The sequence below is a fragment of the Scyliorhinus torazame genome, chromosome 5, assembly GCF_047496885.1.
Source record: "Scyliorhinus torazame isolate Kashiwa2021f chromosome 5, sScyTor2.1, whole genome shotgun sequence".
Lineage (NCBI taxonomy): Eukaryota > Metazoa > Chordata > Chondrichthyes > Carcharhiniformes > Scyliorhinidae > Scyliorhinus > Scyliorhinus torazame.
Window position 1 is genome coordinate 78,390,922 of NC_092711.1, and position 142,413 is coordinate 78,533,334.

The window sequence follows — 142,413 nt, forward strand, 5'->3', positions numbered from 1 at the left end:
CAAACTGAGAATATCCGAACTGTGTCAAAATGCGATCATCTTTTTCTGATCTTTGCTTCTTCAATATTCACTACCTCCGCCTTCTCTGAATGAAGTTTGAGGCCGAGGAGGCCAAATATATATCTAATACATGGGATTCAGACGACATGCAGAAACAAACGCATGTTCTCCAAACTTCCCACAAACTAAGCAAGAAGTATTCAATGTTCCTGCCCAGTTTTGAATGGAGGACCTGTCGCGAGTTAGATGAAGTGAAAAAAAAACATGATAACCACTACACTACAGAAACAGGCAGCAGCGGAGCAGCCAATGGACCTGTGCTATGTTCAACTGCAGTGTCTTGCTGCAGCTTCTGATGGTTAGGCTGAGAGGCCATGTCATTTATTACTCTCCTCTACCTTCCCCACGTTTATTTCCAGCAACTTATTTTCATTTCTTCCATCGATCTGTTTTTCCCCCACCATTGTCCCCCTTTCGACAATCTGCTCCCTGTTCCTAGTCTTCCTTTCACTCACTGCTTACTTTTATTCTGCCATTCAGGTTCTAATCTCTTAACGTGCCTCTATCAGTACTGTTCTTAGCCTTTATAACCCCCATTTACATTCCCCTTTTCTTTCTGTCCAAGTCATTCTCCACCTATCGCTGGCCCTCTATCCAGCCCCACATCTCCATGAACCCCTTGCCCCCTGTCCCATTCACCACCCACCCACAATAGTCTAAATCTGACCCTATTTCCAGTTCTCCAGCTTTGACAAAGAGTCACCCAGACCCGGAACGACAGCTGCCATCTCGCTCCACAGAGGCTGTCAGACCTGCTGAGATTGTCCAGTATTTTCTACTTTTTTTTCCGATTGAAGCATCCGCAGTAAGTTGCTTTTATGTTACAGCTAGACATGATAGAGACAGTTATTATGTTCATCTGCATCTGTAAAGACATTAAATTCTGTTTTGGTTGAACAAACTGCTAATATTGGAACTGTGTCAAAGCAGGAAAATCTTTATCATCTCACTGCTTCTTGAAAATGCAACACTTCAGACTTTGCTGAAGCAATTTTTGTGGCTGATGTAAGACCAAACCTCCTATTCCTCTCAAATACGAGATTCAGGTAATATTCAGGGACAAGCGGATGTTGTGGAAATTTTTCCTCAGACTAAATGAGAAGCATTTAATGCTTCTGCCAGTTTCAAACCGGGGACCTTTCACGTGTTAGGTGACTGTGATAACCCCTACTCTAAAGAGCTGGCAGCACAGGACCCAATGGACCTGTGCAACATTCAACTGCACAGTCTTGTTGCAGCTTTCAATGGGCAGCACATGTGGCTAGCACTGTGGCTTCACAGCGCCAGGGTCCCAGGTTCGATTCCCTGTTGAGTCACTGTTTGTGCGGAGTATGCACGTTTTCCCCGTGTCTGCGTGGGTTTCCTCCGGGTGCTCCGGTTTCCTCCCACAGTCCAAAGATGTGCAGGTTAGGTGGATTCGCCATGCTAAATTGCCCTTAATGTCCACAAAGGTGAGGGGTTATTGGGTTATAGGATAGGGTGGAAGTGAGGGTTTAAGAGGGTCGGTGCAGACTCGATGGGTCGAATGGCCTCCTTCTGCACTGTATGTTCCATGTTCTAATGGTTCAGCTGAGAGGCCGTGTCACTGATTACATGAAGACAACTGTTTCTTTAAAACAGACGTCTCAACTTGTAAGACCGTAAGATATAAAACTGATATTGAACTTTAGCATTTGTTCAGTAACTATCTAACGGAATAATGCTCTCTGTTCAATCATTAATGCATCATTCTTATCTTCCTACAGAAAATTTCCCCCAATTTTACTCAATATTTTGTTTCATTATTCAATGTTGAACCTCAGTATATTTATTTGTTATATATGACTTCATTTTGAATTGAATAGCCCGAGTCTTCACCCTGAATAACTCTGAAATATACACCATTGAATTGCAAACATGACTGACCAAGAAAAGAAAGCGTTTCACTGGGTAACAGAAATCCCATGAATCTTTGTTAAGTTTGACCACAGTCAGCTTTTGAACAAAGTCAAATATAGTTAAATGGAAGAGAATTGAGAATTATGAGTTGCTTATATTTGACCCCTCTGTGTTTTGGTGTGAAACGTTCTGCAGCCTAAATACCGTTCATGTATAAGAAAGGAGGGGTGACAGCAAATCCGCACTGAGCCTGGATTTCCTCATCTCCCTGAGTGGATTTTCCTGTTTATCATTAAAGGCCGAATTTTTCAAAAATGTGGTTCAGTTAAATCTCTGTCATTTCCTCGAATTCAGTTACAGTATCGTTTGTGTCTGTCTATATGAGCATACATTACAAGTAGATATGTTTTGTACAATATTAAAATATTAATCTACATCTACAAAGCCATTAAATTCTTTTGTGAATTGAACAAACTGCCAAGATCCGCACTTTGTTTTTTCATGTATGGAACAATCTATTTGGACTGTACACAGAACAATACTTTTCACTGTACCTCGGTACACGTGACAACAAACCGATCCAATCAAAGAGACAGTTTCGTAGTAGTCTTCAGATTGAACAATGAGTCTTCTTAAAAATTATTCATTCATGGGAGGTGGGCGTCCTGGCTGGGCCAGCATTTACTGCTCATTCCAATGGGCCTTGAACTGCGTGTCTTGTGAGGCTATTTCAGAGGGCACATTCAAGTCAACCACAACATTGCTGTGGATCTGGAGTCACGTGTAGGCCAGGCCACATAAGGAGAGCAGATTTCTTGAAGGACATTAGTGAGTTTTCACAACAATCAAGAGTGTTATCATTAGACTTTTAATTCAAGACTTTTAATCAATTTCAGCATCTGTCATAGGCAGATTCAATCCCAGATCCCCAGAGCATTAACCTGGGTCTCTGGATTATTCACCCAGTAACAATACCATTACTCCAATGCCGAGCCCACATATTCTTGACAGAATATGGTGTCTCGTGTTGTGTTCTGTGATCTTGTCTTGCAATGATTCTACAGAACTGCTGGTGAATTAGCCAGAATGATGATTTATTAATGTACACGTGGTAAGGTAATGATCAGAATGCTATACAGACTAAGTTATCACAGAGTTACATTAGACTCTGTTGGAACTACCCTGCTGTGCGACTGGCCTCGTGTATGCCTGACAACCTTCTGCTGGTAGCCGGATGTCACTTGACTGATGCCTGACGCCAACTACTGGTGGGAGGTCACACTGCTGAGTACATGTAATATTATATACAGGCTTATCACCACATCTCATAACTTCTCAAATTTATCGAGTAATTTATTTTTTCAAACAAATTCTGATAGCTCTGCAGTTTCTGGAAACATTTTGGTTGATCGTGTTATTTTTTTAAATAAAGATCTAGTCTTTGCAATATAATTACCTAATACACCAATTCACTAATCATAATCAATAGTCACTATTGAATAAACTTGAATTTAATTATTGTTTTTTTGCGATGAAATCAATACATAGTTAATATAGAAAAAGTACAGAAGGCGAAATGGCTGCAGAAAGGCACATGTTAGAGGTATAAAAGGGCTTCCTTGACTTTATTACTAAGGCCAGTGAGTACACGATGAAAATAACAATTTACGGGCAGCAAAGCTGCGCAATGGTTAGCACTGCTGCCTCATGGCGCAGATGTTCTAGGTTCGCTCCTGACCCTGGGTCACTGCCGTGTGGAGTTTGCACATTCTTCCCGTGGTTTTGTTGATTTCACCCCCACAACCCAAAGATGTGCAGGGTAGGTGGATTGGCCACGCTAAATTGTTCCTTAATGCGAAAAAATGAATTGGGTACTCTAACTTTTTTTTTACAATGAAAATAACAATTTTAAAACTAAATGTGATTACACATGCGTACTTACAGCTTCCTACATTACAGCAGTGAATATGTTTCAAAAGTACGCCATTGGCTTTAAAATACTTTAGGAGGTCCAGTGGTAGTGAGAGGTTTTATAGAAATGTACATTTGTTCTAATTGTCTGCAAATGAGGATATATTACACTTGGTGTCCTCACCAATTTATTAATAAAGTCTTAATTTGATGCAATAACCACGTCAATGACACCATTTTGAATACTCTGTGAACCTCCAGATACACCATATGCACAATTATTTGTTGTAAAACACAGCGAGTTGTTGTGATTTGGAATGTACTGTCTATAAATGGTGCTGGAATCTCATTGGACTGTAACGTCCAAAATAGCCGAACTCTGGGATTAAATGGGTCGCTGTACAAAGAGCTGGCACGGGAAAAATGGGCCAAATAGACTCCTCTGTGCTCTAGCAGCCTTGTGTACATGTTAAGGGAGTGGTAACAACCTGGAACCTACTGCCTATGAGGTAGGAGATGCAGAGATGACGGAAGGATTTCAATAGGAAATTAGACAGGCACTGAGAGAAATAAACCCACAGGGATTCGGGGAAAGAACGGGGCAATGGACAGACTGGCTTCCTCCACAGGGAGCCGACAGGGTCCCAAAGGGCTGAATGGCCCCATTCCCCACCCTCCAGATGCTGTGATCTCAGGAGAGAAATTCAGCTGCTCCAGTCACTCCAACTAACTGGAGTCCCTCATCTCTGGTGTCATTCTTGTAAATGTCCTCGACACCGTCTCTAAGAACTTCACATCTTTCCTAAAGTGTGGAGCCCATATATAGGGTTCCATTCCAGAGGGATAGAATTGAAAAGTATGGAGGAGATGTTCAACTTGTTTAAAACGATGGTTCAACTACACTGGGAGCTCTGTCAACATTGATGATCCCCATTTAGAAAAAGGAAATAGAGGCACTGGATACGGTGCAACAGATTCATAATATACAGAACTGAGAGCATTTAACACTCAGGAAAGGCTGGGGCTGCTTTTTTCTGGAAAAGAGAAGACTGATGGGTGACCTGATGGAATCTTTAAGATTATGAAGGGGTTCAATAATCCAATAGGTATTTCAACAGAAACCTCTTTACCCAGTGAGTGGTGAGAATGAGGAACTCACGACCACAGCGAGTGGTTGAAATGAACAGCATGAATCCATTGTGAAGCTAGATACATACATGAGGGAGAAAGGAATAGAAGGAGATGCTGATTGGGGGGGGGGGGGGGTGGAGGATCATGTGGAGTATAAATACTGACACAGACCATGGCTAACCTCAGCCGGTATGGGAATTTAACCTGTGCCGTTGGTGTCACTCAGCACGAACCAGCCATCCAGCCAAGTGAGCAAACCGATCCCCGTCTAAATCTGTAATAATTCCAGAAATATTAGTGATTGCCTGTCTCCCACCATACTATTTAATGTAGTTTCCCAGTGCATCTCAGACAACTTGCCCCTCATACCCTAATCATTTTCTTCTGTGAGAAGCACCAAGATAAATTAAACAAAAGAACCATGTAACCAGAACAGCCCATCTTCATGGCAATGTGGCATGATTTTGGGGGTTTCCAAACAGAAATGGTAATGAAACATCTTATAACCTCCAAACATCTTTTCAATCTTTGATCCTTGTGAAATGTGAAACCAGATATTTGCAAGAAGGCTCAGAGAGAATCAGACCATTGGAGACGAAGCCATGAGACCAGCCAGTCCAGCAGAAAGAAACCCTCTGACCATCCCCATTGACCAACAGAATGAACAAAATGCAGTCCTGGATGTAATTGAGAACACAAATAATAACAGCAGAATCCAATCCCTGTAATCAGCTGTGAAATTGTTGGTGTCTCAGGAAGTGCGATGAATTACAAAACCCCTTCGCACATTGAGAGCAGGTGAACGGCCTCTCCCCAGTATGAACTCCCTGGTGTGACTGCAGACGGCATAACAGAGTGAATCGCGCAAATAGAGGTAAACATCTTTGAGTTATGTGGGTGACACCCACGCAGACACTTGGAGAACGTGTCTCCACATGAACAATGACCTGGGGTCAGGATTGAACACTGGTCCTCAGCTCTGTGAGACTGCAGTGCTAACCACTGCATCACCTAACGATTTAGACGAAGGAACAAAATGCAACATCTCCAAATTTGCAGATGACACAAGTTGCTTGGGTGGTTGAGCTGTGAGGAGGTTGCAGAGATCCTTCAGTGTGATTTGCACAAGTTGAGTGAGTGGGCAAATGAATGGCAGAATCAGTATAATTTGGAGAAATGCGAGGTTATCCAGTTTGGTAGCAAAACGAGAAGGCAGGCTACTATCTGAATTGTCATAAATTAGGAGAGGGCAATGTGCAACGACACCTGGGTATCCTGGTACACCAGTCACTGAAGGAAAGCGTGCAGCTACAGCAGGCGGTAAAGAAGGCAAATGATGTGCGAGCCTTCATTGCGAGCGGATTATCTTGCTGTCATTATACAGGGCCTTGGCGAGGCCATACCTTTAATATTGTGTGCAGTTTTGGTCTCCTTATCTTGAGGAAGGATGTTCTTGCTCTCGAGGAAGTGCAGAGCAGGTTTACCAGACTGATTCCTGGGTTGGTGGGGCTGATGTATGAGAGATTGAATCAGTTACCATTGTATTCGCTGGAGTTTAGAAGAATGGGGGAATCTCATAGAAACCTATAATATTCTAACAGGACTTGACAGGGTAGATGCAGGAAAGATTTTCCCGATGGTGGGAGTGTACAGAACCAGAGGGCGCAGTCTGAGGATACGGGGTAGACCATTTAGGCAGAGATGAGTAATTTCTTCATCAGAGAGTGGTGAGCCTGTGGAATTTGTTACCACGGGAAATAGTTGAGGCCAATACATTGTATGTTTTCAGGAAACAGTTAGATATAGCACTTAGAGCGAAGGGAATCAAAGGATATGGAGGGGAAATCGGGATTAAGCTATTAAGTTGGATGATAAGCCATGATCATAATGAATGGCGGAGCAGGCGCAAAGTGTCAAATGGTCTCTTCCTGCTCCTATTTTCTATGTTTCTATGTAATCCCTTCCCACACTAAGAGCAGGTGAATGGCTTCTCCCCAGTGTGAACTCGCTGGTGTGTCTGCAGGATAAGCTGGCACCCCTGATGATGGAGATATTTGAGGAGGCGATAGGGAAGGGGGTGATACCACAAACCTTGGGGCAGGCATCGGTTTCCCTGTTGCTTCAAAAGATAAGGATCCGACGGAGTGTGGGTTGTTTAGGCCCATATCACTTTTAAATGTGAACGCAAAGGTATTAGCGAAGGTACTGGCAGGTGATAGGTGAATATCAGACGGGGTTTGTGTGAGGGAGGCAGCTCTTTTCAAACGTTAAGAGGGTATTGAACGTGGTAATGGCACCAGCGGAAGGGAAGGAAACAGAGGTGGTTGTGGCATTGAACGCCGAGAAAGCGTTTGACCGAGTAGAATGGGGACACTTGATAGCAGTTCTGGAGCGGTTTGGGATTGGTCCACGATTTGTGGACTGGGTAAAGCTACTGTATAAGGAGCCGGGGCCAGTGTCTGCACAAAAAACATCAGCTCGAGATACTTTTCTCTCCACCGTGGGACTAGGCAGGGATGTCCTATGTTTTCTCCTGCTGTTTGCACTCGCGATTGAGCCGTTGGCCATCGCAAAACCACCGTTGGCCATTGCGTTAAGAGGTTTGGGGGTATGGAAAGGGATATTGCACATTAACCTGAAGAGAATCTTGAACAAGGACTCCCAAGTCCCTTTGTGCTTGTGATTTCCTCAGCATTTCCCCATTTAGAAAATAGTCTATGCCTCTATTTCTCCTTCCAAAGTGCATAACCTCACACTTTTCCACATTGTATTCCATCTGCCACTTCTTTGCCCACTCTCCTAGCCTTGTTCAGCATTGTTTCTTTTTCTAATCACTTTAAATGAATGCCCTCTGTTTATAATCTTGCCCTAACTATGATTTGCCAGATCAAACATCGATTGCAGATCCTTAGTTTTAATGTGGTCAAGTGCCTTTCCATTTGAGAACTGTTCAATAAAGTTATTCAAATTATTTGTAGCTAGGGCAGCACGTGGAGCAGTGGTTAGCACTGGGACTACAGCGCTGAGGACCCGGGTTTGAATCCCGGCCCTGGGTCACTGTCGGTGTTGAGTTTGCACATTCTCCGCATGTCTGCATGGGTTTCACCCCCACAACCCAAAGAAGTGCAGGTTAGCTGGATGGGCCAGGCTAAATTGCCCCTTAATTGGAAAAAAAACAATAATAATTGGGTATTCAGAATTTTTTTTTCTTTGTAAAAAAGGATTATTTGAAGCTTCCCCACCAATCAGCTTTTTCCATTTTCCTGAAGTGACCTTATTTTTATCAGGAGTTAACTGAAGTGGGTTCCTAACCCCTCATTATCTAAATTTCCATTCACCACTTTTCTGTCCACCTGACCCAGTCCATGGTTTTCTCCCTCATCGTCTAAAACACATCAGCAACTTTTGTGTAATCCTGGTGCATACATTTAAGTCTAAATCATTGATATGTACCGGAAACTGTGGAGCCCCACTGGAAACAGACGTCCAGGCATCATTCAGTCCCGGATGTGACTAACAGCAGCAACAACAGCTGAATCCAAACCCCGCTGTTGCCTGTGAACTTGCTGATGTCTGTGCAGGTTGTTTGACTGAGTGAATCTCCTTCCACACACTGAACAGTTAAACAGCCTCTCCCCAGTGCCACTCCCTCATGTGGGCGACACAGTAGCACAGTGGTTAGCACTGTTGCCTCACAGCTCCAGGGTCCCAGGTTTGATTCCCGGCTTGGGTCACTGTCTGTGCGGAGTCTGCGCGTTGCCCCAGTGTCTGCGTGGGTTTCCTCCGGGTGCTCCGGTTTCCTCCCACAGTCCAAAGATGTGCAGATTAGGTGGATTGGCAATGCTAAATTGCCCTCAGTGTCCAAAAAGGTGAGGTGGGGTTATGGGTTAGGTTGGAGGTATGGGCTTAAGTAAGGTGCTCTTTGCAAGGGCCGGTGCACTCGATGGGCCGAATGCCCTCCTTCTGCACTGTAAATGCTATGATTCTGTTTCAGTGTGAACTCGCTGGTGTTTCCGCAGACTTCATTTTCTTTTAAATCTCTTTTTACAGTCAGAACAGTTAAAAGGTCTCTGATCAGTGTGAACAAGTTGGTGTCTCGTCAGGTGGGATGACCGAGTGAATTTCTTGTCACACACGGGTCAAGTGTACGATTTCTGTCCAGTGTGAACTCGCTGGTGTTGCAGAAGCTGGGATGAACATGTGAATCTCTTCTCACACACGGAGCAGATGAATAGCCTCTTTCCCCAGTGTGAGTGCGTTGGTGTTTCAGCAAATTGCTTTTCCTTTTAAAACTCTTCTCACAGTCAGAACATTTAAAAGGTCTCTGATCAGTATGAAGGAGTTGGTGGCTCAGGAGGAATGATAATCGAGTGAATCCCTCCCCACACACGGAGCAGGTGAACGGCCTCTCCCCAGTGTGAGTGCGTTGATGTGTCAGTAAATCATTTCTGCTTTTAAAGCTCTTCTCACAGTCAGCACATTTAAAAGGTCTCTGGTCAGAGTGAACCTGATGGTGAGCACGGAGATTTGACGAAGCATTAAATCCCTTCCCACATTCCAAACAGGTGAATGGCTTCTCCCCAGTGTGAGTGTGTTGATGTATCAGTAAATCCTTTCTGCTTTTAAAGCTCTTTCCGCAGTCAGCACATTTAAAAGGTCTCTGGTCAGAGTGAACCTGATGGTGAGCCCGGAGGTTTGACGAAGCATTAAATCCCTTCCCACATTCCAAACAGGTGAATGGCCTCTCCCCGGTGTGAGTGCGTTGATGTAACAGTAAATTATTTCTGCTTTTAAAGCTCTTCTCACAGTCAGCACATTTAAACGGTCTCTGATCAGTGTGAACAAGTTGGTGTGTCAGGAGGTTTGATGACCGAGTGAATCCCTTCCCACACACCGAGCAGCTGAACGGCCTCTCCCCAGTGTGAGTGCGTTGATGTACCAGTAAATCCTTTCTGCTTTTAAAGCTCTTTCCACAGTCAGCACATTTAAAAGGTCTCTGATCAGTATGAACAAGTTGGTGTGTCAGGAGGTGGGATGACAGAGTGAATCCCTTCCCACACACGGAGCAGGCGAATGGCCTCTCCCCATTGTGAGTGTGTTGATGTGTCAGTAAATCCTTTCTGCGTTTAAAGCTCTTTCCACAGTCAGCACATTTAAACGGTCTCTGATCAGTATGAACAAGTTGGTGTGTCAGGAGGTATGATGACCGAGTGAATCCCTTCCCACACACGGAGCAGGTAAACGGCCTTTCCCCAGTGTGAATACGTTGATGAGTTTCCAATTCAGACGGGTAATTGAATCCCATCGCACAGTCCCCACATTTCTACGGTTTCTCCATGGTTATCGACAAGTTATCAGGTGTAAGTGGGATGCAGATTTGAAGTCACTATCAGATCAGCCGTGATGTTATTAAATGGCGGAACAGGCTCACGGGGCTGAATGTCCTTTTGCTGCTTCTTGATTCCTTTGGTGCGAATGTCCTTATGTCTCTCCAACTTGGATCATCAGTTGAAGCCGGAGTACGGTGTCTCCCTGATGGAAATGCTGCAATTTAATTTCATCCTGTGTGATTGGTTAAAGCTCAGTTCCAGCTACCTGTGGAAAATTACTTAGATGTCTGTGTCTCGGTGCTTTTCCAATCACAGTGATTTTTGAAATATTTTCCAAAAGACAAAACAGACAAACATTTTTCCTTCCACGTTGAAAGGCCGATCCTGATGTATCAAGTGACTCTGTCAGATCTCAACATGATGTTTGCATCTGCAAATATTCTGTAAAAGGATATTCAATTCCTGTGAATATATAAGACACAAGCAGGCCATTTTGTCACAGATTCTGCTGCTGTCCATACTCGGCACACATCTCCGACTGTCCCACCTATCACATCTCAGCCTTTCAGCTGATTTTCGATTCCATTTTCTCTCATGTGCTTGTCCCGTTTCCTTTTGAAAACATCTCAGCACTTTCCTCAACTCCTTTGCATGGTAATGAGTTGCACATTCTGAAAATAATTTTGTCTGTATTGTCCCCTTGGATTTATTCATAACTATCTTGTATTTATGACTTGTTGTTTATTGATGGTCACTATTTCACATCGCCCCTCTCCATTTAATCTTTCCTGAGAGCTGTAATATCTCATGTTACAAAAGTCATCACTGCCAATGCAGTATAGAATTTGCAAAGAGCCGTTGGGTTCAGTTTGTGTGCAAATTCTCCAATTCTAACCCCCTGTAAAAGGAGTTTACAAAAACCATCACTGTCAGTCCAGGATAGAAATTCTGAACAGGCAATTCTAGTTTCTCTGGAACATTTTTTTCTCTCGTTCCCCCAAAGCTGGAAATCCCGGTCCCACACACTCTCCCTCCTCCCTTGGCTTAAATCCAAACCCATCTCACCATCAGCACTCCCATTTCTTTCCTCCACTCCCAGTTTTCTCCCTCCCTCTCCTCTGCCTGGGTGCAGTTCTCCGGCTCCTGTCTGCAGACTGACAATAAAATCAATGGATCTTATTGAGGATTTGGGGCCTCCAGCGGGTGTTTGTGAATCCTCCCCGCCCACCTGCCAGGGTTTCCTTCCTTGCCAGAGATCAGAGTCCTCATTGATTTGAATGCAAGTGTAAGCTCTTATTTATTATCCTCCCTCCCCCATCCTCTGATGTGAACCATCCTCCAGTGTCTGAAGCAGGATGGTGCCCGTTAACCTGGGCCTGTTCCCAGGAGGGAGGGAGAAGCCCCGCAGCTGCAAACCAGGGAGCCGACAATGCCAGCTCCTTCACATGAGGAGGGAGCAGCGCTCCGAAAGCTAGTGACATCGAAACAAACCTGTTGGACTTTAACCTGGTGTAAGACTCTGAGCTCACCCCAGTCCAACGCCGGCATCTCCACATAATGATCGTGAAGGATTTGCTCCAGGTCACAATGCCCGGGGACTGATTGAAAGCGGGTTCGGACCAATAGGAAGAGGAGGCGGGTCTGGGTGACCGATCAAGAGCTTCTCGTCCTCCAGCTAATGAGAGTGAATGGGAGGCGGAGCAAAGCCGAGGCTCTCTTCGCCCATCCGGGCCTGTCTCAGGGAAAAGCCCGAGCAGCTTTCACCGGTTGAACTGCCGTGTCCGAGCTTCGTGTTTGGAGTGTGGGGCCTACACGGAGTGTTTATGAGGTCTCTCGACCCACCCGCCGGCCTCCGGCCTCATTCCTCCCGCAGGACTCACCGCCCGGGATTTGACCGGTTGAAAAATTCCACCGCTCGCATGAATCCTGAGCTGTGATCAGCACTACGCATGCTCTAGACCACGTGGGCGACCGGGCTCAGCCCCGCCCCTCATTCACTCCGAATGGTTGGAGGACCCGCTGCAACCACTCGGTCCTCCAGGCCTACCCCTCTCTTCCTATTGGTCCAGAGCTGCCGTCAATCACTCCCTGGGCATTGTGAGCTGGAGCATGCGCAGTGTCGATGCTGGACTTGGCCGGGAGGTTTCACTGCAACCCGGTGGAGGTTCCAAACCCCAATAAGAAGTTTCCGGGCCCGGGTCTGCATCGAGCGGGGGGACAGCTGCGGCCTGCTCCCGGTGACAGGCCTGAGTTAACGGCCGCCGTCTTTATAGAGGCTGCAAACCCGCAGGGGGCAAAACATCAGAGATAGAGTTTGTTGTGAAACCAATGGGATGTAAATCAGGAGGTCAGGGTTACAGTCAACAACAACAACTTCTATTTATATAACACCTTTAACATCATAAATCATCCCAGTCAACCTCACAGGAACATTATAAAACAAAGTGAGACACCCAGACACAAAAGGAGATATTAGGGCAGGTGACCAAAAACTTGGTCAAAGAGGTGAGTTTTAAAGAGAGTCTTAAAGGAGGTGAGTGAGGTGGAAACGGGGAGGTTTCGGGAGAGAATTCAGTGCTTGGGGCTGAGGGAACTTAAAACCATGGCGGAGTTATTGGAATCGGGGGTGTGCAAGAGTCCAGGATCAGAGCTGTGCAGATATCTCAGGGGGTTGTGGGGCTGGAGGAGATGACAGACACCGGGAGAGACGAGGCCATGGAGGGGTTTGAAAACAAGGGTGAGAATTGACTGGGAGTGAATGCAAGTCTCGGAGCACAGGGATCATAGGGGAAAGGAACTTGCTGTGAATTAAGACATGGGTAGCAGACTTTTGGATCGCTTGAAGTTTCCAGAGGCAGAATGTGGGAGAGCAGCCAGGTGTGTAATGGAATTGTCGAATGAGGTCAGAAGCTCATTGTATCAGTATGAAACCAAGTTTACAAAGAGACTGGCTAAGTCTCAGACTGTTGCCAGGGAGAGGGATGGAATCGGTATGCGAGGATTGGAGATTGGAGCAGGGACCGAACAGTGGATTCAGTCTTCTCCATATTTGATTGAAGTTATTTAGTCAGCAGGAAGAGAATCAGAATTGGCCTGAGTTTGATATCCGGTATAACTTACTTCGAGAGGGAGAGGAAGAACGAAGGAAACCCTGGAAGATTTGGAGAAACAACCTTCGTGATTGCTCATCAAATCTCCACACAGTCAGTTCTGGACACAAGGTTCACATCTGTTATTCTGTCTGCTCAGTCAGGGTCATTCAGATTAATGTCTGTCACAAGTCATGAATGAAGTGACTTTTTAACTTTGGTAAAAGGATACAGAAATAATGATCTAATACTTTATTTGGATTTCAGCCCCAGGGAGGAGGGAGAGTGTGTGGGACGGGGATTTACAGCTTTGGGGACAGAAGAGAGAAAATAAATGTTCCGCAGAAACTGGAATTGTCTGTTCTGAAATTCTATCCCGTACTGACAGTGTGCCCTTTGTAAACTCCTTTTCCAGGGCACGAGGGAGGATTTTCAGACAGGAAACACAAACCAAATATCACATTAAGATCCGACAGTGTCACTCGGTTGGTGTGGACCGGAATATCCTCAGACTATAAACTGGAATGAAAAATGTTTGTTCTGTTTGTGGGAAAATATTTCAAACAGCAGTGTGACTGGAAAAGCACCGAGACACACACGCCTCTGAGTGAGTGTGTTCCAGTGAACTGACTGTGGAAAGAGCTTTAACCAGTTACAGCCTGAAAAAACACCACACTATTCACTAAGGGGAGAAACCATACACGTGTTCTGTGTGAGGACCAAGCTTCACCTGATTGTCTAAAGAGGAAACGGACAAAGACACTGACTCCATGGAGACACCATGGAAACCCTGGGGTATGATTTTCGCTTGGGGGGGTTTCCAAAATGCGAGTGGATCCGTGTTCATATCCCGGACGAGCTCTGCAAAGCACTTGACTGGGGAGGTGATGGTGCAGTGGTATTGTCACTGGATGAGTAATCCTGAGACCCAGCACAGTTCTCGGAGAATGCAGGTTCAAACCCCACCACGGCAAATGCTTCATTATGACTTGTATTTGAATTTGAATCCAATAAATCACGGTTAGCACAGTTGTTTCACAGCTCCACTGTCCCAGGTTCGATTCCCAGCTTGTGTCACTGTCTGTGCGGAGTCTGCACGTTCTCCTCGTGTCTGCGTGGGTTTACTCCGGGTGCTCTGGTTTTCTCCCACAGTCCAAAGATGTGCAGGTTTGGTGGAGTGGCCATGCTAAATTGCTCTTCGTGGCCAAAAGGGTTAAGTGGGGTTCCAGGGTTATGGGGATAGGGTGGAGGTGTGGGCTTGAGAAGGGTGCTCTTTCCAAAGGCCAGTGCAGACTTGATGTGCCGAATGGTCTGTTCTGCACTGTAAATTCTATGATTGTGGAAGTTAGATTTTAAACAGTTTAGTAAGAATTGGGTCAAAGGAGCATAGGGTATGCTTCCTGGTGCACCGTTTTGACCTGTGAAGACTTAATTACTTGCAAAGACTCGCATTCAAAGTACGATTTTGCATCATTGAATTCTTCTACATATAGGACATAGAACAGACAGTGCAGAAGGAGGCCATTCGGTTCATCGAGTCTGATTAGAAATTGGCAGAAGCATTAAATGCTTCTAATTTATGATGTGGAGATGTCGGTGTTGGGCTGGGATGGGCACAGTAAGAAGTCTTACATCACCAGGTTAAAGTCCAACAGGTTTGTTCAGAATCACTGGCTTTCGGAGCACCTTTTGCACGTTAGGTGAATGTGATAACTTCTACGCTACAGAAACAGCTGGCAGCACAGGACCCAATGGCCCTGTGCAACATTCAACTGCACAGTCTTGCTGCAGCTTTCAATGGTTCAGCTGAGGGGCCAGGTCACTTATTATATGAAGACAGCTGTTCCTTTAAAACAGATGTCTCAACTTGTAAGGCCAGAAGATATAGAACTTATATTAAACTTCAGCATTTGTTCAGTAAAATCTAACGGAATAATGCTCTCTGTTCAATCATTAATGCATCATTCTTATCTTCCTACAGAAGATTTCCACCAATTTTACTCAATATTTGTCTCATTATTCAATGTTGAACCTCAGTATATTTATTTGTTATATATGACTTCATTTTGAATTGAATAGCTCTCAAGTCTTCACCCTGAATAACTCTGAAATATACACCATTGAATTAAATTGCAAACATGACTGACCAAGAAAAGAAAGCGTTTCACTGGGTAATACAAATCCCATGAATCTTTGTTCAGTTTGACCTCAGACAGCTTTTGAACAAAGTCAAATATAATTAAATGGAAGAGAATTGAGAATTAGGTGTTGCTTATATTTGACCCCTCTGTGTTTTGCTGTGAAACATTCTGCAGCCTCAATCCCGTTCATGTACAAGAAAGGAGGGGTGACAGCAAATCCGCACTGAGCCTGGATTTCCTCATCTCCGTGAGTGGCTTTTCCTGTTTCTCTGTCATTAAGGCCGAATTGTTCAAAAAGATGGTTCAGTTAAATCTCTGCTATTTCCTCGAATTCAGTTACAGTATCGTTTGTGTCTGTCTATATGAGCAACATTACCATTAGGTATGTTTTGGATGGTGATTAAAATATTAATCTGTGCCTACAAAGCCATTAAATTATTTTGTGAACTGAGCAAACTGCCAAGATCCGCACTTTGTTTTTTCATGTATGGAACGATCTGTCTGGACTGTACACAGAACAATACTTTTCACTGTACCTCGGTACACGTGACAATAAATCAAATCCAATCAGAGAGTTTCTTACTCGTCTTCAAATTGAAAAGTCTTCTTAAAAATTATTCATTCATGGGAGGTGGGCGTCACTGGCTGGGCCAGCATTTACTGCTCATTCCAATTGCCCTTGAACTGTGCGTCTTGTGAGGCTATTTCAAGGGGCACTTCCAAATCAACCACAACATTGCTGTAGATCTGGGGTCACGTGTAGGCCAGGCCACATAAGGAGAGCAGATTTGATGAAGGACATTAGTGAACCAGATGAGTTTTTACAACAATCAAGAATGTTATCATCAGACTTTTATTTTGATACTGTTATTCAATTTCACCATGTGTCACAGGCAGATTCGATCTCAGATCCCCAGAGCATTAACCTGGGTCTCTGGATTACTCGCCCAGTAACAATACCATTCCTCCAATGCCTAGCCCACATAGTCTTGGCAGAATATGATGTTTAGTGTTGTGTTCTATGATCTATTCTTTCAATGACACTACAGAATTGCTGGTGACTTAGCCAGAATGATGATTTATTAATGTACACGTGGTAAGGTAATGATCAGAATGCTATACAGACCAAGTTATCACAGAGTTAGATTCGACACTCTTGGAACTACCCTTATGTGCAACTGGCCTTGTGCACACTTTACAACCTTCTGCTGGTAGCTGGATGTCACCTGACTGATGCCTGACACCATCTACTGGTGGGAGGTCACACTGCTGAGTACATATAATATTATATGCAGGCTTATCACCACATCTCGTAACTTCTCAAAATTATTGAGTAATTTATTTTTTCAAACAAATTCTGATAGCTCTGCAGTTTCTGGAAACATTTTGGTTGATCGTTTATTTTTTAAAATAAAGATCTAGTCTTTGCAATATAATTACCTAATACACCAATTCACTAATGATGATCAATGTTCACTACTGAATAATCATGAATATAATTATTGTTTTTTTGCTATGAAATCAATACATAGTTAATATAGAAAAGGTACAGAAGGTGAAATGGCTGCAGGAAGCCACATGCTAGAGGTATAAAAGGGCTTGCTTGACCTTGTGAATACACTATGAAAATGACAATTTTATAACTAAATGTGATTACACATGCGCACTTACAGCTTCCTACATTACAATAGTGAATATGTTTCAAAAGTACTCCATTGGCTTTAAAACACTTTAGGAGGTCCAGTGGTAGTGAGAGGTTTTATAGAAATGTACTTTTGTTTGAATTGTCTGCAAACTCGGATACATTACACTCGGTGTCCTCACCAGAATCATTGATGAAGACTGAGTCTTAATTTTGTGTAATAACCATGGCGTTGACACAGTTTGAATACTCTGTGAAACCCCAGACACAGCATAAGCACAATTATTTGTTGTAAAACACAGCAAGTTGTTATGATTTGGAATACAGTCTGTAAATGGTGGTCGAGCCTCTTTAGATTGTCATTTAATATATTCCAAAAAAGAAAAGAAAATAGTTGAACTCTGGGATTAAATGGGTCGCTGTACAAAGAGCTGGCACGGGGAAAATGGGCCAAATAGACTCCTCTGTGCTCTAGCAGCCTTGTGTACATGTAAAGCGAGTGGTAACAACCTGGAACCTACTGCCTATGAGGGTAGGAGATGCAGAGACGACGGAAGAATTTCAATCGGAAATTGGACAGGCACTGAGAGAAATAAACCTACAGGGATTTGGGGATAGAACGGGGAAATGGGCAGACTGACTTCCTCCACAGAGAGCCGACACGGTCTCAAAGGGCTGAATGGCCCCATTCCCCACCCTCCAGATGCTGTGATCTCAGGAGAGAAGTTAAACTGCTCCAGTCACTCCAACTAACTGGAGTCGCTTATCCCTGGTGCCATTCTAGCACAATGGTTAGCACTGTTGCTTCACAGCACAGATCCGCAGATTCGATTCCTGGTTTGTGTCACTGTCTGTGCGGAGACTGCACGTTTTCCCCGTGTCTGCGTGGGTTTCCTCCAGGTGCTCCAGTTTCCTACTACAAGTCCCTAAGATGTGCTTGTTAGGTGAATTGGAGATTCTGAATTTGCCCTCGGTGTAACCAAACAGGCGCCGGAGTGTGGCGACTAGGGGAGTTTCACAGTAACTTCATTGTAGTGTTAATGTAAGCCCACTTGTGACAATAATAAAGATTATTATTATTGTAAATGTCCTCTGCACCCTCTCTAAGAATTTCACATGTTAAAGTGTGGGGCCGTATCTAGGGTTCCATTCCAGAGGGATAGAATTGAAAAGCATGGAGGAAATGTTCAACTTGTTTAGAACCAGGGTTAGACTACACTGGGAACACTGACAACATCGGTGATCTCCATTTTGAAAAAGGAAATAGAGGCACTGGATAAGGTGGAACAAAGATTCATAATAGACAGAACTGAGAGCATTTAACACTCATGATGTGGAGATTCCGACCATCAGGAGCATCGAGACACAGAGAGATCTGGGCGTGCAGGTCCACAGATACTTAAAAGTGGCAGCACAGGTGGAAATGGTGGTGAAGAAGATATGGGGTATCAAGCATAAAAGCTCAAAAATTGTGTTACAATTACATAAAATGTTGGTTAGGCCACATTTGGAATACTGTGTTCCAATTCTGGTCACTGCACTACCAGAAGGACGTGAAGGCTTTGGAGAGAGTACAGAAAAGGTTTACCAGGATGTTGCCTGGTATGGAGGGTATTAGCTATGAGGAGAGATTGAATAAACGGGATTGTTCTCCCGAGAGAGACGAAGGCTGAGGGACGACCTGATAGAAGTTTATAAAATTATTAAGGGGTACAGATAGGGTGAACAGTTGGAGGCTTTTTCCCAGTACGGAAATGACAATTACAAGGGGGCACAAGTTCAAGGTGAGGGGGGAAAGGTTCAGTGGAGATGTGCGGGGGAAGTTTTTTTACACAGTGGGTGCTGGTGGAGTGGAATGCTCTGCCAAGTGAGGTGGTTGAGGCAGCTATGTTAGCGACCTTTAAGACTTATCTGGATAGGCACATAGACAGACAAGGTATAGAAGGATACAGGCGGTTGGTCTAGATAGGACACGTGACTGGTACAGGCTTGGAGGGCCGAAGGACCTGTTCCTGTGCTGTATTGTTCTTTGTTCTATACAGGGCCTTGGCAAAGCCGAACCAGGAATATTGTGTGAAGTTTTGGTCTCCTTATCTAAGGAAGGATGTTCTTGCTCCAGAGGAAGTGCAGAGCAGGTTTGCCGGACTGATTCCTGGGATGGTGGGACTGACGTATGAGAGATTGATTCAGTTAGGATTGTATTCGCTGGAGTTCAGAAGAATGGGGGATCTCAGAGAAACCTATAATATTCTAACAGGACTTGACAGGGTAGATACAGGAAAGATTTTCCCAATGGTGGGAGTGTACAGAACCAGAGCTCGCAGTCTGAGGATACGGGCTAGACCATTTAGGACAGAGATTTCTTCAACCAGAGAGTGGTGAGTCAGTGGAATTTGTTACCACAGGAAATAGTTGAGGACAATTCATTGCATGTTTTCAAGAAGCAGTTAGATATAGCACTTTGGGCGAAGGGGATCATAAGAACATAAAAACTAGAATCAGGATTAGGCCATCTGGCCCCTCGAGCCTGCTCCACCATTCAATGAGATCATGGCTGATCTTTTGTGGACTCAGCTCCACTTTCCGGCCCGAACACCATAACCCTTAATCCCTTTATTCTTCAAAAAACTATCTATCTTTATCTTAAAAACATTTAATGAAGGAGCCTCTACTGCTTCACTGGGCAAGGAATTCCATAGATTCACAACCCTTTGGGTGAAGAAGTTCCTCCTAAACTCAGTCCTAAATCTACTTCCCCTTATTTTGAGGCTATGCCCCCTAGTTCTGCTTTCACCCGCCAGTGGAAACAACCTGCCCGCATCTATCCTATCTATTCCCTTCATAATCTTATATGTTTCTATAAGATCCCCCCTCATCCTTCTAAATTCCAACGAGTACAGTCCCAGTCTACTCAACCTCTCCTCATAATCCAACCCCTTCAGCTCTGGGATTAACCTAGTGAATCTCCTCTGCACACCCTCCAGTGTCAGTACGTCCTTTCTCAAGTAAGGAGACCAAAACTGAACACAATACTCCAGGTGTGGCCTCACTAACACCTTATACAATTGCAGCATAACCTCCCTAGTCTTAAACTCCATCCCTCTAGCAATGAAGGACAAAATTCCATTTGCCTTCTTAATCACCGGTTGCACCTGAAAACCAACTTTCTGCGACTCATGCACTAGCACACCCAGGTCTCTCTGCACAGCAGCATGTTTTAATATTTTATCATTTAAATAATAATCCCTTTTGCTGTTATTCCTACCAAAATGGATAACCTCACATTTCACATTTGTCAACATTGTATTCCATCTGCCAGACCCTAGCCCATTCACTTAGCCTATCCAAATCCCTCTGCAGACTTCCAGTATCCTCTGCACTTTTTGCTTTACCACTTATCTTAGTGTCGTCTGCAAACTTGGACACATTGCCCTTGGTCCCCAACTCCAAATCATCTATGTAAATTGTGAACAGTTGTGGGCCCAACACTGATCCCTGAGGGACACCACTAGCTACTGATTGCCAACCAGAGAAACACCCATTAATCCCCACTCTTTGCTTTCTATTAATTAACCAATCCTCTATCCATGCTACTACTTTCCCCTTAATGCCATGCATCTTTATCTTATGCAACAACCTTTTGTGTGGCACCTTGTCAAAGGCTTTCTGGAAATCCAGATATACCCCATCCATTGGCTCCCCGTTATCTACTGCACTGTTAATGTCCTCAAAAAATTCCACTAAATTAGTTAGGCACGACCTGCCCTTTATGAACCCATGCTGCGTCTGTCCAATGGGACAATTTCCATCCAGATGCCTCGCTATTTCTTCCTTGATGACAGACTCCAGCATCTTCCCTACTACCGAAGTTAAGCTCACTGGCCTATATTTACCCACTTACTGCCTACCTCCTTTTTTAAACAGTGGTGTCACGTTTGCTAATTTCCAATCCGCCGGGCCCACCCCAGAGTCCAGTGAATTTTGGTAAATTATCACTAGTGCATTTGCAATTTCCCTAGCCATCTCTTTTAGCACTCTGGGATGCATTCCATCAGGGCCAGGAGACTTGTCTACCTTTAGCCCCATTAGCTTGCCCATCACTACCTCCTTGGTGATAACAATCCTATCAAGGTCCACACCTGTCATAGCCTCATTTCCATCAGTCACTGGCATGTTATTTGTGTCTTCCACTGTGAAGACCGACCCAAAAAACCTGTTCAGTTCCTCAGCCATTTCCTCATCTCCCATTATTAAATCTCCCTTCTCATCCTCTAAAGGACCAATATTTACCTTAGCCACTCTTTTTTGTTTTATGTATTTGTAGAAACTTTTACTATCTGTTTTTATATTCTGAGCAAGTTTACTCTCATAATCTATCTTACTCTTCTTTATAGCTTTTTTAGTAGCTTTCTGTTGCCCCCTAAAGATTTCCCAGTCCTCTAGTCTCCCACTGATCTTTGCTACTTTGTATGTTTTTTCCTTCAATTTGATACTCTCCCTTATTTCCTTAGATATCCACGGTCGATTTTCCCTCTTTTTACCGTCCTTCCATTTTGTTGGTATAAACCTTTGCTGGGCACTGAAAAATCACTTGGAAGGTTCTCCACTGTTCCTCAACTGTTTCACCATAAAGTCTTTGCTCCCAGTCTACCTTAGCTAGTTCTTCTCTCATCCCATTGTAATCTCCTTTGTTTAAGCATAAAACACTCATGCTTGATTTTACCTTCTCACCCTCCATCTGTATTTTAAATTCCACCATATTGTGATCGCTCCTTCCGAGAGGATCCCTAACTATGAGATCCTGAATCAATCCTGTCTCATTACACAGGACCAGATCTAGGACCGCTTGTTCCCTCGTAGGTTCCATTACATACTGTTCGAGGAAACTATCGCGGATACATTCTATAAACTCCTCCTCAAGGCTGCATGACCGACCTGGTTAAACCAATCAACATGTAGATTAAAATCCCCCATGATAACTGCTGTACCATTTCTGCATGCATCTGTTATTTCTTTGTTTATTGCCTGCCCCACCATAATGTTACTATTTGGTGGCCTATAGATTACTCCTATCAGTGACTTTTTCGCCTTACTATTCCTGATTTCCACCCAAATGGATTCAACCTTATCCTCCATAGCACCGATGTCATCCCTTACTGTTGCCCGGATGTCATCCTTAAATAACAGAGCTACACCACCTCCCTTACCATCCACTCTGTCCTTCCGAAAAGTTTGATACCCTCGGATATTTAACTCCCAGTCGTGACCATCCTTTAACCATGTTTCAGTAATGGCCACTAAATCATAGTCATTCACGATGATTTGCGCCATCAACTCATTTACCTTAATCCGAATACTACGAGCATTCAGGTAAAGTACACTTATGTTGGCTTTTTTACCTCTGTTCTTAATCTTAACAACTCGATCAGTAACCTCTCCTAAGTTATATTTCCTCTTAACCTTTCTCCTAATTTTCCTTGTCGTCGAACCCATATCTTCCTGTAACAACCTGCCGCGTCGCTTACCATTAATATTTTCACTTCCCGTTTTATTTCTTTTAGTATTCCTGGTCCTATTCACTGAGCTCCCCTCAGTCACTGTACCTTGTACTGTCGCCCTTTTTGATTTTTGACTATGGCTTCTCTGCCTTACACTTTCCCCCTTACTGCCTTTTATTTCTGACCCTGTTTTACTACCTTCCAACTTCCTGCATTGGTTCCCATCCCCCTGCCACATTAGTTTAAACTCTCCCCAACAGCTCTAGCAAACACCCCCCCCGCAGGACATCGGTTCCAGTCCTGCCCAGGTGCAGACCGTCCGGTTTGTACTGGTCCCACCTCCCCCAGAATCGGTTCCAATGTCCCAGGAATTTGAATCCCTCCCTGTTGCACCATCTCTCGAGCCACGTATTCATCCTCTCTATCCTGACATTCCTACTCTGACTAGCTCGTGACACTGGTAGCAATCCTGAGATTACTACCTTTGAGGTCCTACATTTTAGTTTAATTCCTAGCTCCCTAAATTCAGCTTGTAGGACCTCGTCCCGTTTTTTACCTATATCGTTGGTGCCTATGTGCACGACAGCTGGCTGTTCACCCTCCCCCCCCCCCCCCCCCCCCACCCCCCCAGAATGTCCTGCAGCCGCTCCGAGACATCCTTGACCCTTGCACCAGGCAGGCAACATACCATCCTGGAGTCTCGATTGCGTCCGCAGAACCGCCTGTCTATTCCCCTTACAATTGATCAAAGGATATGGAGGGGAAAGCGGGATTAAGCTATTGAGTTGAATGACAAGCCATGATCATAATGAATGGCAGAGTAGGCGGGCAGGGGTAAATGGCCTCTTCCTGCTCCTATTTTCTATGCTTTTTTGTAATCCCTTCCTACACTAAGAGGAGGTGAATGGCTTCTCCCCAGTGTGAACTCGCTGATGTTTCCGCAGGACGGATGAATCAATGAATCCCTTCCCACACTGAGAGCAGGTGACTGGCCTCTCCCCAGTGTGAATTCGCTGATGTTTCTGCAAGGCGGGTGAATCAATGAATCCCTTTCCGCACTGAGAGCAGATGAATGTCCTCTCCCCAGTGTGAATTCGCTGATGTTTCAGCAGAGCGGATGAAGCTCTGAATCTGTGCCCACACTGAGAGCAGGTGAATGGCTTCTCCCCTGTGTGAACTCGCTGGTGTGTCTGGAGACTGGATGACTGAGTGAATCCCTGCCCACAGTGAGAGCAGGTGAAAGGGCGCTCACCAGTGTGAACTCGCTGATGCTTCCGCAGGTTGGATAAATCATGGAATCCCTTCCCACACGGAGAGCAGGTGAATGGCATCTCCCCAGTGTGAATCCGCTGGAGTTTCCGCAGGGTGGATGAAGAAATGAATCCCTTTCCACACTGAGAGCAGATGAATGGCCTCTCCCCAGTGTGAATTCGCTGATGTTTCTGCAGGGCAGATGAATCAATGAATCCTTTCCCACACTGAGGGCAGGTGAATGGCCTCTCCCCAGTGTGACTGCGTTGATGAACCTTCAGCTCATATGGGGACCTGTATCCCTTCCCACAGTCCCCACATTTCCATGGTTTCTCCATGTTTTGGGTCTCCTCGTGTCTATCCAGATTGGACAGTCACTGGAAGCCTTGTCTATACACAGAACACGTGCAGTCTCTCCTCACTGAATGGTGTGATGTTTTTTCAGGCTGTGTAATAGTTGATGCTCTTTTCAGTAATTTCACTGGAAATCTCTCACTCGGGTGTGTGTTGTGTGGGTCTCGGTGCTTTTCCAGTCACACTGATGTTTCCTCAGTTAGTTCACTGGAACTCTCTCACTCGGGTGTGTGTTGTTTGGGTCTCGGTGCTTTTCCAATCACATGCACGTTTAAAATCTTTTGAAGCCGACAGATCGGACAAACATTTCTCCTTCTTGCCGATGATATCCAGAGCCCGATGATATTCAAATCAGAAGGAATCGAGTGAATTTGTCACATCGAGACGTGATGTTTGAGATTTGTCTATAATTCCTCCTCTTCCAATATCCTTTAAAAACAATTTACAAAAGTCATCAGTTAGTACAGTTTAGAAATTCAGAATGGACAATTCTATTTCAATGGACATTATTTACTCTATTGTTCTCGAAAAGCTGTAAATCTCCATCCCACACAATCTCCCTCCATTCTCACTCTGCTGTATCTAATATTCAGCCTCCCAATTCTCCTGAAGGTGCTGATTCATGTTGATTGATAGATCAGCTCATTGCTTCCTGTCCAAGACACAGAGATTAGAATAGGAGCAAGAGTAGACCATTCGGCCCACTGAGTCTGCTCAACCATTCAATGAGATCCTTGGCCGATCTACCTCAGCACCATTTTCCCCACACGGTCCCCATATCCCTCGATATCTTCAATATCTAGAAACCTGTTAATATTTGTCTTGAACATACCTGATGACTGAGGCTCCACATTCCTCTGGGGTAGAGAATTCCAAAGCTTCACCACATCCACAAGTGAAGAAATCCCTCCTCATCTCAGCTTTCTCTCTATTTTCGCCTGTTCCCCATAACCTTAACTCCATTGTTAATAAAATATCTGTCAAACTTGTGCTTCAATATATTCAATGACCCCCAGATACAACTGGTCCCTGTGGAAGAGAAATCCAAAGACTAACAACCCTCTGAGGGAAGAGATGACTGGAAATCTATAATGTAGCTACAGTCTTATATTACAAGACAAGAAATAATAATACATTTACTTTATTACAAACTAAATAATATATCTAATCTGGACCATGCAACAACACTTGCGATATCTCTGTCCATTATTAATTTAATTGCCCTGAAAAGTCAGCCATCTCCTGGGGAACCCACCCCTTTAATTGTGAACATTAGGAAAGAGACAATCTTTTTTGAAATAGATTTAGAGTAACCAATTATTTTTTTTTTGCAATTAAGGTGCAATTTAGCGTGGCCAATCCACCTACTCTGCACATCTTTGGGTTGTGGAGCTGAGACCCATGCAGACACAGGGAGAATGTGCAAACTCCACACGGACAGTGACTCAGGGCCGGGATCGAAGCCGGTAAGGCGCTGTGAGGCAGCAGTGCTAAGCACCGTGCTTTTAGTCAGTCAAATAAATGCGTCAACCGGTTAAGGCAATGTTTTTCAAACTTTTTTTCCGGGGACCCATTTTTGTCAACCGGCCAATCTTCGTGACCCACGCCGGCCAACCTTCGCGACCCACCATTTTCTCTTACCTTGTTTGCTGCTGACAAAATGAAGGATTCGCAATCGTGTCCAAAGCCCGTGATGTCAATGTTCAGGGGGCAAGACCTGCTCGCTGCCTCCCTTCTAGAATACATCAAATTTTTTTTTCAATCTTCTGCGTCTCTGATTGTGCAAATTCGCTGGCAACAGCTAGCTCTTTGTTGTTTTTTTTGGGGGGGAGGGGTTTATTTGATAAAGTTTAACAGGAAAAAAATGCAGAAACTGAAAATGTTTTCATCCTCTAGAAATTGGAGTTTCACCACATTGTTTTTTGAAGAATAAAGGGATTAAGGGTTATGGTGTTCGGGCCGGAAAGTGGAGCCGAGTCCACAAAAGATCAGCCATGATCTCATTGAATGGTGGAGCAGGCTGGAGGGGCCAGATGGCCTACTCCTGCTCCTAGTTCTTATGTTCTTATTTCACCTAAACATTACAATTAAAAATGCTAAAAAATAAAAGATACTTAAAAATCAATCAATTAATTGATAAAGGTTCCAAATACGACCTGCAGGCACTTTGTTTTGGAATGTTTAAAAATCAAGATTAAAAACGCTGACATTCTTGGTTGAAGTTACAGCTGCGGTGAAACCATCGTTGGATCACTCGCCATTCTTGAGTAAGAGACTTCCACTTCATCAGCATCAAAGTTCAGAAAGCAACCAATCACATCATTCTCCCCAAACTTTTTGCAGCCGGCTTTTAACAATGCCGGCTGCGAACGGCCTTCAAAAGGCTGCGACTAGACTTAAAAAAATGCGGCCGCACTGCGCCTGCGTGCCCCGCTCATCGGTGCGTAAAACTCATGTGCAAGACGCTGAGCATGCGCACCGGTGAGCGAGCACGCATGCGCAGTGCGGCCACATGGTTTTTATATGTTTGTGGCCATTTTGAAGGCCGCTTGCAGCCGGCATTATTAAAAGTCAGCTGCTGCGGCTGTTGCGCACGGATTTGCGCGTTCGGGAGCGCCACGACGGATGGCTCCATGACCCTCCCGATACCTGCCCACAACCCACCCGCGGGTCGGGCCCCCGACTTTGACAATGCCTGTGTTAAGGAGATGGGTGGGAGGAGTTGGAAACACTTTGTGGAGCCGTGAACCTTCACGTAAATATTTTTTCTACCAATTCAGGGGCAATTTAGCGTGGCTCCAGTTTGGGCTCAAATCATCAATGAGGACTCTGATCTCTGGGAAGGAAGGAAACCCTGGGAGGTGGGTGGGAGGATTCACAAACACCGACTGGAGGCCCTAAACCCCCAATAAGGCCCATTGGTTTTATTGTCAGTCTGCAGACAGGAGCTGGAGAACTGAACCCAGGCAGAGGAGAGGGAGGGAGAAAACTGGGAGTGGAGGAAAGAAATGGTGCAGATGGTGAGATGGGTTTGGATTTCAGCCCAGGGAGGAGGGAGAGTGTGTGGGACTGGGATTTACAGCTTTGGGGGAACAAGAGAGGAAACAATGGTACATTGAAACAAGAATTGTCTGTTCAGAATTTCTATCTGGACTGACAGTGATGACTTTTTTTTTTTAAATTTGAAAAAAATTACATTTAGAGGACCCAATTATTTTTTTTCCCCAATTAAAGAGTAATTTTAGCGTGGCCAATTCACCTACCCGGCACATATTTTTGGATTGTGGGGGCCAGACCCACGCAGACATGGGGAGAATGTGCAAACTCCATACGGACAGTGACCCAGAACCGGGATCAAACCCGGGTTCTCGGTTAACCACTGAGTCACCGTGCCTGCCCCTAATGATGTCTTTTGTAAACTCCTTTTACAGGATATTACAAGGGGAGAATTTACAGATGGATACTCAAATCAAACTTCACAAAGGGCAGCACGGTAGCATTGTGGATAGCACAATTGCTTCACAGCTCCAGGGTCCCAGGTTCGATTCCGGCTTGGGTCACTGTCTGTGCGGAGTCCGCACATCCTCCCCGTGTGTGCGTGGGTTTCCTCCGGGTGCTCCGGTTTCCTCCCACAGTCCAAAGATGTGCAGGTAGGTGGATGAGCCATGATAAATTGCCCTTAGTGTCCAAAATTGCCCTTAGTGTTGGGTTGGGTTACTGGGTTATGGGGATAGGGTGGCGGTGTTGACCTTGGGTAGGGTGCTCTTTCCAAGAGCCGGTGCAGACTCGATGGGCCGAATGGCCTCCTTCTGCACTGTAAATTCTATGGTAATCTATGATACTCAAGATTTAACAGAGTCACTCCATTCATCAGGACCTGAATATCATTGGCCTATGAATGTGGAAGAAGAAATGTTTGTCTGTTCTGTCCGTAGGAAAAGGTATCAAGAACAGTGTGACTGAAAAAACCCCGAAACACACACGACTCGCATGAGAGTGTTCCAGTGAACTGACTGTGGAAAGAGCTTTAACCAGTTACACAGTCTGAAAAATACATCACATCATTCACAGCGGGGAGAGACTGTACACATGTTCTCTGTGGGGACAAGACATAAACTGATCGTCAAATGTGGAAAGGGACAAGGACACCAGCAGCATGCTGAAACCATGGAATTGTGGAGACTGTGGGAAGGGATTCAGATCCCCATGTGAGCTGGAGATTCATCACCGTAGTCACACCGGTAACAGACCATTCAGCTCTTCTGAGTGTGGGAAGGGAGTCCCTCAGTGAGGATTTAACAGGATGTGGGAGCCAAGCTGGTGAGGAAGCGAGTGGCTTTTAATAAGGTTCAGGCTGCTCTGTGTAGGAAAGGAGTTTGATTCGGGGGGTATACCCGGCATAGCTGCGGCTACATAGGAGTCTAAAGACTACCATTTTGAGACACTGGAGGAGGTGAATGCCTTCATTGTAAAGCATGGACTGGAGTCCAGTTATCTGTATTGGACAAGATCTACGTTTCCTGTGGGGTGGGATGGGTGTTGTGCTATCCTCTATATAGTTTTTGGTATTTTCTGATAAAATCTGTTTAAGGATGAAGTGAGATTTTCTTTATGAAGCACAATGTAGATATATAGGGCGGGATTCGCCACCCCCACGCCGAAGTGGCCGCGCCGTCATGAACGCCGTCGAGGTTCACGACGGCGCGGAACGGCCCCGGTCACGACGGATTCATGCCCTGACAATGGGCCAGTATCGGGGCCGCGTCATCTACCCGCGCGAGGCCTTGTCGCCCGCGTAAAAGCGGCGCCGATTAGATGACACGACCGGCGCCGCATAACGGACGTCATCCGCGCATGCGCGGGTTGGCCGGCGCCAACCCGCGCAGGCGTGGTTGCCGTCCTGTCCAAATCCACCCTGCAAGAAGATGGGGGACGGATCTTGCGGGGCGGCGGAAGGAAGGAGATCCTCCTTCAGAGAGGATGGCCAGACGATCGGTGGGCACCGATCGTGGGCCGCCCCACATTCCAGGTGAAGCCTGGTGCAGGATCCCCCCTCGCCCCCCACAGGCCGCCCCCCCAGCGTTCACGCACCGCCCACGACTGTAGCGACCAGGTGTGGATGGCGCCGGGGGGAACCTGCCGTTTTGGCCTGGCCGCTCGGCCCATCCAGGCCTCAGAATCGGGGGCTGTCGGAGAATCGCCATTTTCGGTGTCTCCGGCGATTCTCCGGCCTGCGAAACCCAACTGGCCCGTTCCCGCCGCTTGGGAGAATCGCGGGAGGGCGTCGGACCGGCGTCCCCGGAAATTTCGCCGCCCCAGGCGATTCTCCCAACAGGTGTGGGAGTGGAGAATCGCACCCATAGGGTTGGGGAGGGAGACGGGTGAGCTGACAGATGACTAAAGAACTGTTTTTGTTTTACTCTGAGTGTATGGATACGTCTGTGGCGGCCATCTTGGGTGGACTCTTGGCCTGTACATTTTGAAGATTTACTGGATAGTCCCTCATGGCTGATTCCGTGATGGGGGGATGGGGAGAACCCTGATTCAGCTGGTCACCTGGAACGTAAGGGGATTGGGTGGACCTGTGAAGAGGTGGAGGGTTTTCGCTCACCGAAAGAATCTAAGAATCTAAATGCTGCTGTGGTGTTCTTGCAGGAGACTCACTTGCGGGTTGGAGATCAGACCAGACTGTGGAGGGGTGAGCCAAGTGTTTCACTCGGGCTTTGACGAAGGGCTCAAGGTGCTGCAATTATTTTGTTTCATAAATTTAGAGTACCCAATTCATTTTTTCAAATTAAGGGGCAATTTATCGTGGCCAATTCACCTACCCCGTACATCTTTGGGTTGTGGGGATGAAACCCACACAAACACGGGGAGAATGTGCAAACTCCACAGGCAGTGACCCACGGCCAGGATCGAACCTGGGACCTCGGCTCCGTGATGAAGCAGTGCTAACCATTGCACCACCGTGCTGCCCGCGAGGTGCTGCAATTCTATTCGATAAACAGGTCCCGCTTTCGGTCACTAAGATCATTGTGGACAGTAATGGGAGATACGTGGTGGTCAGTGGGTCATTGCCCCTAACTGGGACAATGTGTCATTTGCAAAATAATTGTTGGGACTCATCCCAGACCTGGATACAAATCAATTGATTCTTGGAGCAAGTCTGCATTGCGTACTGGATCCTAAAATGGACTGGTCCAAGCCCATTCAACTGCTACAAAAACAGGAAAAGGGAATGAAACCGGACGGATCACCCGGCAGTGACCCAGGCACCGGAAACGACAACAGCGAACCCAGCAAAAGATAAAGAAAAGCTGTTCATTAGCAGATTGTAAAAGGATTATGGGACACAGATTTATGATTGTGAGCAAGATCTAAAGAGAAGATTTTACGCAGTGAGTGGTAATGACCTGAACTCAATGCTTACACACAAAGGTCGATAATCTCCAGGTCCTGGCAACTCGAACAGTGGTGCTAGAATTTGATGTGAGGATTGGTTGTGAGTTTTCTGTCTGCGAGTCCCTTTCTAATTCCCTGTGAAAGAAGTTTACAAAGGCATTACTGTCGGTCCAGAAATGAACTTCAGGAAAGATAAACATTTCTCCTGGTTTGAATTTGCTGTGTGTAAATCCTCCCCTACTAATCCCCTGTAAAAGGAGTTTCCAAAATTAATCACCATCAGTCCAGGATAGAAATTCACCATATTCTCCCCTCCTGCTCCCCGGTCCAGGATGACCGCTCATGCCCCCCGCTGCACACTGACCCTCTTGTCATCAGCAGTCCCTCGATTTGAGGGTGTTGTCTACTCAGGGTTGGGAGTTTCTGCCCTGGGTCATCATGTGACTGAACAGAGCCGCAGAGCTTTGGACACATGGGACAGGATGTCCAATGAATCATAGAATCTACAGTGCAGAAGGAAACCATTCGGCCCATCGAGTCTGCTCCTGCATTACCTGATCTGGCCAACTCACTGAAATGTGGTTAATTCTGAATTGCCCAGCAAGCCACTCAGTTTAAGGGCAATTAGGAATGGGCAACCCAGCTGGTTTGCCCGTGACACTCACATCCCATAAAGAATAGAGAAAATCAAAGGGCTGTTTCCAGCGCCGGTTTCAAAGGAATCAGTACTGGGCCCTTCACTCCTGGTGACATCACTGATTTGAAAGTAAATGTAGGAACATGAATAAGAAGTTTACCTGTGACACAAAAATGATGAAACACTTGATAGTGAGGAAGAAAGCTGGAGGCAAAACAAGGCAAAGGATTTCATGATAAATGACAGGACAGGACTAGTTAGGCCAGAGAGAGATTTCTGTGCACAGGAAGATTGCACCAGAGAGAGCACAGAGGGGATTTAACAACATCAGCCAGAAATTAACAATGCTTGCGCAGAGGAAAGTTTGGACAAACTGGGCCTGTTTTCTTTGGAACTGAAATGTCTGAAGGGAAACCAAAATGAAATTTTCAAAAGCAGCCTGGTCGGTAGAGCCTGGGAGTCGTAATCCCAGGGCCGTGGGTTCAAGACCCACGTTGAGCGCTTCAGCTTCTTTAATCTGAGAACATTGAGCTCAACTGTTTTATGGGCGGCACGGTAGCACAGTGGTTAGCACTGTTGCTTCACAGCGCCAAGGTACCGGGATTAATTCCCACTTGGGACACTGTCTGTGCGGAGCGTGCACGTTCTCCAGTGTCTGTATGGGTTTCCTCCCACAAGTCCCGAAAGACGTGCTTGTTAGGTGAATTGGACATTCTGAATATATATATATATAAGTATATATAAATGATTTGGAGGAAAATGTAACTGGTCTGATTAGTAAGTTTGCAGACGACACAAAGGTTGGTGGAATTGCGGATAGCGATGAGGACTGTCAGAGGATACAGCAGGATTTAGATTGTTTGGAGACATGGGCGGAGAGATGGCAGATGGAGTTTAATCCGGAAAAATGTGAGGTAATGCATTTTGGAAAGTCTAATGCAGGTAGGGAATATACAGTGAATGGTAGAACCCTCAAGAGTATTGAAAGTCAAAGAGATCTAGGAGTACAGGTCCACAGGTCACTGAAAGGGGCAACACAGGTGGAGAAGGTAGTCAAGAAGGCATATGGCATGCTTGCCTTCATTGCCCGGGGCATTGAGTATAAGAATTGGCAAGTCATGTTGCAGCTGTATAGAACCTTAGTTAGGCCACACTTGGAGTATAGTGTTCAATTCTGGTCGCCTACACTACCAGAAGGATGTAGAGGCTTTAGAGAGGGTGCAGAAGAGATTTACCAGAATGTTGCCTGGTATGGAGGGCATTAGCTATGAGGAGCGGTTGAATAAACTTGCTTTGTTCTCACTGGACCGAAAGAGGTTGAGGGGCGACTGATAGAGGTCTACAAAATTATGAGGGGCATAGACAGAGTGGATAGTCAGAGGCTTTTCCCTGGGGTAGAGGGGTCAATTACTAGGGGGCATAGGTTTAAGGTGAGAGGGGCAAGGTTTAGAGTAGATACACGAGGCAAGTTTTTTACGCAGAGGGTAGTGGGTGCCTGGAACTCGCTACCGGAGGAGGTGGTGGAAGCAGGGACGATAGTGACATTTAAGGGTCATCTTGACAAATACATGAATAGGATGGGAATAGAGGGATAAAGACCCAGGTAGTGTAGAAGATTGTAGTTTAGTCGGGCAGCATGGTCGGCACGGGCTTGGAGGGCCAAAGGGCCTGTTCCTGTGCTGTACATTTCTTTGTTCTAATACTCTCTCTGTGCCCAAATAGGTGCCAGAGTGTTACTACTGGGGGATTTTCACAGTAACTTCATTGCAGTGTTAATGTCAGCCTACTTGTGACAACAATAAAGATTATTCTCAATGTATAAAATTCTGGGGGATCATGGTGGCACACTGGTTGTGTGCCTGCGTGCTGGGGACCCGGGTTCGATCCTGGCCCCGGGTCACAGTCTGTAAGGAGTTTGCACATTCTCCCATTGTGTGGGTTTCTGTGCAGGGTAGGTGGCTTGGCCAAATTAAATTGCCCCTTGATTGGGAAAAATATCTAAATTTACATTTTTTAAATTTCTGAGGGATCTATATAGCTTGGATCGGAAGGTCCTATTCCCTTTGGTTGAGGGATACATATAAAAGGGGGCAGAGATTTAGGGAAGGACTAGGAGGTTTAGAGGATGGTGAGGATCTGTAACATGCTGCCGGAAATGATGGCAGAAACCCTCATAACATTTAAAAAGTATTTAGATTTACATCAATTCAGATGTCTCTTAAAAAGCTACAGACCATAATCTGGAAATTGGGATGAGACCGAATACCTACTTTGTAGCCACGGTGAGCTGAATGAAATGCAATAGGAACAACAAACTTGAATAAAATCCAGGATAGTAACTCTCACTACTAACAAGGTCAGCAGTTTGCCCAGTTTAGCTGCCAAGTATGCTAATGTGGTAATTTTAAAATGTACCTGCATACATAAGAGTACAACAGCAAATTATTTAACTTCTCCAATGTGATCGGTGTAATTAGTCTCAAATTTAACCCGGAATGGTCATTTACATTTTCCCAGTCATTCTTGATATCTGAAATCTTTGTCCTCAGACAGAACAGAAAAACCATTTTAACTCCCAATGATATTCAGGTCCTGGTGAATGGAGTAACTCTGTCAGATGATGATGTTATGTTTGGTTTGAAATTCCCGTTAGTAAATCCTCCTCTTTCTAAAGGAGCTTCCAAAGGAATTTAACTCTCAGTCCAGGAGAGGAAATTCACAAAAGTGTCTCTCTTCGGGCTTCCGGGTCGAGAACGATCGCGCATGCGCCCTGCTGCACCTGAGAAAGATGGCGGCCGCGCATGCGCCCTGCTGCACCTGAGAAAGATGGCGGCCGCGCATGCGCCCTGCTGCACCTGAGAAAGATGGCGGCCGCGCAGGCGCCCTCAACACCAAAACTGATGACAGCCGTTTACAGGGGCCGATCAGACAGAAAAACACCTATGCGGCCGCCCCATTCGGTACAAACACCGAACTGTATCAAAAGTGCCGGAACCAATTTATCACTCTAAGGAACGTAACGGAACAATGGCGGATTAGTCCACCCGGAATGCCGGGCGCGGATGAATACGCCCTACCTCCATCACAGGAGCCAGAACGAGTCGGCATCAGAATGTCCCGCCCCCGGAAGTCGCCTCTCTGTGCGGAGCATGCGCGGTGCTGCTCCGGGCTGAGCGCAGCCGCAGTGATAGTGAGTCCAGCTCCCAAACGCTGAATGAGATCCGCCGCCAGCCCAGACAATCGTGACAACCCAAACCCCCCATGATGTGGAGATGCCGGCGTTGGACTGGGGTGAGCACAGTAAGAAGTCTTACAACACCAGGTTAAAGTCCAACAGGTTTGTTTCGATATCACTCCTTGGAAGGAGCAGCGCTCCGAAAGCTGGTGATATCGAAAAAAACTGTTGGACTTTCTCCTGGTGTTGTAAGACTTCTTACCAAACCCCCCCAATAAGACCCATTGGTTTTATTGTCAGTCTGCAGACAGGAGCTGGAGAACTGAATCCAGGCAGAGGAGAGGGAGGGAGAAAACTGGGAGTGGAGGAAATAAATTATGCAGATGGTGAGTGGGGTTCGGATTCCAGCCCAGGGAGGAAGGAGAGTGTGTGGGACGGGGATTTCCAGCTTTGGGGGAACAAGAGAGGGAAAAATGTTCCAGCGAAACTAGAATTGTCTGTTCAGAATTTCTACCCTGGATTGACAGTGATGACTTTTGTAAACTCCTTTTACAGGATATTGGAAGTGGAGGATTGGATGACAGAAAACTCAAACCAAACATCACATCGAAATTTGACAGTCACTCAATTCAGTAAGAGCTCAATATCTTCATTCCTTTTGAATTTGGAAGGAGAAGTGTTTGTTCTGTTTCAGCAAGGTGACTGCAAAAGCACCGAGACTCACCCCAATGAGAGTTTTCCAATCCACTGACTGTGGAGAGAGTTTTAACCAGTTACACAGCCTCAAACAAATGTATCACATCATTCACTGCAGGGAGAAATTAAATGCTTTTTTGTGAAAAAATGAAATGAAAGTGAAAATCGCTTATTGTCACAAGTAGGCTTCAAATGAAGTTTTACTGTGAAAAGCCCCTAGTCGCCACATTCTGGCGCCTGTTCGGGGAGGCTGGTACGGGAATTGAACTGTGCTGCTCACCTGCCTTGGTCTGCTTTAAAAGCCAGCGATTTAGCCCAGTGTGCTAAACCAGCCCCAGGCTAAACCAGTGTGGACAAAGCTTCAACCGGGAGAGACATAAAGACCCCTCACCATTTACATGTCCTGACTGTGAGAAGAGTTTTAAATGTAAAAAGGATCTGCTGACACATCAACGTATTCACACTGGGGAGAGACCGTTCTCCTGCTCCCTGTGCGGGAAACGATTCATTCAGTCATCCCATCTGCAGACACATCAACTTGTTCACTCTGATCACAATTTTTTAAACTGTCCTGACTGTGAGAAGAGCTTTTAAAACAAAAAGGATTTACTAACACACCAATATGCTCACACTGGGGAGAGACCATTCACCTGCTCTGTGTGTGGGAAAGGATTCAGCCGTCCATCTGCCCTACTGAACCACCAGAGAATTCACACTGGGGAGAGGCCATTCACCTGCTCTGACTGTGGGAAAGGATTCATTAATTCATCCAACATTCTGATACACCAGCAACTTCATACAGGGGATAGACTGTTCACCTGCTCTGAATGTGGGAAGGGATTCACACGTTCATACAACCTTCTGACACATCAGCAGGTTCACAGTGAGGAGAAGCTGCTCACTTGCTCAGTGTGTGGGAAGGGATTCACTCGTTCATCCAACCTATTGAATCACCAGCGAGTTCGCACTGGGGAGAGGCCGTTCACCTGCTCTGTGTGTGGGAAGGGATTCAGTCAGTCATCCAACCTGCTCACACACCAGAGAGTTCACAGTGGGGAGAGGCCGTTCACTTGCTCCATATGTGGGAAGGAACTTTCTCATTTATCTTATCTTCTGGAACATCATCGAGTTCACACTGGGAGCGGACATTCAACTGTAATGTCTGAGGAAAGGGGTTTACTCACTGATCCCACCTGTTAACACACCAGCGAGTTCACAAGCAACTACAAGGTTTAGATTATACCCTCATTGATGCTGTTAATCATGTCCAGGACTAAATAATGTTCACTCTGACTGCCTTAATCTACTGATGAGGTTTATTATTCTGAATAAATGTGAAATAATTCAGCTTTGTTTGAAACGTTGTTGCAGATTTTTGTCTTTCCCACCTGAGTGTTGAACATCGCCTGTCTGGAGCTGAGAAATAACAATCTGGGGAAGGATCATACGGCAGGAACAGAGTTTCAGCCTGGACACAGTCCTTCAGGGTCACACTGAGAGAGACAAATTACACTTTGGTCTTTCTCATCACTCTTCGCTGGAAATGTAATAATAATAATTGCTTATACATGTAGGCTTCAATGAAGTTCCTGTGAAAAGCCCCTAGTCGCCACATTCCAGCACCTATTCGGGGAGGCCCGTACGGGAATTAAACCCGCGCTGCTAGCCTTGATCTGCATTACAAGCCTGCTGTTTAGCCCACTGTGCTGTCAAATCAGCGATTGGTGTAAAACTGTGATGTTCTTGATTGAATGTAAAGTAGCTGGTTTCAGTTTCCAGGCTGAAAATGCATCGGAATCCGTCTAAAACATTTTAATGTGTTTGTGTGACAGTCACAATGAATTCATTGAATTGAAACCTACTTAAAATAGATTGCTGGAAGTTTGCATTAAAATAGCAGCAGGAGGGCATCACAGGTACCTGGTAACAGCAGGGAGAATTAGACAATAGTTTCATTCCCAGGTAAAGAAGGAGCTGCAGATTGTGTCCAAGAATTTCCAGTTTTATTGATCTGTGCTTCCCACATTCCGTCCTTTTAAACAAACCTCACCCCTACCAGCCTTTAACAATCATAAACATAACAGAGAAAAGGGCGAAGCTGTGTCTGCCCCTTTAACTGGGAGCTGAGCAGTGTCAGAGCCCCGACTGTCCCTTTAAGAATGAGTGATGTGTTCAGCTGAAGATTCCGATTGGCCGTTTTCTGGGTGGTCTCCTTATTCTGATCGTTCTCAGTGATCCTCGGGTGTGTGAACCTGCTCTCCTGTCTCTCATTCTCTTCTCTCAGATTATCACAGGCAGGAAGTCTGTTCATGGTGATAACATGAAACTGACGCTTGCTGTTTCATTCTCAGGTAACACAACTTCCTGTTTCTCTGCTGCCGGTTCCAAACCACACATCTGACATCTGAGCAGAAAATAAACCCATTGACCACAATCTGGTGAGAACATCTGTCAGTGCAGCCTATATCTGTCCACAGAGTCAGGGCAGAGTCACGCAGATCACACTGCGGTGACATTTACAAATGAGCCGGTTATTTCTGTTCAGAGTCTCCATTCCCGGACAGAACCGGCTGTGTCTGTGGATCAGTCACTGAGTTCCCTCTGCTCTCTGTAGCTGGGAACTGATAACCTGCTCCCTTATATTTTATATCATTCTTTCTGTGTTACTTGTTTCCTCTATTTCTCAGCTTTTATCTCTTGCCACCTCGCCTTTCTGTTTTTTTAAATCTCTCAGTTCTTCTGTCAGTCTTTCTTTCTCCTTCCATCTATATTTCACTCCTATTCCTATTTAATTGAGGTGTTCAAAATCATGAAGTGTTTGTGATAGATTGAAGAAGGAAAAAGAGGGAGAAAAACAGAAAATGTTGGAAAACTCAGCAGTTCTGGCAGCATCGGTACTGAGAGAAACAGAGTTAACGTTTCGAGTCCCTGTGACTCAGAGCAGGAGAAACCGGTATTGTCCCTCTGAGATCAGGGAAAGTGAAGGGGAGATTTAATAGAGGTGTTTAAAATGAGGAAGGATTTGTGATAGTGTCGATGGGGAGAAACTGTTTCCCAAGAGCAGGAGGGTTTGTAACCAGAGGAGACAGAGATTTAAGATATTTTACAACAGAACCCAAGGAGGTGTTGAGGAGAATTGTTTTTACACAGTGATGTTATGTGATGTGGAATTCACACTGACAGGCTGCAGGAAGCAGATTTAACAGTAAATTTCAAAGGGAATTGGATAGATTCTTGTGGACGGTAAATTGGCAGAGTTATGGTGAATGGGATTAATTGGACAGTTCACTCATCTTTGTGACATTCTGAATTTTGCTCAAACTGATGTTTTAACATTTGACCTTTTCAATCACAGTGTGTCTCAAAGAGAAGATTAAAACTTTGGTTTTGATGAGCTGTCGGATACGTTTCCTGTGTGACTGTGTAACTTGAGAACCACAAGAAGGAACTGAATATTTTCAGTACCTCTAACAGATGTACCTCGAATATCAGAAATCTCTGGAGTTCCCCATGTCCTCATTGCTGTCCCCTTGCGTATAACAGCTCTCAGTCAGGTGGAGTCAGTCACACGTGTCTCTGTCATGTTTCCATTCCTATTTTATCACACACCTCCCAGTGACACTCACCACAACACAGAAACCTCAAAATATCATTGTTTCTTTTCACCTTGTCCTCCTATTACAATTGGATATTTACTGGGCCTTTTGTCTCCATTAATGTCAGCTTACATGCAGGTCAAATGACCTCAGAGGCACTGGAACCAGACTCTGTTTATTGTACCAGACTCCAATCAGCCCAGGACCTGCAGTGGTAACATACACCAGAATTGGAATAAAAGGCAGGTTATTGTCTAATAAAGGGTGCGGCCTGGTGGCCGCCTAGTGCTTAGGGCTCAATCATAAATCATAGAATGTACAGTGCAGAAGGAGGCCATTCGGCCCATCGAGTCTGCACAGGCCCATGGAAAGATCACGTTATCTAACCCCACACCTCCACCCTATCCCAGTTACCCAGCAACACCACCTAAACTTTTTGGACTCTAAGGGCAATTTTGCATGGCCAATCCACCAAACCGGCACGTCTTAGGAATGTGGGAGGAAACTGGAGCTGTCGGAGGAAACCCATGTGGACACGTGGAGAACGTGCAGACTCCGCACAGACATTGACCCAACACAGGAATCGAACCTGGGACCCTGGAGCTGTGAAGCAACTGTGCTAACCACTGTGCTACGGTGGCACTGCTGCCTCACAGTGCCAAAGTCCCGGGTTCGATCCTGGCCTGGGTCACTGTCCGTGTGGAGTTTGTAAATTCTCCCCGAGTCTGTGTGTGTCTCACCCCCACAACCCGAAGATGTGCAGAGTAGGTGGATTGGCCACACTAAATTTCCCTTGGAAAAAAATGAATTGGGTATACTAAATTTTTTTTTAAAAAAAGGTTATTGTCTAATGGGGCAGAGTAACACACACCAGAAGCGGATTATATTATGTGGTCAACAAACCATTACTACTTCACTATTATTTGAAAACCAAATTTAGTTTTGGTTCTCTAGATGCTTACTGTATCATCATTACATTTGATCCAATGATGTTTTCACTCACATACTGCAGCCTAACTTATTATGGGAACAGACAGTGTTTGTTGCTCTCAAAGTGAGTGAATCCTTTGCTGTTCTCCTCTGGGCCCCATCTCCATTATTATTGTTACTGAGACTCTCACTGTTATTATTGGAGAATCAAGGAGCACGGTGGCACAGTGGTTAGCACTGCTGCCTCACGGTGCTGAGGTCCCAGGTCCCATCCTGGCTCTGGGTCACTGTCCATGCGGAGTTTGCACATTCTCCCTGTGTTTGCGTGGGTTTTGCCCCACAACCCAAAGATGTGCAGGGTAGGCGGATTGGCCACGTAGTCTAAAGTTATTTTTAAAAACATTATTGTACAATCAGCGAGTCAGCCTGAGCCTGTGGCGGCTGTCACCATCTGGAACTGTCACAATGCCCGGGTGATTGACAGCGGCTCCGGATCAATAGGAAGAAGAGGGGCAGGACTGATGGCCCGACCGAGAGTGGCTGGTCCTCCAACCAATCGGAGTGAATGAGGGGCGGGACCAGCTGATATTGAAGCATGCGCAGTATCAGTAATGGCGATGGAGAGCGGCTTCTTCTTTGCATCCATAATTTGTAAGAGGCGGTTAACAATATGTAGGGTGCGTGAGATCGCGGGGAAGGTCGGAAACGCTGCGTAAGCACATTGTGTGAGTCATTAAACTCTGAAAAGAGTTTACCGGATCCAGATTGTACTAAACGGGGCTGCAGCCCCTCATTTTCGGCCTGGATTAACGGCCGCCATCTTTATTGGACAGTACGAAGTCTTACAACACCAGGTTAAAGTCCATTAAAGTCCAGGTTAAAGTCCCGGGGAACACTTCAGCAGTCAAGGGCATTCAGCCTCTGATTTCCGGGTAAGCGTTCTCCAAGGAGGCCTTCAGGACCCGCGACAACCAGAATCGCCGAGCAGAAACTTATAGCCAAGTTCCGCACACATGAGTGCGGCCTCAACCGGGACCTGGGATTCATGTCGCATTACATTCATCCCCCACCATCTGGCCTGCGAAATCCTACCAACTGTCCTGGCTTGAGACAATTCACACCTCTTTAACCTGGGGTTACCCCATCTCTGGATCTGTAAAGATTTAATCACCTGCTAATGCTTGCATTCCTAGCATTGTTTGGCATCTTTGAATTTGTCTATATATGTGTTTCTGGAACAGACCTCTTCATTTACCTGAGGAAGGAGCAGCTCTCCGAAAGCTAGTGACATCGAAACAAACCTGTTGGACTTTAACCTGGTGTTGTAAGACTTCGTACTGTGCTCACCCCAGTCCAACGCCGGCATCTCCACATCATCTTTATTGGAATGAGTGTGCACCATGGTGCATGCGTGATCGCCATCTTTGTCGGGGGGCAACGTTTCGATGAGTGGGAGGAGCTTGTTACCCATTGTTCAGAATGCAGCCAACTTGTCCATCAAACTGTTATCACCCTTTGAGTCCCAATGTCTGAATGATGGGGTGGTGGATTGATGGAAAGAAAGGGAAATACATCCTCCTCTTCTGATCCCAATACCTGATGGTCTCAACATCTGTGGTTCTGTCCACCCATGGCAAAAACTCAAGACTCTGAGTAGACATCATCCTCAAATGAGGGACTGCTGATGACAACGAGGGGCAAAGTTATAGCGTGGAGAGGGCAGTACAGTGGTTAGCACTGGGACTACGGCACTGAGGTCCCGGGTTTGAATCTTGGCCCTGGGTCACTGTCCGTGTGGAGTTTGCAAATTATCCCTGTGTCCGCGTGGGTTTCACTCTCATGTGCAAGGTTGGTGGATTGACCATGCTAAATTGTCCCTTAATTGGAAAAAGTGAATTGGGTACTCTCGTTAGTTTAAAAAAATTATTGGACAATCAGCCTGAGCCTGTGGCGGCTCTCACCACCTGGAACTATCACAATGCCCGGGTGATTGACAGCGGCTCCGGACCAATAAGAAGAGGAGTGGCTGGACTGGAGGACCGACCAAGCGCAGCTGGTCCTCCAACCAATTGGAGTGAATGAAGGGCGGGGCCGGGCTGTGATTAAAGCTGCGCAGTATCAGTAATTGCCCCTTAATTGGAAATAAATTAATACAAAATAAATAATTGGGTACTCTAAATTTTTATTTTTTTTAAAGTTTAGCGGGGAGCATGAACTGGACGAGAGAGCAGGAGAAGGGAGTGTTGTGAATTTTCTATCCTAGACTGACAATCATAGAATCCCGTCAGTGCATAAGGAGGCCATTCAGCCCATCAAGTCTGCACAGATTCTCTGAAAGAACACCCTACCTAAGCCCCCGCCCTGTTCTCGTAACCCCACCTAGCAAACATATCTTTGGACATAAGGGGCAATTTAACACGGCCAATCAACCGTTGGACTGTGGGAGGAAATTGGAGCAGCCCGAAGAAATCTCCGCAAACACGGGCAGACAGTGACCCACACAGACAGTGACCCAAAAGGCCAGAATTGAATCCAGGTCCCTGGTGCTGTAAGGCAGCAGTGTTAATCGCTGTGCCACCCCACACAATAATGGATTTGGGAAACTTCTTTTACAGGAAGTTAGAAAGGGAGAATTTATGCACGACAAACCCAAACCACAAATTTATTTTCTGAATTCCATTTTTGAATTGACATTGATACCTTTTGTAAATTTCATTTTCAGGGTATTAGAAGAGGATTTACAGACCGGAACCTTGAGCAAACTCTTACATCACAATGTGACAGCTTCACTCGATTCATCAGGAAGTGAACATTATCGTCCTTTGAACGCAAGTGTTTGCATTTCAGGTCATTGCCATTCGCTGTGTTTACACACTCTCACATACACTCCCTCTCTCTGTCTCTCTCTCCCAAATGCTCTCTGTCCCACACACACCATCTCTCACTCTCTCCCGCACCCTCTCCGCCGCACCCTCTCTCTCACTCGCACCCTCTCTCTCACTCGCGCTCTCTCTCTCACTCGCGCTCTCTCTCACTCACACCCTCACATACTCCCCTTCTCGCACAGCTCCCCCTCTCTCACACACACACCCTCTCTCTCACACACTCTCCCTCTCTCCTCCCAAAGAGGTGAACCAGTTGTTTTTTATGACAACCCAGCAGTTTTCGTGGTCACCTTTTCCCAGTGCCTGCCCCACAAATGTCCAGATTCATTCAGCTCAATTTCACAACCTGTCTTTTGTGTTTTTGTGGGTTCTCTCTCACTCCCTATTTTCTGTTTTGAATCAATTTCGCAGAGTATTAGAAGTGAAGGAACTTCAGTCAGGAAATTCAAACTAAACATCACATCAAGATCTACACTCACCAAAACATTTGTAACATAAATATCATGGGAGTTTGAAGATGGAAGGAAGATGCACCGTTCACAGTGGGGAGAAACCGTACACTTATTCTGTGTGTGGACAAGGCTTCAGTCGATCATCTGGCCTTTCGAAACATAAATGCAGTCACACCGGGGAAAAACCATGGGAATGTGGGGATTGTGGGAACGGATTCGATTATCCATCCAAGTTGAAAATCCATCAGCGCATTCACACTGGGGAGACCGTTCACCTGCATTGAGTGCGGGAAGGGATTCATACACTCATACCACTTGCAGACACACCAACACATTCATGCTGGGGAGAGGCCATTCACCTGTTCGCAGTGTGGGAAAGGATTTGCTCATTCCTCCAATCTGCTGAGACACCAGCGAATTCACACTGGGGAGAAACCATTTAAATGTCCAGACTGTGAGAAGTGTTATAAGAGTTCTGGGGAACTGATGTCCCATCAACGTGTTCACACCGAGGAGGTCGTTCAGGTGCTTTCACTGTGGGACTGGGTTCAGCCGATCATCTGACCTCTCTGTACATCAGCGAGTTCACACTGGGGAGAGACCATTTAAATGTCCAGACTGTGAGAAGTGTTATAAAAGTTCTGGGGAACTGATATCTCATCACCGTGTTCACACTGATGAGAGGCCGTTCAGGTGCTCTCACTCTGGAAGTGGATTCAGGCGATCATCTGACCTCACTGTACACCAGCGAGTTCACACTGGAGAGAAGCCGCTCACCTGCTCTGAGTGTGGGAGGGGATTCACTCAGTTATCCAACCTGCTGATGCACGAGCAAGTTCAGAAGTAACTTCAGTGATTGGAGCTCGCTGTTAATCACATCCTGGACTGGAACATGTTCATTGGGGTCAGTTGCTGCTGATGTTCATAAACTCTAATCCAGTCACAAGGAATTAAATTCTGAATAAAAATCAAGTCAAATCAGTTTGTGTTAAACAAAGCGTGTGGTGTCTTTTTAATATCACTAACACAAGTTAGTTCCTTTTGAAGGTCTCCTTCTCCCCATCTCCTCCATCCTCACCTCCAATAACAAGTGTGAGGGGCTCTCACAGCGTCTTTGTCACTAAGGTTAAGACAATCCGATCAGCTGCCTCTGCTGCTTTCCTCCACTAACCTTCCGGACGAAACTATCTCTAAAGCCCATTTTTGTCCAAGTTCTGAACTTGCATCTTTCTCCATTTTCTCTCCCGTCAGAACTCACCTTGTCCATGAGACCCCCGTTCTCCTCGATTGATAATTCCCATAAACGGCTGACATCCCAACTTCTCCAAGTGAGCTGATATTGTGAACAGCTCTCTCTCTCTGCTGGTACTGTCTCTCTCAGCATTGAATCCACTGTCACACGCATCCTAAAAAAACACGTTCCTCCCATCTTTACAAACTACTTCTCCATCTCCAAACTCCCTTTCCTATCCACAGTCCTTGTACTCGGTTTCCCCCAAGGATCTACCCTCAGTCCCTCCTATTTTCCCATCTACACACTGCCACTGGGTGGCATCATCCAAAAACACCATGTTCATTTTCACATGTACACTGCCAACACCCAGCTCTACCTCAGCCCCATCCCTCTCCATTCCTCCACTGTTAGTAAATTATCAAACTGCTTATCCCACATCCAATACTGGATGAAAGGTTTTCCTCCAATTAAAAATTGGGAAGACCAAAGCCATTGTCTTCAGTCACCATTAGAAATTCCATTCCCTAACTCCCGAGTCCATCCCTCTCCCTGGGAACTGTCTGAGGCTGAAACGCTCTGCACAAATTTGGTGTCAGATTTGACCTCAGGAGGACACTGCTGCCTCGTGGGGCCGAGGACCCGGGTTTGATCTCAGCCTGTGGAGTTTGCACATTCTTCCCGTGTCAGCGTGGGTCTCACCCCTACATACAAATGTGTGCAGAGTAGGTAGATTGGCAACGCTAAATAGCCATAAATGAATTTTATAAAATCTTCTATTTCTACATTCTGTCCCTTCCTGTCACATTCTGGTTATCATTGTCTGTCTTGCTACCCTGCACAACTGCCTTGTCCCTTCTCATCAACTTTCCAAATTTCTCCTCACCACAACCCTGTCTCCTCACCCACGAATAGGTTTAAAGCTCTCTCTGCAGCCCTGGTTGTGTGATTCATCCGGGCACTAGTTCCAGCGTGGTTCAAGTGAAGGTCACCCCAATGGTATAAACACTCTCTTTTGTCACTACTGGTGTCAGTATAATAATAATCTTTATTGTCACAAGTAGGCTTACATTAACACTGCAATGAAGTTACTGTGAAAATCCCCTAGTCACCACACTCCGGCGCCTGTTCAGGTACACGGAGAATTCAGAATGTCCAAATTACCTAACAGTACGTCTTTCGGGACTTGGGAGGAAACTGGAGCACCTGGAGGAAAGCCACACAAACACAGGGAGAACGTGCAGACTCTGCACAGACGGTGATCCTGGCGCTGTGAAGCTACAGTGCTAACCACTGTGCTACCATGAGTACCCTATGAATCAAACCCCATTTATCCAGGCAATCACTTAAAGTGAACATCTCATTCACTCTTTGCTAATTTACTCATGGCTCAGGTATTCATTTGGAACACATTTGTGATCGCTTTTTAATTGAGGTCAGGGCTGCCAGTGCGCCTTTAACAAATTCAGTTAAAGAAGCACGATTAAGATTAAAATGGAAATTTTGTGCCCAGAGATTTTCAGGGAATTAAAAGATTTGGGGAGGAGGGCAGGAAGTTGGAGATTAAACCAAGATCAGCCACGATCATAGTGAATGTTGGAGCGGCTCAATGAGGCTTATGGTTTACTCCTGCTCCTATTTCACATGTTCATATCCTGTGTATAGCCCAGACTGGGTGGTAGTTTGCCTTCCCTGAGGCCATCACTGAAACAGTTGGGTTTTCGTGACAACCCAGCAGTTTTCATGGTCACTTTTTCCCAGTGCCAGCCCCACAAATGACCAGATGAATTCAGCTCAATTTCACAACCTGCCTTTGTGTTTTTGTGGGTTCTCTCTCACTCCCTATTTTCTGTTTTAAATCAGTTTCACAGGGTGTTCGAAGGGGAGGATTTGCAGTTGGGAAACTGAAAACAAACATCACATCAGGATCTGAATATCATCGGATTTTGCACATGCAAGAAAATAGCAATGCTAGCAGTGCGGAGAAATGTGGGGACTGTGAGCAGGGATTCAGATCCCTGTCGGAGCTGGAAACCCATCAGCCCAGTCACACTGGGGAGAGACTGTTCACCTGCCCAGAGTGTGGGAAGGGATTCACCTGGTCATCCAATCTGCTGAGACACCAGTGAGTTCATAGTGGGGAGACTCCATTCACCTGCCCAGAGTGTGGGAAGGAATTCACTCGATCATCAGGGCTGCAACAAAACCATCGGGTTCACACTAGGGAGAGGCCATTCACCTGCTCCAAGTGTGGAAAGGGATTTACTGATTCTTCCACTCTGTTGAAATACCAGCAGGTTCACACGGATGAGAGACCTTTTAAATGTGTAGACTGTGAGAGGTGCTATAAAAGTTCCTTCAACCTAATGCGTCATGAGCGAGCTCACACTGATGAGAGACCGTTCAGGTGCTCGGACTATGGAACTGGGTTCAGGCAGTCATCGGAACTCATTGTACACCAGCGAATTCACACTGGGGACAGGCCGTTCACCTGCTCCAAGTGTGGAAAGGGATTCAGCGATTCATCCACCCTGCTGAAACACCTGCAGGTTCACACTGAAGCAAGACCATTTCAATGCACTGACTGTGGGAAGTGCTATAAAAGTCCTGTGGACCTGATGCACCATCAGCTTGTTCACACTGATGAGACACCATTCAGGTGCTCTCACTGTGGGACAGGGTTCAGGCAATCACCTCAACTGACTGTACACCAGCGAATTCACACCAGGGAGAGGCCATTCACCTGCTTCGAGTGTGGGAAAGGATTCACTCAGTCATCCACTCTGCAAAGACACCAGCGAGTTCACACTGGGGAGAGACCGTTCCCCTGCTTCGTGTGTGGGAAGAGATTCACTCGGTTGTCCATTCTCACAAGTCACCAGTGTGTTTGCAAATAATTAGTGATTGCAGCACGGTAGCATTGTGGATAGCACAATTGCTTCACAGCTCCAGGGTCCCAGGTTCGATTCCAGCTTGGGTCTCAGTCTGTGCGGAGTTTGCACATCCTCCCCGTGTGTGCATGGGTTTCCTCCGGGTGCTCCGGTTCCCTCCCACAGTCCAAAGATGTGCAGGTTAGGTGGATTGGCCATGATAAATTGCCCTTAGTGTCCACAATTACCCTTACTGTTGGGTGGGGTTACTGGGTTATGGGGATAGGGTGGAGGTGTTGACCTTGGGTAAGGTGCTCTTTCCAAGAGCCGGTGCAGACTCGATGGGCCGAATGGCCTCCTTCTGCACTGTAAATTCTATGTTAATCACATCCAGGAATGAACCTTGTTCATAAATGTCGATTTCTACTGATGTTTTATCAATAAAATTTGTCAGAAGAATCTAAGAAATTGAACTATTTTCTATTGTAATATTATCATTTTTTGTAACTGGTGAAGTGTGAGAGTGGCCCTTACAGTGGGAGAAAGAGTAGCTGTGTGAATTTAAACTGTGAGTTTGATGTGTTAATGAGCCCAGCTAGACTTCAAACCAGATGTTTACCAAAAAAATGTAGTCAAGTTGGGTAGAGAACAGAAACAGATGTGAATGGGTGGTTGTGATTCAAAAGATGCAAGGTGTGAAAGAAAGGTGTCAGGAATGAAGTATGGATAAAGTAAATTCACTTTTTTTAATTATGAATGTTAAAGTAAAGAGATTATGTTAATCAATTCTGGGAGAGATTGGTTCGAAAGAAATTGGGTAAAACGATGGCGAGATCAAAGGGAAAGAATGTAGTTAAGGGGATACTGAAATAAAGATTGCTTATTGTCACACGTAGGCTTCAAATGAAGTTACTGTGAAAAGCCCCTGAAACCTGTTAAGATACTGTTTGAATCTCAGCCCAGAAAGCTGTGTGAAGGAAGTCAGATTTGAAAAGCCAGTTAACTGGTTAACCTCGAGCAAATTGGAGTAAAGGCACAGTTTGGGACAAGGTTTCTGCATTTTATAGATCTTAAAATCTATAAGGCGTTGCTGGACAGATTGGGAAAGGTTAGCTCTGAGGTAGTTAAATTAAGATTGTTTGGAACTGTTTAAAGTATTGGGATGTGTGAAGTCATTTTATTTATTTTCCTATTCCATCATAAACATTTGCTTTTCTAAGAAACCATCACGAGTAGTCGGGGCCATCATTTCTGGAGTTCAAAACCTCTCCTTGTGCTATACAAATTGCAAAGACAAACTGAGGACAAATGTCTCAAAGTTCCTTTCTGGCCGTGCCGTTAACAGTAAATAAACTCCAGCTCAGTTATAGGGGTTAATATTCCAGGTAAAAGTCAAATAAATCAGCATTGCGTGAAACAATGTGCATCAAGTATTTTAAAATATTTCTAACAAAAGTTCTTCCTTTTGAAATGTTGTCCCCCCTCCCCCTGTTTCATCCATCCTCACCTCCGACAACAAGTGTGTGGAGTTCCTGGGGTTCCTTTGTCACTGAGATTGAGGCAATCTGATCAGCTGCCTCTGCTGCTTCCCTCCCTTCCACTAACCCACCAGACCAAACTACATCTAAAGTTCCTCCTCGTCTGAGCCCTGAACTCGGATCTTTCTCCAGTTTCTCTCCAATCTTCTATCTCCCTCTGAGCTTATATTGTCCATCAGACCCAACTTCTGTTCCCTCGACTCCATTCTCACAAAACAGTTGACCATCCAACCTCTCTATGTTAGTTGATATGTTTCCAGTTTTCCCTCATTTGGTTCTGTCCTTCTCACTTTAATGCAACATCATCACCCATCCGAAACAGAACACTTGACCCCACCATCTTTACAGATTTCCAAGACATCTCCAACCTCCCTTTCCTCTCCAAAGTCCTTGTACTCGGCGTCCCCCAAGGCTGTATCCTCGGCCCCCCCTACTTCCCATTTACAAGCAGCCACGAGGTGATATCATCCCAAAGCACCGTGTTAGTTTTCACATGGACACTGACAACACCCAGCTCTACCTCACCACCATTCCTCTCCATTCCTCCGTTGTTACTAAATTATCAAACTGCTTATCCCACATCCAATACTGGATGAAAGGTTTTCCTCCAATTAAAAATTGGGAAGACCAAGCCATTGTCTTCAGTCACCATTAGAAATTCCATTCCCTAACTCACGAGTCCATCCCTCTCCCTGGGAACTGTCTGAGGCTGAACCACACTCTGCACAATCTCCATATCAGATTGAAATGAAAAATGAAATTGCTTATTGTCACAAGTAAGCTTCGAATGAAGTTACTGTGAAAAGCCCCTAGCCGCCACATTCCGTCGTCTGTTTGGGGAGGCTGGTACGGGAATTGAACCATGCTGCTGGCCTGCCTTGGTCTGCTTTCAAAGCCAGCGATTTAGCCCTGAGCTAAACCAGCCCCTAAACCCACACAAACACGGGGAGAATATGCAAACTCCACATGGACAGTGACCCAGAACCGGGATCGAACCTGGGACCCCGTCGCCGTGAGGCCGCAGTGCTAACCCACTGTGCCACCATGACCCCAAGAATTGACCCCAAGTTGAGTTTCTGACCCCATATCCACACCATCACTAATACCAGATATTTGAATCTCCATAACGTCACCTGTGTCCATCCCCACCCCAGCTCATTTGCTGCTCTTATTTTGTGTAATAACCTTTGATGTGGCACCTTGGGAAATACCTTCTGGAAATCCAGACAAAGCACATCTACAGGTTCTCCTTTATTGACATCCCTTGTTACTTCCTCAGAGAACCTTGACAAATTTGTCAATCATGATTGATTCCCTGAACCCCATTTTCAAACACTGTCAACAGAAAAATCAAATCTCCTCTACCCCTCTGGCTCCTTTGCCAATTACCTTAGAGGGACTCACTTTCTGTTAAAGAGCTCGTCAACCCCTCTCACCCACTTTCCCAAAAGTGAATAAATTTATTCAGGAAAAGTCCAACAAATTCAAATATTTTCCTGTTATAAGTTTATTGATGAAACAGAAACATGGTTAAAAAAAAAACAGAAAATTACTTGAGGATCAAAGACAACCAGAGTAACAGGATGTTCACAATGTTCCGGGTCCCAAATGGTTCCCCTTCGGCTTCTCTGTACCCTGTTCACGTGACTCCCTGCTTTGGACATGGGGGCACTGGACCTTGGGGGTTGAATCACCGACACCCTCGGTCACCCTCCCCTGAACCCTGATTCGTTGGAGGTGCAGTTCTCAGTCAGTCTTCCAGCACCTTCCTGTCTCTATTATGAAAAATGAAATGAAAATTGCTTATTGTCACATAATAACAGTAGCTTCAAATGAAGTTACTGTGAAAAGCCCCTAGTCGCCACATTCCGACGCCTGTTCGGGGAGGCTGGTACGGGAATTGAACCGTGCTGCTGGCCTGCCCTGGTCTGCTTTAAAAGCCAGCTCTTTAGCCCGGTGCTAAATCAGCCCCTATTAGCGACGCCCATGGCAGTTTCCCACCTGGGGAACAAGCCCCGTTATTCTCAGCTAAATTCTGCCCTCAGCTCCATCACCTGGCTGTCAGTGACACGAGCAATAGAGACTGAAAGGTGCCCGAGGCTCAAATAGGAATACAAAACCTGTGGATTAGGATCTTCGTAAAGGTCAGCAACTTCTTAAGAAAAAATCAAATTCCCAGTCAACAAATTAAAGGATCACATGACGTGACTTTTAATACAACAAACAAACAAACTAGAAGCTACTTAAACTCAGAAACCTACACATTAAACTTTAAATTAGAACTTTGTCCTTTTACATAACCTACAATCACACTCCAAGATTATAGTTACTCTGTCCTGGAAGTTGAAACTGAATTGTCTCAGGACCTGTCCAAAGTGATCATTCATTCCCGAGGATTTACTTCCGTTCTTCAACCAAGACACTGAGGGAAAAAAGGGAGAATAGAATAGAATGTGAACTGGCAAAATACATTAAAATGGACTGTAAAAGCTTCTGTGGCTACGTAAAAAGGAAACATTTTGCTCAGACAAAAGGTTTGTCCGTTCCAGATAGAGTCAGGAGAATTTAGAATGAGGAATAGAGATCGCTACAGCCACCTCGTTCAACACTCTGGGATGTGGATCATCAGCTTTTGGGGATTTATTCACTTTCAACCCCATTAATTTCTCCAGTGCTACTTTTTCACCAATAATCTCTGCCAGTCCCTTGGTTCTCTGGTGTTTTGGGGACAATTTCTGTATCTTCCTCTGTGAAGACAGACACACATTGTTTAGTTTCTCTGCCATTTCCTTACTCCCCATTATAAACTCTCCTGTCTCTGCCTGGAATGGACCCACATTGGTCTTCGCTAATCTTTTCCTTTTCACATTCCTGTAGAAGCTTTTCCAGTTGTTTTTTATGTTTCTCGCCAGTTTGCTCCCATCAGTTTCTTGGTCCTCCTTTGCTGAATTCTAATGGATCTCATGGAATCTTTAACTTTTCTTGTTAGCCACGGTTACATCACTTTTCCTGATGGATTTTTGTTTCTTAAAGGAATCTATATTTGTTCTATACATGTGAAATAAAAGTCGAAAAAATCCCAGAGGACCTTAGGCTGCTCTCCCCTTTGACAGAGAGAGAGCTGACTGGAGGTGATTTAACCTGAGGGTCAGCACACCTCAGGCGAGGGGCCTGGTTGAGAAGGCGGGGCCTTCATGAATAAACTCAGCCAGTACGGGAGTTGAATCCTCAATGTTGGCCTTGCTCTGCATCACAAACCAGCCGCCCAGCCCAACTGATCTAACCGACTTCCTGATAAATATGTAATAATTCCTTAAATATTAGGTATTCCCTGTACCAATCAGTTTCCCACTCCATCTCAAGACAACTTGCCCCTCATACCCTGATAGATTTTTTCTGTGAGGAACACCCAGATAAATTAAACAAAAGAACGATGTAACCACCAGGGCCCATTTCCATGGCAATGTGGCATGCGTTGGGGGGGTTTGAAACAGAAATGGAAACTAACTATCTTCAAGCTTCCAAACACCCTTTCACTCTGTGACCCTTGTACAATTTGAAGCCAGTTATTAGCAACAAGGCTCAAAGAGCATCAGCCCACTGGAGGCAAAGTGGTGAGACTGACCAGTCCAGCAGAAAGAAACCCTCCGACCATCCCCACTGACCACCTGTCAGAATGAACAAAATGCAGTCCTGGATGTAGAGCAGAAACAATAACAGCAGAATCCAACTCCTGTAATCGATTGTGAAATTGTTGGTGTCACAGCAGGTGCGATGAAACATGCAATCCCGTCTCACATTGAGAGGTGGACGGCGTCTCCTTAGTGTGAACTCCCTGGTGTGTCCGCAGGTGAGATAACCGAGTGAAACTCTTCCGACACCGAGAGCAGGTGGACGGCGTCTCCCCAGTGTGAACTCGCTGGTGTGACTGCAGGTTGAATACTCGAGTAAATCCTTTCCCACACTGAGAGCAGGTGAATGGCCTCTCCCCAGTTTTTGATTTGATTTATTATTGTCACATGTATTAGTATACAGTGAAACGTATTGCTTCTTGCATACTGTACAAACAATGCATACCGTACATAGCGAAGGAAGGAGAGACTACAGAATATAATGTTACAGTTATAGCAAGGTGTAGAGAAAAGATCAACTTAATGCAACGTAGGTCCATTCAAAAGTCTGATAGCAGTAGGGAAGAAGCTGCTCTTGAGTCGTTTGGTACGTGACCTCAAACTTTGGTCTCTTTTTCCTGACGGAAGAAGGTGGAAGAGACTATATCCGGGGTGCATGGGGTCCTTAATTATGCTGGCTGCCTTTCCAAGGCAGCGGGAATTATAGATAGAGTCAATGGATGGGAGACTGGTTTGCGTGATGGATTGAGCTTCATTCACTTCCTTTTGTAGTTTACTGCGGTCTTGGGCAGAGCAGACTCCATACCAGGCTGTGATACAACCAGAAAGAATGCTTTCTATGGTGCATCTGTAGAAGTTGGTGAGAGTCATAGCTGACATGCCAAATTTCCTTAGTCTTCTGAGAAAGTTGGTGGGCTTTCTTAACTAGAGTGTCAGCATGGGGGACCAGGACAGGTTGCTGGTGATCTGTACACCTAAATACTTGAAGCTCTCGACCCTTTCTATTTCATTCCCATTGATGTAGAGAGGGGCAAGTTCTCCACTACGCTTCCTGAAGTCGATGACAATCTAATTTGTTTTGTTGACATTGAGCTAGAGATTATTGTCATCGCACCAGTTCACCAGATTCTCTATCTCATTCCTATACTCTGTCTCGTCATCCGACCTACTACGGTGGTGTCATCAGCAAATTTGAAAATCGAGTTGGTGGGGAATTTATCCACACAGTCATCGGTGTATAAGGAGTATAGTAGGGGGCTGAGGACACAGCCTTGTGGGGCACCAGTATTGAGGATGATCGTGGAGGAGGTGTTGTTGCCTATCCTTACTGATTGTGGCCTGTGGGTTAGAAAGTTCAGGATCCAGTTGCAGAGGGAGGAGCCGAGGCCAAGGCCATGAAGTTTGAAGAGGAGTTTTGTAGGAATGATGGTGTTGAAGGCTGAGCTGTAGTCGATAAATAGGAGTCTGACATAGGTGCCTTTGTTATCTAGGTGTTCCAGGGTAGAGTGCAGGGCCATGGAGATGGTATCTGCTGTGGACCTGTTGTAGCGGTAGGCGAACTGTAGTGGATCAAGGCAATCCGGGAGGCTGGAGTTGATTCGTGCCATGACTAACCTTTCGAAGCACTTCATCATGATGGATGTCAGAGCCACTGGACAATAGTCATTTCGGCACGCTGCTTTGCTTTGTTGAGGTACAGGGATGATGGTCGTCTTCTTGAAGCAGATAGGGACCTCAGATTATTGTAAAGAGAGGTTGAAGTGCTCATCCAGGTACCCCATCCGGGCCAGTGGCTTTCCGTGGGTTGACCTTCGAGACGGCTGCTCTGAGTGTGAACTCCCTGGTGTCTCCGCAGTTGAGGTAATTGAGTAAATCCTTTCCCACACTAAGAGCACGTGGATGGCCTCTCCCCAGTGTGAACTCGCTGATGTTTCCGCAGGTTGGAGGAATCAATAAATCCCTTCCCACATTGGGAGCAGGTGAATGGCCTCTCCCCAGTGTGAACTCGCTGGTGTCTCTGCATGGTGGATAATTGAGTAAATCCCTTCCCACACTGAGAGCAGGTGAATGGCCTCTCCCCAGTGTGAACTCGCTGGTGTGTCTGCAGGTTGGGTAATTGAGTAAATCCCTTCCCACACTGAGAGCAGGTGAATGGCCTCTCCCCAGTGTGAACCCGGTGGTGTGACTGCAGGTTGGATGAATCACTGAATCCCTTCCCACACTGAGAGCAGGTGAATGGCCTCTCCCCAGTGTGAACTCGCTGATGTGTCTGTAGTTTGGATACTCGAGTAAATCCTTTCCCACACTGAGAGCAGGTGAATGGCGTCTCCCCAGTGTGAACTCGCTGGTGTGTCCGCAGGTTGGATGAATCACTGAATCCCTTCCCACATTGAGAGCAGAACGGCCTCACCCCAGTGTGAACTCGCTGGTGTCTCCGCAGGGTGGATGAATCACTGAATCCCTTCCCACACTGAGAGCAGGTGAATGGCCTCTCTCCAGTGTGAACTCGCTGGTGTGTCTGCAGGTTGGATAACTGAGTGAATCCTTTCCCACACTGAGAGCAGGTGAACGGCCTCTCCCCAGTGTGAACTCGCTGGTGTGTCCGCAGGGTGGATGAATCACTGAATCCCTTCCCACACTGAGAGCAGGTGAATGGCCTCTCTCCAGTGTGACTACGTCGATGAGTTTCCACCTTTGACGGGGCTTTGAATCCCTTCCCACAGTCCCCACATTTCCACGGTTTCTCCATGTTTTGGGTCTCTTCATGTCTCTCTAGGCGGGACAATCAGTTGAAGCCTTGTCCAGAGACACAACACGTGTACGGTCTCTCCCCACTCTGAATATTGTTATGTTTTTCAGGCTGTGTAACTGGTTGAAGCTCTTTCCACAGTCAGTTCACTGGAACACTCTCACTCGGGTGTGTGTTGTGTGGGTCTTGGTGCTTTTCCAGTCACACTGATGTTTCCACAGTCAGTTCACTGGAACACTCTCACTCGGGTGTGTGTTGTGTGGGTCTCGGGGCTTTTCCAGTCACACTGATGTTTGATATCTTTAGCTGACAGTTCGGGCAAACATTTCTCCTTCTCGGTTCAAAGGCTGATGATATTCAGGTTCCAGGGAATCGAGTGACTCTGTCAGAGTGAGACGTAACGTCTGAGATATCGGTCTGTAATTCCTCCTCGTCTAATATCCTGGAAAAACAATTTACAAAATTCATCACTGTCAGTACAGGATAGAAACTCAGAACAGACTATTCTAGTTTCTATGTCACATCTTTTCCTCTCTCTTATTCCCCAAAAGCTGTAAATCTCCATCCCACACACTCTCCCTCTATTCTCACTCTGCTGTATCTAATATTCACCCTCCCTATTCTCCTGAAGGTGCTGATTCAGGCTGATTGACAGCTCACAGCTTCCTGTCCAGGAGATCACAACAAATATGAGCTGCAGTCGGCCATTCGGCCCATTGAGCCTGAACCATTCAATGGGATCATTGGCTGATCTACCTCAGCACCGTTTTCCCACATTATCCCTCATTTCACAATGGTTAGCACAGTTGGGTAGCACAGTTGGGTAGCACAGTGGTTGGCACAATTGCTTCACAGCTCCAGGGTCCCAGGTTCGATTCCCAGCTTGGTTCACTGTCTGTGCGGAGTCTGCACATCCTCCCCGTGTGTGTGTGGGTTTCCTCCGGGTGCTCCGGTTTCCTACCACAGTCCAAAGATGTGCAGGTTAGGTCGATTGGCCATGCTAAATTGCCCTTAGTGTCCAAAAAGGTTAGGTGGTGTTACTGGGTTACGGGGATCGGGTGGAAGCTTGGGCTTAAGTAGGGTGCTCTTTCCAAGGGCGGTGCAGACTCGACGGGCCGAATGGACTCCTTCTGCACTGTAAATCCTCTGGGGTACAGAATTTCAAAGCTTCCACACATCCTCGAGAAAATAAATCCCTCCTCATCTCAGCTTTCTCTCCATTTACCTACCAGTTCCCCATAACCCTCGGCATCCTCATCGATCAGAAATCTGTCTCTGCCAGGGCGTCGGGCATGTGGTGCGGGAGTAGCTGCTTTTCCGCAGGTTTTGGTGCCACTCACCTATAATCTGATCTTTAAATTAATATTGTTATCATGTCCCTGGAAGACGTCAGGGTTCAGTTTGGTAGGATTATGCCAAATAAAGTGAAGAAATCTGTTGACAAAACAGCGCAGGTGGATTCAGCGGGAGTGGAGCCACCTTTTCAACATGGCGGCCTGACCCTCAGTAGGTTTCTCGATCCCGCGCTCTCCGGGGTTCTCATGGAGGCGGCGAAAATAATGACTGCCGGCATTATCCATGTTACTGACCAGAGGCGGAGTGTGCTGACTCAATATCTGTGAGCTCATGAGGACCAGCGGCAAAACGCCATGAAGAGGCTCGATGATCTGGGCGGCGCAGTGGGTAGCACTGCTGCCTCACGGTGCCGAGGTCCCAGGTTCTATCCCAGCTCTGGGTCACTGTCCGTGTGGAGTTTGCACATTCTCCCCGTGTTTGCGTGGGTTTCGCATCCACAACCCAAAGATGTGCAGGGTGGGTGGATTGGCCACGCTAAATTGCCCCTTAATTGGAAAAAATGAATTGGGTACTCAAAATTTTTTTTTTTAAAGAAAAAAAAAGAGACTTGATGAAGCGGAGGAGAGAATCCTGAACGTTCAGCAAGATGCCTCTGTCAAAATGCAATCCTTTGAAGACCAACCAAGTGGCTTTCGGAGGTCCTGGAGGACTTGGAGGACCGAGGGTCAGAGAAAGAACATACGAGTCGTCGGCCTGTCAGAAGATGTGGAGGCTAAGGCTCCCGTTAGGTTATTCGAGGACTGGCTGCCATGTTGGGTGCCACGGTAGCACAGTGGCTAACACTGTTGCTTCACAGCGTCAGGGACCCAGGTTCAATTCCCAGTCTGTATGTGCAGAGTCTGCACATTCTCCCTGTGACTATGTGGGTTTCCCCCGGGTGCTCCGGTCTCCTCCCAGTGGTTGGAGGACTTCCACAAGTCCCAAAAGACGTGTTTGTGGGAGGAATGGGACATTCAGTGTGCCCGAACAGGCGCCGGAGTGTGGTGACTAGGGGATTTTCACAATAACTTAATTGCAGTGTTAATGTCAGCCTACTTGTGACAATAATAAAGATTATTATGAATGCGCTGAAGGGCCTATTTCCGTGCTGTAAAACTCTCTGACTCTAAAGATAGCGGTGGTAGAGGGAGCGAGGGAATGACATTATAGAGAAACTGCCAAAGCCACAACATTCATAAGAACATAAGAACTAGGAGCAGGAGTAGGCCATCTGGCACCTCGAGCCTGCACCACCATTCAATGAGATCATGGCTGATCTTTTGTGGACTCAGCTCCACTTTCCGGCCCGAACACCAGAACCCTTAATCCCTTTATTCTTCAAAAAAACTATCTATCTTTATCTTAAAAACATTGAATGAAGGAGCCTCTACTGCTTCACTGGGCAAGGAATTCCATAGATTCACAACCCTTTGGGTGAAGAAGTTCCTCCTAAACTCAGTCCTAAATCTACTTCCCCTTATTTTGAGGCTATACCCCCTAGTTCTGCTTTCACCCGCCAGTGGAAACAACCTGCCCGCATCTATCCTATCTATTCCCTTCATAATCTTATATGTTTCTATAAGATCCCCCCTCATCCTTCTAACTTCCAACGAGTACAGTCCCAGTCTACTCAACCTCTCCTCGTAATCCAACCCCTTCAGCTCTGGGATTAACCTAGTGAATCTCCTCTGCACACCCTCCAGTGCCAGTACGTCCTTTCTCAAGTAAGGAGACCAAAACTGAACACAATACTCTAGGTGTGGCCACACTAACACCTTATACAATTGCAGCAGAACCGCCCTAGTCTTAAACTCCATCCCTCTAGCAATGAAGGACAAAATTCCATTTGCCTTCTTAATCACCTGTTGCACCTGAAAACCAACTTTTTGCGACTCATGCACTAGCACACCCAGGTCTCTCTGCACAGCAGCATGTTTTAATATTTTATCATTTAAATAATAATCCCTTTTGCTGTTATTCCTACCAAAATGGATAACCTCACATTTGTCAACATTGTATTCCATCTGCCAGACCCTAGCCCATTCACTTAGCCTATCCAAATCCCTCTGCAGACTTCCAGTATCCTCTGCACTTTTTGCTTTACCACTTATCTTAGTGTCGTCTGCAAACTTAGACACATTGCCGTTGGTCCCCAACTCCAAATCATCTATGCAAATTGTGAACAGTTGTGGGCCCAACACTGATCCCTGAGGGACACCACTAGCTACTGATTGCCAACCAGAGAAACACCCATTAACCCCCACTCTTTGCTTTCTATTAATTAACCAATCCTCTATCCATGCTACTACTTTCCCCTTAATGCCATGCATCTTTATCTTGTGCAACAACCTTTTGTGTGGCACCTTGTCAAAGGCTTTCTGGAAATCCAGATATACCACATCCATTGGCTCCCCGTTATCTACCGCGCTGTTAATGTCCTCAAACAATTCCACTAAATTAGTTAGGCACGACCTGCCCTTTATGAACCCATGCTGCGTCTGCCCAATGGGACAATTTCCATCCAGATGCCTCGCCATTTCTTCCTTGATGATAGATTCCAGCATCTTCCCTACTACCGAAGTTAAGCTCACTGGCCTATAATTACCTGCTTTCTGCCTACCTCCTTTTTTAAGCAGTGGTGTCACATTTGCTAATTTCCAATCCGCCGGGACCACCCCAGAGTCTAGTGAATTTGGTAAATTATCACTAGTGCATTTGCAATTTCCCTAGCCATCTCTTTTAGCACTCTGTGATGCATTCCATCAGGTCCAGGAGACTTGGCTACCTTTAGCCCCATTAGCTTGCCCATCACAACCTCCTTGGTGAAAACAATCCTCTCAAGGTCCACACCTGTCATAGCCTCATTTCCATCAGTCACTGGCATGTTATTTGTGTCTTCCACTGTGAAGACCGACCCAAAAAACCTGTTCAGTTCCTCAGCCATTTCCTCATCTCCCATTATTAAATCTCCCTTCTCATCCTCTAAAGGACCAATATTTTCCTTAGCCACTCTTTCACCCGCTGCAGCTTTCACCACCAGCTCTGAGGACACACCTTAGCTCCCTTTCCAATCTGAAAGCAGCCTGAGCTGGATTTACATTCCCCTTAATTGATCATTGCTGGGTGATAATCCTGTACTTCCTCACCTCACACCACTGTGACAGCACCTTCACTACACAGACTGCAGCAACTGACCAAACATCACCTTCCCAGTTATTCCTGAAGGCACCGCCTTCCCAACCTGGCCCCTTGCCTGAGGTGTGGTGATCCTCAGGTCACATCACCGCCGGTCAGCTCTCTCCCGGGACCAGGCCCTGGTTCACAGCCGCCATCTTGGGGAAGCAGAGCGCATGCGCTGGCGTCTTGGTGACGCAATAGCTTATTGGGGGGGGGGGGGGGGGGGGGGGGGGGGAACAAGGTTTCTGATCCCAGCTGGGTCCCAGTGCCGGTGAACTTGTTTTTAAAAAGTTTCACCCACGCCTGGGCTGAAGCTGATGTTTGTGGCCTGGGGGTCCCGTGGAGCATGGAGACATTCAGTGTGAGAGACAGCAGCCTCTATATAGCTACCTGAAGGGGTTATACAGCGTTTGATTATAATTCGTGCTCCTTTCCACTCCATTATCAGGATGTTTGTGTGATATTTTCTTACCCTCTGGGTGATTTTTCTTTATTTAAAATACATTTCAGCAGCAGGCTTACTGGTGATTTTTAAACCGAAGATGGTTATTTATTGTCACACAATTTCCCTGGATGTTTGAACATCTCAGTCTCTCGTCTCTTTCACACTCACTGACACATGCACAGAAATTAGGTACAGATCAAGTTGAAGCTGTAATGATGAAAATGGAATGGAGACTGCAGTCTTTATATCTCTGCAGGTCTACTGTCTTCTTGTTGAGCAGGTCCTTTAGTTGGAGTGAAGCATGTTTAGAAACAAATAATTCTCATGAGTCTCTGAAGCTTCTTGTAGGTGAATAGCCAGGAGGTTGGTTCTCAGGTGGCCTTGGAAGCTGGAATAAGTACAGTACTGTGGCTGCAGTGGGAGACATTCAGCTCTGCTGTTTCAGCTGGTTCCTGGTACTTCAGATGCTTCTCACACACACATTTGCTTTGTTCAGGGTTTATTATACTGCATCCCTGACTATTAACTGCAGGGTTAAAACTCAGACCCAGAACACCGCGATACAATAGCAGTTTACGATGCTCACTCACGCTTATCTCTGCCCCAATTCGAGCTCATTCTCCTGTGTTCAATATGACACTTGGAGACCAACAGTCCCGAGATTTCATATTCCTCAAATGCTTGTTCATCCTGACACAACGAGACATTTAAGCTTCACAGGTGGCTGCAAAGTTTCCTTACTCAGATCCGTGTTAACTAAATATTGGTCACAGAATCGAATGTTGCCCACAGTTTAATGTCCATAATAACCTGTTAAGTTGCAGCCATCTTGGCAGAGTTTGTGGATCTTACAGTCTATAATATCTAGTATCCTTGTGCTGAGCGTGACATCTTGAATCTACTCTTGGGTCTGATTAAAACAGTGCATTGTCGCTGGGTGGGATCGGAGGCATGGTAGCACAGTGTATAGCACTGCTGCTTCACAGCTCCAGGGTCCCAGGTTCGATTCCCAGCTTGGGTCACTGTCTGTGGAGTCTGCACGTTCTCCCCGTGTCTGCGTGGGTTTTCCTCTGGGTGCTCCGGTTTCCTCCCACATGTCCCGAAACGTGCTGTTAGGTAATATGGACATTCTGAATTCTCCCTCTGTGTACCCAAACAGGCACCGGAATGTAGCGTCTAGGGGTCTTTCACAGTCACTGGCACTGTTTATTAAAAAAATTAAAAATATTTTTTCTATTCTCCTCCTTTTTCACATTTTCTCCCAAACTTACACCCACCAACAATAAACAATAATCAGTAACAAATATGTCAATCCCCATATCAATAACAACGATCCCATCCTCCCACCAAACCCCAAACATTAGCCCGCATGTTCACACAAACAAATGACAAAAAGGAATTAGGAATCACCCATAGTCGCCATTAACACACACACACACCCTCCCCCCAACCCTCCCACCCACCCGCCCCAACTAATGTTCTATGTTATCACCTTCTTGAAAGTGCATAATGAATAATGCCCATGAATTGTAGAACCCCTTCATCCTTCCCCTCACTTCAAACTTAACCTTCTCAAGAGTCAATAATTCCAATAGGTCCCCCATCACGCCAGGGCACAGGGTGGAACGGTTGCTCTCCAACCTATCAGGATCCGCCTTCGGGTGATCAACAAGGCGAAGGCTACAACATCTGCCTCCGCACGCGTTTCCAACCCTAGGTGGTCCGACACCCCGAATAGGGGCCAGTTTCACGTGCATCACTTTAGAAATTATCCTAAAATCCTCCTTCCAATACTCCTCTAGCTTTGGACAGGACCAAAACATATGAACATGATTAGCAGCCCCCCCCCTCCCCCCCCCCCCCCTCCCCCGCCCGCCCGCAACGTTCACACACATCTTCTACTCCTTCAAAGAATTGGCTCATTCTCGCCCTCGTGGGGTGTGCTCTGTATACCACCTTCAGCTGCACCAGCCCCAAACTTGCGCATGAGGTGGAGGCATTCTCTCTCCGGAGCACCTCACATCAGAACCCCTCCTCCATATGCTCGCCCAACTCTTCCTCCCACTTTGCTTTGATCCCTTCCAGTGGTGCCTTCTCCTCTTCCAAAATAGCCCTGTAAACCGCCGACACTATCCCCTTCTCCAGTCCCCCTGTCATCGGCACCTCCTCCAGCAATGTGGAGACCTGCTCCACCGGGAAGCTCTGTATCTCCTTTCTGGCAAAATCCCGAACATGCATGTATCTAAACATTTCCCCTTGCTCCAGCCCATACTTCGCTTCCAGCTCCTTCAAACTTGCAAACCGACCCTTCAGAAACAAATCTTTTAGCATCTTAATCCCCTTCTCCTCCCATTTCCGAAAATTTCCATCCCACTTCCCTGGCTCAAATCTGTGTTTTCCCTGAATCGGCATTTCCCTTGACCCTGCCCCCAACCCGAAGTGTTGGCGAAACTGCCTCCAAATTCTCAATGAAGCTATTATTACGGGACTCCCTGAGTATTTCCCCGGGGCCATCGGGAGCGGCGCTGATGCTAGTGCTTTCAATCCGGACCCCCTGCACAAACGCTCCTCCATTCGTCCATTCTGACCCACTGGGAATCAACCCCACTGACCCAGCTCCGCACCTTCTCCACATTCGCCGCCTAGTAGTAATACATCAGGTTCGGAAGACCCAAACCCCCTGCCTGCCTTCCCCTCTGTAGCAGCACCTTTCTAACTCTGGCCACCTTCCCTCCCCATATGAACAAAGTAATCCTTCCCTCAATCTCTTTGAAAAAAGCTTTTGGCAGGAAAATCGGCAGGCATTGAAAAATAAACAGAAATCCCACAAGGGAAAACAACCTCCTAAGAAGCTCTCTGAGAATCTTTCATGTCTCGATTCGGCTGCCTTCATTCCTCTAAACTCCAATAAGTAAAACCCAGCCTACTTAACCTCTCCCCATAAGAAAATCCCTCCATACTCGGGATCAACCTTGTGATCCTTCTCTGGACTGCCTTCAAAACCAATTGTCTTCCTTAGATAAGGGCACCAAAACTATTCAAAGTATACCAGGTGCAGTCTAACTAATGCCTTGTATAGTTTTAGCTCGACTTCCCCATGTTTATATTCTATTCCCTTTGAAATAAATGTCAACATTCAATTTGTCTCCATATTACCTGCAGAACTTGCTTTGTGTGGTTTCTGCACGAGGACCCCCAATTCCCCCGTTCCTTTAGCTTTCTACAGTCTTTCTCCATCTAAATAATATTCCGTTATGTTCTTCCTCCTACCAAAGTGTCTAACCTCACATTTTCCGACATAATGTTTCATCTGCCAAGTTTTTACTCAGTAAGTTACGCTGTCTCTGTCCCTCTGTGGATATTCTGTAATCCTCACCACTTGCCTTTCTATTTTTGTATCTGCAGCCATGGCAATAGTACATTCACTTATTAAACACAGTTTTGAAATTCATGTATATCACATCTACTGGTCCCCCTCTCTCTCGCCTTCTCGTTATCACCTCAAACAATTGGAATACATTTGTCAGGCATGATTTACCCTTCACGAAGCCGGGCAGACCCAGCTTGATTACACTCTGTATGCTTAAATGCTCAGCTGTTAATGTCCCTGGCCTATAGTTACCTGTTTTTGATTCCCTCCCTTTTCAATAAGGGTGTTCTTCCCAATCCTCTTGGGGTAAGGTGGGAGGAGCCTGGGGTGGAGTTTGTACACCAGCACAGAACAGGCGGGCCGAATGGCCTGTTTCCCTGCTGTACACTTTCTGAAACTTTCGAATCCAATAACCGTAAATTCTCAGGGTAAAGGCTTGTGTCCACCTCAGCTCCGAGCTGGGAAACCGGACAGATCCCAAACAAATGGAAACCTTTAAAATCGAACAAAAAACACATTTCTCCCACATCTAACCCGCGGTTCCATTGTCTCCGGAATTCCCCATTTTATTGACATTTATTGTACATTTTCTGCCGATCCCCATCCGCGGGAACCGTCCGTCTCTGTCCTCCTGCCCTCGGCTGAAGACGTCTCCGCTCAGAGATTCATCTCCCTCAGCTGCTTCGTGAGAGGTTTCTCCCCCCGAGAGATCTTCGTCAAGTGGACCGTCAATGACAAGCCGGTGAATCCCGGGAACTACAAGAACACCGAGGTGATGGCGGAGAACGGCAATAGCTCCTTCTTCATGTACAGCCTGTTATCCATTGCAGCGGAGGAGTGGGCCAGCGACGCTTCTTGCTCCTGTGTGGTGGGACATGAAGCCATCCCCTTGAAGATCATCAACAGAACGGTTGATAAATCCAGCGGTAAACCCAGTTTTGTGAACATTTCCCTCGCTCTGATGGACACCGTTAATTCATGTCAATGAGTATCTATTGGTTATATTTGCAACTAAAATAAAAATAATAAAGGTTTTTTCCTCCAATTGTGATTTAAATGCACAGCCACTTAATTAATGGAGCTTCTACTTTGCTAAGGTCAGATCTGTTCAATGAGACCCGGATTTCTACAGGTCTGGTCCCCAAGTCTCATACAACCAGTGCTCCCAGCTCAGATACACCCTGGGTTAGAGACAGAGCAAAACTCATTCATTCCAGGATTCAGCAAAATATCTTCATTGACTTTCCTCCCGCTGAGGAGAAATAGGATACTTTCCCATTTCAGACACACACACACATCATATTTAGATCTCGGTGTTCCTGCTTCTCTCATTGTCCATCCCATTAAAATTAATGTCAGCTTTAAGTTGCTGCATCACACCCATTGGGAACTGAATTGAGGGTCACACAGAAACACAGACCAATAATCCCTAGTCAAAGAGAGGGGAAAGGGAAATTGTTAATCCACTGTCTCCCCACTTCCCCAACAAAGAGAGGTGGGTGGGCATTATTTAATCCACTGTACCCACACTTCCCCAACAAAGAGAGCAAAGGGGCAATACTGACCCATTTTACCTCCACTTTCCCGACCAAAAGAGGAGGAAGGTGATGAGTGAACTTTCTGTATCTCCACCTCCAGCAGGGAGAACCCAAAGGCAATTTGCTGAGCTGACCAGAGAGAGGGAGATTATTAACTCAATATCTTCCCAGTCCCCAAGCAGGGAGTTTGGAAGTAAACGGTTCTCTAGACTAAGAACTCAGTTACTGACATTACAAGACGGCATGTAGCTTACTGGCTGAAGGGTTTAAAAGGCCATAATGATAAAGATGTCTGAAAGTATCTATTTGTGCAACATCATTGTTTTAGCACTCTTGTTCGTCTTATCAGTATGCTAAAACCGATTCCCCATAATCCAAATCCAGACTGGTGATTGAATTCTCCCTGGGTTTTCACTGTTCTCTCCTGAGGCACCTCCTTGTATTTTTGCATTCGGTCACCTGATGTCAGCTTGCAACTCACAGAAAACACATTTATAAGCAGAAAGTTCAACATATTCTACATCGGTATCAATAATACCCACAAATGGCAACGCTACAGGCAGCTGATACAAATACACAGACAGATTAAGACACAAACACTACACATACATGCACACAGACCCACACACGCTCACACGTAGTCACAAACACACACATAGACACACATAGAAACACATGCATAAACATACACCCAGGCATAACGAACCACACATATTTTGACACAAAAACACACGCAAAAATTCACAAACATGCACCTAAACACAAGAAAGCACATGTTTATACACACAGACACACGTGCACATACACACACACATCCACACACACAAGCGGGTACACAAATGTACACAGACACATACAACCACATGTCCACACAGATACACAAACATATGAAACGAGACAAGCAGATTGACAGAAGAATATGGAACACAAATATAACCAATAACATGTACATTAGCAGAATTTCACGATGACAGAAATATTTCCATTCAAACAGAGACAATAATCCACGTTAGCACACTAATCAGGTGGACACATATTCGCATACACTTACACTCATTAACACGAACACACATGAATACACAGAGAGTCGTCAATACACATCAATAGATAGTTATACACAACCATCAGCGCATAAATAGCACTGCTGCCTCACAGCGCCCGAAACCCGGGTTCAATTCCAGCCTTGGGGGATTGTCGGTGTGGAGTTTCCACATTGTCCCGTGTCCGTGTTTCCTCCGCGTGCTCCGGTTTCCTCCCACAGTCCAAGGATGTGCAGGTTAGGTGGATTGGCCATGCTATATTACCCCTTAGTGCCCACAACGTTAGGTGGGGTTACGAGGTTCTGGAGATAGGGCAGGGGCATGCGTCCAGGTAGAGTGCTCTTTCGGAGGGTCGGTGCAGACTGAATGGGCCGAATGGCCTCGTTCGGAACAGTAGGGATTTTACGATAATGATTCTATGATGAAACACACGCATCAACAAACACACAAACGCATTTATCCAGACACAAACATTAAGACACTGACATGCATGTTGAACGTATAAAGACACATTAACACTTTCATTACTGGGCAGTGAAGTATAAACTTATATACAGTAGGGATTAATATATAAACATAGACTTCAACACACAAACACACACAATAAAACACTCATACATACAGATTAACAGAAGATAAACAAAGTTCACAGACAGGCGCTGACACACAAATACACAGATCAATACTCATTGACACATGAACACACACAATGACACTTACAAAGACATCGGGACACACAAAAGAAGAGTAAAGCAAAACACGAATTTCGCATCTACACAGACACAAAAGATAAAGAACAAACACAAACGGCAGGCAATGGCGGCACGGTGGCATAGTGGTTAGCACTGCTGCCTCGCGCCACCATGGACCTGGGGTTGATCCCGCTCCTGGGTCTCTGTCCCAGTGGAGTTTCTCCGTGACCCGTGGGTCTCACCCCACAACCCAAAGATGTGCAGGGGAGATGGATTGGTCACGCTAACTTGCCCCTTACTTGGAAGAAACAAGTCACAGAGATCGATTTCTGAGTGTCACAAACTCAACAGTAGATATGCAATGACAAATATATTAAAGAATGAATTAGCAGCGGGAGAAAATGAAGCGAGAATATTAAAAATATATCCTGGATTAATAAACAATCTGATTATATTTATTTGCTCTATCCTCGTAGATACCACAGACCACACCTGGACTGAAGACTATGAGGATGATAACGGGAACATCTGGACAACCGCTTCCACATTCATCACCCTGTTCTTCCTGAGCATTTCCTACAGCGCTGCAGTCACTCTGGTGAAGGTGAGAAGATTCAATCCACTCACACTTCAAACTGACAGAAGCCGTTTCAAAAATCTCTAAATGTTTGATTGATTAAAAACTCAAACATCAATGTCCCAGATCATAAACATCTGCTTCGTCATTTTCTCTCTCTTTTACAGATCAAGTGATCGGTTGACTTTCGGACGCTGTAGATTTTCCTCAACTATTTATTGTGATGTGCGTGTGACAGAAATACAATATCTCCTCTTGGTGACTCTCACAGTAAAATTCTCTCAGTTTATTATTCTGCATCTGTAACTGAGACAATCATGGACAGTATTTCTGTTTTTCAGTTTGAAATGTACGAGGTAATTTTGGCTGTAATGTAATTGTAGCTAATAATTTCTCTCAATGTCATGTCTAAATAAGTAACTTATCTCGTACCTTATTTACAACAGTTGCCTTCCCTTTATGTTGAGCTCCTGTTCTCTCTTTCTGATGTCTGTTACAGTTGTACATACATTTGGCAGCTCAGAGGGCATGTGTTCTGTTCTCAGTGTGACCCTCAATCATTATGTTCCCTTTTGTTAATTCAAAATAAGCTTTTCTGTAATATTTTCTCTGAAATTGTAATAAATATTGAATGAAAAATTAAGAAAATAAGACTTTGCCGAACTCCTTTCTCGAAGGTCCTTCGGGAGCGCTCCATTTCCCCGATTATATAGTTTTCTCCCCTTTCCCAGACAGATATTTCTCACCAGTCCCGTCTGGGATGTTACTGAACTCATGGCCCCTCAGTGAAAGCGCCACTGCGCCACCAAGCGGCCCATCCGGGTAAAGCCAACTTCACCTTTGCCTTATTTTGGTAAACTCCAGAGACAGAATGCCAGCTAAAGAATTCCAGATTCACTGCCCTCTGAGAGAAGAAATGTCTCCTCATCTCGGTCCTAAATTTGAGATCCCTTACTCTGAGATTATGCCCTTTGGTCTTAGACTCTCCCACAAGAGGAAACAAGATGATTTTTCAGGCTGTGTAACTGGTTAAAGCTCTTTCCACAGTCAGTTCACTGGATCACTCCCACTCAGGTGTGTGTGTGTCTCGGGGCTTTTCCAGTCACACTGATGTTTGAAATATCTTCCCACAGTCAGAACAGACAAGCACATTGACAGTTTTAGATGCTAATGAATTGAGTGACTGTCAGATCTCGATGTTATATTTGGTTCGAGTTGCCAGGCTGCCAATCCTCCCGTTCTAATGCCTGAAAAAGAAGTTTACAAAAACTATCATTTTAAGAATAGGATAGAAATTCACAACAGATCATTCTAGTTTCTATCGAACCTTCTTTCCTCTCTTGCTTTTCCCAAGCATGTGGTCCAGTCAAAATAAAAGACCCAAATCAGCTAGAAGTCCCAACAAAAGTGTTGGGAACCTTCCTAACTGAACCAGAATATTGTTCCCAGTGTCTCTGAAACACTCTGTCCGCTGAGGTGTCCACTGGTTGTGGAAGGTGTCAAACATTCTGGTGGATAGCGCATGCTCCCTCTGCAGGGCCACTGGGAATAGACAAGACCACAGAACAGCGGTCGGCAGCCAGAGTAACCACCCATCCGCCTCCATAATAATATTAATAATAATCTTTATTGTCACAAGTAGCCTTACATTAACACTGCAATGAAGTTTCTGTGAAAAGTCCCTAGTCACCACACTCCGGCGCATATTTGGGTACATAGAGGGGGAATTCAGAATGTCCAATTCACCCAACAGCATGTCTTTCGGGACTTGTGGAAGGAAACCGGAGCACCCGGAGGAAACCCACAGGGAGAACTTGCAGACTCCACACAGACAGTGATCCAAGCTTGGCATCGAACCCGGGACCTTGGAGTTGTGAAGCAACAGTGCTAACAGTGCAGGGGCTGTTTAGCACAGGGCTAAATCACTGGCTTTGAAAGCAGACCAAGGCAGGCCAGCAGCGCGGTTCAATTCCAGTACCAGGCTCCCCGAACAGGTACTGGAATGTGGCGACTAGGGGCTTTTCACAGTAACTTCATTTGAAGCCTACTTGTGACAATAAGTGATTTTCATTTTAATTTCATTACCACTGTGCTACCGTGCCGCCCACACCACCCAGCTACAATGCACTGTTTTAATAAGACTCAAGAGTAGATTCAGGATGTCACGCTCAGCACAAGGATACTAGATATTATAGACTGTAAGATCCACAAACTTTGTCATGATGGCTGCAACTTAACAGGTTATTATGGACATTAAACTGTGGGTAATATTCGATTCTGTGACCAATATTTAATTAAACACGGTCCCGAATAAGGAAACTTTGCAGCCACCTGCGAAGTTTAAATGTCTCGTTGTGTCAGGATGAACCAGCATTTGAGGAGCATGAAATCTCTGGACTGTCGGTCTCCAAGAGCCATATTGAACACCGGAGAATGAGCTCGAATTTGGACAGAGATAAGCGTGAGTGAGCATCGTAAACTGCTATTGTATCGGGTGTTCTGGGTCTCAGAGTTTTAACCCTGCAGTTAATTGTCAGGGATGCAGTATAATAAACCCTGAACAAAGCAAATGTGTGTGTGAGAAGCACCTGACGCACCAGGAACCAGCTGAACCAGCAGAGCTGAATGATTTCCAGTGCAGCCACAGTACTGTACTTATTCCAGCTTCCAAGTCCACCTGAGAACCAACCTCCGAGCTATTCATCTACAAGAAGCTTCAGAGACTCATGAGAATTATTTGTTTCTAAAAACGCTTCACTCCAACTAAAGGATTAGCTCAATAAGAAGACAACAGACCTGCAGCAATATAAAGACTGCAGTCTACATTCCATTTTCATCATTACAGCTTCAACTTGATCTGTATCTAATTTCTGTTTATGTGTCCGTGAGTGTAAATAAGACAGACTGAGATGTTCAAACATCCAGGGAAATTGTGTGACAATAAATAACCATCTTCGGTTTAAAAATCACCAGTCAGCCTGCTGCTTAAATGTATTTTAAATAAAGAAAGATCACTCTGAGGGTAAGAAAATATCACACAAACATCCCAATAATGAACTGGAAAGGATCATGAAATGTAATCAAACGCTGTATAACCGCCTTCAGGTAACTATACAGAGGCTGCAGCCTCTCACACTGAATGTCTACGTGATCCACAGACACCTCCAGGCCACAAACATCAACTTCAGTTTGGGAGTGGGTGAAATTTTTTGGAACCTGTTTACCAAAGACCAACTGTGCGGGCGCTAGGACCCGGCTGGAGAACAGAAACCTTCAGGCCCCGCCTACTAACTGTTGCATCGACAAGACGCTAGCGCATGCGCTCTGCTTCCCCAAGATGGCGGCTGTGAACCAGGGCCTGGTCCCGGGAGAGAGCTGACCGGCGGTGATGTGACCTGAGGATCGCCACACCTCAGGCAAGGGGCCAGGTTGGGAAGGCGGTGCCTTCAGGAATAACTGGGAAGGTGATGTTTGGTCAGTTGCTGCAGTCTGTGTAGTGAAGGTGCTGTCACAGTGGTGTGAGGTGAGGAAGTACAGGATTATCACCCAGCAATGATCAATTAAGGGGAATGTAAATCCAGCTCAGGCTGCTTTCAGATTGGAAAGGGAGCGAAGGTGTGTCCTCAGAGCTGGTGAGTGTTGAGGCTTTGGCAGTTTCTCTATAAAGTCCCTCTCTTTACAGCACGGAAAGAGGCCCTTCGACCCATTCATAATAATCTTTATTATTGTCACAAGTAGGCTTACATTAACACTGCAATGAAGTTACTGTGAAAATCCCCCAGTCGCCACACTCCGGCGCCTGTTCGGGCACACAGAGGGAGAATTCAGAATGTCCAATTCACCTACTAAGCTCATCGTTCGGGACTTGTGGGAGGAAACCGGAGCACCCAGAGGAAACACACGCAGACACAGGGAGAATGAGCAGACTCCACACAGACAGAGAACCAAGCTCGGAATCGAACCTGGATCCCTGGTGCTGTGAAGCAGCAGTGCTAACCACTATGCTACCGTGCCGCCCAGTAAGTTTATTAGATTACTAGCTCTGGATGAATTGTGTCCCAGGATGCTGTTGGAGGCGAGTGAGAGATTGCAGAGACTCAGACCCAAAGTTTTAACCACAAATTAGGCCTGTTTTTGCTGGAATTTAGACATTTAAGGTGTGATCTAATTGATGTATTTAAGATATTAACAGGGAAAGACAGGGTAGATAAAGATCAACTATTTCCACTGGTTGGAGATTCTAAAATTAGGGATCATTGTCTAAAAATTAGGGCTAGACCGTTCTGGAGAGATGTTCGGAAGAACATCTTCACACACAGGGTGGGAGAGGTTTGGAACTCTCTCCCACACACAGCAGGTGAAGCTGGATCAGTTGTTAAGTTTAAATCGGAGGTAGAGTTTTGTTAAGCAAAGATATTCAGGGATATGGAGTTAGGTCACAGATCAGCCATGATCTCACTAAATGGCAGGACAGATGCGAGGGGATGAATGGCCTACTCCTGTCCCTGTGTGTATTTCTGTGATTCTGAAATTCAGACAACGATACCATGATAGGGCGAAGAGTCCTGATTAGCACCTGAGTTAGTTCGAGCTGCAAACCATCCCTTCAGATCCTTGCCCTTCATGGATTTCATGAAGGCCAAGGTAATAGTTGGATTATTGAAAGACTTGTCGGAGTTGTTGGATACCATTTTTCGGGTCTCAGGATAACGCACAACGTAATTCACGCCGCACAGCCTTGCGTTGCCTTTGAACCTCATCGAGGCCTCGACGCTTCCTTTGTGTTGCTGCCGAAATTCCTGGAAGAAGTAAATCCTCACTCCTTCCTGCAGCCAGGTTCCACCTCATCGTTCCCTCTCCAGGACATTCTCTCAAGTTGTGGAAGCGAATGATTACAGGCCTGGGATGAAAACTATCCCTCGGCCTCAAAGACCGATGCTCCCTTTCTAATTTGGAATGCCCAGGCTTCACATCCAGCTCGAGAAAACGTGGCAGTCGATCCTCTAAGAACCTAACGGGAGTCTTACTCTCCACACTAAATGGACAGAAAATATCATAATTTATGGGCACCACAGTGGTAGATCCAGGGTCCCAGGTTCGATTCCCAGCTTGGGTCACTATCTGTGCGGAGTCTGCACATTCTCCCCGTGTCTGCATGGGTTTCCGCCGGGTGCTCAAGTTTCCTCGCACAGTCCAAAGATGTGCAGGTTCGGTGGATTGGCCACGATAAATTGCCCTTCGTGCCCAAATAAAAGGTTAGGTGGGGTTACGGGGATGGGGTGGAGGTATGGGCTTGGGTGGGGTGCTGTTTCCAAGGCGCAGACTCGATGGGCCGAGTGGCCTCCTGCACTGTAAATTCTATGATGACCATCTGACAGGCCAATGACTCGGATGTTCTTTCTCCGAACCTCAGTTCTCCAGGACCTCCGCCAGCCACTTGACTGGTTTTCAAAGGATTGAATTCGACGGAAGCATCTTGCTGAATGTTCAGGATTCTCTCCTCCGGACCATCGAGCCTCTTCATGGCGTTTTGGAGCTGGGCCTCATGAGGTCACAGATATTGAGTCAGCATACTCCGCCTCTGGTCAGTAACACGGATAATGTTGACAGTCATCATTTTTGCTGCCTCCCAGAGAGCCCCAGAGAGCGTGGGGTCGAGAGACCTCCTAGCGGTCGAGAGACCTCCTGAGGGTCAGGCCGCCATGTTGAAAAGGCGGCTCCATTCCCACTGAATCCACCTGTGCTGTTTTATCAATGCATTTCTTCACTTTTTCCAGCATAATCCTACCAATCCGAACCCTGAAATCTTCCAGGGACACGATCCCATTGAATGGATCAGGCTCGATGGGCCGAATGGCCGACTGCAGCTCATATTTGTTATGATCTGGACAGGAAGCTGTGCGCTTGGATTTGTCAATCAACCTGAATCAGCACCTTCAGGAGAATTAGGAGGGTCAATATGAGATACAGCAGAGTGAGAATGGAGGGAATGTGTGGTATGGACATTTACAGCTTTCGGGGAATAAGAGAGAGGAAAAAAAGTGACATAGAAACTAGAATTGTCTGTTCTGAGTTTCTATCCTGTACTGACAGTGATGAATTTTGTAAATTGTTTTTACAGGATATTAGACGAGGAGGAATTACAGACAGAAATCTCAAACGTTACGTCTTGATCTGACAGTCACTTCTTTCCTTAGAACCTGGATATCATCGGGCTTTGAATCTAGAAGGAGAAATGTTTCCCCGAACAGTCAGCTAAATATTTCAACCATCAGTGTGACTGGAAAAGCACCGAGACCCACACAACACACACCCGGGTGAGAGTGTTCCAGTGAACTGACGGTGGAAACATCAGTGTGACTGGAAAAGCACCGAGACCCACACAACACACACCCGAGTGGGGGTGTTCCAGTGAACTGACTGAGGAAAGAGCTTTAACCAGTGACACAATCTGAAAAACATCACAATATTCAGAGCGGGGAGGGACCGTACTCGTGTTGTGGACGAGGCTTCAACTGATTGTCCTGCCTGGAGAGATGTCAGGAGACCCAAAACATGGAGAAACCGTGGAAATGTGGGGACTGTGGGAAGGGATTCAGAGCCCCATCTCTGCTGGAGCTTCATCGGCGCAGTCACACTGGGGAGAGGCCATTCACCTGCTCCAAGTGTGGGAAGGGATTCATTCAATTATCCACCCTGCAGACACACCAGCAACGTCACACTGGGGAGAAGCCATTCACCTGCTCTCAGTGTGGGAAGGGATTCAATGATTCATCCACCCTGCAGAGACATCAGCAAATTCACACTGGGGAGAGGCCATTCACCTGCTCTCAGTGTGGGAAGGGATTCACTCAGTTATCTCACCTGCAGACACACCAGCGAGTTCACACTGGGGAGAGGCCATTCACCTGCTCTCAGTGTTGGAAGGGATTCACTCAGTTATCTCACCTGCAGACACACCAGCGAGTTCACACTGGGGAGAGGCCATTCATCTGCTCTCAGTGTGGGAAAGGATTTGCACATTTATCCACCCTGCAGACACACCAGCGAGTTCACACTGGGGAGAAGCCATTCACCTGCTCTCAGTGTGGGAAGGGATTCACTCGGTTATCTCACCTGCAGACACACCAGCGAGTTCACACTGGGGAGAGGCCATTCACCTGCTCTCAGTGTGGGAAGGGATTCACTCAGTTATCTCACCTGCAGACACACCAGCGAGTTCACACTGGGGAGAGGCCATTCACCTTCTCTCAGTGTGGGAAAGGATTTACTCTATTATCCAACCTGCGGAGACACCAGCGAGTTCACACTGGGGAGAGGCCATCCACTTCTCAATGTGAGATGTGATTGCATGTTTCATTGGACTTGCTGTGACACCAACAATTTCATAATCGATTACAGGGCTTGGATTCTGCTGTTATTGTTTCTGCTCTACACCCAGGACTGCATTTTGTTAATTCTGACAGGTGGTCAGTGGGATGGTCGGAGGGTTTCTTTATGCTGGACTGGCCGGTCTCACCACCTTGCCTCCAGTGGGCTGATTCTCTTTGAGCCTGGTTGCTAAAACCTGGCTTCAAAATTGCACAAGGATCACAGAGTAAAAGGATGTTTGGAAGTTTGAAGATATTTAGTTTCCATATCTGTTTCAAACCCCCCAAAGCATGCCACGTTGCCATGGAGATGGGCCCTGGTGGTTACATGGTTACTTTGTTTAAGTTATCTGGGTGTCCCTGACAGAAGGAAACTATCAGGCTATCAGCGTCAAGTTGCCTGAGGTGGACTAGGAAACTGATTGGTACAGGGAATACCTAATATTTAAGGAATTATTACGTATTTATCAGGGGTCGGTTAGCTCAGTTGGCTGGACGGCTGGTTCGTGACGCAGAGCAAGGCCAACAGTGAGGATTCAACTCCCGTACTGGCTGAGTTTATTCATGAAGGCCCCGCCTTCTCAACCAGGCCCCTTGCCTGAGGTGTGCTGACCCTCAGGTTAAATCACCACCAGTCAGCTCTCTCTCTGTCAAAGGGAGAGCAGCCTATGGTCCTCTGGGACTTTTGCAACTTTTATTTCACATATACACAACAAATATAGATTCCTTTCAGAAACAAAAATCCAACAGGAAAAGTGATGCAACCGTGACTAACAAGAAAAGTTAAAGATTCCATGAGATCCATTAGAATTCAGCAAAGGAGGACCAAGAAACTGATGAGAGCAAACTGGCGAGAAACATAAAAACTGACTGGAAAAGCTTCTGCAGGAATGTGAAAAGGAAAAGATTAGCAAAGACCAATGTGGGTCCATTCCAGGCAGAGACAGGAGAGTTTAGAATGGGGAATGAGGAAATGCAGAGAAACTAAACAATGTGTGTCTGTCTTCACAGAGGAAGATACAGAAATTGTCCCCAAAACACCAGAGAACCAAGGGACTGGTGGAGATTAGTATTGGTAAAGAAGTCGTACTGGAGAAATGAATGGGGTTGAAAGTGAATAAAACTCCAAAAGCTGATGATCCACACCCCAGAGTGTTGAACGAGGTGGCTGTAGAGATCTCTATTCCTCATTCTAAATTCTCCTGACTCTATCTGGAACAGACAAACCTTTGTTTGAGCCAAACGTTTCCTTTTTACGTAGCCACAGAAGCTTTAACAGTCAATCTTTATGTATTTTGCCAATTCACATTCTATTCTATTCTCCCTTTGTTTCTCAGTGTCTTGGTTGAAGAACTGAAGTAAATCCTCGGGAATGAATTATCACTTTGGACAGGTTCTGAGACAATTAAATTTTGACTTCCAGGACAGAGTAACTATAATCGTGGAGTGTGATTGTCGGTTATGTAAAAGGGGAAAGTTCTATTTTATAGTTCATGTGTAGGTTTCCAAGTTAAAGTAGCTTCTAGTTTGTTTGTTTGTTGTATTAAAAGTCATAAAACTTGAAGTCCCGTCGTGTGATCCTTTAATTTGTTGACTGGGGATTTGAATTTTTTATAAGAAGTTGCTGAACTTTATGGGGGTCCAGATCCACAAGTTATGTCTTCCTATTTGACCCTCTGGCACCTTTCTGTCTCTATTGCTCATGTCACTGACAGCCAGTTGATGGAGCTGAGGGCTGAATTTAGCTGAGAATAATGGGACCTGTGCCACATTGGGAAACTGCCATGGGCGTCGCTAATAGAGACAGGAAGGTGCTGGAGGACCGGGTGGGAACTGCACCACCAACCAATCGGGGTTCAGGGGCAAGGGTGACCGGTGCTGATGGTGGTGTTACCCCCAGGGTTCAGTGCCCCCTTGTCCAAAGCGGGGAGTCATGGGAACAGGGTACAGAGGAGCCGAAGGGAAACCATTTGGGTCCAGAACATTGTGAACATCCTGTTACTCTGGTTATCTTTGATCCTCAAGTAATTTTCTGTTAGTTTTTTTTAACCATGTTCTGTTTCGTCAATAATCTTTTAACAGGAAAATATTTGAATTTGTTGGACATTTCCTGATTAAATCTGCTCACTTTCAGGAAAGTGGGTGAGAGGTTAACAGAAAATGAGTCCCTCTAAGGTAATTGGCAAAGGAGCCGGAGGGGTAGAGGGGATTTGAATTTTCTTTTGACACTGTTTGAAAATGGGTTCAGGGAATCAATCGTGACTAATTTATCAAGGTTCTCTGAGGAAGTAACAAGGGATGTCAATAAAGGAGAACCTGTAGATGTGCTTTGTCTGGATTTGCAGAAGGTATTTCCCAAGGAGCCACATCAAAGATTATTACACAAAATATGAGCTCATGGTGTGGGGGCAACATATCAGCATGGATAGAGGATTGGTTAGCGAACAGGAAGCAGCCAGTAGGTATAAATGGGTCATTTCTGGTTTGGTAAGATGTGACAAGCGGAATGTCACCAGGATCAGTGCTGGGCTCTCACCCATTTACAATCTGTATGAATGTGTTGGATGACGGGATTGAATGGCGGCTAAATTTTCTGATGCTTAAAGACGGGTAGGAAAGTAATTTGTGAAGTGGATTTAAGGAGTCTGCAAAGGACTACAAATAGGTTAAGTGAGTGGGCAAATGACAAATGGAGCATAACTTTGGAAAATGTGAATTGTCCACCTTGTCAGGAAGTGTTAAATAAAACTATTATTTAAATGGAGGGAGATTGCAGAACTCTGAGGTACAGAGGGATCCCGGTGCCCGATCCCAAGTTAGTCTGCAGGTACAGCAAGTGATTAGGAAGGTCAGTGGAATATTGTTGATTGCAAAGAAAATCTAATATAAATGTAGGGATGTTTTGCTGCAGTTGTATAGAGTCAGAGAGGTTTACAGCATGAAAACTGGCCCTTCGGCCCAACTTGTCCATGCCGCCCAGTTTTTACCACTGAGCTCGTCCAAATTGCCCGCATTTGGCCCATAACCCTCTATACCCAGCTTTCCCATAGAACTGTCTGATACTCGCAAGCCTCTGTGTGAAAAAAATTCCCCTCTGTACTCTTTTATATCTCTCCCCTCTCATCTTAAACCTATGCCCTCTAGTTCTAGACGCCTCTACCTTTGGGAAAAGATGTTGACTATCTACCTTATCTATGCCCCTCATTATTTTGCAGACCTCTGTAAGATCACCCTTAAGCCTTCTATTCTCCAGGGAAAAAATTCCTAGTCTATCCAGCCTCTCCTAACTCAAACCATCAAGTCCTGGTCGCATCCGAGTAAATCTTTTACGCGCTCTTTCTAGTTTAATAATATCCTTTCTATAATAGGACCAGAAATGTGCACAGTGCTCTAAGTGTGGCCATACCAATGTCTTGTACAAGTTCAGCCAGACGTCCCAACTCCTGTATTCAATGTTCTCACCAATGAAACCAAGTATGCCGAATGCCTTCTTCATCACCCTGTCCACGTCTGACTCCACTTTCAAGGAGCTATGAACCTGTACTCCTAGATCTCTTTGTTCTTTCACTCTCCCCAACTCCCTCCCATTAACTGAGTAGGTCCTGCCCCGATTCGATCAACCAAAATGTATCACCTCACATTTATCTAAATTTAATTCCCATCTGCCATTGATCGGCCCACTGGTCCAATTGATCAAGTTCTGATGCAATCCTAAATAACATTCTTCACTGAATCTTGGTGTCATTTGCAAACTTACTAACCATGCCTCCTACATTCTCCTCCAAATCATTAATTTCAATAACAAATAACATTGGACCCAGCACTGATCCCTGAGGCACATCGCTGGTCACAGGCCTCCAGTTGGAAAAACAACCTTCTACAACTACCCTTTGGCTTCTGTCGCCAAGCCAATTTTGTATCCAATTGACTACCTCATCCTGGATCCCGTGAGATTTAACCTTGTGCAACAACCTACCATGCAGTACCTTGTCAAAGGCCTTGCTCAGGTCCATGTAGACTAGGTCAACTGCACTGCTCTCATCTACCTTGTTGGATACCCCTTTAAAAAACTCAACCAAATTTGTGAGGCATGATTTTCCACTCACAAAGCCATGCTGGCTGTCCCTAATCAGTCCTTGCCTCTCTAAATGCCGGTAGATCCTGTCTCTCAGAATACCTTCCAACAACTTACCCACCACAGACGTGAGGCTCACCAGTCTGTAGTTCCCAGGCTTTTCCCTCTGGCCTTTCTTAAACAAAGGCACAACATTTGCTACCCTCCAATCTTCAGGCACCTCACCTGTGGCTGTCGACGATTCATATATCTCTGCTCGGCGACCCGCAATTCCCCCCCCCCCCCCCCCCCCCCCCCCCTTGCTAACCTGCCTGTGTATCTGCACCTGCCAGTGTTTGAGGATAGAGGGGAACTGGAGCTTCACTCCGTATCTAACCCCGTGTTGTACCTGTCCTGGGAGTGGTTGATGGGGGTCAGTGGAGAGGCAGCTTTACTCTGTATCTAACTCTTGTGTTGTACCTATGCTGGGAGTGTTTGATGGGGTCAGTCTATAAGGAGATTTTTTCTGAATCTAACCTCGTGCTGCACCTGGCCTGGGAGTGTTTGATGATAGAGTGTAACTGGAGCTTGACTCTGTATCAAACTCTGTGTTGTACCTGTCCTGGGAGTGTTTGGTGGGGACAGTGCAGAGGAGGATATACATTGTATCTAACCTTGTGTTATACCTATTGTGGGAGTGTTTGATGGGGACAGCATCGAGGGAGATTTACTCTGTATCTAACACCATTTTGTGTCTGCCTTGGGAGTGTTTCATGGGGCAATGTAGAGGGAGCTGTGCTGTAACTGATTGGAGAATGGTTCAAGCTGGCACTTGGTACTCAGCTTTTCCAGTACAGACACCCTTCACTTTAAAAATAACATTTCATTCAGAGCTAAGAGAAACCATCACCGGTGCGTCCACTGTCCGTCCCCCCCCCCCCCCCCCCCCCCCCGTCCGTCCGTCCGTCCCGTCCCCCGTCCCCCCTTCCCACAAACACACACCCCGCAGGCCCAGAGGGACAGTGAGGGTCTTGAACATTGTTGTACAGTCTGATTGATATTTCATATGAGACTTTTTCAGTTCCATAGAATCACTATGGTGCAGAAGGAGGCCATTTGGCCTATCAAGTCTGCACCAACCCTTCAATGCGGCACCCCACTCGGGACCACTCCTCCACCCTATTCCCAGAACCTCACCTAACCTTTGGCCACTCAGGGGAAATCTTTTAGAATGGCCAATCCACCTAACCTGTGCATCGTTGGACTGTGGGAGGAAACCGGAGCACCTGGAAGGAACCCACGCAGACAAGGGAGGAAGTGTAAACTTTACACAGTCACCCAAGGCTGGAATCGAACCCCCCACCCTCTGATCTACAGTCAGCCTTTGTTCGAATGAAAAGAGCCCCAGTTTCTCTAATCTCTCCTGGTAACTAAAGCCTCTCTTCCCTGGGATCTTAGAGTCTTAGAAAATACAGCACAGAACAGGCCCTTCGGCCCACGATGTTGTGCCGAACCTTTGTCCTAGATTAATCATAGATTATCATTGCATTTACAGTGCAGGAGGAGGCCATTCGGCCCTTTGAGTCTGCACCGGCTCCTGGAAAGAGCACCCTACCCAACTCAACACCTCCACCCAACACCAAGGGCAATTTTGGACATTAAGGGCAATTTATCATTGGCCAATTCACCTAACCTGCACATCTTCGGACTGTGGAAGGAAACCGGAGCACCCGGAGGAAACCCACGCAGACACGGGGAGGACGTGCAGACTCCGCACAGACAGTGACCCAAGCCGGAATCGAACCTGGGACCCTGGAGCTGTGAAGCATTGTGCTATCCACAATGCTACCGTGCTGCCCTTGAGAACAAATAAATCTAAACTATATCATTTTACTGTAATCCATGTACCTATCCAATAGCTGCTTGAAGGTCCCTAATGTTTCTGACTCAACTACTTCCACAGGCAGTGCATTCCATGCCCCCACTACTCTCTGGGTAAAGAACCTAGCTCTGATATCCCTCCTATATCTTCCACCTTTCACCTTAAATTTATGTCCCCTTGTAATGGTTTGTTCCACCCGGGGAAAAAGTCTCTGACTGTCTATCTGTTCCCCTGATCATCTTATAAACCTCTATCAAGTCGCCCCTCATCCTTCTCCGTTCTAATGAGAAAAGGCCTAGCACCCTCAACCTTTCCTCGTAAGACCTACTCTCCATTCCAGGCAACATCCTGGTAAATCTTCTTTGCACCTTTTCCAAAGCTTCCACATCCTTCCTAAAATGAGGCGACCAGAACTGTACACAGTACTCCAAATGTGGCCTTACCAAAGTTTTGTACAGCTGCATCATCACCTCACGGCTCTTAAATTCAATCCCTCTGTTAATGAACGCGAGCACACCATAGGCCTTCTTCACAGCTCTATCCACTTGAGTGGCAACTTTCAAAGATGTATGAACATAGACCCCAAGATTTCTCTGCTCCTCCACATTGCCAAGAACTCTACCGTTAACCCTGTATTCCGCATTCATATTTGTCCTTCCAAAATGGACAACCTCACACTTTTCAGGGTTAAACTCCATCTGCCACTTCTCAGCCCAGCTCTGCATCCTATCTATGTCTCTTTGCAGCCGACAACAGCCCTCCTCACCATCCACAACTCCACCAATCTTCGTATCGTCTGCAAATTTACTGACCCACCCTTCAACTCCCTCATCCAAGTCATTAATGAAAATCACAAACAGCAGAGGACCCAGAACTGATCCCTGCGGTACGCCACTGGTAACTGGGATCCAGGCTGAATATTTACCATCCACCACCACTCTCTGACTTCTATCGGTTAGCCAGTTCGTTATCCAACTGGCCAAACTTCCCACTATCCCATGCCTCCTTACTTTCTGCATAAGCCTACCATGGGGAACCTTATCAAATGCCTTACTAAAATCCATGTACACTACATCCACTGCTTTACCTTCATCCACATGCTTGGTCACCTCCTCAAAGAATTCAATAAGACTTGTAAGGCAAGACCTACCCCTCACAAATCCGTGCTGACTATCCCTAATCAAGCAGTGTCTTTCCAGATGCTCAGAAATCCTATCCTTCAGTACCCTTTCCATTACTTTGCCTACCACCGAAGTAAGACTAACTGGCCTGTAATTCCCAGGGTTATCCCGAGTCCCTTTTTTGAACAGGGGCACGACATTCGCCACTCTCCAATCCCCTGGTACCACCCCTGTTGACAGTGAGGACGAAAAGATCATTGCCAACGGCTCTGCAATTTCATCTCTTGCTTCCCATAGAATCCTTGGATATATCCTGTCAGGCCCGGGGGACTTGTCTATCCTCAGGTTTTTCAAAATGCCCAACACATCTTCCTTCCGAACAAGTATTTCCTCGAGCTTACCAATCTGTTTCACACTGTCCTCTCTAACAATATCGCCCCTCTCATTTGTAAATACAGAAGAAAAGTACTCGTTCAAGACCTCTCCTATCTCTTCATCTCAATACACAATCTCCCGCTACTGTCCTTGATCGGACCTACCCTCGCTCTAATCATTCTCATATTTCTCACATATGTGTAAAAGGCCTTGGGGTTTTACTTGATCCTAACCGCCAAAGATTGTTCATGCCATCTCTTAGCTCTCCTAATCCCTTTCTTCAGTTCCCTCCTGGCTATCTTGTATCCCTCCAATGCCCTGACTGAACCTTGTTTCCTCAGCCTTACATAAGTCTCCTTTTTCCTCTTAACAAGACATTCAACCTCTCTTGTCAACCATGGTTCCCTCACTCGACCATCTCTTCCCTGCCTGACAGGGACATACATATCAAGGACACGTAGCACCTGTTCCTTGAACAAGTTCCACATTTCACTTGTGTCCTTCCCTGACAGCCTATGTTCCCAACTTATGCACTTCAATTTCTGTCTGACAACATCGTATTTACCCTTCCCCCAATTGTAAACCTTGCCCTGTTGCACGTACCTATCCCTCTCCATTACTAAAGTGAAAGTCACAGAATTGTGGTCACTATCTCCAAAATGCTCCCCCACTAACAAATCTATCACTTGCCCTGGTTCATTACCCAGTACTAAATCCAATATTGCCCCTCCTCTGGTCGGACAATCTACATACTGTGTTAGAAAAGCTTCCTGGACACACTGCACAAACACCACCCCATCCAAACTATTTGATCTAAAGAGTTTCCACTCAATATTTGGGAAGTTAAAGTCGCCCATGACTACTACCCTATGACTTCTGCACCTTTCCAAAATCTGTTTCCCAATCTGTTCCTCCACATCTCTGCTACTATTGGGGGGCCTATAGAAAACTCCTAACAAGGTGACTGCTCCTTTCCTATTTCTGACTTCAACCCATACTACCTCAATAGGGTGATACTCCTCGAACTGCCTTTCTGCAGCTGTTATACTATCTCTAATTAATAATGCCACCCCCCACCTCTTTTACCACCCTCCCTAATCTTATTGAAACATCTATAACCAGGGATCTCCAACAACCATTTCTGCCCCTCTTCTATCCAAGTTTCCGTGATGGCCACCACATCGTAGTCCCAAGTACCGATCCATGCCTTAGGTTCACCCACCTTATTCCTGATGTTTCTTGCGTTGAAGTATACACACTTCAACCCATCTCCGTGCCTGCAAGTATTCTCCTTTGTCAGTGTTCCCTTCCCCACTGCCTCACTACATGCTTTGGCGTCCTGAATATCGGCTACCTTAGTTGCTGGACTACAAATCCGGTTCCCATTCCCCAGCCAAATTAGTTTAAACCCTCCCGAAGAGTACTAGAAAACCTCTCTCCCAGGATATTGGTGCCCCTCTGGTTCAGATGCAACCCGTCCTGCTTGTACAGGTCCCACGATATTGGGAGATATTAACATAACATGGCTGAAATACATTGACATCCAATGTCTGATATAATGTGTGTTCTAGGAGAGAGAAGTTTAGTCTGAATTATAAACTCAAGCAGGCGCTTCACTGCAGAAAGGTCACCGTGGAAACGCTGATGAGACATTCCATTCCACAGAATCGACTCATTGGAAACTAATCGGATCGGGGAGAGGACAGAGTTTGTCTGTTATCAAGTCAAAAGGTAACAGGGGCGTGGATGAGGTTTCAGCAGCAGTTGGGGTGGGGATGGACACAGGTGACATTATGGAGATTGAAATATCTGGTATTAGTGATGGTGTGGATATGGGGTCAGAATCTCAACTTGGGGTCAGATCTGACACGGAGATTGTGCAGAGTGTGGTTCAGCCTCAGACAGTTCCCAGGGAGAGGGATGGACTCGGGAGTTAGGAAACGGAATTTGTAATGGTGACTGAAGACAATGGCTTTGATCTTCCCAATTTTTAATTGGAGGAAATTTCTGCTCATTCAGTACCGGATATGGGATAAGTAGTTTGATAATTGAGTAACAGTGGAGGAATGGAGAGGGATGGGGGTGAGGGAGAGCTGGGTCTCGTCAGTGTACATGTGAAAACTAACACGGTGCTTTTGGATGATGTCACCTACTGGAAGCGTGTTGATGAGAAAATGGAGGGGCCGAGGACAGATCCTTGGGGGACACCGAGTACAAGGAGTTGGAGAGGAAAGGGAGGTTTTGATGTGGTAGTTGCAATGATGGTGGGGTTAAATATTGTTTTAGGATGGGTGATGATGGTGCATTTAAAGATGAGCGACAGGACGAAGAGAGAGAACTATGAACAATATCACACAACATGGAGAAGGTGAATGGTCAGCAGTTTTGTGAGAATGTGGTGAAATAGTAATAATCAAACACCTTTATTTGTGTCACAAGTAGGCTCACATTAACACTGCAATGAAGTTACTGTGAAAAGCCCCTAGTCACCACACTCCAGTGCCTGTTCGGGTACACAGAGGGAGAATTCAGAATGTCCAATTCACCTAACAAACACGTCTTTCGGGACTTGTGGGAGGAAACAGGAACACCCTGGGAGCAGACACGGGGAGAACGTGCAGACTCCGCACCGACAATGACCCAAGCCGGGAATCGAACCCAGGACCCTGGCGCAGGAGGCAGGTCTAATGGAGAAGATGAGCTCTGATGAAGATAGGAGGTAGGAGAGAAACTGGAGAAAGAGGAGTTCAGAGCTCAGACCAGGTGGAATTTTCGAGACAATTTGGCCCATTGGTAGAGAGGAAAGCAGCAGAGGCAGCTCATCAAATTGTCTCAATCTCAGTGAGAAAGAAGCTTCATGAACTCCACACACTTGAGGTGAGGATGGAGGAGACAGGGGCGAGGGAGACCTTCAAACAGAACTAACTTGTGATGGGATGTTAAAAGATTCGACACACTTGTGTTAAATAATTGACTTTTATCCAGAATATTATCCCTTATAACTGGATTAGCGTTTATAAATATGAGTCCAACCCGAGTCCAATGAACATGCTTCAGTCCTGGATGTGATTAACAGCAAAATCCAATCACATCAGTTACTTGTGAACCCACTGGTGTCTCAGCAGGTTGCCTGAGTGAATGAATCCCTTTCCACACTGGGAGCAGGTGAATGGCCTCTCCCCAGTGTGAATCCGCTGGTGTAGAGTGAGTTGAGATAATCGTCTGAACCCAGTCCCAGTCAGAGCACCTGAATAGTTTCTCGTCAGTGTGAACATGCTGGTGTGACACCAGTTCCCGAGAACTATTAAAGCGCTTCCCGCATTTTCTGCATTTAAAAGGTCTCTCATCATTGTGAATCGGCTGGTGTGTCAGCAGTTGGGATGACTGAGTGAATCCATGCCCACACTCTGGACAAGTGAAAGGCCTTTCCCCAGTTTGAACTCACTGGTGCATCAACAGGCTGTATGACTGAGTGAATCCACGCCCACACTCGGGGCAGGTGAAAGGCTTCTCCCCAGTGTGAATGTGTCGATGGGGTGCCAGGTCAGATGGGTAATTGAACGCTTTGCCACAGTCCCCACATTTCCATGGTTTCTCCCGACTGTGAACTGTGCTTTTTCCTTCCATGTTCAAAATCTGATGATATTTAGGTTACGATCAGTTACACGACTGTCAGATTTTGATGTGGTGCTTGGTTGGAGTTTCCCAATTGCACATCCTTCCCTGCTGATACCCTGTGAAATTGAGTTAAAACAAACAAAAGGGAGAGAGAGATCCCACAAAAACACAAAGGCAGGTTGTGAAATTGAGCTGAATCAATCTGGTAACTTGTGGGGCTGGCACTGGGAAAAAGTGACCACGAAAACTGTTGAACCTTTTGTGAAAAGTGAACTAGTTTGTTAATGTCCTTCAGGGAAGGGAACCTGCCACCCGGTCTGAGCCCACACAAGATTTGGGCCTCTGCAAGAACACAAGAAATAGGAGCAGAAGTAGACCATTCGGCCCTTCAAACCTGCTCTGCCATTGAACACATTTGTGGCTGATCTCAGTCTTCAATTCCACTTTCCCGTTAGCTCTCTATGTCCTTTGACTTCCTGAGAGACCAAAAACTCACCATCTCAGCCTTATATATATTCACTGATGGTCACAGTAACTTCATTGCAATGTTAATGTAAGCTTACTTGTGACAATAATGATTATTATTAACATCCACAACCCTCTGGGCTAGAGAATTTAATATGAGAAACAGAGTGAGAGAAAGAGAGCGAGTAGTGGGGGAGAGAGAAAATCAAAAAGATTGATGGAAAGGGAGAGAGTGAGAAAGGAGTGAGGGTAACAGCAAGCAATGGACCAACAACTGAATCACAATTTGACAGAATCTCCTGAACCCTTAACCTCCACCACCTGGATGGAGCAGGACAGCAGATGTGTGTAAACATCACCACCTGCAAGTTCCTTTCCAAGACACACACTGTTGAACTTGTCTGACATCCAGGGCTGGATGAGCAGAACTTTCCTCCATTTAAATATTGACAAGACTGAACCCATTCCCTTTCAACCCCGCTACAAACTCCAGTCCCTTGCCACCAATTCCATCCCTGTCCAATGTCTGAGGCTGAAGCGGACTGTTCACAACCATGGTGAAATATTTCACCCCTAGATGAGCTCTTGACCACAGATCCACACTGTCACCAAGATTGCCGATTTCCACCTCAGGAACACAGCTCGACTCCACCTTTGTCTCTGTTCATCTGCTGCAGAAACCATCATCCATTCTTCTGTTACCTCTCAACCAAATTATTCCAACGCACTCACAGCCGGACTGCAACATTAAACAACCCCCTCCATCCCATCCCAAACTCTGCTACCCAAGTGCTTACTCACACCAGCCCCTGTGCCCACTGATCTGCAAATGCTTCCTTTTAAAAGGCACAAAGAAGTTTAAATTTTTCATTCTTGTCCTCCATGATAATGATCATCCTGATCACTGTAATCTCCTCCACACACACCCCTTTGAGATCGCTGCACTCATTTAATTCCAGCCACTTGAGAATTCCTCATTTTAATCTCTCCACCATTACTGAGTTGCCAAGGTCTCAATTTCAGGAATTTCCTCCTTAAAACTCTCCGACTCTCTGACTCAATTTCTTCCATTAAGATTCTCCTTCAAATCTAATATCTCCTCATGCGGCTCAATGTCAATTGTTATTTTGTAACGTTTCTCTGAAAGTCTTAAAAGTTATATTCTGTTCAAGTCACAATATAAATTCGAGTTATTGTCACTGCCCTCGGCATATATTCTGCCCCATAAATAAGAATTTGTAACTCAGAGGGAAAGTCTGTCATGAAGACATTACAAAAATGTTGCCCCCAACAATGATGGCGACTGAGCCTGCGCTCTGCTGCTCGTGCCCCAATAAAGATGGTGGGTGCGGGTGCGCGTGCGCACATCTGCCAGTGAGCCAAATAACGAGGGCGCATGCGCACCGCTGCCAGTACCAAATAAAGATGGCGGGTGCACAGGCTCGTATGTAACAAAGCTGCAGCCTCCGCCCAGATCCCCAGGTACCGGTGGTTTATTTTGTCAGATGTTCAGTTCATATAACATGTTTACGAAGCGTGCCTAACAACCCGCATGATTCAGCTCCCTCCGTCCCGCCATTCCCACCTTCACGGATTGTGGATCCGAGAAAGAAACTTTTCTGCGTCGCCATTAATCACACTGCGCATGCTTCACTCGGCCCAGTCCCGCCCCTGATTCACTCCGATTGGCTGGAGGACCTGTCACTTCCAACCCCCCCCCCCCCCTCCAGGACCCGTCCACTCTTCTATTGGTCGCGCGATGCCGTCAATCATTGTCCGGGAATTATGAGGGGTCAGGTGAGAGGTCAGTGTTGGGGGCGGGGTTTACAAATCCCGAGTGCGGCCCCAGAGCTGAACAATGAACATTCTCCACTCTCACTGTCCACCACTTCCGGCTTCTCTCCACAAACAACCTCCTGGAGACCAGGGGGGAGACACTGACCCAGTGACCATGTCACTTCATTAGTCACCCAGAGAGACAGGAAAATGTTCTGGGGACATTACATTAATAAAATCTGGAATTTAAAGTTCGTTTCAGTGATGGTGACTGAGGGTCACTGAGAAAATCTCCAATGTCACTGGATTAGGTCAAAAAGGCAGAAAGTAGGAAACTAGTTAGTTTAAAGTCTGTTGTTGGAAAACTGTTAGAATCTATTATTGAGGAAGCAGTATCTGGACATTTGGAAAGTCAAACTGCAATCCATCAGAGTCAGCGTGGTTTTGTGAAGGGTAAATCGTGTTTGACTCATTTCTTGCAGTTCTTGGAAGATGTAACAAGCCAAGTGGATAATGGGGTCCTGTCGATGTTTTTTGACTCCCAGAATACATTTGATAAAGTGTCACATAAAAGGTAATAATCAAGGTAAAATCCCACGGGGTTGAGAGATATTAGCTTGGATAGAGGATTGGCTAACCAACAGACAACAGAGAGTGGGGTTAGATTTATTGACACATGTACTGAAGAAAAATGTTTTTACCCAGAGGGTGGCGAGGGTCTGGAATGCACTGCCGAGGAGGGTGGGAGAGACGGTTGTCTCACATCCTCTAAAAAAAGTACCTGGATGAAGACTGGCACGTCATAACATTAAAGGCTATGAGCCAAGTGCTGGCAAATGGGATTAGGTAGGTGGGTCAAGTTTATCATGTGTTAGTGCAAACTCGATGGACCGAGGGGCCTCTCCTGCACTGGGAAATAAATGAAATGAAAATTGCTTATTGTCACAAGTAGGCTTCAAATGAAGTTACTGTGAAAAGCCCCTAGTCGCCACATTCTGGCGCTTGTTTGGGGAGGCTGGTACGGGAATTGAACCGTGCTGCTGGCCTGCCCAGTGTGCTAAACCAGCCCCTCTGTGTTGCTGATGATACAAAGTTCGGTGGCATCACAGACAGCATAGATGATTGCATTATATTGCAAGAAGATATTGACAGACAAGGGCAATGGGCAAGATTGTGGTAATGTAAACATGTGTGAGGTTATCTGTTTGGAACCAAAAAAGGATAGAACTGAGTACTTTCTAAATGGAAAGATGTTAAGTATAGTGGATGTCCAAAGAGATTTGGGGTTCATAGAATCTATGGCACGGAGACCGGCCCTTCAGCCCAAACCGGTCCATGCCAACCAAAAAGCTCATCTAGGTCAATCCCATTTGCCTGCATTTGGCCCATATCCCTCTGAACCTTTCCTAACCATGTATCTGTCCAAATGCCTTTACAATCTTGTCAATGTCCCTGCCTCAACTACTTCCTCCAGCAGCTCATTCCGTACCATCCTCTGTGTAAAACCATTGCTCCTTCGGTTCCCATTAATTCTTTCCCCTCTGAACTTAAACCAAAGCCCTCTAGTTCTAGATTACCCAACCCTGAGAAAAAGACTGAGTGTATTCACCCTGTCCACGCCTCTCATGATCTTATACATCTCGATAAGATCACCCCTCAGTCTCCTACGCTCCAAAGATAAAGGTCCTGGCCTGTCCAATCTCTCCCTTTCACTCAGTCTCTCGAGTCCTGGCAACATCCTTGTAAATCTCTTCTTCACTCTCTCCAGTTTAATAACATCTTTCCCATAGCAAAGCAGCCAAAACTGAACACAATACTCCAGGTGCGACCTCACCAACGTCCTGTACAACTGCAACATAACTTCCCAACTTGTATACTCAGTGCCCTGACTGATGAAGGTCAGCACGCCAAAAGCCTTCTTCAGAGAATTTATAGTGCAGAAGGAGGCTATTCGGCCCATCGAGCCTGCACCGGCCCTTACAAAAAGCACCCTACTCAAGCCCACTTATCTACCCTATCCCCGTAACCCAGTAACTCCCACTTAACCTTTTTTTTGGACACTAAGGGCAATTTAGCATGGCCAGTCCACCGAACCCGCACATCTTTAGACTGTGGGAGGAAACCAGGGAACACACGCAGACACGGGGAGAACGTGCAGACTCCGCACAGACAGTGACCCAGCTGGGAATCGAACGGGGGTCCCTGGAGCTGTGAAGCAACTGTGGTAACCACTGTGCTACCGTGCTGCCCTATCGACCTGTGACTCCACCTTTAGAGAACCGTGCACCTGAACTCCAAGATCCTTCTGTTCCATGATACACCCTCAGGCCTTACCATTCACTGTGAAAGTCCTACCTTGATTTCTGAAATGCAACTCCTCACACTGATCTGTATTGAATTCCATTTGCCATTTCTCGGCCCACTTCCCCAGCTGATCAAGTGCCTGCTGCAATTTTTGATAACCTTCCTCACTGCCGCCAAGACCACCTATTTTAGTGTCATCTGCAAACTTACTGATCATGTCTTGTACATTCTCATCCAAATCGTTGATTATATATATAAACAGCAATCTCCTAGTTACTGATCTCCGAGTTACTCCCTATTTAGTTAATTACTCCAGTTTCTCAAATTTAGAACAGATTCCCAATCAGCCAATCAGCTTTACTCTGAGGTAAGTTATTTATATTTACTGTTCAAAGCTTCTCCTCCCCGGATTCGGGCCAAATCCGCTCCCTGCCGAATAGGCCGTGAATCCCCGAGGTAAGTTATTTATATTTACTGTTCCGAAGCTGCTCCTGCCTGTGTTCGCACCAACTCCACTCCCTGCATTGGTGAGATTCATACCTGGGTGTCTGGAAAATCGTTAGGACAGTAACTGTCCTGTAAGGTAATGAGTCATTTTGCTTCCCAATTGGCCGAGGAAGGCAGTGTGTCACAAGGATGGATGTGTTGACCGATTAATGGCTGGAGGATGGGGGCAGGTCATGTGATCAAACCTCCAGGAATACATTTAATCAAAGTTGGCAAGGAGAGAATGTTGTGAATTTCTATCCTAAACTGACAGTGAGGTTTCTGTAAATTTACAGGATACTGGAAGTAGAGGTTTAACAGACGGGAAACGCAAACCAAACGTCACATCGCGATCTGACAGAGTCACTTGGTTCATTAGAAACTGAATTTCAGCAGCATCTGGGTGTGGAAGGTAAAAGGTTTTTCTGTTGTGTCTGTGAGGGAAGATTTCAGGTCTCAGTGTGACTGCAAAAGCCCCGAGATTCACAAACCCTGGTTCGACCAAACCTGGAGAACTGTGTTCAGTTCTGGGCAATAAACCTGAGGAAGGATAGAATGGCCTCGGAGGGAGTGTAGCACAGATTTACCTGAGTGATATCTGAACCCCCTGGGGTTAAATTACAAAACTAGATTACACAAAGGAGTCAGAGACATGATGGCACAAAGGGCATTCGGCCCATTGAGACCATGCTAGCTCACTGGGGCAATCCAGTCAGTGCCATTCCCCTGCTCTATCCCTGTATCCTCACAGTTTTATTTCCCTCAGATGTCTATCCAATTTCCTTTTGAAATCAAATCATTCATTGTGTCTATTTTCAAACTCCCTCATAGGCAGCAAGTTTCAGGTCATTGCCACTCGCTGTGTAAAAACATAAATCTCATATCTCCTGTACCTTTGACATACAAACTCAGAACAGGCCACTCGGCCCCTCGAGCCTGCTCAGCATTCAATAAGATTGCAGCTGATCTCATTCTAACGTTAACTCCACATTCCTGCCTACCCCTGATGACCTTTCACCCCCTTGCTCATCAAGAATCTATCCAGCTCTGCCTTAAAAATATTCAAGGTCTCTGCTTCCACTGCCTTTTGAGGACGTGAGATCCAAAGTCTTACAGCCCTCAAAAGAATACAAAATCCTCATCTCCATCTGAAATGGGTGACCCCTTATTTTGCAACAGTGGTGCCCTCGTTCTCGATTCCCCCACAAGAGGAAACATCCTCTCCACATCCACCCTGTCAAAACCCCTCAGGATCTTATATAGATCAATCCAGGTTTTACCCAAAACTTTAAATCTTTGTCCCTAGTTCTTGGACGATCAGTGAATGGAAACAGAGTTTCTTTATCCACCTGATGGAAACCTGGCATAATCTTGAGTTCCTGAATCAAATCTCCCCTCAACCTTCTTTGCTGGAACCATTCTGCAAAATCTCCTCTGCACCTTCTCCAAGAACCTTCAGATCCTTCCTGAAAAGTGGTGACCAGAGCTTTAGAAAGATTCATCGAATAGAATTGGAATCATAGAATTCCTACAGTGCAGGAGGCCACTCAGCCCATCGAGTCTGCACTGATTCGCTGAAAGGACACCCTGCCTCGGTCCACACCCCCACCCTGTCCCTGTAACTCCATAGCCCCACATAACCTGCGCATCCCTGGACACTAAGGGGCAATTTATCAAGGCCAATCCACCTAACTTTCCCTTCATTGGACTGTTAGAGGAAACCTGAGCACCAGGTGGAAACCCACGCAGACACTGGGAGGAAGTGCAGACCCCACACAGACAGTCACCAAGGCCGGAATTGAACCCAGGTCCCTGGCACTGAGAGGCAGCAGTGCTAATCACCATGCCACCAGAAGCATAGTTCTGTTTATGAAGCTCAAGGTCGAATTTGCGTTGCCAACTATTCTCTTTAGTATGACTTGTAGATATACTAAATCCCTCTTCACCTCTTTCTCTCTCCTCCCAAAGAGGCCAGTTGGGTTTTTATGACAATCCAGCAGTTTTCATGGTCACTTTTTCCCAGTGCCGGCCCCACAAATGACCAGATTCATTCAGCTCAATTTCACAACCTGCCTTTGTGTTTTTGTGGGTTCTCTCACTCCCTATTTTCTGTTTTAAATCAGTTTCACAGGGTGTTCGAAGGGGAGGCTTCAAAGTCCGGAAACTCAAACCAAGCATCACATCAGGATCTGACAGAATCCTCAACTTATCATATCCTGAATATCAGCAGATTTTGAACATGGAAGGAAAAAGCATCATTCACACTGCAGGGAAACCGTACACGTGTTGTGTGTGTTGTCGAGGATTCAGTCAATCATCAGGCCTCACAAGCCACAAATGCAGTCACACTGAGGAGAAACCGTGGAAATGTGCGGACTGTGGGAAAGGATTCACTTCCCCATCCCAGCTGGAAACTCATCGACGCAGTCACACTGGGGAGAGACCATTCCCCTGCTCCAAATGTGGGAAGAGATTCACTCAGTCATCCGCTCTGTCCACACACCAGCAAGTTCACACTGGGGAGAGACCATTCACCTGCTCCAAGTGTGGGAAGGGATTCACTCGGTCATCCGCTCTGTCCAGACACCAGCAAATTCACACTGGGGAGAGACCATTCACCTGCGCCGAGTGTGGGAAGGGATTCAGTGATTCATCCAACCTGCAGAATCACCAGCGAGTTCACACTGGAGAGAGGCCGTTCACCTGCTCAGAGTGTGGGAAGGGATTTGCTATTTCAGCCCACTTGCTGAGACACCAGCGAGTTCACACTGATGAGAGACCGTTTAAATGTCCAGACTGCGGGAAGCGCTGTAAAAGTTCAGGGGATCTGATGTACCATCAACGTGTTCACACTGATGAGAGACCGTTCAGGTGCTCTCACTGCGGGACTGGGTTCAGACGATCATGTGACCTAACTGTACATCAGCGAATTCACACTGAGGAGAGGCCATTCACCTGCGCCGAGTGTGGGAAGGGATTCATTCGGTCATCCGCTCTGTCCACACACCAGCGAGTTCACACAGGGGAGGGACCATTCACCTGCTCCGAGTGTGGGAAGGGATTCACTACTTCACCCAACCTGCTGAAACACAAACGAGGCCACAAGTAACCACAGTGATTGGATTTTGCTGTTCCTCACATTCAGGACTGAACCATGTTCATTTGGGTCTCTTTCTGCTGATAACAAACTCCAGCCCATTTACAGGGGCTAATATTCTGGCTTATAAAGTCAAATAAATTGACTGAAGACCATAAGACATAGGAGTGGAAGTAAGGCCATTCGGCCCATCGAGTCCACTCCACCATTCAATCATGGCTGATTTCAACTCCATTTACCCGCTCTCTCTCCATCGCCCTTAATTCCTTGAGAAATCAAGAATTTATCAACTTCCGTCTTAAAGACACTCAATGTCCCGGCCTCCACCGCCCTCTGTGGCAATGAATTCCACAGACCCACCACTCTCTGGCTGAAGAAATTTCTCCTCATTTCTGTTCTAAAGTGACTCCCTTTTATTCTAAGGCTGTGCCCCGGGTCCTAGTCTCCCCTGCTAATGGAAACAACTTCCCTACGTCCACCCTATCTAAGCCATTCATTATCTTGTAAGTTTCTATTAGATTCCCCTCAACCTCCTAAACTCCAATGAATATAATCCCAGGATCCTCAGACGTTCATCGTATGTTAGGCCTACCATTCCTGGGATCATCCGTGTGAATCTCTGCTGTACCCGCTCCAGTGCCAGTATGTCCTTCTGAGGTGAGGGGCCCAAAATTGCTCACAGTATTCTAAATGGGGCCTAACTAATGCTTTATAAAGCTTCAGAAGTACATCCCTGCTTTTATATTCCAAGCCTCTTGAGATAAATGACAACATTGCATTTGCTTTCTTAATTACGGACTCAACCTGCAAGTTTACCTTTAGAGAATCCTGGACTAGGACTCCCAAGTCCCTTTGCACTTCAGCATTATGAATTTTGTCACCGTTTAGAAAATAGTCCATGCCTCTATTCTTTTTTCCAAAGTGCAAGACCTCACACTTGCCCACGTTGAATTTCATCAGCCATTTCTCCATCCCAGCTGGAAACTCATCGACGCAGTCACACTGGGCAGAGACCATTCACCTGCTCCAAGTGGGGGAAGGATTCACTCGGTTATCTACTCTGCCCACACACCAGCGAGTTCACACAGGGGAGAGACCATTCACCTGCCCCAAGTGTGGGAAGAGATTCACTCAGTCATCGGCTCTGTCCACACACCAGCGAATTCACACTGGGGAGAGACCATTCACCTGCTCAGAGTGTGAGAAGGGATTCAGTGATTCATCCAACCTGCGGAAACACCAGCGAATTCACACTGGGAGAGACGGTGGCGTTCGCGAGCGGAGCGGCCGCGATGAGGAGAAGCTCCTGCTGGTCCACAATATCGCGGTCTTTTTCGGGGGGCTCCCCGCTGTTTAAAATAAAATTAAACTTCTCCGGGGTCGGCCTTGCCTCCCTCGCCCAAGTGTCAAAGCTCCATTTCAGGGAGCCGGAGGGTTAGAAGGGGGAGGGGGGAGGGGGGGGGGACTGGTCCCGGTGGGTTCGGTGGAGCGGCTGCACGTGGAGGAGGAGCGGGACAACCTGAAAGCCGGACCTGAAAATTTGAAAGGAGCAGCGGGGGCGGAGCCAAACAGGCCGAGGCGGCAGGCCCAGAGCCAGGGCGTGATGTAGGTGAGATGTCCCACATCGGATGTCCCGCCTAGAATGTGGTAAGAAGACTGAAGCCCGGTCCCAGGGAAATTCTGGAGGAATACAAAAAACAAGAGAAAGATGTTTTAAAGAAATTTGGTTGAAAAAAATGTTTTCTCCCTTTTTTTATGAAGGAAGAAATGTTTTTGTTTTTTCGATTTATAAAAAAAAAAGGATTGAAGAAGGAAAGAAGGTGGGAAAAAAAAGGAAAAATAATAAGCCGTTAAAGGATGCGAAAAGCAGCATTGAGAAAGGTTGGAAACACGGGCTCGCCGTTGAATGAGAAGACGAGCAAAAGTGCTGATGGCGGATGCCGGACCGCGTGGTGGGTCAGCACTACTTATGGTGGAGAAGATGACCGAGGTGATGGTGGTGGAGCTGGAAAAGCAGTTTGTGAGGCACATGGAGGCGTTGAGGAAGGAGACGGCGATCGCATTGAAGTCATTGGTGGAGGAGGCAATCGCCCCGGTGAGGATAGCTGTGGCAATGACATCGGCCGAGGTGAGAGAGCAGGACGAGAAGATGAAGGAAGTGGAGGAGGGCGTGTCGCAGCACGACGACCAGCTCACCTCGATGGGGGACGAGCTGCGGAGGGTGGTGGAGGTCAACAGAGAACTCCGAGCAAAGCTCGAGGACTTGGAGAACCGCTCGAGGCGGCACAATCTGAGAATTGTGGGCTTGCCCGAAGGGACAGAGGGTGCAAGGCCAACAGAGTACTTCGCTAAGAAGCTGGCGGAGTTGATGGGGGTGGGTGAGAACCCTCCCGGTACGAGCTGGACCGAGCTCATAGGTCATTAAGGCTGAAGCCCAAAGTGAATGAGCCGCCAAGAGCAGTAATTATCTGCTTCCATAAGTACTGCATGAAGGAGAAGATGTTAAGCTGGGCGAAGGAGAGGCGCAAGGTGCAGTGGGATGCTGCTGGAATTTGGATCTACCAGGACGTGACGGTGGAGTTGGCAAAAAGACGAGCGGCGTTCTGGCGAGTGAAAGCGGCACTGTACAAAAAGGGGGTGCGAAGCTGAGGGTGACGTATGATGCCAAAGACTTTTATTTCGAGACAGCGGAGGCGGCTGAGGCATTCGTGCGGGCAGAAGGCTTGGGACTGACGTGAGGAGCGGAGCTGGAAGAGGGACTGGGCTGTGATTGGGGAGCTGGAAAATGTATCAATGCTATAACTTTCTTTTTACTGACGTGTATTGTAATTTAATTCTCTTCACATTGTTCCAGAGTTCAGGTTATTGGTTGGGTTGATTGGCATTCTGTGTTGCGACGGTTATATCTTAGTTTAGTGAATTGTATGGGTTGGATTGTTGTTCTTGCTTTTTCTTTCTCTGGGACTGGGTAGGAGGGGCCGGTATTTCTTGGCGGGGGAGCCACTCGCGCTAGCTAATTAAAGTCAGCTAGTGAACGGAGGTGAGGTGCGAGGAGGGCTGCGGACATTGGAGCCTGGTTAGCAGGTTTCAATGGGCCTACGAGGCAAGCGAGGGGGGGGCGGGGGGAGGGGGGGGGAGAGATTGATGCTGGGAGATGTTTTTTCGAGAGGAAATGTTGGGGGGGATTTGTGGGGGGGGGAGGGGTTTGATGTTAATGGATAGGGGCGGGTCAGGCTCATGGGGCAGGGCCCGGTGGTATGATGATGGCGGATAAGAAGGGTGGGGCGGGGTGAGAAACCCCCAGTTGGGATAGTCATATGGAATGTGAGGGGGTTAGAAGGTCCGGTCAAGAGGTCAAGGGTGCTTGCGCATCTTAAAAGTTTGAAAGCAATGTAAAAGATGTAGCAATGCTGCAGAAGACTCACTTGAGGGTGAAGGATCAGGTGAGACTTAAAAAGGGCTGGGTTAGTCAGGTGTTTCACTCTGGATTTGACGGAAGGGCTCGAGGGGTAGCGGTGCTGGTCAGCAAAAGGGTACGCTTCCAGATGGAGAAGGTGGTGGCAGATCAGTGGGGTAGGTAGATATGTGATTGTGACAGGGACACTGGAGAGGAGGTTTGTTGCGCTGTTCAGTGTATATGGCCCCAATTGGGACGATGTGGGATTCGCAAAGAAGGTGCTTGGGGCCATCTCCGACTTGGACACACACAAACTGTTGGTGGGGGGGACTGGAACTTGGTGCAGGAGCCTAGGTTGGACAGGTCACGGCCGCGCTTGCTTGTCCCATCAGGGGGGGCAAAGGCGCTGGCTGGGCTAATGGTGGAAATGGGAGGGGTGGACTCTTGGAGGTTTCTGCATCCAAGGGAATGGGAGTACTCGTTTTTCTCAGCAGTCCATAAGGTCTCGCAGATCGACTTTTTCGTGGTGGGAAAGGCTTTGCTGGCTGGGGTTAAGGGGTCGGAATACTCGACAATTGCAGTATCAGATCACGCTCCACATTGGATGGATATGGTACTGGAGAAGGGGGCAGCGCAGAGACCGGGGTGGAAATTAGATGTGGGACTTTTGGGGAACGAAGTGTTCTGTGACAAAATTGAAAAGGTAATTAAGGAATATGTAAGTTTCAACTGATGAGATGTTGGAGGTAGATAGGAGTTATGCAGAAGATGGGGACTAAGCAAAGCTGGAAAAGAGGAAGGAACTACAGGCGAGCTTTGACCGACTATCTACCAGGAAGGTGGTGCACCAGCTGAGACGAGCAAGGGATGCAGTTTACGAACATATGTTAGCAGGTCAGCTCCGGGGGGAAGCAGCGGCAAGGGAAATAGTTCAAATGAGGGATAGGGCGGGGAAGTTGGTGGTAGCTCTGCAACTGATTAACAAGGTTTTTGAGGAATTTTATGAGGGGTTGTCCAGGTCAGAGCCACCTGGGGGAGACCGTGAGATGCAGGAATTTCTAGATGGGTTGGAGTACCCGAGGTTAGGGGAGGGGAACAGGACTACATGAGAGGGAGCGATAGTGGAGCAGGAGATAAAGGATGCGATTGGGAGGATGCAATCGGGGAAGGTGGCAGGGCCGGATGGGTTTCCGATGGAATATTATAAAAAATTTAAGGATAGGCTGGTACCCCTGATGGTGGGGATGTTTGAAGAGGCGACAGGGAAGGGGGTGTTGCCACAAACTTTGGGGCTGGCATCGATTTCACTGTTGCTAAAAAAAGATAATCCGATGGAGTGTGGGTCGTATAGGCTCGTATCGCTTCTGAATGTGGACGCAAAAGTATTGGCGAAGGTACTGGCCGGTAGGCTGGGGGAGTGCCTCCCGAAGGTGATATGTGAAGATCAGACGGGGCTCGTGATAGGGAAGCAGCTCTTTTCAAATGTTAGAAGTGTATTGAACGTCGTTATGGCGCCGGCAGAGGGGAAGGAAACAGAGGTGGTTGTGGCATTGGACGCTGAGAAAGCGTTTGACCAAGTAGAATGGGGGGACTTGATGGCAGTTCTGCACCGATTTGGGATTGGACCAAAATTTGTGGACTGGGTAAAGCTACTGTATAAGGAGCCGGGGCGAGTGTCCGCACAAACAACATCAGCTCGAGATACTTTTCTCTCCACCGTGGGACTAGGCAGGGATGTACTATGTCCCCCCTGCTGTTTGCACTTGCGATTGAGCCGTTGGACATCACATTAAGAGGTTTGGGGGTATGGAAAGGAATAGTGCGGGGGTGGGGTGAATAGAGCATAGGGTGTCCTTATATGCCGATGACTTGCTGTTACACGTGTCGGAACCGAGTGTGTCGATAGGGAGAATATTGGAGCTGCTTCGGGGGTTTGGGTCTTTCTCGTGGTATAAACTAAATCTAGACAAGAGTGAGTATTTTGTGGTGTCTTGGCGGTGGGTGGGGGCCGGTGTGTCGGGGCTGCCATTCCGTAGGGCAGGGACTCACTTTAGATACCTGGGGGTGCAGGTTGCCCGGGAGTGGGGGGGGAGGGGGGCTCCGCAAGTACAACATTTCTAGTTTGGTGGAGAGAGTGAAAGCTGATCTGGCAAGGTGGGATGGTCTCTGTCACTGGCGGGTCGGGTACAGCCGGTTAAAATGAACGTATTGCAGCGATTTCTGTTTATTTTCCAATGCCTGCTGATTTTCCTACCAAAGGCTTTTTTCAGAGAGATTGAGGGAAGGATTACTTCATTTATAATGGAGGGAAGGTGGCCAGAGTTAGAAAGATGCTGCTACAGAGGGGAAGGCAGGCAGGGGGTTTGCGTCTTCCGAACCTGATGTATTATTACTGGGCAGCGAATGTGGAGGAGGTGCGGAGCTGGGTCTGAGGGGTTGATTCCCAGTGTGTCAGAATGGAGGAGCGTTTGTGCAGGGGGTCAGGATTGAAAGCACTAGCAACAGTGCCGCTCCCGATGGCCCCGGGGAAATACTCAGGGAGTCTGGTAATAATAGCTTCATTGTAAATCTGGAGGCAGTTTTGCCAACACTTCGGGTTGGGGGCAGGGTCAAGGGAAATGCCGATTCGGGGGAACCACAGATTTGAACCAGCGAAGTGGGATGGAAATTTTCAGAAATGGGAGGAGAAGGGGATTAAGTCACTAAAAGATTTGTTTCTTAGGGGTCGGTTTGCAGGATTGAAGGAGCTGGAAGCGAAGTATGGGCTGGAGCAGGGGGAAATGTTTAAATACATGCAGGTTCGAGATTTTGCCAGAAAGGAGATACAGAGCTTCCCGGTGGAGCCGGCCTCCACATTACTGGAGGAGGTAGTGTCAGCGATGTAAGGAGCTATTTTGGAAGAGGAGAAGGCACCACTGGAAGGGATCAAAGCAAAGTGGGAGGAAGAGTTGGGAGAGGATATGGAGGAGGGTTCTGGTGTGAGATGCTCCGGAGAGTGAATGCCTCCACCTCGTGCACGAGGTTGGGGCTGATGCAGCTGAAGGTGGTATACAGAGCACACCTCACGAGGGCGAGTATGATCCGATTCTTTGAAGGAGTAGAGGATGTGTGGGAACGTTGTGGAGGAGGTGTGGGGGGGATCACATTCATATGTTTTGGCCCTGTCCAAAGCGAGAGGATTACTGGAAGGAGGTTTTAAGGATAATTTCTAACATGGTGCACGTGAAACTGGACCCGGGTCCCCGGGAGGCCATATTCGGGATGACGGACCAGCCAGGGTTGCAAACGGGTGCGGAGGCAGATGTTGTAGCCTTCGCCTTGTTGATCGCCCAAAGGCGGATCCTGATAGGTTGGAGAGCAACCATTCCACCCTGTGCCTTGGCGTGGTGGGGGGGACCTGTTGGAATTCTTGACTCTTGAGAAGGTTAAGTTTGAACTGAGGGGAAGGATGGAGGGGTTCTACAATTCATGGGCATTATTCATTATGCACTTTCAAGAACTGAATAACATCGAACATTAGTTGGGGCGGGTTGGGGGGAGGGGGCTGTGTGTTAGTGGCGTCTATGGGTGATCCCTAATTCCTTTTTGTCATTTGTTTGTGTGAACATGGTTTAGTGGGAGGATGGGATCGTTGTTATTGGTATGGGGATTTACATATTTGTTAGATTATTGTTTATTGTTGGTGGGTGTAAATTTGGGAGAAAATGTGAAAAAGGAGGAGAATAAAAACAAATATGTAAAAAAAAAAAACAGTGCCAGTTACTGTGAAAAACCCCTAGTTGCCACATTCTGGTGCCTGTTTGGGTACACAGAGGGAGAATTCAGAAAGTCCATATTACCTAACCGCACGTTTCGGGACTTGTGGGAGGAAACCGGAGCACCCGGAGGAAAACCGACGCAGACACGGGGAGAACGTGCAGAATCCACACAGACAGTGACCCAAGCTGGGAATCGAAACTGGGACCCTGGAGCTGTGAAGCAACAGTGCTATACACTGTGCTACCGTGCCGTCCATCCCACCCAGCGACAATGCACTGTTTTAATCAGACCCAAGAGTAGATTCAAGATGTCACGTTCGGCACAAGGATACTAGATATTATAGACTGTAAGATCCACAAACTCTGCCAAGATGGCTGCAACTTAACATGTTATTGTGGACATTAAACTGTGGGCAACATTCGATTCTGTGACCAATATTTAGTTAAACACGGACCTAAATAAGGAAACTTTGCAGCCACATGTGAAGTTTAAATGTCTCGTTGTGTCAGGATGAACCAGCATTTGAGGAATATGAAATCTCTGGACTGTTGGTCTCCAAGTGTCCTATTGAACACAGGAGAATGAGCTCGAATTGGGGCAGAGATAAGCGTGAGTGAGCATCGTAAACTGCTATTGTATCGGGGTGTTCTGGGTCTGAGTTTTAACCCTGCAGTAAATTGTCAGGGATGCAGTATAATAAACCCTGAACAAAGCAAATGTGTGTGTGAGAAGCATCTGAAGCACCAGGAACCAGCTGAACCAGCAGAGCTGAATGTTTTCCAGTGCAGCCACAGTACTGAACATATTCCAGTTTCCAAGTCCACCTGAGAACCAACCTCCTGCCGATTCATCTACAGAAAGCTTCAGAGACTCGTGAGAATTATTTGTTTCTAAAAATGCTTCACTCCAACTAAAGGATTAGTTCAACAAGAAGACAACAGACCTGCAGCGATATAAAGATTGCAGTCTACATTCCATTTTCACCATTACAGCTTCAACTTGATCTGTACCTAATTTCTGTGTATGTGTCAGTGAGTGTGAAAGAGATGAGGAGCTGAGATGTTCAAACATCCAGGGAAATAGTGTGATAATAAATAAACTTTATTTCTTTAAAAATCACCAGTCAGCCTGCTGCTGAAATGTATTTTAAATAAAGAAATATCACACTGAGGGTAAGAAAATATCACATAAACATCCTGATAATGAACTGGAAAGGACCACTAAATGTAATCAAACGCTGTGTAACCCCCTTCAGGTAGCTAGATAGAGGCTGCAGCCTCTCACACTGAATGTCTACGTGATCTATAGGCACCTCCAGGCCACAAACATCAGCTTCAGCCTGGGAGTGGGTGAAACATTTAAAAAAACGGTTGCCTTTTAACAGGTCACCGGGCACTAGGACCCGGCTGGGAACAGAAACTTTCAGGCCCCGCCCACTCGCTGTTGCATCACCAATACGCCAGCGCATGCGCTCTGCTTCCCCAAGATGGCGGCTGTGAACCAGGGCCTGGTCCCGGGAGAGAGCTGACCGGCGGTGATGTGACCTGAGGATCACCGCACCTCAGGCAAAGGGCCAGGTTGGGAAGGCGGTGCCTTCAGGAATAACTGGGAAGGTGATGTTTGGTCAGTTGCTGCAGTCTGTGTAGTGAAGGTGCTGTCACAGTGGTGTGAGGTGAGGAAGTACAGGATTATCACCCAGCAATGATCAATTAAGGGGAATGTAAATCCAGCTCAGGCTGCTTTCAGATTGGAAAGGGAGCTAAGGTGTGTCCTCAGAGCTGGTGAATGTTGGGGCTTTGGCACGTTCTCTATAAATTCATTCCCTCCCTCCCTCTACCTCTATCTTTAAAGTCGTAGAATTTTACAGCACGGAAAGGGCCCCTTCGGCCCATTCACAATAATCTTTATTATTGTCACAAGAAGGCTTACATCAATACTGCAATGAAGTTACTATCAAAATCCCTGAGTTGCCACATTCCGACACCAGTTCGGATGCACTGAGGAATAATTCAGAATGTCCAATTCACCTAAGAAGCTTGTCTTTCGGTACTTGTGGAAGGAAACCGACGCAGACACGGGCAGAATGTGCAGACTCCGCACAGACAATGACCCAAGCCAGGAATCAAACCCAGGTCCCCGGCGCTGTGAAGCAGCAGTGCTAACCACGATACTACTGTGCCGCCCATAAGATTATTAGATTAGTAGGTCTGCATGAATTGTGTCCCAGGATGCTGTGGTAGGCAAGGGAGGAGATTTCAGGGGCTCTGACTCAAACTTTTAATTTCTGGCCACGAGGGGAGTTGCCAGGTGACTTGAGAACAGCTAATGTGGTCCTATTATTTAAGAAAGGTTGTAGAGATAAGCCAGGGAACTGCAGTCCAGTGAGTCTTACATCAGTGGTAGGGAAACTATTGGAGAAAGTTCTGATGGACTCTATTTCCACTTGGAGAGGTTTGATCAGGAATAGTCAGCATGACTTTGTCAGAGGGAGGTCATGCCTAACAAATTTGATTGTATTTTTTGAGCATGTGACCAGGTGTGTAGATGGGGTTGTGCAGTTGATGTAGTTTACATGGATTTCAATAAAACTTTTGACAAGATCCCACATGGAAGACTTGCGGATAACTCAAAGATTGGTCAGATGGTTAACAGTGAGGTTGAGTGTCTTGGGTTACAGAAAGATATAGACGGAATGGTCAAATGGGCAGAAAAAGTGAACTGACACACTTTGGAAGGGGTAATGTGACCAGGAAGTATTCAATGAACAGCATGACACTGGGAAGTTCTGAGCAACAAAGGGACCTTGGCGTGTTTGTCCAGAGATCTCTGAACATGGAAGGGCAGGTTAATAGGGTGGTGAAAAAGACATATGGGACATTACTGTTCGCATTTCTGGTTGCCACATTATAAGAACTAGAAGCAGGAGTAGGCCATCTGGCCCCTCGAACCTGCTTCCCCATTCAATGAGATCATGGGCTGATCTTTTGTGGACTCAGCTCCACTTTTCGGCCCGAACTCCATAACCCTTAATCCCTTTATTCTTCAAAAAACTATCTATCTTTATCTTAAACACATTTAATGAAGGAACCTCTACTGCTTCACTGGACAAGGAATTCCATAGACTCACAACCCTTTTGGTGAAGAAGTTCCTCCTAAACTCAGTCCTAAATCTACTTCCCCTTATTTTGAGGCTATGCCCCCTAGTTCTGCTTTCACCCGCCAGTGGAAACAACCTGCCCGCATCTATCCTATCTATTCCCTTCACAATCTTTTATGTTTCTATAAGATCCCCCCTCATCCTTCTAAATTCCAACGAGTACAGTCCCAGTCTACTCAACCTCTCCTCGTAATCCAACCCCTTCAGCTCTGGGATTAACCTAGTGAATCTCCTCTGCACACCCTCCACTGCCAATACGTCCTTTCTCAAGTAAGGAGACCAAAACTTAACACAATACTCCAAGTGTGGCCTCACTAACACCTTATAAAATTGCAGCATAACCTCCCTAGTCTTAAACTCCATCCCTCTAGCAATGAAGGACAAAATTCCATTTGCCTTCTTAATCACCTGTTGCACCTGTAAACCAACTCTTTGCGACTCATGCACTAGCACACCCAGGTCTCGCTGCACAGCAGCATGTTTTAATATTTTATCATTTAAATAATAATCCCTTTTGCTGTTATTCCTACCAAAATGGATAACCTCACATTTGTCAACATTGTATTCCATCTGCCAGACCCCAACCCATTCACTTAGCCTATCCAAATCACTATACAGATTTCCAGTATCCTCTGCACTTTTTGCTTTACCACGTATATTAGTGTCGTCTGCAAACTTGGACACATTGCCCTTGGTCCCCAACTCCAAATCATCTATGTAAATTGTGAACAATTGTGGGCCCAACACTGATCCCTGAAGGACACCACTAGCTACTATTTGCCAACCGAGAAACACCCATTAATCCCCACTCTTTGCTTTCTATTAATTAACCAATCCTCTATCCATGCTACTACTTTCCCTATAATGCAATGCATCTTTATCTTATGCAGCAAACTTTTGTGTGGCACCTTGTCAAAGGCTTTCTGGAAATCCAGATGTACCACATCCATTGGCTCCCCGTTATCTACTGCACTGGTAATATAGTCAAAAAAACTACGCTAAATTAGTTAGGCACGACCTGCCCTTTATGAACCCATGCTGCGTCTGCCCAATGGGACAATTATAGGAAGGATATGATTGGAGAGGGTGCAGAGGAGATTCACCAGAATGTTGCACGGGATGGAACATTTATGAAGAGAGGTTGGATAGAACAAACAAAGAACAAAGAAAGTTACAGCACAGGAACAGGCCCTTCGGCCTTCTCAAACCTGCACTGATCATGCTGCCCGTCTAATCTAAAACCTTCTACTCTTCTGGGGTCCCCCATCCTATTCATCTATTTGTCAAGGCGTCCCTTAAATGCCACTGTTATACCTGCTTCCACCACCACCTCTGGCAGTGAGTTCCAGGCACGCACTACCCTCTGTGTAAAAGAATTTCCCTCGTACATCTCTAAACTTTGCCCCTCTCACCTTAAACCTGTGTGCCCCAGTAATTGACTCTTCCACCCTGGAAAAATGTTTCTGACCATCCTCTCTGTCCATGCCCTTCATAATTTTGTCGACTTCTGTCAGGTCACCCCTCAACCTCCGTCGTTCCAGTGAGATCAAACTAAGTTTCTCCAACCTCTCCTCATAGCTAATGCCCTCCATACCAGGCAACATCCTGGTAAATCTTTTCTGTTTCCTCTCCAAAGTCTCCACATCTTTCTGGTTGTGTGGCGACCAGAATTGAACACTATATTCCAAGTGTGGCCGAACTAAGGTTCTGTAAAGCTGCAACATGACTTTTCAATTTTTAAACTCAATGCCCCGGCCGATGAAGGCAAGCATGCCGTATGCCTTCTTGACTACCTTCTCCACTTGCGATGCCATCCTCTTAATGGTTCTGCCATTTGCTGTATCTTTCCCTACTGTATTAGACCTTCCAGAATGCGTTACCTCACATTTGGCTGGATTAAACTCCATCTGCCATCTCTCTGCCCAAGTCTCCGACCGATTTCTATCTTGCAGCATCCTCTGACGGTCCACACCACTGTCCGCAATTCCACTAACCTTTGTGTTGTCTGCAAACTTAGCAATCAAACCAGTTACATTTTCCTCCAAATCACTCATATATCCTACAAACAGCACAGGTCACAGCAGTGATCCCCACGAAACACCACTAGTCACAGCCTTCCACTGCTACCCTCAGTCTTCTATGACCGAGCCAATCCTGTATCTATCTTACCAGTTCAGCTCTGATCCTGTGTGACTTCACCTTCTGTACCAGTCTGCCAAGGGGCTTACTACCTTCATCAATCATCTTCGTCACTCCCTCAAAAAACTCTTATCAAGTTAATGAGACACTACCTCCTCTTCACAAAACCGTGCTGCCTATCACTAATACGTCCACTTGCTTCGAAATGGCAGCAAATCCTGTCTCGAAGAATCCTCTCCAATAATTTCCCTACCACTAATGTAAAGTTCACCGGCTTGTAATTTTCTGGATTATCCTGCATTTTTCTTTTAATTTTCTGGGTTATCCTTAGGCTTGGATTGTTTTCATTGGAGCCGAGAAGGGGGCCGTTGCATGTGTGTGTGTGGGGGGGTTGTGGTGGGGGGGGTTGGGGTGTTGTGGTGGGGGGGTTGGGGGGTTGTGGTGGGTTGGGGGGGGGGCTGCTGATTGAGGTGTACAAGATTATTAGGGGCTTGGACAGGGTGGATAGGGAGCAGCTGTTCCCCTCAGTTAAGATCAGTCACGAGGGACACAAGTTCAAGATGAGGGGAGAAGGTTTAGGGGGGTTTTGAGGAGAAGCCTTGTTACCCAGAGGGTGGTGATGGTTTGGAACCCACTGCCTGGGAGGGTGGTAGAAGTGGGTTGCCGCACATCCTTTAAACACTTGGCACGTCATAACATTCAAGGCTATGGGCGAAGTGCCGGCAAATGGGAATAGATAGGTAGGTCAGGTCCTTTTCACGTGTCGGTGGCCATTCAGACTCAATGGGCCGAAGGGCCTCTTCACTGTTGCTGATGATACAAAGTTCGGTGGCATCGCAGACAGACTAGATAATGGCATAAAATTGTAAGAAGATATTGACAGACTCGGTGAATAGGCAAATTTGTGGCAAATGGAATTCAAAGTAAACAAGTGTGAGGTTATACATTTTGGACCAAAAAAGAATAGAAAAGAGTACTTTCTAAATGGAAAGAGGTTCGGTGCAGTGGATGTCCAAGCTGCAAACCATTCCTCCAGATCCTTGCCCTTCATGGATTTAATGAAGGCCAAGGCAATAGTTGGATTATTGAAAGACTTGACGGAGTTGTTGGATACAATTTTTCGGGAGCAGGATAAAGCCTGACGTAATTCACTCCCCACAGCCTTGAGCTGCCTTTGAACTTCATCGAAGTCTCGAAGCTTCGGTGTTGCTGCCGAAAAGTCTTGAATCCTCACTCCCTCCTGGGGCCAGGTGCCACCTCACCGTACCCGTCTCCAGGACCTTCTTTCAACTTGGGTCACTATCTGTGCAGAGTCTGCACGTTCTCTCCTGTCTGCGTGGGTTTACTCCGGGCTCTCCAGTTTCCTCCCACAGTCCAAAGATGTGCAGGTTAGGTGGATTAGCCAGGATAAATTGCCCTTAGTGTCCAAATAAAAGGTTAGGTGAGGTTACTGGGTTCCGGGGATGGGGTGGAGGTATGGGCTTGGCTGGGGTGCTGTTTCCAAGGCACAGACCCGATGGGCCGAGTGGCCTCTTTCTGCACTGTAAATTCTATGATGACCATCTGACAGACCAATGACTCGGATGTTCTTTCTGTGACCCTCAGTTCTCCAAATCCTCCAGGACCTCCGCCAGCCACTCGGCTGGTTTTCAAAGGATTGAATTCTTAGGCGGGATTCTCCACCCCCACGGCGAAGTGGCTGCGCCGTTGTGAACACCGTCGAAGTTCACGACGGTGCGGAACGGCCCCGGTCCCGACCGATTCAGGCCCTGACAATGGGCCAGTATCGGGGCCGCGTCATCTACCCGCGCCAGGCCTTGTCGCCCACATAAAAGCGGCGCTGCATAGATGACGCGGCCGGCGCCGCATAACGGACATCATCCGCGCATGCACGGGTTGGTCAGCGCCAACCCGCGCATGCGTGGTTGCCGTCCTCTCTAAGTCCGCCCCTCAAGAAGATGGCGGACGGATCTTGCGGGGCCGCAGAAGGAAGGAGGTCCTCCTTCAGAGAGGATGGCCCGAAGATCGGTGGGCACCGATCGCGGGCCACCCCACATCTGAGGTACGCCCCGGTGCAGGATCCCCCCTCGCCCCCCCCGCAGGCCGACCCCCCCAGCGTTCACACACAGCCCACGACTGCAGCGACCAGGTGTGGACGGCGCCGGGGGGAACCCGCCGTTTTGGCCTGGCCGCCCGGCCCATCCGGGCCTCAGAATAGCGGGGGTGCCGGAGAATCGCCATTTTGGGTGCCTCCAGCGATTCTCCGGCCTGCGGCCCGCGAAACTCGACCGGGCCATTCCTGCTGCTTGGGAGGAATTTTGGCGGCCCAGGCGATTCTCCCAACCGGCGTGGGAGTGGAGAATCGCGCCCCTTGTCTCCGTCGAGGAGGCATCTTGCTGAACATTCAGGATTCTCTCCTCCGGATCATCGAGCCTTTCATGGCGTTTTGTAGCTGGTCCTCATGAGGACACAGATATTGAGTCAGCACACTCCGCCTCTGGTCAATAACACGGATAATGTCGGCAGTCATCATTTTCACCGCCTCCCAGAGAGCGGGGTCGAGAGACCTCCTGAGGGTCAGGCTGCCATGTTGAAAAGGCGGCTCCTTTTCCGCTGAATCCACCTGCGCTGTTTTATCGACGCATTTCTTGACTCTTTTTGGCATAATCCTACCAAACTGAACCCTGGCGTCTTCCAGGGACTTGATCACAATATTAATTCAAGGATTAGGTAGATGAGTGCCAGGCAATCAGGTAAGTGACAGATTATAGGTGAGTGGTGCCAGAACCTGCGGAAAAACAGCTACTCCCGCACCCATATCATAAACCCGACATCCCCCCCCACAACACAGACTTCTGATTGATGAGGGTTATGTGGAACTGGCAGGTAAATGGAGAGAACGCTGAGATGAGGAGGGATTTCTTTACTCGAGGATGTGGTGAAGCTTTGGAATTCTGTACCCCAGAGGATTTACAGTGCAGAAGGAGGCCATTTGGCCCATTGATTCTGCACCGCCCTTGGAAAGAGCACCCTACTTAAGCCCACACCTCCACCTATCCCCGTAACCCAATAACCCCATCTAACCTTTTTCACACTAAGGGCAATTTAGCATGGCCAATCCACCTAACCGGCACATCTTTGGACCATGGGAGCAAACCGGAGCACCCGGAGGAAACCCACGCAGACACAGAGAGAACATGCAGACTCTGCACAGACAGTGACCCAAGCCGGGAATCAAACCTGCAACCCTGGAGCTGTGAAGCTACAGTGCTAACCACTGTGATATGGGGGATAGTGTGGGAAAACAGTGCTGAACTTGGTCAGCCAATGATCCCATTGAATGGTTCAGGCTCGATGGTCCGAATGGCCGATTGCAGCTCATATTTGTTGTGATCTCCTGGATAGGAAGCTGTGAGCTGAGCTTGGATCTGTGTAGGAATCTGTAATTGATGGGATCTTAACCTGTCGAACTACGCCAAGTTTGGGGGAAGTTTAGTTGATGAATCAAAGTCCTGGCGCAATACGACAAGTTGTAAGATTTGTAATATTTTTGGACTATGCCAAGTTGTTCGATTCCTTGTATTATTCGACTGTGTAAAGTTGAAGGAATTTATATTATCTCTGCTATTCGGTTACCAGTAGCACTTTGCGAATACTGGGACTCAGCAGAAACTTCAGTCAAACTTCTCAGGTGCCAAAAAGAATTGTTTTATTTGTAGTCGCTTGATTACAATTTGAAAGTCATTTAAAAGGCAATTCATAGACAATTCGAAGCTTTCAGAGAATTACAGGCATTATCTCTTTTGCTTAGGCAGACAGCTCGAAAGTAACTTTTAAACGGTCAAAGTCTGGCAATGAAACATGAAAAGAGAGAGAGAGCTAATCTTCAGCTAAACTCAAACTCAAAAGTAGACTAACAGACTGACAGAACCCCCCAAAAGACATCTCACATTAACAGACAGAAAGACTATTAAGGACAAAACTGACTAAACTAACAGAAAGACAACACAACACAAAGACACTACAGAAAGACACACTGACAGAATCAAAGACAGAAATTAAGGACAGACAACACCCAAAAGACAACACCCAAAAATGGCGGGGGGAAACTTTTCAGTTATACACTTTCATATCTGTCTTAAGTCATCTAATCACACCCCAATATAATCCTAATTGGTTTAGGTTAGACTCAAACACATTTGATTTGATGGCAAGCCGTCCATCTTCAATGTGCAACATCAGCTTTTTAATTGTTTCATGTCTACATGTTATGGAATGTGATATTCTGCTAATCTTTACCAGTAATAGACTGGTTGTAAACTGGCTTGGCTAATGTAACAATTGAGACTTCATATCGAGAAAGATTGAGTGAAATATATATGATTCAATGCTCTTACAAACTGCATTGGACTCCTGCCACCTCGTTGCCATGGAATTCAGTCCTTGTCCTTGACAATTAGCACAAGCAGTGTCAAATTGTCTTGCAACTGTGCTGTTATAACCTATAGTGGAATTTTATGCATTTGCCAGAACAACGGACTTCCGTAAAAGTGAATTATGCTGTATAAATGGGTATTTAAAACTGGGGCCTAATATTTATGCTTAAACAGCTATCTTTTACCTATACTAGTTGTATTCGAAATACCTGGCTTCTACAATCTGTCAATCAGCCTGAATTAGCACAATCAGGAGAATTAGGAGGGTCATTGGATACAGCAGAGTGAGGATGGAGGGAGAGTGTATAGGAGGGAGATTTACAGCTTTCGGGGAATAAGAGAGGAAAACATGTTCCATAGAAATGAGAATTGTTGTTCTACGTTTCTGTCCTGTACTGTCAGTGATGAATTTTGTAAATTGTTTTTACAGGATATTCCATGAGGAGGAATTACAGACAGAAATCTCAAACATTACGTCTCGATCTGACAGTCACTCGATTCCCTGGAACCTGAATATCATCGGCCTTTGAATCTAGAAGGAGAAATGTTTGCCCGAACTGTCAGCTAAAGATTTCAAACATCAGTGTGACTGGAAAAGCACCGAGACCCACACAACACACATCCAAGTGAGAGAGTTCCAGTGAACTGACTGTGGAAACATCAGTGTGACTGGAAAAGCACCGAGACCCACACAACACACCCGAGAGAGAGAGTTCATAGACTCCCAGAATTTTCAGTGCAGAAGGAGACCGTTTGGCCCATCAAGTCTGCACCATCCCTTGGAAAGATCACCCTGCCTAAGCCCACACCTTCATCCTATCACCGTAACCGAATAACCCCATCCAACCTTTTTCAACACTAAGGGCAATTTAGCATGGCCAATCCACCTAACCCGCACATCTTTGGACTGTGGGAGGAAACGGAGCACCCGGAGCAAACCCACGCAGACACGGGGAGAACGTGCAGACAGTTCCAGTGAACTGTCTGAGGAAACCAGTTACACAGCCTGAATAAACATAACATTCACAGCAGGGAGAGACCATACACGTGTTGTGTCTGTGGAAGAGGTTTCAATTGATCATCCAACCTGGAGAGACACGAGGCAACCCAAATCATGGGGAATCCGTGGAAATGTGGGGACTGTGGGAAGGGATTCCAAGCCCCATCTCAGCTGGAGATTCATCGACGCAGTCACACTGAGGAGAGGCCATTCTCCTGCTCTCAGTGTGGGAAGGGATTCATTGATTCATCCACCCTGCGGAAACATCAGCGAGTTCACACTGGGGAGAGGCCGTTCACCTGCTCTCAGTGTGGGAAGGGATTCAGTCAATTATCTAACCTTCAGGCACACCAGCGAGTTCACACTGGGGAGAGGCCATTCACCTGTTCTCAGTGTGGGCAAAGATTCACTCACTTATCCCACCTGCGCACTCACCAGCGAGTTCACACTGGAGAGAGGCCATTCATCTGCTCTCAGTGTGGGAAAGGATTTACTGAGTTATCCGCCCTGCAGAGACACCAGCGAATTCACACTGGGGAGAGGCCATTCACCTGCTCCCAGTGCGGGAAGGGATTCATTGATTCATCCACCCTGCGGATCCATCAGCAATTTCACACTGGGGAGAGGCCATTCACCTGCTCTCAGTGTGGGAAGGGATTCACTCAGTCATCCGGCTTGCAGTCACACCAGCGAATTCACACTGGGGAGAGGCCATTCACCTGCTCTCAGTGTGGGAAGGGATTCACTCAGTTATCCACCCTGCAGAAACACCAGAGAGTTCACACTGGGGAGAGACCGTTCACCTGCTCTCAGTGTGGGAAGGGATTTACTCAGTTATCCAACCTGCATTCACACCAGCGAGTTCACACTGGAGAGAAGCCATTCACCTGCCCTCAGTGTGGGAAGGGACTCACTCGGTTATCTCACTTGCGGACACACCAGCGAGTTCACGCTGGGGAGAGGTCCTTCACTTCTCAATGTGCGATGGGATTGCATACTTCATCGCACCTGCTGTGATGCCAAGAATTTCACAATTGAGTACAGTGGTTGGATTCTGCTGTTACTGTTTCTGCTCTACATCCAGGACTACGTTTTGTTCATTCTGACAGGTAGTCAATGGGGATGGTTGGAGGGTTTCTTTCTGCTGGACTGACCAGTCTCATCACTTTGCCTCCAGTGGGCTGATGCCCTTTGAGCTTTGTAGGTAATACCTGGCTTCAAATTGCACAAGAATCACAGAGTGAAAGGATGTTGGGAAGTGTGAAGATATTTAGTTGCTATTTCTGTTTGGAACCCCCAAAGCATGCCACGTTGCCATGGAGATGGGCCCTGGTGGTTACATGATTCTTTTGTTTAATTTATCTGGGCGTTCCTCACAGAAGAAAACTATCAGGGTGTGAGAGGTATGTTGTCGGAGGTGGTCTGGGAAACTGATTGGTACAGGGAATACCTAATATTTAAGGAATTATTACATATTTATCAGGGGTCAGTTTGCTCAGTTGGTTGGACGACTCTTTGTGATGCAGAGCAAGGCCAACAGTGAGGATTCAACTCCCGTACAGGCTGAGTTTATTCATGAAGGCCCCACCTTCTCAACCAGGCCCCTCGTCTGAGGTGTGCTGACCCTCGGGTTAAATCACCTCCAGTCAGCTCCCTCTCTGTCAAAGGGGAGAGCACCCTATGATCCTCTGGGATTTTTGTGACTTTTAATTTGCATATATACAACAAATATAGATTCTTTTAAGGAACAAAAATCCAACCGGAAACGTGATGCAACCATAGCGAACAAGAAAAGTTAAAGATCCCATGAGCTCCATTAGAATTCAGCAAAGGAGGACCAAGAAACTGATGAGAGCAAACTGGTGAGAAACATAAAAACCGACTGGAAAAACTTCCACAGGAATGTGGAAAGGAAAAGATTAGCAAAGACCAATGTGGGTCCATTCCAGGCAGAGACAGGAGAGTTTAGAATGGGGAGTAAGGAAATGGCAGAGAAACTAAACAATGTGTGTCTGTCTTCACAGAGGAAGATACAGAAATTGTCCCCAACACACCAGAGAACCAAGGGACTGGCAGAGATTAGTATTGGTGAAAAAGTAGTACTGGAGAAATTAATGGGACTGAAAGTGAATAAATCCCCAAAAGCTGATGATCTACATCCCAGAGTGTTGAAAGAGGAGGCTGTAGAGATCTCTATTCCTCATTCTAAATTCTCCTGACTCTATCTGGAATGGACAAACCTTTGTCTGAGCCAAACGTTTCCTTATTACGTAGCCACAGAAACTTTTACAGTCCATTTTTACATATTTTGCCAATTCACATTCTATTCTATTCTCCCTTTGTTTCTCAGTGTCTTGGTTGAAGAACTGAAGTAAATCCTCGGGAATGAATCATCACTTTGGACAGGTCCTGAGACAATTAAGTTTTGACTTCCAGGACAGAGTTACTAAAATCGTGGAGTGTGAATTTAGATTGTGCAAAAAGGCAAAGTTCTTGTTTATAGTTTACTGTGTAGGTTTCTGAGTTAAAGTAGCTTCTAGTTTGTTTGTTGCATTAAAAGCCAGGAAACTTGAAGTCCCGTCATGTGATCCTTTAATTTGTGGACTGGGAATTTGATTTTTTCCAAGAAGTTGCTGACCTTTATGGGGGTCCTAATCCACAAGTTTTGTCTTCCTATTTGACCCTCGGGCACCTTTCTGTCTCTATTGCTCGTGTCAATGACAGCCAGGTGATGGAGCTGAGGGCTGAATTTAGCTGAGAATAACAGGGCTTGTTCCCCAGTTGGGAAACTGCCATGGGCGTCGCTAATAGAGACAGGAAGCTGCTGGGGGACTGACTGGGAACTGTACCTCCAACCAATCAGGGGTGAGGGTGACCGGGGCTGATGGTGATGTGACCCCCAGGGTTCAGTGCCCCTGTGTCCAAAGCGGGGAGTCATGGGAACAAGGTACAGAGGAGCCGAAGGGAAACCATTTGGGACCAGAACATTGTGAACATCCTGTTACTCAGGTTGTCTTTGATCCTCAAGTAATTTTCTGTTAGTGTTTTTAACGATGTTCTGTTTCGTCAATAAACTTTTAACAGGAAAATATTTGAATTTGTTGGACTTTTCCTGATTAAATTTGTTCACTTTCGGGAAAGTGGGTGAGAGGGTTTAACAGGCTCTTTAACAGAAAGTGAGTCCCTCTAAGGTAATTGGCAAAGGAGCCAGAGGGGTAGAGGAGATTTGAATTTTCTTTTGACACAGTGTTTGAAAATGGGTTCAGGGAATCAATCGTGACTGACTAATTTGTCAAGGTTCACTGAGGAAGTAACAAGGGATGTCAATAAAGGGGAACCTGTAGATGTGCTTTATCTGGATTTCCAGAAGGTATTTCCCAAGGTGTCACATCAAAGGTTAGTGCAGAAAATAAGAGCTCATGGTGTGGAGTCAACATATCAGCATGGATAGAGGATTGGTTAACTGACAGGAAGCAGCCAGTAGGTATAAATGGGTCATTTCTGGGTGGGTAAGATGTGACAAGTGGAATGTCACCAGGATCAGTGCTGGGCTCTCACCCATTTACAATCTGTATGAATGTGTTGGATGATGGGATTGAATGTCTGGCGGCTAAATTTTCTGAAGCCTCAACAACAGGTAGGAAAGTAATTTGTGAAGTGGGTTTAAGGAGTCTGCAAAGGACTACAAATAGGTTAAGTGAGTGGGCAAAAACCTGACAGATTTTTGAGCATAATTTGGGAAAATGTGAATTGTCCACTTTGTCAGGAAGTATTAAATAAAACAATATTATTTAAATGGAGAGAGATGCAGAACTCTGAGTTACAGAGGCATCGGGGGTGCCCAATCCCAAGTTAGTCTGCAGGTACAGCAAGTACAGGAAGGTCAATGGAATATTATTGTTTATTGCAAAGGAAATCTAATATAAATGTAGGGATGTTTTGCTGCAGTTGTATAGAGTCAGAGCGGTTTACAGCATGAAAACAGGCCCTTCGGCCCAACTTGTCCATGCCGCCCAGTTTTTACCACTGAGCTAGTCCCAATTGCCCGCATTTGGCCCATATCCTTCTATACCCAGCTTTCCCATATAACTGTCTAAATGCTTTTTAAAAGACAACATTATACCCGTCTCTACTACTGCCACTGGCAACTCGTTCCAGATACACGCCACCCTCTGTGTGAAACAATTGCCCCTTTGAGCCCTTTTGTATCTCCCCTCTTACCGTAAACGTATAGACTTATATAAGATCACTTCTGAGCCTCCTGCACTCCAGGGAAAAAGTCCCAGCTTCTCCTTATAACTAAAACCATCAAGTCCCGGTAGCATCCGAATAAATATTTTCTGCACTATTTCTAGTTTAATAATATCCTCTCGAAAAAAGGTTGACCAGAACTGTACACAGTACTCCATTTGTGGCCTTACTAATGTCTTATACAACTTCAGCAAGACGGCCCAACTCCTGTATTCAATGTTCCAGCAAAGATCAGTGGGAGACTAGAAGACTGGGAAATCTTTAGGGGGCAACAGAAAGCTACTAAAAAAGCTATAAAGAAGAGTAAGATAGATTATGAGAGTAAACTTGCTCAGAATATAAAAACAGACAGTAAAAGTTTCTACAAATAGATAAAACAAAAAAGAGTGGCTAAGGTAAATATTGGTCCTTTAGAGGATGAGAAGGGAGATTTAATAATGGGAGATGAGGAAATGGCTGAGGAACTGAACAGGTTTTTTGGGTCGGTCTTCACAGTGGAAGACACAAATAACATGCCGGTGACTGATGGAAATAAGGCTATGACAGGTGAGGACCTTGAGAGGATTGTTATCACCAAGGAGGTAATGATGGGCAAGCTAATGGGGCTAAAGGTAGACAAGTCTCCTGGACCTGATGGAATGCATCCCAGAGTGCTAAAAGAGATGGCTAGGGAAATTGCAAATGCACTAGTGATAATTTACCAAAATTCACTAGACTCTGGGGTGGTCCCGGCAGATTGGAAATGAGCAAATGTGACATCACTGTTTAAAAAAGGAGGTAGGCTGGAGATGGCGTACTGTAAGGGAACGAGCCTAAAAGCGCTGGTGATGGCGCCGCTACCGTTCTCCCCGAAAAGGTACACCACAAACCCAGTGGTGGTGGCGACCTTGAAGATCTGGGGGCAGTGGAGACGACATAGGGAAGCGACGGGTGCCTCAGTGTGGTCCCCGATAAGGAATAACCATAGGTTCGTCCCGGGGAGGATAGGTGGGGGATTTCAATGTTGGCAGCGAGCAGGAATTAGGAAGCTGAAGGAACTGTTTGTGGACGGGACGTTTGCGAGTTTGTGAGCATTGGAAGACAAATATAACTTGCCACCAGGGAATGCTTTCCGATACATGCAAGTGAGGGCGTTTATGAGGCAACAGATAAGGGAATTTCCACGGCTCCCGACGCAAGGGGTCCAGGATAGAGTGATTTCGGGGGCATGGGTTGGAGAATGTAAAGTGTCTGAAATATACAGGGAGATGAGAGACGAGTGGGAGGCGATGGTAGAGGAGCTGAAGGGAAAATGGGAAGAGGAGCTGGGGGAAGAGATTGAGGAGGGGCTGTGGGCAGATGCCCTAAGTAGGCTAAATTCCTCGTCCTCGTGTGCCAGGCTTAGCCTGATTCAATTTAAGGTTCTACACAGAGCGCATATGACGGGAGCAAGACTGAGCAGGTTTTTTGGGGTGGAGGACAGGTGTGGGAGGTGCTCGGGAAGCTCGGCGAACCACACTCACATGTTCTGGTCGTGTCCGGCACTGCATGAGTTCTGGGAAGGTGTGGCAAGAGTGAGCTCAAAGGTGGTGGGGGTCCGGGTCAAACCAAGCTGGGGGTTGGCTATATTTGGGGTTGCAGAAGAACCGGGAGTGCAGGAGGCGAGAGAGGCCGACGTCTTGGCGTCTTGGCCTTTGCGTCCCTAGTATCCCGGCGAAGGATTCTACTTATGTGGAAAGAAGCGAAGCCCCTGGGCGTGGAGGCCTGGATAAACGACATGGCAGGGTTCATAAGACTGGAACGAATAAAATATGCGTTACGAGGATCGGCTCAGGGGTTCACCAGGCGGTGGCAACCGTTCCTTGACTATCTCGCGGAACGATAATGGAAAAACAGAAAAGACAGCAGCAGCAACGTCGGGGGGGGGGGGGGGGGGGTGGTAGTAGTATTATTCCGTGTTTTTGTTTTTTCTTAGTTAATTGTTGATATTTGCTTTTTGTTTATTTTTTTTCCATCTGTTGTTAGTTTAATATATTATTTAAATAACGTTTAATGTATATTCTTTTATTAAGTTGTAAAAACGGAAAATCTTTGTTTGAAAAACTTCAATAAAATATATTTTTTTAAAAAGGAGGTAGGCAGAAAGCGGGTAATTATAGACCAGTGAGCTTAACTTCGGTAGTAGGGAAGATGCTGGAATCTATCATCAAGGAAGAAATAGCGAGGCACCCGGATGGAAATTGACCCATTGGGCAGACGCAGCATGGGTTCATAAAGGGCAGGTCGTGCCTAACTAATTTAGTGGAATTTTTTGAGGATATTAACAGTGCAGTAGATAACGGGGAGCCAATGGATGTGGTATATCTGGATTTCCAGAAAGCCTTTGACAAGGTGCCACACAAAAGGTTACTGCATAAGATAAAGATGCATTGCATTAAGGGGAAAGTAGTAGCATGGATAGAGGATTGGTTAATTAATAGAAACCAAAGAGTGGGGATTAATAGGTGTTTCTCTGGTTGGCAATCAGTAGCTAGTGGTGTCCGTCAGGGATCAGTGTTGGGCCCACAACTGTTCACAATTTACATAGATGATTTGGAGTTGGGACCAAGGGCAATGTGTCCAAGTTTGCAGACGACACTAAGAGAAGTGGTAAAGCAAAAAGTGCAGAGGATACTGGAAGTCTGCAGAGGGATTTGGATAGGCTAAGTGAATCGGCTACGGTCTGGCAGATGGAATACAATGTTGACAAATGTGAGATTATCCATTTTGGTAGGAATAACAGCAAAAGGAATTATTATTTAAATGATAAAACATTAAAACATGCTGCTGTGCAGCGAGACCTGGGTGTGCTCGTGCATGAGTCGCAAAAAGTTGGTTTACAGGTGCAACAGGTGATTAAGAAGGCAAATGGAATTTTGTCCTTCATTGCTAGAGGGATGGAGTTTAAGACTAGGGAGGTTATGCTGCAATTGTATAAGGTGTTAGTGAGGCCACACCTGGAGTATTGTGTTCAGTTTTGGTCTCCTTACTTGAGAAAGGACGTACTGGCACTGGAGGGTGTGCAGAGGAAATTCACTAGGTTAATCCCAGAGCTGAAGGGGTTGGATTATGAGGAGAGGTTGAGTAGACTGGGACTGTACTCATTGGAATTTAGAAGGATGAGGGGGGATCTTATAGAAACATATAAGATTATGAAGGGAATAGATAGGATAGATGCGGGCAGGTTGTTTCCACTGGCGGGTGAAAGCAGAACTAGGGGGCATAGCCTCAAAATAAGGGGAAGTAGATTTAGGACTGAGTTTAGGAGGAACTTCTTCACCCAAAGGGTTGTGAATGGGCTAGGGTCTGTGAATCTATGGAATTCCTTGCCCAGTGAAGCAGTAGAGGTTCCATCATTGAATGTTTTTAAGGTAAAGATAGATAGTTTTTTGAAGAATAAAGGGATTATGGGTTATGGTGTTCGGGCCGGAAAGTGGAGCTGAGTCCACAAAAGATCAGCCATGATCTCATTGAATGGTGGAGCAGGCTCGAGGGGCCAGATGGCCTACTCCTGCTCCTAGTTCTTATGTTCTTATGTTCAATGAAACCAAATATGCCGAATGCCATCTTCACCACCCTGTCCACCCGTGACTCCACTTTCAAGGAGCTATGAACCTGTACTTGGAGATCTCATTGTTGTATAACTCTCCCCAACTCCCGACCATTAACTGAGTAGGTCCTGCCCCGATTCGATCAACCAAAATGTATCACCTGACATTTATCTAAATTAAACTCCATCTGCCATTCATTGGCCCACTGGCACAAATGATCAAGATCCCGTTGCAATCCTAGATAACCTTCACTGTCCACTATGCTACAAATCTTGGTATCATCTGCCAACTTACTAACCATGCCTCCTACATTCTCACCCAAATCATTAATATAAACAACAAATAACAGTGGACCCAGCACCGATCACTGAGGCACACCGCTGGTCCCAGGCCTCCAGTTTGAAAAAAACCCTCTACAACCACCCTGTGTCTTCTGTCGCCAAGCCAATTTTGTATCCAATTGGCAACCTCACCCTGGATTCCGTGAGATTTAACCTTGTGCAAAAAACTACCATGCTGTACCTTGTCAAAGGCCTTGCTAAAGTCCATGTCGACAACGTCAACTGCACTGCCCTGATCTACCATCAAAAAATTCAATCAAATTCGTGAGACATGGGGCAGGATTCTCCGAGCCCCGGGCCGGAGAATTGCCGCAACTGCGCCACGCCACCCCGAGGAGCGGAGAATCGGTGCCATTTGCGCCAATGCGTTTGGCGCGCTGCTGGTCGCGGGCCGCTGTCCACATCTGGGCCACCGATTCTGCGGCCCGGATAGGCTGAGCGGCAACGAGAGTCCCGCCGGCGCTGTCCACATCTGCTCACAGCCGGCAGGAACTCTGGTCGCTGGGTTGGGGGGGGGGGGGGGGGGCTCCGTTCACGGGGAGTGCCTCCGATGGGGTCTGGCCCGCAATCGGGGCCCACTGATCAGCGGGCTGGCCTCTCCCTCCCCGGGCCTACTTTGTTGCGCACCGGCCCCTGAACCCCTGCACCATGTTATGTAGTGGGCCGGCGCGTTCAGTAAGGCCACTGCGCATGTGCGGGTTGGCGTGGTGCCACTGCGCATGCGCGGGTTGGCGCGGTGCCCAGTTGGCACCGGGAAGGGAGGCTGGAGCGGCATGAACCACTCCAGCGCCATGCTGGCCCCCTGTGGGGGCCAGAATCGGTAGTCTCTGCGGCCAGTTCACGCCATTGTGAAACACGACGGCTTTTCCGACGGCGTGAACACTCTGCCACCATATGGGAGCATCCCGCCCATGATTTTCCACTCACAAAGCCATGCTGACTGTCCCTAATCAGTCCTTGCCTCTCTAAATGCCTGTAGATCCTGTCTCTCAGAATACCTTCTGACAACTTATCCACCACAGACGCAAGGCTCACAGGCCTGTAGTTCCCAGGCTTTTCCCTCTGGCCTTTCTTAAAAAAAGGCACAAGATTTGCTACCCTCCAATCTTCAAGCACCTCACCTGTGGCTGTCGATGATTCAAATATCTCTGCCAGGGGACCCACAATTTCCCCCCTCGCCTCCCACAATGTCCCAGAATACATTTTTTCAGGTCCCGGGGATTTATCTAACTGGATGTGCTTTAAGCTTTATCTAATCCCATTCCCCCCTCCCCACCCTCCCCCTCCACTTTGTGGGTAATCTGCAATCCCAAAACCAAATTTTAACAGTCCCAGCTCCCCATACCTTCCATTCTGTCTCTCCTAGCCTTGGCATCCAGGGATGGTTTTGCGAACCTGCCTGTGTATCTGCCCTGGCAGTGTTTGATGATAGAGTGTAACTGGAGCTTTACTCGGTATCTAACCCCGTGTTGTACCTGTCGTGGGAGTGTTTGATGGGGACAGTGCAGAGGAGGATATACGTTGTATCTAATCTTATGCGAGACCTATCGTGGGAGTGTTTGATGGGGACAGCATCGAGGGAGATTTACTCTGTATCTAACACCATTTTTTATTAGCCTTGGGAGTCTTTCATGGGGCAATGTGGAGGGAGCTGTGCTGTAACTGATTGGAGAATCGTTCAAGCTGGCACTTGGCACTCAGATTTTCCAGTACAGATACACTTCACTTTAAAAATACATTTCATTCAGAGATCAGAGAAACCATCACCAGTTCCTCCACTGCACCCCCCCCCCCCCCCACCCCACCCCCGCGGCAGGCCCAGAGGGACAGTGAGAGTCCTGAACATTGTTGTACAGTCTGCTTGATATTTCATATGAGCCTTTTTCAGTTCCATAGAATCCCTTCAGTGCAGAAGGAGGCCATTCGGCCCATCGAGTCTGCACCGGCCCTCCAATACGGCACCCCACTCAGGGCCACTCCTCCACCCTATCCCCGTAACCCCACCTAACCTTTGGACACTCAGGGGAAATCTTTTAGAATGGCCAATCCACCTAACCTGTGCATCGTTGGACTGTGGGAGGAAACCGGAGCACCCGGAGGGAACCCACTTGGACATGCGGAGGAAGTGCAAACTCTACACAGTCACCCAAGGGCGGAATCGAACCCCCCTCCCTCTGATCTCCAGTCAGCCTTTGTTCGAATGAAAAGAGCCCCAGTTTCTCTTATCTCTCCTGGTAACTAAAGCTTCTCTTCCCTGGGATCATCTCTGTGAATCTCTTCTGCACCCTCTCCATGGCCTTGACATCCTTCCTGGTGTAAGATCCCCAAAACCTGATCTAATATTCTAACTGCAGAATAACCAATGATTTGTACAGGTTTACATGACCTCTGTCCTTTTGTGGTCCACACCCAGAATTATAAAACCTTGGTTCACTTTTTCAACTTGTCCTCCCACATTTAAAAGTTTGTGTATCTGAACTCCTTTTAGGGTTTGGGAGATACTAACATAGCATGGCTGAAATAATGTGTGTTATGGGAGAAAGAAGTTTAGTCTGAGTTAGAAACTCAAGCAGGCGCTTCACTGTTCCCGTAACAGCCTCCCCGAACAGGCGCCGGAATGTGGTGACTCGGGGCTTTTCACAGTAACTTCATTTGAAGCCTACTTGTGACAATAAGCGATTTTCATTTTTTTTCATTGCAGACAGGTCGCCGTGGAAACGCTGATAAGACATTCCTTCACTGCAGACAGATCGCCGTGGAAACGCTGATAAGACATGCCTTTCCACAGAATCGACTCATTGGAAACTCAAATCGGATCGGGGAGAATTAAATTCTAATGTGTGATGTTTATAGCTACAGTAATGGAATTATCAGAAATAATCGAATTAACAGGCAGGGTAGTTTCGGGAAAATGAGGAAATTACTGAAGAAACTTAACTGCTGGGAATCAAGAATGTGTCCTTGTAAATCACAGATTAGAGAAATTCCTGCTGTCTTTTCCTCACTTGCTGTATGAACTGTATTCCGTACTGGGCCCCAAACCTCAGGCAAGATATAATGCACTTGGTAACTGTCCAGTACACATTGACCATGATGAAGTGAGGCTGGTGACCTGAGTGAATCCCTTCCCACACACGGAGAACATTAATGGTCACTCCTCAGTGTGAACAGGTCGATGAATCTCCAGCTCTGATTAAATCTATTCCACAATCCCCAGATTTCCAAGGTTTTTTCCAGCGTGACTATATATCGTTCGAAAGGTCAGACCATCGGCTAAAACGTCATCCACATTCCGAACACATGAACTGTTTCTCCCACATTGAACAGGGTCTTTGAACAAAGAACAATACAGCACAGGAACAGGCCCTTCGGCCCTCCAAGCCTGAACCGGTCATGATACCAACCTTTCCCAAAACCCTTAGATCTGCTTTGTGCCGTATCCCTCTATACCCATCCTATCCATGTGTTTGTCAAGTTGCCTTTTGAACGCTATTAATGTATCTACTTCCACAACCTCCCCTGGCAATGCGTTCCGGGCACTCACCACCCTCTGCAAAACAAAAAAGACCTGGCTCGCACATCTCTAAACTTTGCCCCACGGACCTTAAACCTATGCCCCCTGGTGACTGGCCCCTCCACACCGGGAAAGAGTGCCTGCCCATGCACTCTATCCATGCCCCTCACAATCTTGTCGACCTCTATCAGGTCGCCCCTCAACATCTGTCTTTCTAATAAAAACAGTCCGAGTCTCTTCAGCCTGTGCACATAGCTAACACCCTCCAGACTAGGCAATATCCTGATAAACCTCCTCTGCACCCTCTCCAAAGCCTCCACGTCCTTCTGGTACTGTGGCGACCAGAATTGTCGACAATATTCCAAGTGTCACCTGAACAAGGTTCGATACAACTGTAGTATGACTTGCCAGTTTTTATACTTGATGCCCCGTCCAATAAAGGCAAGCATTCCGTATGCTTTCTTGAGTACCTTGTCCATTTGTGCTGCGAACTTCCAACATCTGTGCACATGCACACACAGATCTCTCTGACTTTCTATATTCCCAGGAGTTTTGCCATTTACGGTATATTTCCCCTCATAATATAATATTCTCCTTAACCAGTAATGCTACTCCCCCACCCCTTTTACATTCCTCTCTATCTCTCCTGAAGCATCTATATCCTCCAACGTTATGGGACTGGTTTAGCACACTGGGCTAAATCGCTGGCTTTGAAAGCAGACCAAGGCAGGCCAGCAGCACGGTTCAATTCCCGTATTAGCCTCCCCGAACAGGCGCCGGAATGTGGCGACTAGGGCCTTTTCACAGTAACTTCATTGAAGTCTACTTGTGACAATAAGCGATTATTAGGGGCTGGTTCAGCACACTGGGCTAAATCGCTGGCTTTTAAAGCAGACCAAGGCAAGCCAGCAGCACGGTTCAATTCTCGTACCAGCCTCCCTGAACAGGCGCTGGAATGTGGCGACTAGGGGCTTTTCACAGTAACTTCATTAGAAGCCTACTTGTGACAATAAGCGATTTTCATTTTTCATTTCAGTTACCAATCCTGCCCTTCCTTTAAACATGTTTCTGTGATAGCCACAACATCCAAGTACTTGAGTGTTCTAAGTTCATCTGCCTTCCCGCTACACTTCTGGCATTGAAACAAATACACTTCAAACCACTGTGTTTGAGCAGACAGGGTGATGTTGTTCTCTTATTTTTGTTCTCCAATTCCCCTTCAGTTATTACACCTTATACCCCAGCGCTCTGGTTCCCACCCCCCTGCCATACTAGTTTAAATCCTCCCGAGTGACTCTGGCAAATCTCGCAAATTGGTGACCCTCCAGTTTTGATGCAACATGTCCTTCTTGTACAGGTCACACCTACCTCAGAAGAGATCCCAGTGGCTGTTCACCCTCCCCCTTCAGGATGTCCTGTGTTCGTTCAGGGACATCCTGGACCGTGGCACCAGGGAGGCAACATACCATTCGGGAGTCTCTTTCCCATCCACAGAAGCGCCCATCTGTGCCCCTTACTATAAAGTCCTCTATGACTATTGATCTCCTGCATTTTGCCCTCCCCTGCTGAGTAACAGAGCCAGTTGTGGTGCCACTGTTCAGGCTGCTGTTGATGTTTTCCCCACTGGGCTATCTCCCCAAACAGTATCCACAACGGTATACCTGTTAGAGAGGGGGACAGCCATAGAGGATTCCTGCACTGCCTGCCTGCCCTTTCTCGCAGTCACCCATCCGTCTGATCCAGTGAACAGACTGTGGACATAACTTTAACCAGTCACACAGCCTGAAAAAAATCAGCATACCATTCACAGCAGGGAGACACCATGCACGTGTCCTGTGTGGACGAGGCTTCAACTGATCATCCAACCTGGAGAGACACAAGGACACCAGCACCATGGAGAAAGTGTGGAAATGTGAGGACTGTGCAAAATGGTTCAATGTTCATCTCAGCTGGAAAATCATCAACGCAGTCACACTGGGGAGAAGCCAATCATCTGTTCTGTGAGTGGGAAGGAATTCAGTAGGTCAGCCAGCCTCATGTCACACCAGCAAATTCCCACTGAGGAGAGGCCATTCAGCTGCACTCACTGTGAAAAGAGGTTCAGGCAGTCATCTAACTTCAATGTATACCAGCATGTTCAGACTGTGGAAAGACCGTTCACTTGCTCTCGGTGTGGGAAGGGATTCATTCATTCATCCAGCTTTCTGATACACAAGCAAATACATACCGAGGAGAATCCACTTACTTGTACTCAGTGTAGGAAGAATTTCAGGCAGTCATCCACTCATTGCACTCCACCATATTCACACTGGGGAAAGACCGTTCATCTCCTCTGTATGTGGGAAGAGATGCTCTCAATCCTGCAGCCTGCTGTTTGTTACAGACACACACTCACACAGGGGAGAAGACGCTCATCTGCTCTGTGTGTGGAAAGGGATTCACTCAGTCATTTAACCTCTTGCTACGTCAACAGCTTCATGAGTGACTGAAGAGACTGGATTCTGCTGTTATTGCTGCTGTTAATCACAGACAAGATCGACAGTCTTACAATATTTGGTTTATTTCTGCTGATGTCAACAACCCCTATAACTGGCTGCAGTTTAATATTCTGGATTCGTCACTGAATTTGGGGCTGCAGAGTCTCTTTTTAAAAACATCTTTCCTCTTTATTCAAGGTCTCTCCCAGGAACACACTTGCTATAGCGTTATGAAATGTTACTTTAATCCTAAATAGTTTTTTGTGCAAAATCTATAATTCAGTTTCTGAAACATTCCACTGATCTCCAAGTGGAAAATGCTGATTAATCCTTGCTGACAATTCTTTCTGACTTACACATTCTTCACTGTGACACCAGCATTATGAAATTAAATTATCAACATGAAATAAAACCAGAAAATATTTCACAGGCTCATCAATAGAAACTTAATCAATCAACATTATTATTGATGAAGTTTGGAAGTTGCTGAGTTGAATAATTTCTGACACAGCAGCAGCAACATTTGGTAAAGGTGGAACCCACAATAAAGACGGTTTTGAGACCCACTCAGCAGAGATGAAATCTGTCATTGAAGCATAAGGCAAAGCCTACCTGATGCCCAACATAAACCCAAGAGCTAAAACAGTGCATCACTTGGGACTTGAACATTGCCAAAACCTTTCCGTAAAAGATGGAGATGCTGTGCAAATAAACACTGGAGCAGCCTACGTCAAGGAATCTGAAACAAAAGATAGTTTCATATTTCTTTTGGTTTCAGATTCCAGCATCTGCAGTAATTTGCTTTTATCAAGGAATCTGAAATGCCTTTGATGATGGATTTTTTTTTTTAAATTTAGAGCACCCAATTAATTTTATCCAATTAAGGGGCTATTTAGCACAGCCAATCTATTTGCCCTGCAGGTTTTGGGGTTGTGGGAGCGAAACGCACGCAAACACGGGGAGAATGCCAGATGGGATTTATCCTAGAATTCTCTGGGAAGCTAGGGAGGAGATTGCTGAGCCTTTGGCTTTGACCTTTAAGTCATCTTTGTCTACAGGAATAGTGCCAGAAGACTGGAGGATAGCAAATGTTGTCCCCTTGTTCAAGAAGGGGCGTAGAGACAACCCCGATAACTATAGACCAGTGAGCCTTACTTCTGTTGTGGGCAAAATCTTGGAAAGGTTTGTAAGAGATAGGATGTATAATCATCTGGAAAGGAATAATTTGATTAGAGATAGTGAACACGGTTTTGTGAAGGGTAGGTCGTGCCTCACAAACCTAATTGAGTTATTTGAGAAGGTGACCAAACAGGTGGATGAGGGTAAAGCAGTTGATGTGGTGTATATGGATTTCAATAAAGCGTTTGATAAGGTTCCCCACGGTAGGCTACTGCAGAAAATACGGAAGCATGGGATTCAGGGAGATTTAGCAGTTTGGATCAGAAATTGGCTAGCTGGAAGAAGACAAAGGGTGGTGGTTGATGGGAAGTGTTCAGACTGGAGTCCAGTTACTAGTGGTGTGCCACAAGGATCTGGTTTGGGGCCGCTGCTGTTTGCCATTTTTATAAATGACCTGGAGGAGGGCGTAGAAGGATGGGTGAGTAAATTTGCAGACGACACTAAAGTCGTTGGCGTTGTGGATAGTGCGGAAGGATGTTACAAGTTACAGAGGGACATAGATAAGCTGCAGCGCTGGGCTGAGAGGTTGCAAATGGAGTTTAATGCAGAAAAGTGTGAGGTGATTCATTTTGGAAGGAATAACAGGAAGACAGAGTACTGGGCTAATGGTAAGATTCTTGGCAGTGTGGATGAGCAGAGAGATCTAGGTGTCCATGTACATAGATCCCTGAAAGTTGCCATTCAGGTTGAGAGGGTTGTTAAGAAGGCGTACGGTGTGTTAGCTTTTATTGGCAGAGGGATTGAGTTTCGGAGCCATGAGGTCATGTTGCAGCCGTACAAAACTCTGGTGCACCCGCATTTGGAGTGTTGCATGCAATTCTGGTCGCCGCATTATAGGAAGGATGTGGAAGCATTGGAAAGGGTGCAGAGGGGATTTACCAGAATGTTGCCTGGTATGGAGGGAAGATCTTATGAAGAAAGGCTGAGGGACTTGAGGCTGTTTTCGTTAGAGAGAAGAAGGTTAAGAGGTGACTTAATTGAGGCATACAAGATGATCATAGGATTGGATAGGGAGGACAGTGAGAGCCTTTTTCCTCTGATGATGATATCTTGCACGAGGGGACATAGTTTTAAATTGAGGGGAGATAGATATAAGACAGATGTCAGAGCTAGGTTCTTTATTCAGAGAGTAGTAAGGGCGTGGAATGCCTGTCTGCAACAGTAGTGGACTCGCCAACACTAAGGGTATTCAAATGGTCATTGGGTAGACATATGGACGATAAGGGAATAGTGTAGATGGGCTTTAGAATGGTTTCACAGGTCGGCGCAACATCGAGGGCTGAAGGGCCTGTACTGTGCTGTAATGTTCTATGTTCTAATGTGCAAACTCCACACGGAGATTGACTCGGAGCCAGGATCGAACCAGGGACCGGCGCCGTGAGGCAGCGGTGCTAACCACTGCGCCACCGTGCTATCCTGATTATGGATTTGGGTGAAGTTGTCACCAACAGATGTACACATATCCCGCTGGGTTGAACAAGACTGTGAGCTGTACCCCTGTGAGAAGGACTCCTCCCAGTCTCTTTGACTGCAGCTTCCTGTCATGGTTGAGTTGGACAAGAAATCCTCATCACTTGAACTGGGAAAGGCCATTGATTGTTGAACAAGCAGAAAGGCACCTAGCAAGGATGGCATTCCAGCTGAACTGTTCAAACACACAGTCCCATCGACTGTCACACCTTCATGACCTGCTCCTCCTCTGTTGTTGGCTGTTCCTCATTTCGAGGATGACATCTCCTCAGAGTCATGTGTTTTCTCTTGTGGTCTTTTTGCGATTGGAGAAGGTGTTTCTCGACCCGCACATCTTTGGCAGAGATCCCTCTCTGTTACTCTCTGCCTCTTCATTGAGGCATTGGAACTCAAAAGTAATAATAATAATCTTTATTATTGTCATACGTAGGCTTACATTATCACTGTAATGAAGTTACTGTGAAAATCCCCCAGTCGCCACACTCTGGCGCCTGTTCGGGTGACTAATTCACCTAACAAGCAGGTCTTTTGGGGAGAATGCACAGACTCTGCACAGAAAGTGACCCAAGTGGGAATCGAACATGGGAACCTGGGACTCTGAAGCAACAGTGCTAACCACTGTGCTACCATGGTGCCCTAATGATGCAGTTTGGTGGGCATGTTGTCACTATAGTGACTGATTGGCAGCTATTCGATAGGAGCTGAGGAGCATTAAGTGGGAACAATTGTTCTTGGGAAATGCACAACAGTAATGTGGGGGTTGTTTAAGGAGCACTTGCTGCGAATGCTGGATAGTTTTGTCCCACTGAGACGAGGAAGGAATGGTAAGGTGAATGAGTCTTGGATGACAAGTGAAATGGAGTTGCTAGTCAAGAGGAAGAACAAAGCTTATGTAAGGTTGAGGAAGCAAGGATCTAGCACGGCTCTAGAGGGTTACAAGGTAGCCAGGAAGCAACTCAAAAATGGACTGAGAAGGGGGCATGAAAAAGCCCTGGTGGGAAGGATTAGGGAAAACCCCAAGGCGTTCTACACTTATGTGAGAAATAAGAGGATGATCAGAGTGAGAGTAGGACCGATCAGGGATAGTGGAGGGAACTTGTGCCTCGGGTCTGAGGAGATGGGGAGGCCCTAAATGAATATTTTGCTTCAGTATTCACGAGAGAGAGGGGCCTTCTTGCTCATAAGAGCAGTGTGAACCAGGTTAATAGACACGAACAGGTTGACATTAAGAAGGAGGATGTGCTGGAAATTTTGAAAAGCATCAAGATAGATAAGTCCCCTGTGCCAGACGGGATTTACCCAAGGTTACTACGGGAAGCGAGGGAGGAGATTGCTGCACCGTTGGCGATGATCTTTGCGTCCTCACTCTCCACTGCAGTAGTACCAGATGATTGGAGGGAGGCAAATGTTGTTACCCTGTTCAAGAAAGAGAATAGGGAAATCCCTGGGAATTACAGGCCCATCAGTCTTACGTCTGTGGTGAGCAAAGTACTGCAGTGGATTCTGAGAGATAGGGTTTATGATTGTTTAGAAAACCATAGTTTGATTAAAGATAGTCAGCATGGCTTTGTGAGGGGCAGGTCGTGCCTCACAAGCCTCATTGAATTCTTTGAGGATGTGACGAGACACGTTGATGAAGGTCGGGCAGTGGATATGGTGTATTTGGATTTCAGTGAGACAGTTTTCCCATGGTAGGCTCATTCATAAAGTTAGGGGGCATGGGGACACAGGGAAATGTGGCTGTCTGGATACAGAATTGGCTGGCCAGTAGAAGACAGGAAGGATATGAATGCTTTGGAGAGGGTACAGAGGAGATTTACCAAGATGCTGCCTGGACTGGAGGGCATTCCTTATGAAGAAAGGTTTAGTAAGCGAGGGCTTTCCTCACTGGAGCGAAGAAGGAAAAGAGGTGACTTGATAGAGGTGTACAAGATAATGGGAAGCATGGATAGAGTGGATAGTCAGAGACTTTTCCCCAGGACAGAAATGGCTGTCACATGGAGACATAATTTTAAGGTGATTGGAGGAAGGTATAGGGGAGATGTAAGAGGTAGGTTCTTTACACTGAAAGTGGTGGGTGGGTGGAATGCACTGCCAGCAGAGGTGGTGGAGTCAGAAACATTCGGGACTTTTGGCACATGGACAGCAGTAAATTGAAGGTTAGGTTGATCTGAGATTAGGATAAATGGTCGGCACAACATCGTGGGCCGAAGGGCCTGAACTGTGCTGTACTGTTCTATGTTCTAAACTCTTCCCAGTCATTACGGTCAATGCGTATTACATAAGTGGGGAGTGAACAGGAGTGGAGTAAATTCAGAGACAGGCAAGGAAGCACCCACATATTAGCCTTGACCAGAACACCAGCGTTTTCAGCATTGTTTCTCCAGAACTATTAAAGCTCTCGAAGGAAGGAAGCACAGGTTCAGGTGCTGGTGGAGATCCTGTTGCATCCTCAGTCACCAAGAGTAATTATATATAAAATCGAGGTCTTGAAATATGTGAAGGTATGATTGATAAGTTTGCAGATGGAAAATTGTTGGTGTGGTAACTAGCGAGGAGAAAGCCTTAAATTACAGGATGATACAGGTGGGCTGATCATATGGGCAGAACAGTGGCAAATGGAATTTAACCAGAAAAAGTGGCAGCTCTTGTACAGGGTCAGGACAGACATGGTGTGCCGAGTGACATCTGTGCTGGATCATTCTAGAAAACATTGAACATTCAGTATCACGAGCAAGAGGGAAGAAGATAGAGGAACTACTGATTCTGGGATTGAATCCAGCAAGAGTTTGCATCCTCTGGGGAGGAGAGAGGAAGGACCCATTGGGGAAAAAACTCCTTAAGTTCTGTATTGTTCCACAGGAGAGAAGCATTTAATCATTTTGAGAAATGGAAAATAGCAGATTACCTATTGACAATAATTTGTTTGATTATTTTTATCAATTGGTAACGAAGTTACTTTGTATTTACTGCTTGTGGTGACAATGGTGCGGCTATCACCCAACATTCACTGCGGCTGTGAATGTGCCCTATTCACTGCACAGGAGCCCAGTCCGCAGACGCTTGGTTTGGTGTAACGAGCATGCGCAGTGTCACTTTGCTCGGAGGTCTGCGAGTGCGGGAGTGGCTGTTTTGGGCGGTAAGGCAGAGGGAGGAATGGAGCCGGGAGTCGAGGTAAGGAGGGAGTGAAGGCGCCATAAACTCGCCCTGCTGGTCAGAAGGCCGGAATAAGACCTTGCAAGTCCAGTGTTTGCAGCTGCGGAGCTTTTATCGGGTGTCAGGCCCAGTTCCACGGCCGCCATCTTTGTTTAGCGGAGCTGAGGGGCCACCTTGATGACGTGTCAGAGGGGGTGCTTCAGGATCCCGGTGACTCTCACTTATTATTGGACAATCAGCGAGTCAGCCTGAGCCTGTGGCCGCATTCACCATCTGAAACTGTCACAATGCCCGAGTGATTGACGGTAGCTCCTGACCAATAGGAAGAGGAGTGGCGGTCTGGAGGACCGAGTCAGGGCGGCTGGTCCTCCAAACAATCGGAGTGAATGAGGGGCGGGACACGCTGTGATTGAAGCATGCGCAGTGTGGGTAATGGCGATGTCGAAGGGCATCTTCATTGAATTTACAGTGCTGAAGGAGGCCATTCGGCCCACCGGCCCTTAGAAAGAGAACCCCACTCAAGGCCACGCCTCCACCCTAACCCCAGAAGCTTGGACACTCAGGGCAATTGATCATGACCAATCAACCTAAACTGCACATCTTTTGACTGGGAGGAAACGGGAGCACCCGGACGAAACTCACGGAGACAAGGGGAGGACGTACAGACACCGCCCAGACAGTGACCCAAGCCGGGAATCGAACCTGGAACCCTGGAGCTGTGAAGCAACTGTGCTACTCACTGTGCTCCCATGCTGCCCTAACTTTTAATACTAAGAATCAAAGAAAAATTAACTATATTATACTGGAGAAAGAAGGTTGGAAAGATCTCAATACAAACACAAAAGTACAATTCAAATTCTTTCTTTTCTTTTACCCCAGTAATAGCCTTACAGAAACAACGGCCGTAATTCTCCATTCACATCGCTACCGTGAATGGAGTTTTGGATGAGTGCCAAATTCTCCGTTCTTCGTGAATTCCAAAATTGGTAAGAGGTGCTTAACAGTATGGAGGAAGCAAGTGATTGCAGGGGTGGGCGAAAACGTTGTGAAAAGCTGTTGTAAGCTGCAATCCTCGGAAAAGAGTTTCCGGGTCCCCATTTGTACCGAGCGGAGCTGCAGCTCCTCATGTTTGGCTCGGGTTAACGGCCGCCATCTTTATTGGATGTGCATCAGGGCACATGCGCGTTTGTCATCTTTGTCAGGGACGATGTTTCAATGAGTGGGAGGAGTTTGTTCCCCATTGTTCAGAATGGAGACAACTTGTCCATCAACCTGGATTAGTCCTTGAGTCTCAATGTCTTATTGATGATGCAAAGCGGTGGCAGAGATGGAAAGGAAAGGAAGCCAATCCTGCTCTCCGGATTTCACTGTCTTATTCGACATTCTGTCCCATGTGTCCAAAGCTCTGCGGCTCTGTTCAGCCACATGAAGACCCAGGGTAGAAATTCATAACCCTGAGTAGATGTCACCCTCAAATTAGGGGACTGCTGACGACAAGAGGGTCACTGTGCAGCGGGGGGCAAGAGCGGTCATCCTGGACCAGGAAGCAGGAGGGGAGAATGTTGTGGATTTCTATCCTGGACTGATAGTGATTAATTTTGGAAACTCCTTTTACAGGGGATTAGTCAGGGAGGATTTACACACAGCAAACTCAAACCAGTAGAAATATTTATCTTTCCTGAATTTCATTTCTGGACTGACAGTGATGGCTTTGTAAACTTCTTTCACAGGGGCTTAGAAAGGGATTCGCAGACAGGAAACTCACAACCAATCCTCACATCAAATTCTGTCAGCACCATTCGGTGCTGCAATCCTCGGAAAAGAGTTTCCGGGACCCCATTTGTACCGAGCGGAGCTGCAGCTCCTCATGTTCGGCTCGGGTTAACAGCCGCCATCTTTATTGGATGTGCACCAGGGCGCATGCGCGTTTGTCATCTTTGTCGGGAGACGTTTCAATGAGTGGGAGGATCTGGATCTGGAGATTATCGACCTTTGTGTGTAAGCATTGAGTTCCGTATCATTATCACTCACTGTATAAAATGACTACCTCCTTTCTCCCCTGTAGATCTTGTTCACAATCTTAAATCTGTGTCCCGTAATCCTTTTACAATCTACTGATGGGAACAGTTTTTAAAAATCTTTTGCTGGGTTTGCCGTTGTCGTTTCTGGTGTCGGGGTCGATGCCGGGTGTCTGTCTGCTTTCATTCCTTTTTCATGTTTTTGTAGTGGTTGAATCAGCTTGGACCAGTCCATTTAGGATCCAGAATACAATTGAAGTCTCCTCCAAGAACCAATTGATCTGTATCCAGGTCTGGGATGGATTCCAACAATTTTTTTACAAATGTTTCTGAGATCCCCTCATTAAAAAAAAGATAAAGAAGCAGAATTAAGCCATTCAGCCCATCGAGTTTTCGAGTTTGCTCTGCCATTCGATCATGGCTGATATGTTTCTCATCCCCATTCATCCTGTATTGTAGCTCTCTTGAAATGAATGCGAACATTGCATTTGCCTTTCTAACTGCCGACTTTCCTTTATGTGTTCTTGGGATGTGGGTGTCGCTGGCTGAGCCGGCATTTGCTGCCCACCCCTAATTGCCCTTGAACTGAGTGGCTTGCTCGGCCATTTCAGAGGGGGCAGTTTGGGAGGATGTGAGGCTGAAGTGAATAAATGACAAAGGGGATAATGGTGCAAGACAAAACTGGGTGACAATGAGATAACATATGGACGATAAGGGAATAGTGTAGATTGGCTTTAGAGTGGTTTCACAGGTCGGCGCAACATCGAGGGCCGAAGGGCCTGTACTGCGCTGTAATGGTCCATGTTCTAAGTAAATAAATTAATAGGACAAGAGAATAAATAAAAGACAGGTCCTGGTAAATGGCAACAGCAGAACCGTTACCAGCACCAACTGTCTAAAAATATCGGAGTGATGATTATAATCTGAAATTACTGAAATGAATGTTGTGTCTGGAAGGTCAGAAATTGCCTGATCAAGGATGCGGTTCTGTTCCTCGAGTTTCCTTTGAGCTTTATTGGAGCAGTGCAGGAGGCCGAGGACAGAGTGGGAGTGGGGCAGGGAATTAAAATATTAAATGATCAGAAGCTCAGGATTATGCTTGCTGACTGAATCGTGATGTTCCACAGTCACCAATCCAGATTTAATCTCCTCAGTGTAGAGCAGACCAAATCGTGAGCAGTGAATACACAATACTGGATAGCAAGAAGTACAAGTAATTCACTGTCACCTGGAAAGTGTGTTTGGAATCCTGGATTATGGGAAGGATGGCGATGAACTGGTGGTTGTTGCATCTGTTGTGTCTGCATGGAAATGACTTACAGTGATGTTCATAAGAACACAAGAAATGGGAACGGGTGTAGACCATACGGCTCATCGAGCCTCTGCATTTCTTGCTGGGTGTAACCTGCCCAATCAGGCATCATTCTGGTACACTTTCCTGTATCTACCCCAGTCCTTCAAGACCCATCTTATGATATGGAGACATTAGCCTCAACAATCCTGTGCACTAATTTAGTCTGGCCCAGTGACACCGAGCTGAAATCCAGTCTTTCTTTGACACATTATTCTTAATGCCACAACTGACAGGTTAAGAGTGAAAAAGTCAACTGTTTAGCAGTAAGGGGAAGAGGCAAGTTTGTAGATGCTCGACAGCGTTACAGACTCATTGGATCTGCTTCTTCTGTCCCATCTTATATTTAGCTAATGGAAAATGATTAAAATACTGCAACACACAGGCATTTGGGGGCAATTGTGAGTTTGCTGCTCAGATTAAGTAAAGTCATAAAATGGATCTAGAAGGACTGGAGAAGATGCAGGCAAATATATTTAAATTATGCCTGAACTGGCAGGTTTTACCCAGCAACAAAGGTTGGACAGGGTGTAAACCTTTTCTCTGGAAAAGGGAATGAAGGATGACCTGATCCTGTAAGATTATGAAAAGGTTTGATATGAGAGACAAGTGGAAGATGTTTCCATTGGATAAGAATGAATATGAGTTAGTCATTAATTGATCTAATGTGCAGTTCAGGAGCAGTTCAGAGGGAGATCACTCACACACTTTCTGGGCAGCACAAGTAGCTAGCACTGTGGCTTCACAGCGCCAGGGTCCCAGGTTCGATTCCCCGCTGGGTCACTGTCTGTGAGGAGTCTGCACGTTCTCCCTGTGTCTGCGTGGGTTTCCTCCAGGTGCTCCAGTTTCATCCCACAGTCCAAAGAAGTGCAGGTTAGGTGGATTGGCTGTACTAAATTGCCCTTTATGTCCAAAAAGGGTAGGAGGGGTTATTGGGCTATGGGGATAGGGTGGAAGTGAGGGCTTAAGTGGGTCGGTGCAGACTCGATGGGCCGAATGGTCTCCTTCTACACTGTATGTTCTATGTGCAAAGGGATTTCCTCAGTTTTCCCACTGGTTAACACTCCAACTTTAAAAGCTCAAACTATTTGATCCAATTTCAGCTCATTGTTATTGGCGAGGGGCAGTTTAACTGTGGTGGAGGGCCCATACTATTTAGGTGCTGTATTAATTGATTTAATGCATTTGTTCCCTTGGCCCAATGTTACTAATCGTAATCAGTTCGCAAAGCATAATTTCCTTCAAAAAATATCCATTTTAATGGCGGGTTAATAACCCAACATGCGTTGCAGCTGAGAATGTGCTCTATCCACATGACAGAAGCTCCTCGCCCATGTGCAGAGTCCGGCTGTGACTGGAGCATGCGCAGTTCGGGCTGTGATCGGCGCATACACATTTCAGATTGTCGCTGACGGTGCGAGGAGCGGGGAAGAAACAATCGAGCGACTTTCAGGATTGGAGCCGGTGGGTGGCCAGGGAGCAATAGAAGCTGCGGAGTGAGCCGGGAGGCTTCATAAACACCCCGTGGAGGCTTCAACTCCCGAGTAAAATGTTAATGGTCCTGTCTTAAACAGCACCGAACAGAGTGAGAGCTGAGCGGTGACAGGCCCGGGTTACCGGCCGCCATCTTTACAGAGGACAAGGTGCCGCAGGGCGCATGCGCTGCGAGCCTGGACCGGATGCCAACTCTCCCGGATTGACTGACTGGAGTCTCCAGCATTTTATTTTATTCATTTGTGGGAGTCAACATTTATTGCCCATTCCTAATTTTCCTGGAACCGAGCGGTTTGCTCGGCCATCTCGGAGGGCATTTAAAGAATCAACCACATTGCTGTGGTTTGGAATCGTGTCGGCCAGGCCAGGTAAGGATGGCAGATTTTCTTTTCTGTTCATTCACGGGATGTGGGTGTCGCTGGCTGGGCCAGCATTCACTGCCCAGCACTAATTGCCCTTGAACTGAGGGCATCTCAGAGAGCATTTTAAGAGTCAACAAGCTGACTGTAGATCTGGAGTCACATGTAGGCCAGACCAGGTAAGGATAGAAGATTTCCTTCACTGAAGGACATCAGTGAACTAGGTGGGTCTTTGCAACAATTGACAATGGTTTCAGGGTCTTCAGAAGACTTTAAATGAATTCAAATTTAACCTTCTGTCTTGGTGAGATTCGTGTCTGGGAAATCATTAGGACGGTAAAGAAGATTTTAATGTATTTTTCTTTTAACATTTCTCTTAAGCGGATATACAAATATTGAAAATGGGATAAAGGTTGTTTGGCTGACAGTCAATCACTGTCCTTTAAGGTAATGAGTCCTTTTGCTTCCCAATTGGCCGAGGAAGGCAGTGTGTCACAAGGATGGATGTGTTGACCGATTAATGGCTGGAGGATGGGGGCAGGTCATGTGATCAAAGCTCCAGGAATACATTTAATCAAACTTGGTGAGGAGAGAATGTTTTGAATTTCTATCCTAAACTGACAGTGAGGTTTCTGTAAATTTACAGGATACTGGAAGTGGAGGTTTAACAGATGGGAAACGCAAACCAAACGTCACATCGCGATCTGACAGAGTCACTTGGTTCATCAGAAACTGAATATCAGCAGCATCTGGGTGTGGAAGGTAAAAGGTTTGTCTGTTCTGTCTGTGAGGGAAGATTTCAGGTCTCACTGTGACTGGAAAAGCCCCGAGATTCACAAACCCTGGTTAGGCCAAACCTGGAGAACTGTGTTCAGTTCTGCGCAACAAACCTGAGGAAGGGGAGAATGGCCTCGGAGGGAGTGTAGCTCAGATTTATCTGAGTGATATCTGAACACCCACTGGGGTTAAATTACAAAACTAGATTACACAAACAAATCATACAGAGAAAAGCATTAGGTCCATTGAGTCCATGCCAGCTCTCTAATCGGCACGATAGCACAGTGGTTAGCACCATTGTTTCACAGCGCCAGAGACCCGGGTTTGTTTCCCGGCTTGGGTCACTGAATGGGCGGAGTCTGCACATTCTTCATGTGTCTGCGTGGGTTTCCTCCAGGTGCTCCGGTTTCCTCCCACAAGTCCCGAAACATGTGCTTGCGAGGTGAATTGGACGTTCTGAATTCTCGCTCAGTGTACCTGAAAAGAAGCTGGAGTGTGGCGACTAGGGGCTTTTCACAGGAACTTTATCGCAGTGTTAATGTAAGCCTACTTGTAACAGTCGATCATTTTTCCTCCGATAAGGACACCAAGGCCCTGTATAATTGCAGCAAGACATCCCTGCTCTTCGACTCAAACCCTCTTGCTATGAAGGCCAACAAACCATTTGCCTTCCTTACCGCCTGCTGTACCTGCATGCTTCCATACAAAGTAGAAGCAGGCCACTTGGCCCCTCGACCCTGCTCCTTACATACACATCAGGAGTCGGTCTCTCGAACCTGCTCCTTGCATACAGAGTAGGAGTCGCCCCTTGAGCCTGCTCCTAACACACAAACTAGGAGTTGGCCCCTTGAGCCTGCTCCATCATTCAATAATTTTAACCTCAATTCCACATTCCTGCCGACCCCGATAATATTTCACCCCTTTGCTTATCAAGAAGCTGTCCATCTCTGCCTTAAAAATATTCAAGAGCTTGACTTCCACTGCATTTTAAGGACACAAGTTCTAAGTCACAGAATCCCTACAATGCAGAAGGAGCCCAAGTCAGCACTAACCCTCTGAAAAAACACCCCACCCATCCCATCCACATATCCCACCCAACGTGCACATCGTTGGAGATGAAGGGGCAATTTAGCACCTAACCTGCAAATCTTTGAACTGTGTGAGGAAACCGGAGCACCCCGAGGATACCCACACAGACACGATGAGAACGTGCAAACTCCACAGAGTCACCCAGGGTCGGACGTGAACCTGTGTCCCAGGTGCTGTGAGGCAGCAGTGCTAACCACTGTGCCACCCCCTGTCTTCCATCCCTCAAGAGAAAAAAATCGTTATCCCCATCTGAAATGGGTGCCCCATTATTTTGCAACCTTGACCCCCTTGTTCCAGATTCTCCCAGAAGAGGAAACATCCTCTCCACATCCACCCTGTCAAGACCCCTCAGGATCTTATTTAGTTCAATCCAGGTTTTACCCAAAACTTTAAATCTGTGTCCCAACTGCTTGGACGACCAGTGAATGGAAACAAGAGTTTCTTTGTCCACCCGATGGAAACCTGGCATAATCTTGTGTACCTGAATCAAATCTCCCCTCAACCTTCTCTGCTGGAACCATTCTGGGAAATCTCCTCTGCACTTTCTCCAAGAACCTTCAGATCCTTCCCGAAGAGTGGTGACCAGAGCTTTATAAAGATTCATAGAATAGAATTAGAACCATAGAATTCCTACAGTGCAGAAGGGGGCCATTATGCCATCAGGTCGGCACTGATTCTCTGAAAGGGCACCCTGCCTAAGCCCACACCCCTACCCTGTCCCTGTAACCCCATAGCCCCACCTAACCTACACATCCCTGGACACTAAGGGGCAATTTATCAAGGCCAATCCACCTAACTTGCTCTTCTTTGGACTGTTGGAGGAAACCTGAGCACCAGGTGGAAACCCACGCAGACACGGTGAGAAAGTGCAAACTCCACACACACAGTCACCAAGGCCGGAATTGAACCCGGGTCCCTCGCGCTCTGAGGTAGCAGTGCTAACCTCCGTACCACCAGAAGCATAGCTTTTCTGTTGCGGTATCAATATTACTATTTATGAAGCTCAAGATCGAAGTTACTTTGCCAACTACTCTCTTAATATGTCTTGTCAATATATAAAATCCCTCTTCACCTCGTTCTCTCTCCTCCCAAAGAGCTCCTGTTAGACCGCATGACAGCTCTGGAGCTGCAGATGTACTCATTTTGGAGCATCCGCGATGCTGAGGATGTCGTGGATAGCACGTTTAGTGAGTTCGTACTGAGGGAGATAGAAAATGGGTGACCAAAAGACAGCAAGAGTAGGAAGACAGTGCAGGTGTCCCCCGTGGTCATTTCCCTGCAAAACAGATATACCGCTTTGGATACTGTTGAGGGGGATGGCTCACCAGGGGAAGGCATCAGCAGCCAGGTTCATGGCACCGTGGCTGGCTCTGCTGTGCAGCGGGGCAGGAAGAAAAATGGCAGGGCTATAGTGATAGGGGACTCAATCGTAAGGGGAACAGGCGGTTCTGCGGACGCAATCGAGACGCCAGGATGCTATGTTGCCTCCCTGGTGCAAGGGTCAAGGATGTCTCGGAGCGGCTGCAGGACATTCTTGGGGGGGGGGGGGGGGGTGGAGAGGTGGAGAGGTGAACAGCAAGTTGTCATGGTGCACATAGGCACCAACGATATAGGCGATATAGGTAAGAAATGGGACGGGGTCCTACAAGCTGAATTAAGGGAGTTAGGAGTTAAACTAAAAAGTAGGACCTCAAAGGTAGTAATCTCAGGATTGCTACCAGTCCCACAAGATAGTCAGAGTAGGAATGTCAGGATAGATAGGATAAATGCGTGGCTCGAGAGATGGTGCACGAGGGAGGAATTCAAATTCCTGGGGTATTGGTACCGGTTCTGGGGGGGGGTGGGACCGGTACAAACCGGACGGTCCGCTCCTGGACAGGACTGGAACTGATGTCCTAGGGGGACACCATTGCTAGAGCTGTTGGGGAGGGTTTAAACTAATGCGGCAGGGGGATGGGAACCGATGCAGGAAATCGGAAGGTAGTAAAACAGGGACAGAAACAAAATACAGTAAGGGGGAAAGTGTAAGGCAGAGAAGCCATAGTCAAAAATCAAAAAGGGCGACAGAAGGTACAGTGACTGAGGGGAGCTCAGTGAATAGGCCCAGTAATACTAAAAGGAATAAAACAGGAAGTAAAAACGTAAATGGTAAGCGACGCGGCAGGTTGTTACATGAAGATATGGGTTCAACGACAAGGAAAATTAGGAGAAAAGTTAAGAGGAAATATAACTTGGGAGAGGTTACTGATCGAGGTGTTAAGATTCAAAACAGGTATTAAAGGCAACATAAGTGTACTTTACCTGAATGCTCGTAGTATTCGGAAGAAGGTAAATAGCACAAATCATCGTGAATGACTATGATTTAGTGGCCATTACTGAAACATGGTTAAAGGATGGTCTTGACTGGGAGTTAAATATCTGAGGGTATCAAACTATTCGGAAGGACAGAGTGGATGGTAAAGGAGGTGGTGTAGCTCTGTTATTTAAGGATGACATCCGGGCAATAGTAAGGGATGATATCGGTGCTATGGAGGATAAGGTTAAATCCGTTTGGGTGTAAATCAGGAATAGTAAGGCGAAAAAGTCATTGATAGGAGTAGTCTTTCGGCCACCAAATAGTAACATTATGGTGGGGCAGGCAATAAACAAAGAAATAACTGATGCATGTAGACATGGTACAGCAGTTATCTTGGGAGATTTTAATCTACATGTCGATTGGTTTAACCAGGTTGGTCAAGGCAGCCTTGAGGAGGAGTTTATAGAATGTATCCGCGATAGTTTCCTAGAACAGTATGTAATGGAACCTGCGAGGGAACAAGCGATCCTAGATCTGGTCCTGTGTAATGAGACAAGATTGATTCAGGATCTCATAGTTAGGGATCCTCTCGGAAGGAGCGATCACAATATGGTGGAATTTAAAATACAGATGGAGGGTGAGAAGGTAAAATCAAACACTAGTGTTTTGTGCTTAAACAAAGGAGATTACAATGGGATGAGAGCTAAGGTAGACTGGGAGCAAAGACTTTATGGTGAAACAGTTGAGGAATAGTGGAGAACCTTCCAAGCAATTTTTCACAATGCCCAGCAAAGGTATATACCAACAAAAAGCAAGGATGGTAGAAAGAGGGAACATTGACCGTTGAGTTCTAAGGAAATAAGGGAGAGTATGAAATTGAAGGAAAAAGCATACAAAGCGGCAAAGATTAGTGGAAGTCTAGAGGACTGGGAAATCTTTACAGGGCAACAGAAAGCTACTAAAAAAGCTAGAAAGAAGAGTAAGATAGATTATGAGAGTAAACTTGCTCAGAATATAAAAACAGATAGTAAAAGTTTCTACAAATATATAAATCAAAAAAGAGTGGCTAAGATAAATACTGGTCCTTTAGAGGATGAGAAGGGAGATTTAATAATGGGAGATGAGGAAAAGGCTGAGGAACTGAACAGGTTTTTTTAGGTCGGTCTTCACAGTGGAAGACACAAATAACATGCCAGTGACTGATAGAAATGAAGTTATGACAGGTGAGGACCATGAGATGATTGTTATCACTCAGGAGGTAGTGATGGGCAAGCTAATGGGGCTAAAGGTAGACTAGTCTCCTGGCCCTGATGGGATGCATTCCAGAGTGCTAAAAGAGACAGCTAGGGAAATTGCAAATGCACTAGTGATAAGTTACCAAAAT

The 142,413-nt window shown here is 46.4% G+C and overlaps 9 protein-coding genes and 1 long non-coding RNA gene across 34 annotated transcripts in view; 7 read left to right on the forward strand and 3 right to left on the reverse strand.

Annotated features, from left to right (window-relative positions):
• Positions 1-3,433: 3,433 nt before the first annotated feature.
• Positions 3,434-12,214, reverse strand: LOC140421418 (uncharacterized). The gene is made up of 2 exons (XM_072506093.1): positions 12,191-12,214; positions 3,434-10,751 (listed from the first exon to the last, which is right to left on the reverse strand). The coding sequence occupies exon 2, from the start codon at positions 10,283-10,285 to the stop codon at positions 9,080-9,082; it is 1,206 nt and encodes a 401-aa protein (XP_072362194.1). The 5' UTR covers positions 10,286-10,751; positions 12,191-12,214; the 3' UTR covers positions 3,434-9,079.
• An 11,159-nt stretch (positions 12,215-23,373) lies between these two features.
• On the reverse strand, positions 23,374-30,819 carry LOC140421441 (uncharacterized). Of its 3 annotated transcripts, none has more exons than XM_072506162.1 (2): positions 30,716-30,819; positions 23,374-24,714 (listed from the first exon to the last, which is right to left on the reverse strand). In XM_072506162.1, exon 2 carries the CDS (start codon positions 24,267-24,269, stop codon positions 23,571-23,573), a length of 699 nt encoding a protein of 232 aa, XP_072362263.1. In that variant the 5' UTR covers positions 24,270-24,714; positions 30,716-30,819; the 3' UTR covers positions 23,374-23,570. The 3 variants fall into 3 exon arrangements, 2 of the variants coding, with proteins under 2 accessions (XP_072362263.1, XP_072362262.1); XM_072506161.1 differs by lacking the exon at positions 30,716-30,819 and adding an exon at positions 25,927-26,693; XR_011946777.1 differs by lacking the exons at positions 23,374-24,714; positions 30,716-30,819 and adding exons at positions 24,721-25,314; positions 25,927-26,706.
• Positions 30,820-34,271: 3,452 nt separating this feature from the next.
• LOC140421445 (putative zinc finger protein 75C) lies at positions 34,272-47,627 on the forward strand. Of its 10 annotated transcripts, none has more exons than XM_072506163.1 (4): positions 34,295-34,615; positions 35,055-35,131; positions 42,444-42,568; positions 46,153-47,627. In XM_072506163.1, the coding sequence occupies exons 1-4, from the start codon at positions 34,586-34,588 to the stop codon at positions 46,416-46,418; spliced, it is 498 nt and encodes a 165-aa protein (XP_072362264.1). In that variant the 5' UTR covers positions 34,295-34,585; the 3' UTR covers positions 46,419-47,627. The 10 variants fall into 10 exon arrangements, 4 of the variants coding, with proteins under 4 accessions (XP_072362264.1, XP_072362267.1, XP_072362268.1 ...); XM_072506166.1 differs by lacking the exon at positions 34,295-34,615 and adding an exon at positions 34,623-34,885; XR_011946783.1 differs by lacking the exons at positions 42,444-42,568; positions 46,153-47,627 and adding an exon at positions 36,567-38,589 and having other exon boundaries at positions 34,272-34,615.
• On the forward strand, positions 35,790-36,555 carry LOC140421447 (uncharacterized; the record flags this gene model as incomplete). The annotated part of the gene is made up of 1 exon (XM_072506168.1): positions 35,790-36,555. A coding segment is annotated over one exon (606 nt), but the record flags the coding sequence as incomplete, so codon positions are not given.
• Positions 47,628-50,186: 2,559 nt separating the features above from the next.
• LOC140421434 (uncharacterized) lies at positions 50,187-59,756 on the reverse strand. 3 transcript variants are annotated; one of them, XM_072506141.1, is made up of 2 exons: positions 59,667-59,756; positions 50,187-55,520 (listed from the first exon to the last, which is right to left on the reverse strand). In XM_072506141.1, the coding sequence occupies exon 2, from the start codon at positions 55,076-55,078 to the stop codon at positions 54,215-54,217; it is 864 nt and encodes a 287-aa protein (XP_072362242.1). In that variant the 5' UTR covers positions 55,079-55,520; positions 59,667-59,756; the 3' UTR covers positions 50,187-54,214. The 3 variants fall into 3 exon arrangements, with proteins under 3 accessions (XP_072362242.1, XP_072362241.1, XP_072362240.1); XM_072506140.1 differs by having other exon boundaries at positions 59,619-59,756; XM_072506139.1 differs by having other exon boundaries at positions 59,560-59,756.
• A 7,396-nt stretch (positions 59,757-67,152) lies between these two features.
• On the forward strand, positions 67,153-67,891 carry LOC140421467 (uncharacterized). The gene is made up of 2 exons (XR_011946801.1): positions 67,153-67,279; positions 67,420-67,891. It is a non-coding gene; the product is annotated as an uncharacterized lncRNA (long non-coding RNA).
• A 2,679-nt stretch (positions 67,892-70,570) lies between these two features.
• LOC140421436 (uncharacterized) lies at positions 70,571-76,186 on the forward strand. Of its 6 annotated transcripts, none has more exons than XM_072506145.1 (3): positions 70,579-70,775; positions 72,666-72,836; positions 73,374-76,186. In XM_072506145.1, the coding sequence occupies exon 3, from the start codon at positions 73,808-73,810 to the stop codon at positions 74,597-74,599; it is 792 nt and encodes a 263-aa protein (XP_072362246.1). In that variant the 5' UTR covers positions 70,579-70,775; positions 72,666-72,836; positions 73,374-73,807; the 3' UTR covers positions 74,600-76,186. The 6 variants fall into 6 exon arrangements, with proteins under 6 accessions (XP_072362248.1, XP_072362246.1, XP_072362247.1 ...); XM_072506150.1 differs by lacking the exon at positions 70,579-70,775 and adding an exon at positions 70,791-71,271; XM_072506147.1 differs by lacking the exon at positions 72,666-72,836 and having other exon boundaries at positions 70,571-70,668.
• An 11,356-nt stretch (positions 76,187-87,542) lies between these two features.
• Positions 87,543-95,228, forward strand: LOC140421433 (uncharacterized). Its single transcript, XM_072506138.1, has 2 exons — positions 87,543-87,619; positions 92,827-95,228. Exon 2 carries the CDS (start codon positions 92,943-92,945, stop codon positions 93,810-93,812), a length of 870 nt encoding a protein of 289 aa, XP_072362239.1. The 5' UTR covers positions 87,543-87,619; positions 92,827-92,942; the 3' UTR covers positions 93,813-95,228.
• A 7,186-nt stretch (positions 95,229-102,414) lies between these two features.
• On the forward strand, positions 102,415-115,652 carry LOC140421432 (uncharacterized). Of its 2 annotated transcripts, none has more exons than XM_072506137.1 (2): positions 102,415-102,569; positions 111,119-115,652. In XM_072506137.1, exon 2 carries the CDS (start codon positions 111,803-111,805, stop codon positions 112,703-112,705), a length of 903 nt encoding a protein of 300 aa, XP_072362238.1. In that variant the 5' UTR covers positions 102,415-102,569; positions 111,119-111,802; the 3' UTR covers positions 112,706-115,652. The 2 variants fall into 2 exon arrangements, with proteins under 2 accessions (XP_072362238.1, XP_072362237.1); XM_072506136.1 differs by having other exon boundaries at positions 102,562-102,628.
• A 15,946-nt stretch (positions 115,653-131,598) lies between these two features.
• The window catches only part of LOC140421422 (uncharacterized), a 13,747-nt gene continuing 2,932 nt past the window's right edge, over positions 131,599-142,413 (forward strand). Inside the window, exons 1-4 of one of the 6 annotated variants that reach the window (XM_072506112.1) lie at positions 131,624-132,074; positions 132,525-132,631; positions 133,376-133,643; positions 137,514-137,629. In XM_072506112.1, the coding sequence (XP_072362213.1) occupies positions 137,539-137,629 (91 nt within the window). In that variant the 5' untranslated portion in view covers positions 131,624-132,074; positions 132,525-132,631; positions 133,376-133,643; positions 137,514-137,538. Of the gene's footprint in view, positions 132,632-133,375; positions 133,644-136,568; positions 136,877-137,513; positions 137,637-142,413 lie in introns of those variants that run through there. The other 5 variants (XR_011946754.1, XM_072506113.1, XM_072506109.1 and 2 more) reach the window with 5 other exon arrangements.

Excerpts from the sequence above, each read along its gene's own strand:
- LOC140421441 (XM_072506162.1), bottom strand. The coding sequence starts at position 24,269 with ATGGAGAAACCATGGAAATGTGGGGACTGTGGGAAGGGATACAGGTCC.
- LOC140421418 (XM_072506093.1), bottom strand. The coding sequence starts at position 10,285 with ATGGGATTCAATTACCCGTCTGAATTGGAAACTCATCAACGTATTCAC.
- LOC140421434 (XM_072506141.1), bottom strand. The coding sequence starts at position 55,078 with ATGGAGAAACCGTGGAAATGTGGGGACTGTGGGAAGGGATTCAAAGCC.
- LOC140421432 (XM_072506137.1), top strand. The coding sequence starts at position 111,803 with ATGGGGAATCCGTGGAAATGTGGGGACTGTGGGAAGGGATTCCAAGCC.
- LOC140421433 (XM_072506138.1), top strand. The coding sequence starts at position 92,943 with ATGGAAGGAAAAAGCATCATTCACACTGCAGGGAAACCGTACACGTGT.
- LOC140421445 (XM_072506163.1), top strand. The coding sequence starts at position 34,586 with ATGATGTGGAGATGCCGGCGTTGGACTGGG. Across the intron at positions 34,616-35,054 it reads GATGCCGGCGTTGGACTGGG|GATATTGGAAGTGGAGGATT; the intron begins GTGAGCACAGTA and ends CTCCTTTTACAG. Across the intron at positions 42,569-46,152 it reads CGCAAGTGTTTGCATTTCAG|TTTCACAGGGTGTTCGAAGG; the intron begins GTCATTGCCATT and ends GTTTTAAATCAG.
- LOC140421436 (XM_072506147.1), top strand. The coding sequence starts at position 73,808 with ATGGAGAAACCGTGGAAATGTGGGGACTGTGGGAAGGGATTCAGAGCC.